The sequence below is a fragment of the Mugil cephalus genome, chromosome 8, assembly GCF_022458985.1.
Source record: "Mugil cephalus isolate CIBA_MC_2020 chromosome 8, CIBA_Mcephalus_1.1, whole genome shotgun sequence".
NCBI lineage: Eukaryota > Metazoa > Chordata > Actinopteri > Mugiliformes > Mugilidae > Mugil > Mugil cephalus.
This window is the reverse complement of record NC_061777.1, coordinates 19556952-19659582: the sequence shown is the minus strand read 5'-3', so window position 1 is coordinate 19659582 and position 102631 is coordinate 19556952. Positions and strand designations below refer to the sequence as shown.

The following is a 102631-nucleotide window of genomic DNA, read 5'->3' as shown; positions in this document are numbered from 1 at the left end:
TCAGAAGGACCATGTCCATTCTCTGATGAGTCCCAACTGTTTTGGAGGCACAAGAGAGACCTGCACAGTATTAGGAAGGTGTTCATAATGTTATGCCTGGTCAGTGTAGGGTACAGGCAAAGGTGTATAGCATACTGGTGTGCTGTATTGCTGTATTCAGTACATGCTGCCCTGCTTTATGGATGAGTATCCAGGGAATCTGAGCAAAGTGGAAAATGTTGACATTCTTAAGTGCAGGCTCCAAACTTACCTTTTTAACCCTTTAACGTCTATGCTATGGAAAAAGAAAATCCTCTTGAAGTAAAAATAATAATTAGTCCCTTTACCTTTATCCCAATGAGAGTGAGATTTGAAAATGTTGCACCAAAACTTGACATTTTTTCTATTTAGCCTTCTGTTCTCTTTTCTTCTCCTCAGATTCTGTTCTGTTTTGTTCTACGTGGGCTATGAAGTCTAATGATTTTTGTCTGCACTGAGACTGAAAAAGATCAGAACACATTTAGTGAAATGCAGCGTGCTCGCTCCTTCGTGCATTTTGAATGAGGCTAGTAGTGATATTTGCGTGTAACAGAAGCAATGCCTGCCTCCCACTGGACAGTTTTACCAGTGGTTAATCAAAATCCTATATAAAATAGTGAAGAAAATAATTTAACAGCGAGCCGGCGACACTTGGGTTATTGAACCACAACAAATTCTTGACTGCAACATGGACAATGATGCAACAGAAATGATGCAGAACACATGTTACATCCATCATAGTCGAAGTACAACTTCCTTCTAGGTGGCCTCTTCTTATTATTCATATTCCGTGTTGTCTAATCTTCCTTTCTACTACTACTATTCTAGTCTTCACCAAACTATTACCATATGATGCAAGCATATTCTGTTTTATTTAGTTCAGCTCTTGCATATCCTATTACTCTTTATTCTGTTCTGTTCTGTTGTGCTGGAATTGCTATATGTCCTGTTCTATCATCTTTTGAACACCGTGTTCTATTCTATTCTATTCTATTCTATTCTATTCTATTCTATTCTATTCTATTCTATTCTATTCATATTTCTATCTATTCCGTTACTTTGAATACTGTGTATTACAAGCATATTCAGTGTTATTTTGTTCTGTTCTCTATGGTACCATGTTTGGTTTATGTTCTCTATATTCCGTTCTGCTCTGTTCTGTTCTGTTCTGCTCTGCTCTGCTCCTCTCTGCTCTGCTCGGCTATGTTCTGTTCTGTTCTGTTCTGTTCTGTTCTGTTCTGTTCTCTATGTTCTGTTTTGTTCTGTTCTGCTCTGCTCTGCTCTGCTCCACTCTGCTCGGCTATGTTCTTTTCTGTTCTGCTATGTTCTGTTCTGCTATGTTCTGTTCTCTATATTCTGTTCTGTTCCTCTATGTTGCCCCCTGCTATCTCATATTCTATTCTGTTCAATTAACGTAAGGTACAAGAGTATTCCTTGTTATTTTGTATGATTTTCTCTCCTACCATCCTACTCCTAGGATTCTACTCCATTCTACTACTATGTGTTACATTCTGTTCTATTCCAATGGGCTGTCTGCTCTGTTCTGTTCTATTCTGTCATGTCACTCTCTGCTGTGCTGTTTTGTTTTAGTCCTCTGTGTTATAGTCAGTTCGTTTCTACTTTTCTGTGCTCTCTGTTATACTTGGTTTACTTTGTTTCACTCTATGTGTGCTGCTATGTGCTACATTTTCTTCTCTCTTTTACATCATGTTCTATTCTATTCTATTCTATTCTGTTATTTTATTTATTAGTATTTATTGTATTATTTTTTTATACAGTGTTACTGTATTCCACTTTATTCTGTTAAAGTATATGCAGTATGGGCAATACTGTTCTATGCTGATGTGCTCTCTGTTCTGTCATGTTACTCTCTGCTATTCTGTTTTAGTCTACTTCTCTGGCGCAGTCTGTTCTTTTCTACTTTTCTGTACACATACTTCTCTTATACTTTATTACTCTATCTTCTACTCTACTCTGTCATGTTACTGTGTGCAACATTCTCGTCTCTTTTTTACTTCATGTTCTATTCTATTCTATTCTATTCTATTCTATTCTATTCTATTCTATTCTATTCTTGGTCCATATTCCATTCTCTTAATTCATATTCTATTATTTTACTCTTTTACTATATTTTCTTCTTTCACGGTACACTGTGACTCTGTTAATATCTGTCCCATTTTCTTATTTTTCTTTTTGTTTTCCTAGTATGTCATTACACGTTACCATTGTATTTGTCATACATAGTTTGCTATTCTACTGTATCTGCGATGTTCTTATTGTGCCACTTTATACATTCTGTTTTATTATGATTTTTATTCCGCTGTATTCTTTCCCACTGCTCAGTTTCTATTCAGTTCTATTCTACACGGACAATAAAGTCTAATGATTTTTGTCTGCACTGAGATTTAAAAAGATCAGAACACATTTAGTGAAATGCAGCATGCTCGCTCCTACGTGCATTTTGAATGAGCCTAGTAGTGATATTTGCGTATAACAGAAGCACCGCCTCCTTCCCATTGGACAATGTCTATGTGAGGGCGTGGCAAGGAAAGATGAGAGTTGCAAATCCATGCCCTTACTGGGAAGACATGGAGCGCTATGGACACAGTCTACACGAATCCAGTAGGAATCTCAACTAAAGACATACATATTTCTCCGGTTCGGAAGCAAACGATTTGAGAGACTGAGAGGAAAGAAAGGGTGGCCCGCTTGAGGATGGAGTGTGCATTTGACGCACAGAATCTGATCTCCATTTCTTTGAGGAAAATCCAAAGCTCCAGGACGCAGAGAGGAGGCATCAAGCTCCACAAGAACTTACTGGTAACGTACGTACTGAGAAACGCCAGGCAGTTTTATATGAGCAAAAACTTGTCGCAGGCGCAGAGGACGCATCCCTACGAGGATGTAACGGCAGTCCACGAAAGGCAAGACTATCTTGAATTGACTGGGAGCTTTACGGAGTTGGCTGATGACTTCTACTGCAACTTTAGTGGGGTTGAGTCCGACACTTGGCACTGCGGAGCGCACCAGCCCAACGGCCAGCCTGCAGAGGTGGCGCACCAAGACGCATCTGCCTGCGCAATGGTTTTACCAAGTGACTCTAACCTCATGGTTTCGGAAGCCTGTTGGAGCTGTGCCGACAAGTCCTCCTGGGAGTTACCTATCCTAAACACACAAGCCAACCAAAAGACTGTCTTGGACTTGGACACCCATGTGGTGACTACTGTCACGAATGGATACTTCCACTCAGACTGTTGCGCGCAGCCAAAACAGCCGCAGGGCGCGCAGTGCTACACTAAAAAGCGAAAGATGGACACAAGTTATCACATTGTTGATCCAGAGTTTTATTTGCCAGACTTTTGGCCGGTGCCATGTAAAAGGATGCGGAGTGATGACGATTCTTACTCAGACTCGGAACAGTTGGACAGCACGAACATCTCCAACCTGATCTCAGTGCTGGGTTCAGGTGGACTATCTGAGTTTGTGAGTTGGCAGCAGACGGACCTTGAGCAAATATTCGCCGCTCAAACAATTTGTTTAAAACATACACTGTTAACAGGCAGCGGTTGGACCAGAGCAATCGAAGCATTTTGATTTGTATGACTGTTTATCTTTGTATCGTTTTATTTTATTGCTTTCAAATAAACCATGACACGACTGCAATTCTTTCTCCCTCTTTGCTCTGTTATTGAGAAATATTGCTGAAATGTGATTATATGGAGCAATCATATCGGTTTCCGATTGCATTTGCACATTGACATTTCTCGTGCCAATTAATATCATTTCTTCACACAGTATAAGTTCATTGTATGTTCTGGGTAGCCGTTTTTTGGGGGGTACTGGAGTCTGTATTTGGTTTGTAGCCTATTTCCTGAAGAAATGAGTCAACTCTGTTTCTCTGGAAGGATGTTGGACGAGCACCACCATGTGGCCGGTGACGGACTATACAGCCTCATGCACCAGCTCCACAGAATATCATTCTGTAATGTATTATTTATATCAGGGCCTGCTTTGATTAATCAATAAAAACTAACATCATTTAAAAAAAACACCGATGTATTGGCTTTACATTGAAGCTTCTGCTCCCGATCACATGACTTGTTTCACTAAATATATTGTGTATGAAAGTGTGTTTAAGTTACAGCCTATTTCTATGGGTTTGGTGACCTTGTATTTTTCATATGATTATTAAATATTTTACAATATAGGGACTAACTATAACTACTCTTATAACTAAAAGTAAAAAAATACGTTTATTAATGGCCCGATTACTAACTGGCTTATTTCTTCAAATAAATTAACGCGTAATGTTTCGTGCTACAAGACTTTGTGTAAAGGGTCCCTTATAGAAACAGGAGTCTCCTATGTATCAGACTCCACTAAAAAAAAAACGGGACTTTTAGGGGAGTGTTGGTACTTGTCTTTGCTCCATGGATCCGAAGGGGGGCGGACACAGACAACTGAGAACAGACAGTGCTTGTCCTTGAGACATGACTTCCCTAGCATTTCCCATCTATATTCCCGGGACAGTCAAAGACGTTAGCGCGTCTGTCTGACAAGATGCTGGGTGTTTTTGTCAGAACCGTGGTGAGTGTGCTGCTGTTGTTGTTGTCTTTTCTACATGCATTTAACTGCGTAATTACAAGCACAGCAACATTGGTGTTACGGCATCACTGTGAAGGGGGTGGGGCGCGGTACGGGGCAGCAACAATGTGACAAATAAGGTTAAAATATAACTCAGCGGATGTTTCACTAATGTTATGTTGTGTCGGACGGTCAGTTCAGATCGTGTTTAGCATGTCATCTAGATGTGACATTTTGCATAATGTTAGCTAGTTTAGCCGAGAGCACAACTTAACGTTAGCTTAACGCCTGTGTTGCTAAAAGGACACCGGAAACAGAAATATAAAAGCAGTTACAGCCCAAACAGAATCCACTCTTAGTATTATAGAATTGTTCTTTATGCTGTTTATTTTGTTCTGTTATGCTAATAATGCAACAACTCCGCAACTAACAGTGGTCAAAATAGTTTTATTTTGATTATACCAACCGGAAGTTCATTATTTGACTCCCGCGGGCTTTACATTACAAAAACATAATGTGAAATTTATTGGCTACCATTTTTTGCAGCCATTCTGCCTTTTCCATTTTTTGCTTATTTAATGACTGGATGTTGATAAATAGTTGAGGATGTGATCTTTCATGTATGCTTGTTTTAGTTTAGAGCCATCTACCAGGCTCAGCTGTGTCAACCTTCTATTTATATGCTGGCAGAGGCTGCAGCAGTGGGTCCAAACAAATACTGCAAATGCTTCCTTCTCTTGTTTTGGTGTCAGTTTTCACAGACTAAATTGTCCCACTGTAAAGCATCTGTGGAAATGTTCACACTCTGAATCCGTCACAAATAGTCATTTAATTCTGCAGCCTTTGATGGCATACACATAACAACAACATGTTGACACCTGAGATTTGGGACATAAGTCACATCTGCAGTCCACTTAAGTTAAACTTCTGGCATCACTTTGGAGTTAAACTTCTGGTTTAACTTCAGTGATTATCCATAGGCTTAAACGTCAACAGTTAAGATTAATAATCAGTGCAACGATTCACATATTCGTGTGCTTTTTGCCCGCGTAATCTGTAATGGTAGAGTTTGTGCGTAACTACTTCACGTCCTACAGCTGCGGCCAGGCGTGACGAAGCCGTGTCGCCTGGTCAGACCGATAATACAGATCCCTGAAAGGACCCTGGTCAACCAGGAGGGTTTGCCTAAGCTTCCTGTGCCACCCTTGAAGCAAACATGCGAGCGCTACTTAGCCGCTCTGGAGCCCATCGTCAGCAAGGAGGAGCTGGATTACACCCGGGAGCTGGTTCACGAGTTCCTCAACGGTGGTGTGGGACAACGGCTTCAGAAAGAACTGGAACGACGGGCACGCAAGACAGACAACTGGGTACATGTTCTTTTGATTTTATTTAGCTGGGCGAACACACTGAAACGTGGTCTTTGATAGAAGGTAAATGTTGAAAGTGCCTTGATTAAATAACTGTGCTCAGGCTCTATTGAGGGGGTTTAATCAGATGCACATGGTTTTAATTTGGACTGAGCTCTGTATCACGGGCCAAGAAGTTACGTGGACGTTTACTATATGGAGTTGTGTATCCTAATATGTATGATCCTGCCTGACTGCTGCTTTTACATAGCTGACAGAATGGTGGATGCAGTCGGCCTATTTAGACTGCCGAATGCCCGTGGCGGTTTACACCAGCCCCGGAGTCGTGCTCCCCCGGATGCACTTTCAAGATCGCCAAGGACAAATGAGGTGAGAAACCAGGACAAAGTGCTTAACTTACTAAACAAGTCTCTCCAATCACATAAAAGAGGAGCTGGTACTTCTAACGATGTACATTTCCTGACTCCCAGCAACCTTTCTCATAATTGTCGGGAGTATAAGCACAGTCATAAAGCTGTTTCCTAAAGTGATTTAGTTTGTGTTGAAGTATAGTATAAACAAGCTCCTATGAAGCCGGAGTCTCAGTCTGACCTTTGCACAGTCGTCTCTTTACATGCTGGCTATTTAAAGCTTCTCATACCGTTGCTCAGCTGTTTTTGACTACTGTGACCCATCGGATATGCAGTGGACATTGTGGCCCTATAATGTTATAATGCGTGCTAATATAAATGTTGCCGATGCTGGAATGGTATGGATGCATTGTTAATACTGAATAACATGGAATGTCATTTACTCGTGAATGTCCCCATTTGGAGTTGATTATTAACAGTAGAATTTTATAATGTTTGAGCACTAGTGCAGCATTAATACAGAATGATGTTTGGATACACTGTACTACATTTCAGTCACATCATGGTTTCTTCTCTGCAGATTTGCGGCGAGACTAATCGCAGGAGTGTTGGACTTCAAAAAAATGATTGACACGTACGTTTCAAACACTGCACTGTTGTGACAGAGAGCTCGGTACTGACTGTTGGTTTACAAAACTGCACGAATCTCATTGTGTCATAGCGATACTCTGCCTGTAGAGTATCTGAGTGGAAAGCCACTGTGTATGGACCAGTATTACCAGATCCTGTCCTCCTGTCGTATTCCCGGACCAAAGAGAGACACTGTTGTAAATCACGCCATCGGGAAAACAGCCCCTACTCACATCACCGTCGTCCACAACTTCCAGGTGACCTACATGGCCCTTTAGCACTTCAGACATTTGAATAGCAGCAATTTTTATAGCAGTGTTATCATACGTAGAATGCTAAAAGAAATACAGAATCTGTGAGATCTACAGAATCTAATTGAACCTTTCTTGCCTCCTGCAGTTCTTTGTATTGGATGTGTACAACAGCGACGGTAGCCCTCTAACAGTAGATCAGATTTACATGCAGTTGGAGAAGATCTGGAACTCCTCTTTGCAGACTAACAAGGAACCGATTGGCATCCTCACATCACAGCACCGCAACACCTGGGGGAAGGCCTATAACAACCTCATTAAGGGTGAGAAGAGGAGGGGACAAAACCTCAGGGACCGCTAGTTGTGTTCTATAGTTAGAAAGAGCATACGCGAGTGTAAGAAATATTTTTCTTTTCTCAGATAAGACAAACAAGGAGTCGGTCCGTGCAATCCAGAAAAGCATCTTCACAGTTTGTTTGGATGCTCCCATGCCGCGGGTGTCAGATGAGCTCTATCAGAGCCGCGTGGCTGCTCAGATGCTGCACGGAGGAGGAGCTCGCTGGAACAGCGGCAACCGTTGGTTTGACAAGACGTTACAGGTCGGTTTGAGAGAAATTACTTAAAATAGTCAACCTGACTTTGGAAATGACTCAAGGTTTGAAGGTGCTTTCAAATCGTCCTCAGTTCATCGTTGGAGAAGACGGTACTTGTGGACTGGTGTACGAACATGCGCCTGCCGAGGGTCCGCCCATTGTGTTTCTCATCGATCACGTTGTTAAATACATGTAGGTTTCTTTAAGCCTTTTTGATGAGCATTTTTTTCCTGTTGTCAGATGAACTCGGACTGACTCATCAGTTCACATTTTCGTCAACAGGCAGAGGACTGAAATAGTTCGCTCCCCTATGATTCCTTTGACAATGCCTCAGAAACTACGATTTAACATCACACCTGAGATCAAGAGAGACATCGAGAAAGCCAAACAAAACATGAACATGTATGTACAGTTCATTTATGATTATTATTTTTTTATTATTTCAACCTGAAGGCAGCCATTTTGTTTAACTCTGTATTTTCTTCCTTTTGTTAGAATGGTACAAGACTTGGATGTCAAGGTGCTCATGTTTTCTCATTATGGGAAAAAGGTGCCTAAGCAACATAAGCTAAGTCCAGATGCCTTTGTGCAGATGGCTCTTCAGCTTGCCTACTTCAGGTAAGAAATCCTCTCATAGTTTATCTACAACTGTAATGTACAGTAGATTGTACTGACATTGTTTACTCATCAATCTACCTCCAGGGGACAAATCATAAATCATTTTCATTTCTGTGCTTGAATTCTAGGATGTATAACGTTTGCTGCTCCACCTATGAGAGCGCATCGTTAAGAATGTTTAAATATGGACGAACAGACGCAATCCGCGCAACTACTGTACAGTCGTTTGAGTTCGTCCAGGCCATGCAGGACCCATCCAAACAGGTACCGTTACACTGTTCCGCAGTTGATGCGCCGTGTGCACCGTGTGAGATGTCTAGATTGAGCAGTCATTTTTTCCAACAGAACACAGAGAGGTTGGCGTTGCTTCAGAAGGCTGTTGAGACGCATAAGGAAAACACATACAACGTGAGAGCCGGGGTTCATCTTTAAAAATACCGTCTTTAAGAAATGCCATCGGCTGAGTCTCGGTTTTAAACTTTTTGTTTTTCAGGCAATTCATGGACAGGCCATTGACAGGCACCTCCTCGGTCTGAGGTTACAGGGTATTGAAGATCTGACCTCAATGCCAGAGATATTCATGGATACCTCCTTTGCTGTTGCTAATCACTATAATCTCTCTACCAGCCAGGTACAGTTGCATCTAAGAAAAACCAACAGTCTGTTATTTCGGAGCAAATTATGATTTGTCCTCATATTTGTTTACTTGCGTATTTGCCCTCATCTCTCCGGCCTCTGTGTCTAGGTTGGCTCCAAGACAGACTGTGTGATGTGCTTTGGTCCAATGGTGCCAGATGGCTATGGAGTGTGCTACAATCCCATGGATGAGCACATCAACATCGCCATCACAGCCTTCAACAGCTGTGAGGAGACGCACGCTGCCAAGTTTGCCCAAGCTGTAGAGGAAGCACTGTTAGACATGAGAGCTCTCCTGGAAGACACGGCCACGGCCAAACACTGATCCCACGTAGGAGGCTGGCTCGGTTTTGTGTGGGAGCTGGAACTGAACCGGTGCTGGAGTCGTTGGCAGGACGCCACTCTGGCATGGACGCACAATGTACTGAGTGTGTTGAAGCTAAGGCTAAACCTGTTACCAATGGGATTGTGGGAAATGTAATGTTTAGTTGTCATTGCACTGCCTTTAAGACAAGCAGCAGTTGTCTGTGATGGAATTTCTATATTTTAATATATTGTGTTATATGTATATGGATTTGCAAATTGTTATAACTTTATTTGTACTTAAGCGGTTCACGGTGCAGGCCTCAAAATGACAGTTCTCATTTAAACTAAAGATTTTTGGTTGGTTTGTTTATGTTTTATTTACGGTCAAAAGAATTAACACTTTGGCAAAACAACCCATTTGACAGAAAGATCTTGCTGAAGATTTTGTGCTCAGCAGCTTTGAAGTGACTGTTAATTACTGTTAATCACAAAAAAAAGTATTGTAAACTAAAGAAATGTTAAAAAACATATAAATCGATCAAAACCTCCCGAGAATAGTTAACATCTAGTATCAGAGACGTATAAAGGAATATTCAGCTCTGAAGCTCCCTTTGGAATGCAAGTAGTCTCCATGAAATTCCATTTCGGCCATATTTCCAGAAGAGTGCCAGTGAAACAGCTGCTGGCCTTTAAACACATTGGTCTTCAAGACGTCCATATCTCGGATCTGAACAAGAGACAAAAGAACATCCCAGGCGTTATTGCACTTATTCCACTATCAAGAATGTAGCATATTGAAACGTGTGTTGAAAAGCTTGTATGCACCATAATGTATGTGGACTGGGAGTTGGTGGCGTTGAATACTAATCCTATGTGTAGAGCTTGGATCCTGATCTTCACTGAGGGAGGGGCATTGATGAGCACTCGACAGGTGTGGTTATTGTTGGACGTTACTGGATTCTCAAAGACACCACTCGGCGAAAACAGCTGAATGTCGCAGGCTGTGAGGCAAATGGGAGGTATATTTAATCTTTGGTGCGCATGACATCACCTGCACGGTCTTCATGCTGTTCAATGCAGATGCGACAGAATGCCAGAGAAGCTGAAAATGGTTGAACTTGTGAGAGTGTGTCAGCTGCTGATTACGATCTATGGCATTCTATTATGCTATGCGACACAACAAGATGAAAATCTGAAAGAAAGAAAAAATGCTAAACTATAGCAACAACCTTTGCAGGACTTTGATGTCTGATTTCATTTACTTTCACAGTTTCATATTTTGTATCTCTGGATGGAAAATTTCCAACCCCTTTGGCTCCTACAAGGGGCTCAAATCAATTGTAGCTGCGTCCTCTCAAACTGAAGCATCCTTCTTCATTAATCACCGTCCTTACCTTCCAATACATTTCGGACCTTCCCACAATCTTCCATCTTACCCTGATGGCTCCTCTTCGTATTTTTCTGTGAACCGTAGGTAAAGACCATCCCGTTCCCAGGAGTGAGCAGGTTCTGACGCACCATCAGGACATTGGTTCTGGTGGTCAGCTCACTGCTTGCTAACTGCGCGCACTTCCTCACGAGTGCCAGCCGGTCAAAGAAGGCCACGTACTCCTCTGGAACAACGCATGTCACACATGTTAAGTTTGCTGCAGTGGCCACTGCAAAGGAAAGGGCTGCAACCACCTTTCTAATTAGACTTACTTTTTCTGCAGTCCAAGGAGCTAGATATCACCTTAATGTGAATGACCTCATCGAGGGGACGACCTATGGATACTGTGCAACGGTGGGAAGCATCTTTCAAATCCACCGTGCCTGATTCCTCCAGGAGTAGCTGTCCACATGCACCTAGAAGAGAGCACACTTATTATAATCACTCTCTGCTTTCATTTGATGATGAGTCCTCAAATTGTCAGTCTGCTTACTGGATTTAGGGGTTGGGATCACGGTTGTGGCAATTTGAGGGATGGTGATGGCCTCTGTTGGGCTAGGACGAAGATGGCCCTTGCGGTGCCGTGGTGTATCTTCATGGGTCAGACTGGGAGATGGGTGCGGACTCTCTGTGAGGTCTACCTTCTCGACAGCACGCATTGTAGAGGCGGCATCAGGAGCCACAGTCGATGTGGGCAGTGCGTCTCCGCAGCCGCCCGTGTAGCAGCCCTGGATGGTGATTGGCTTGGGCATGTGCATGCAAAATGTAGGGCTGAGGGGCTCCGGCTTAGAGGGGCCCATGCAGGACACGGCTCTGGACTGGATCCCGTATCCACAGGACACTGAACACTGAAGAGCAACACGACACGGTCTGTCAGGGCGGTCCACTGGCTCGGCAACATCAGTTATAAACAGACATGATGTATCACACAATAATCAGTATCTGGGTGAAGAAAAGTGGCAAAATAATGTAGGGCTGTGCATTTTTGATGCTAAAAACTACTGTGTCTTGGGACAACTTTTTTTTTTATCTATTGGTTAATCAATAAATCAGTGATCCATTCTAATCTTTGTCCTCTAAATTGTACCTGGCTCCATGGCTTCACTTCCCACCTAAAGGTGCAGACTTGCACCAGGCAGGGCACCGTGGTGGCTGGTTTGATAGCTGCATGACAGCTGTCCTCTGGCACCACGCTCTCCTTACCGTGGAGAAACTGAAGACAAGACACGGTCCTCTGAGCTACACCCAGGTCACAGGACACAGAGCAGGGCGATGTACTGAGTACCTTCCATCTGGACAAGTGACAGTGGTGAGATGATTTTTGGCTTTGCACAAATTTGGCTCAGACGTGTGTGTGTGTGTGTGTGTTTGTGTGTGAGTTACCTTGCTGGGCAGCTGTGAGTGTTACATGAAACCACTGCCGTGGGTTTGGGAAGGTCCGTACACTCTGAATCCTCCAAAACCTCCTCCTCCCCTTCAGCTTCTCGAGCACAGTACAGCACCCTGTTGGCCACCCCTCCTCCACACGTTACACTGCAGACCCCTTGCTTAGAGTGCCACCTGGTGGTTATAAAAACATTGCTTTCATTTTGAATCCCATATTTTAAACTTTCGGCTCTAAATATACACATGTAATAGCTTTGATGCAGAAAGCAAGCATGTAGAAATAGGGCATAGCATTGTACAGCAAATGCTGGGCCCCATATGCATGTTAAATACTGTGTCTCACATAGGAGGGCAGGAGGAAGGGTTGCATATCTCAGACTGTGGCTCAGGTTTGGTGGACGCGTCACAGTGGAAGTCAGGCACACCCAGTCTGGTCTGGTGGTCCACACAAGAAAACCACACCTGCAGAGTTCCTACAGCACACAAGCAGTGGGCTTTGAGATGTTATACCTGAAAAAATGTGTGTCTCACTGCGATGGACTATTTACATTGATCAGCCACAACATTAAAACCACAGGAGACAGGAGAAGTAAATAACGTTGACCATCTGTTGACAATGGAATGTTCTGCTGAGAAACCTTTGGACCGGGCATTCGTATGAACGTTACTTAGACATGTACCACCCACCTAGACCAGACCAGGCGCCCACACCCCAAACTCAGAAACCGTTTAGGAAAACACAAAAACAGCACAAGGCCTGGCCTCCAAATTCACTAGATCCCAAACTTATCAGTGATATGATCCACAGAGTCCCCTCCCATCAACCCACAGGACCCAAAGACCCCCACTAACAACACTGTGTTGCCAGACACCACAGGAGACCCTCAGAAGGCCCATGTCCATTCTCTGATGAGTCACAACTGGCACAAGGGAGACCTACACAATATTAGGAAGGTGGTCATAATGTTATGCCTGATCGGTATATGCTCTATGAAGTACTGTATACATTTTTTACCATTTCCACAGGTCTTTGAACACTGGCCGATAATAGGGCTCCACACATAGACAGGGTCTTGTCTAGAGCGCGGTAACAAGCCAGACTTTAGAACAGGCTGCTCCTGTTGAAGACAGACAATGTTTTAGACAAGCTTGATGTTTTGATGTGGCAGCGAGATTTTATTTATTTACCAATTTACCTCTCCCTTAGATTCCCACCCGATGGGACAGACATCGACCACACAGGGCACGGACTCAGGTGGTTTGATCTGCTTTGAGCAAAAGCTTTGATCAACTTCAACGTCCTCACCGTGCTCCGGCCGGACGCACGACACGATGCGTTTTGCTTCGCCTGGCCCACACACTGCTGAACAATCCCCTGGCTCTGACACACGCCATCTGTGGACACACATAAGTGTGTAAAAAAACAAAAACAACAACAAAAAAAAAGATCCTTCATATCACGTGGTCATAGGACCACATTATTTTAAGTAATTAGTAAATACCTGGCCAGATATAATGTATCTGGCCAGGTACAATGATTTACAGTGCAGTGTACACTTTATACCTGGCTGGACAGTGTTGCAGGTTGCATTTTTCAGCAGCATGTGGAGCAGCATCGGGTGGACATTCAGAGTCTGGAACCTTTACCACATTTGATCCAAGATTTTGGACACATCTCACAGGACGCGTCCTCTCTCCCCCACCACACGAGGCACTACAAGGCCCAAACATGCCTGCTTCCCACCTGTAAAATACTAAATTATTCATTCGCGCTCTTCTGTGCTGAGCTGAACGTGTATGTCAGCATAAAGGAGAAAAAAACAAGGCTGAGGATGGTCCTAACCTGGGGGGACAGGGCGAGAGCTGACAGGTTGTGTGGAGTGCTACAGTTGGAGGAGGTGTTTCACAGTTGTGTTTCTCCAAATGAATATTGGCATCTCCATCTATGCAGACATATTCCTGCTTCTGTACACCTAATAAGAGCGGAGAGAAGAAAGACTGTGCGATTTAACTGCAATACTGTAAAGAAAAAAACAGTAAAAGAAACTGCAGAAGTGATTCACAAGTCTTTAATTTACAGATTAAACACTGTAAGAACATCTACACAATAAACAGTAAGGATGGAATAACATCGCACCCAAAAATGTCAAAATCATCACACAAAAGCCACTTATTTAGGATTTCATTTGTAAAAAAAAAAAAAAACAAAAATCAAAATCAGCACTACTTTAATTACATCTGCATACATATACTTACCTGATCCACAGGTGACAGAGCAGGGTGTCGTGACAACGGACCATTTGCCTTTAGGTGTGTTGTCTGTTAAGTCACTGTCTCTGGTCGGGACATAGAACTGGTAGCTAATGTTTGGATTAGTTTTCTCGCCATATTCTTTTCCATATTTGCGATAGATCTGCAATCAGATTTTTTAAAAATTTTTTTACTGTGTATGGATGCCAGATGTCATTCTTTTTTTTTTTCTTTTTTTTGGTGTTGTATGCTCCATTTTACCTGCATTTTTATCTCTTTTTGCAACGGTCCGGGCAGTAGAAGCTCCTCCCTCTCAGGCAAGAGGTCGGGGGTCAGGTGGAGGTTGTACTCTATGCGGTTTTCATCCAGCGGAGATGGGTGGGTCATGTTCAGAGCCATGTTGCCCGTTCCGGACACAATGTACTGATCTCCAATCATTAAAGCTGTGGGCGTAAAGTCCAAGAACAGCTCCAGTTAGTCCAGGTTCTGATTATGTGTTGTTTTAGAGTTGTGAATCCCTTCTGCTGTAATGCCACTCACCCATATGAGTGAAGACAGGGGCCCTGTTGACAATATGAACCTGCGTGGCGTTCACTGGCAGAGAGAGGAAGGTGGTGTACTCTGAAACAAAAAGCCTGAAATATAACACTTGTAGGATGGTTGAGCTCTTAGGGCTGCTTGTTAATTAAGCTTTTTTATTCATTGCTACAGCCCAAAGGTATTGAATTAACTGTCTTGCCGGGAAAAGCTGTAATTGGATCACATTTAAGAAGCTGTGTAGTTTTCCTTAATAAATGGCCTGGTGTTCGACAGATACCTCTAGCCTGACCACCACTGTAGGAGTTAGATGTCAAACTGCAGGAGGATCCGTCTCCACCACACACCCCACACACGTCCCTCACTTTCCCTGAGTGCAGCACACCGTCACAGCCAAACAGCTGATCAGAGACAAAACATTGAGCTAAAATTAAAGCGGGGAAGATGATATCTGCTCGCCTGCGTGCACGGTCTCGTTTAGCCATCTCTACCTGGCATCTGCCTCTCAGGCAAGCGGCCGTGACGCCGAATGGAGGCGGGCTGTCTGACTCGCAGCGGGTGCCGTCCACAAACTGAGAACCGCGGCTCACGATGAAGTTTTCTCCTTGTGACTGGCACATGTACCGGCACTGCTCATCCCCTGTGTTTTTTAAAGAAACGAAAACATTATCTACCTGTGCTAAAGATGTGTTTTGTTTTGTTTTTTTTTTACATGTGAAAAACAATGATTTCTTTACGCCCACCTTTTGCGAAGCCCACAGCAGGGATCCAGGTGTAGAAGGAGGCCATCTTTGGCACCAGGTAGAGAGGATGGACATCTGTTTGGGAACACTGCTCTGCCATGAAATCCAGCTGCGTGTGCTTACAAGGCTACAAACAAAACAAAACAAAAACTTCATGGCCTTTCTTCTACCTCAAAGTCATTTGATCGATTCTTCTATTTTTATGGGAGCTCTACCACTGAATTGCTAACCAAAAATAACTCAAACTGGGATGAGTACAATGATCCACTGAGTAAATAATACTGTATAGAGGCCTACTGCAAACACTAGTATGGCCTTACCCACTGGTGACAAAGTTCAGCCTCAATATCTGGACCCTCACAGTCCTTGCCCCCAAAAGCAGGTCTGAAAATTAAACACAGTTAGCATAGGTTTCACGAAATCAAAATGTTGTCAGAACTCGGCACTGACAGATGCTCGCGTCAGATTTAAATTTTTTTTTTACCTCGGGTTGTTGCATTGCCTTGTACGAAGTGTGACTCCCCCACCACACGTCCGTGAGCAGGTAGAAAACTCAGACCAGCTCGACCAGGAGCCATGAACCACAACAGAGGAGCTGAGATCATCTGGAGACACACAACGCCCCTTTAGACACCACTGCAAGAGAGGGTTGCATCTCATGAATAATATACATTGGTTGTATTTTATTCATTTATTTATTTATTTATTTTTTCGAATATGGCACTCTGGGAGGATGATTGCGCTAAAATCACAGCAGTACCTGATTAGGAGCGCACTCTGTCCCATCAAGCAGTGGAACCAGGAGGCGTTTACAGGAGCTGTCATCATCAGGACTAATGTGACAGGACAGAACACGGCAAGCTGGCTGATGGAGACAGAGGTCAATATTGTGGTAATGTCGCACGTTTAAGATATTTAAATGTCGCCCAGCGTTATCGGGCTGATGCTACAGGTGACGTACCAGGTCAGGGTGGGTGAAGGAGCAGGCTCTGGCTGTGCTACCGAAAGCTATACGGCACTGGTCATCCACACCGTAGTACAGCCCCGGCTTCCAGTCTTGCAGCGAGCCTCCCATTGCAGGCAGATCTTTTACACATTCGGCTTTCCCTTCACTGGCAACACCAATATGTGTGACATCCCATTCCCAAACCACTCATACGCTATCACACCAAAAGACCCGATCTGACCTGATTTTCTACACAAACGAGGCTCTAAAGAGTTCAAAATTAATGGCAGGTTCAAAATGTGAAGAGGTAATCAGCCCTACTAACCTCAGGTGAACACATTAAGCTTTGACTTACAGATGAAATGCCCTGTCAACAGTGCCAGTTCTATGTGATGAACGACAGACTCTGTCATGCACAGCTGCTCTGAACAGGTTGCCCCACCTGAAGAATGTGAGCAGCTGCTGTCTGCTGCAGGGGGACCAGGTCAAATCCACACTGTTGTACCCTCCGTCAGAGGCCATCATGAACCCACTTCTGCTGCAGGTGTTTCCCACTCCGTCGTGGTTGATTCCAAAGCTGGGTAAAGTATTAACATTCGCTGGAGTAATAATTGTATCAGTTGGATGCTGGATGTTTTTATTACCACGGAGCTGTTTTATTCATGATATTGCGAGGCACTTAAATGTGATTCTGCCTATTTAGTGCATTCTTTTATCCCAGGCGCAGCGGCATTAATGAGTTTCTGAACTCTCTGTTTATGTTAAATTGAATCATTGACTGCAGACAAATTCATCATTTTGCATGTTTACCTGACTTCCCGAGTCAAAGGCGGTTCAGGTATACAGAAACAATTAATTTAAAGACTGAACCTTGCCTCTAGCTTCACTATAATTAGTACTAGCCTCGGAACATAACAGCTGAGCACGGCCTAAATGGTGCACAAACTAGATATTATGGGTGCTGATGAAGTGTTTGACTATTTCATACCTGTGTCCAAGCTCATGAGCGATGGTGATCCCCAGGTCGAAGCCCGTGTCCTCTGTGATCACACAGCTCCATTCACTGGAGCAAGCCCCACCCAGCTGTGCTACTCCCCTGACCTGATTGTTCCCATCAGGCAGCACCAGGTCATACCTATTTGCGATATTACGCATAAAGTAACTCATAAAGTAACTCATGGTTCCTTCACCCATAAAGTGTATGAGACACGTACTTATAGCATGGCTAACGCACCTTGTAATGTACAACAAAAGGTCCGTGTGTAGCGGGTCCGTGTCATTGGAGGGGTTGATCCTTCTGCCCCAGGCGCACACGCTTCTGAGAGAAGAGGTGATGTTGGTGGACATTTGGATCTCTGGCTAGAAGAGGGAAGACAGAACTGAGAGAGAGGTATGGCACTGAGGACACAGACGAGAATAAACGGAATTTAAGCACACATTTAACGTGACACAGCAGCCGCGTAATACTTATAAACGTTTACACAAAGTGCTACAGGGCTTTTAGATTACTACACTAGAGCTCTACGTCTAAAACCTGCTTATCTGTGAACATGACTTTTAATTAAGCTTGAGCTGTAAAAGGGGGCCACTAACCTCCGGCTCCGACAGGATGATCATGCGGACCAGGTGCACCCTCATGTTGGCGCCCAGGGTCATGTCTCTCAGCAGCTCTGAGGCCTGGGTGGAAATGAGAATAGAAGTTGGATTACTACATTTCTTCATGTTTAGAATGTGACAGGACTGTATGCAGGGATTTCCCGAGCTGGTTGTGGAAACATTACAACACACACAGCGCAACATCTGAATGAATTTTTCATCTCTAATTAGATTTTTTTTACTTCGTTTTTATATAATTTAAATTACAGATTTCTTCTTATACCAACTTTACCAATATCCTTCCATAGTTTGCTTTGCTGTTTTTGCCCAGACTTACAATGTTGAGATTGGTGAGGATGTATCTTTCAGTGTCCTGCTTGTGGACTTCCTGGACATCGGGCCCCACCACCACCAGAAGTTCCAGATGGGTGATATCAGGCATCGGAGCTGACCTACGCAGCCGCCTGCTTACTGTGAGCAGTGAGAGAGCACAGTATAGACATACCCCAGTGACCTAGTTACGTGCTGAGTAGTTAAACAAGTGCTGTCAGATGGTATTTTACTGTACACGTTGCACTTCATCACACCATTAACATTTATCATTTCATTGTGTCTTTATACAGATACACATACCTGAAGCATCAGGAGAAGAACCAGGATTGGAAACTATGTCTGTCTGACTGGTGGAGTGATGGAAAAGCTTTTAGAGGGATCAAAAAACATGTGCACATCCTTTAGAAACAGCAGCTTTGGACTCACATAACTTAATGTAAATGAAAATGGCTGAAATACAAAAGAATATATCAAGACTTTTGTTTGCTATCAGCAAGTACATCCAGTAGAACGTACTTATGGCTCTCTGCAGGGTTGTGGGTTTTCACATGATAAACAGTTTAAGAGTTCAATGTACTTTGCAGAAGTCCCGAGCAGTGGAATAACTAACCGCAGTGCCCCTGTGCACCCGCAGCTTTCCACCTACCTGGTCGAATGGAGAACTCATTACAGCGCTGAAACCCGGCAGCAGTAGCAGCAGACAGAGCCGAGTCATAAAAAACATGTTTCCCCTCTTCCTGTGAGTCTACCTGCTCTGCTTTAACACAAGGACAATATGTGATCCTCCTACTCAGGCAGGACAGGCCCAGGCCAAGAGGGTATGAGTAACATGTGTTTATGTACACAGTAGGGACAAAGTTGATGACGGTCACTCGTCATTTGACAGATACTGGGACCAAGAGGGCAGATTCTCATTGGCTGTATTTTAACAGGGCGCCATGACTAATTTGTGCCATTTCTCGTCTTTCACCACTGAGCAATCAAAACCTTTCAAAGACATTTTGTATTCGAAATGTTTTGCTGATGAGACAGAATCAGAGATGTCAGCTGCCATCTGTCATTTAGCAACAATCGTCCACCTTTAGGTCCTTGCGTATTTATATTTAGACCACCCACAGCTGCAATCATTGCCAAATGAATTCTAAAGCAATTATTATCATCAGTACTCGTTGTGGCCTGTTGCGGCCATGAGAGGGCAGTCATGATCCTGTGGATGAGCTGAAGGCAACTGGGAGGCTCCTCCACAAGAACAACAAAATAGCATCCCTCACGTGCATGGCTGACATAAAACCGATGCTAATTTGCTTATTTGGAGGGCAGAAAATAAATGTACAGTGAAAACAATCAAATGAAAGATATGATTGATTTTTCTGCGGGTAGCGACTGTAATTATGGTCCTTTGCTGTTTAAAGTCGGCTGGATGAAAGATGCTGATCTAGATTCAGCCATTAGTTGTGCCTTGTTAAAATCATTTGGAGGCTAAATGTAATTTTATCATTATGTTTCATACGCCTTTTGATAATACTATTACAGTAAATAGGGCCCTGGGCCCTTCAGAATTCATCAAAACTTAATAGGCAAACGCTTTATTCTTGCTATGAAAATAACACAAATATCCAGAAATAACCTAAACTGTTGTTACACCGTCCTAATAAATAGTGTTTGACCCTCTTCTCCTACTTCTGTTCCCCTCCATCCATTTCCCTATAGTTTACCTCCATAAACCTGGGTTTCAAGTCCCATCTGCCATTAGTCTACCAGATATCTGCCTGTTGTCGGTCTGAATTAACAGCTGGGTGTCACAGGCATTACACCAGCACCGTTATTCCACTAAAACCTCAATGCCATGCTGGATTTACCGAGCACAACAGACAGTGGTAAGTGATGTTGGATCCCCTACACCCATGTCTGTTCATTCACCGGATGGGAGCGATTTTAAATTTATGATACCCTAAATTATACATATCTAGCCATATGGGATGCTCTAGTGGGTACAACAGATGATGCCTCAGGAAAAGATTGTTTCGTCGCAGTTACTGAGGAAAAACAAACCTATGTTAAACACAGACAATTCATCCTCTCCTAAATACAGTCACATTTTCGTTGCCCTGGTTCTTCTAATTCTGCTGTTGGAAACTGTGCTTATAATCCTTCTAAATTGCATGTCACCCGCTGCAACCTTTTGGACAGACATTTAGTTAACCAAGCTTTTCATTGTAAGCCCCAACCTCTCAGTGTTTCTTTTTGAGATGCATTTATGTAGAGTGGCTCTAGCTTGTACATAAAAGGCTTCTCGTATGTCTGCTGCTCTTTGTCATCCTGTCCATCTGTCGCACTGCCACAAAAATTCATGTCTGCAACAAATGCGAACGTTCACCAGCCTCTTTATAGCAAACTCTTTATGTTCATTACTGTATGGAGGTTGAGCGTCGATGCTAACGTTTTACATCATGCGTTTGGGGTAACACAGATTACGGATGTTAAATTTAGAACCTCAAATGGAAGTCTTGTCTGGTGAGCACAGGCTGACAAACTGATTACTGAAATAACTGTGCTGTAATTGGCTTGATTGTGTGCATGTTTTGTTTTTTAATCTTGCAAGTTATCAGTTGTCACTATAACTAAAAGGCCTTGGTTAAATCTAGTCCGCCTTTCATGTCCGATTCCCTAAAGCTGCTTTTCTGTTCAAAGTTAGGCATGCGACTATTTATAAAACTGCCAGAGTGATGGATCAGATGTGGAATCAAAGTTACAGCCACCCGTAAAAATATCCCCAAAATGGCCTCATGACATCAGTTTTTCCAACATATGGATGTGCTTCTCAATCGTTATGTGCTTTGTTTGAATGCGTGTGTCTCTCCACAAGCTGCAATATAGGAAAATCTGTAAACCTGCTAAGATTTCCTCCTGCTGATGGAGTTTTTACTCCCTTCCTGTGCTCTCGCTGCTAATTAAGACAAATATTGTGTCGACGGTGTATTGTCAATCCTGAGATGATGACTTTCCAGCATGTAATGCGATACTGAGGATGCTGAAACTCAGCAGCACTGCAAAAAATATACAGATAGGTTCCAGGCTGCGGCGTCTCCCCAGCTGTTTTTAGCATATGTCATCGTATCAACATGATGCGAAGACGTTCCAGGGGCTTTTAATGACGCCCCTGTGCCGCTGATTATGATTTAATGACCATGTTGCGTGGTTTCTGATAAACTGACAATTATCCAAGTAATTGCTTGGAATCATTTTCAGGGGACGTGTTCTTGCGATGTGCTTTTCAACGATGGAATGATGGTGGAAGGAAAAGGAGTCGTCACTCACTTTGCGATGCTCTGCGTTGGTCTTCAATGGAAATGCCACTTTTCTGAATGTAAATGACTATCAGATACTAAAAAACAGTGGGAGCTAGATGCATTATCAATCTGATGTCTACATGCTACACTCTCCCCTGACTTTTGTCAGTGATGCAGCTATAAACAACGGGAGTACAGAGTATGCCCTGAAGTAATGGCAATTTAATTATAAATGATATCAAAGAAAATCTTTAAAGTCCCCATTAAACCAAATTTTATGTCTCTCTTTTATATGTCTTGCACTATAAGTCACCTATACAGCAGTATGCGGCCCAACAGTTGTAAATTGCACATACTGAGGGTAACACTGTTTTAGAGTTTGACATCTCTTGAAAAAAAAAGTACAAATCTTGATGACTCATCCTGCACTCGAGGGCGTATTCCAGTTTTGTCTCCGTCAAAATGCTGTCTCGAAATTTCATGCCCCCACCCCTCCCCACCCCTGCGTCTCTCCACCACCAATGATGGTATGAGTGAGGCGCTTGCCCAGGCTCCCGGAGCTGACCAATCAGAGCAGACCGTTGTTACGAGAAATACCTGAATTTAACCTCCAGCTGTTTAATGGAAACTAATGAAGTAACTAATTAACGGAGACCTTAAACAAACAACTTTTCAGGAGCATAGTTTATTAATTAAACTGTGTTTTGCTCACAGGCTATGTCTATGTCTATTACCATTCAGGTATTTGAAAATATTTTTTTTTTTTCTCCTGTCAAGCATTAATTTGAACCAAACTACAAAACAATATTTGACTTCATTAATTTACCACATTTTCCCCCATCTTCTCCCGTGTTCAGCTTTGTTCTTTCTATTCCTATGAGACTACTGTAACTGCAGTTGACTGCAATAGGGGACTGCAGGGAAGGGCACAGAATACTAAGCCGGCCAAGTCAGACAGCCTAGATTTAGATCCAACCCTCCCATGAATTGGCAGAAAACTCGCACCGGGCTATAGAATGATGGTGTAGCAGTCGCCAGCGAACAAATCCTATAAGTAAACTTCTGTTTACATGCTGATGATTGGAAGTGAACGTTAATGAGCTCTATATGGAAACCTCTGACGGCAAAGTTTGGACTCAAGAATGAGCAACAAACATACAAATGAGACTCATGGGAATACTTGTCCTTGCATTGTTCATATAGCCTAATCAAGAGTCAATACATGTGAAGCCATGTGGATAGTATTATAGAACATTATTATTTTCTTTCTTAGCTAATTTAAAATTTACTTTTTTCTTGCTTTATCTAGTAGCATGTCTGTTTATGTAAATCATTTTCCCTCTTGTGCTCCTTCTCGAGTGCCGTTGCACTCTCTAAATCAATAATTATAGCTGGCTATGTTTTGGTAGACCCAGTTTGAATTTTCCCGGTGTGCTCTCTCAGTTTGCCATCCCTCTCTCTTTCTCTGGTTTTTATTTATTTATTTTTTGGTTTAGGACTTGCACAATGCTACAGATGCACAGTACCTATTATAGCAAAATTCTGGTAATGCTTGGAGGGACACTCTTACGTCTAAGACACACATACACACAGTAGTGACTTGTAATCTCAATCACAACTTTTTTTTTATGTCATCAATCTGTGACAACTGACATTACGTCACTGTGGGCACTTCTAGGTCTTCAGACTTAAAAGCTTCAAATGAAGGCCTGAGATGTTAAGACACTGTGGGTGGAGTTTTACCATTACCTGTGCTTTACGTGGGACCCAGGCAGGGTGAAGCTGGGTTCAGCTGCATTGTGGGAATGGTAGTGTTTTGAATCGATGGCCAAAGTATGTGGCTTCTGAGGAATCAATATTGACTACTAACTTAGTGAATGTCTACTTAAGTAGCTACTTTTAGACTTAAAATATTTATAAGACAATTATCCAGCAATTACTGATACATAAATGCCAGTGAGAATGGCCAATATAAGGCCGACTGGGATGTGTAAAGATATTTTAAAGCCACTTCTACGCAGTAATCACCCCAATCATGGTGTTGACTAAATTTACTACATTCTGAGAAAACTGCCATATAATCCGACTCAAAGAGTTACCTTTTCGCTGAATGGATAATGACACGTGTAAAAGCGCTTAAAGCACACAAAGAGTCGGTGTATCGCCGTTGGTACGACGACGTCAGTGTCTCTGGCACTAATAATACAAGCTGAATTGGTCGGGGCCAGTAGCAACGTCACTCCCTGGCGGCGGCGGCATCAGAGAGCAGCACGGACGGCCATCCGCGCGCAGCAGCCTCGCCTCGCCTCGCTCGCTCCGGAACTCGGCGGATGAAGACAGTGCTGGACAGCGTCTCTCTCCTCCTGCTCTGCCGTGGGACACATTGTCTGGACTTCCCGTTTCAGCGTCGCAGGTAAACTCCAAAACCCGTTTTTACGCAGAAACGCTTTTGTTCGTTCCAACGCGGGTTGTGCGTTTTCTTTTTAGTCTCGTGCGCTATACAGCGTGGGTACCAAACGGGTCCAATGACTAGCCTGGCTGCTGTACTGTAGCCATAAACTGTGTGTTGCTATGGTACTGCCAGGCAACATCCCACCTGCTGCTGGCTCCACTGTATATATTTCTCTCTCCTCTCCACAAAAACATACAGATATTTATGGATACAAATTTCCTTCGTTGTGTCTTAAGCTGTTTGTCTAGTGTGTTTTAGTGTAATAACTGTGCCGTTTGTACTGTGTAATTTATCAATTCTAAAATTGTCAATTTAAAACAGAGTTTAAATTACACTTAAAAGACACTTTTCATGCTGCGTGTTGTGCTTTGCCTAAAGGCTGCACTCAGCAGCTTTGACAGATAACAGAAAGGTCGTCTGTTTTGAGCGTTTTTCCAGTCAAGTGCTCATGCGTGTGTGGCTCCAGGTGACAACACAGTCCCATTTCCATTACCATTCCCTTTGTAACTGCCGTCTGTCTGTTTACTCCCGTAGCCTCTAAGACCAAGGACCACAAGGCTCGAGCAAACACAAGATGGTGATTACCAGCGTGGCATCCCTCCGAAGGACGTCGCCGGCCGTGGACGCAGAGAGCAGATGTTTGCAGTGAAGGTGCCTAGTGCGTGTTGAGTAGTTTTCTGTTCTGTGACTCAGACAGCTGCTGTGGTTAGGCATCGGTGCATGCCAACGTCAGGCCTGCGATACAAAGAAATTCCATTATCTCGGCTGCTGTGACAGAGACTAGGAAATCACCATGCCATGCTGTCGCGAAGCCAGGAAGGAGGGAGAAATATGAGTCAGAGTGGAGGAGAGAAGAAAACTGTCACTCTTCAGATCCGCCTATAAACTTAGGAAACAGCTCGCATGCTTATTTTAAGAGCAGCACCAGATCTCTCGCTCTTCTTTTTTTTTTTTTTTTTTAATTTGCATCTAGAAGTGTAGAACTCCAAAGAGACCTGGCATCCTTTTGCTCTCCGTAAAAAAAAAACCTTTTGCTCAAACCGTATAAATTCCGAGGATTAAAGTTAAGGCTTTGAGTGAGAGCAAGGTTCAGTTGGGCGCATCTAAGTCGAAGCCCTGTTCGTTGTATGTGAGTTTACACACCTCCTTATCTCCGCTGTCGAGAGGGAGGATTCTTTTCTACGGTAACTTACCCAGAGCAATAGAGAGATATTGGTGGGAAAAGGAGGGGTGGGAGGAGTGAGAAGAACAGAGAATGACTGTGAGAGAGGGAGCGCGCTTAACCCAGCCACTGAGTGACTCTTGTATCCAAGGACGAAGGTAGCAACGCATCCAAACGCCACTCTTCGCCCACGGACCGCTGTGAAGAAATGAGGCGGACACATAGGCACTCATATAGACCCAACAACCTGCTGGCTCCTCTTCACAGGGCTCCCGGGGTTTGACTCGCCTGTCTGGAGTGCCAGGGCTGATGACTGAACAGATCATGATCACAGCTAGAGGGAAACACACACACGGATAGACTCATTTTAGCTTGAATGGGAGTTGGACAGACCAAAACAAAAGCATCTTTCTCTGAATTTCACCCTAAACTGGCCCCGCGTTTATTGTGTGTTTTTGGCAGAGGAGCGGACTGGAGAGGAGGTAGTAACAGGTGCCGCGTGCCAAGGTGGATTTGGAGGTGTGGAGGAGAGCTGAAGATCATGGGTAAATCAAACAGCAAGCTCAAGCCAGAGGTGGTGGAGGAGTTGACAAGGAAAACCTACTGTGAGTACAAAGCAAATTCTGCACAAACTCTTTTCAGCTGCCCCGTACAAGATTTTAGGAACATTCTAGCAATAGGTGAAATAATATGCAATGTGTGAATACGAATATTGATTTCGTTGCTGCAGTTTTCTAATCATATTTTCCACCCGCTGTGCACCACGCCGGCTTTACAGTAAATAGCTCAACCTGCTGGGATGTATTGGGATTCTACACCTTTCTCAGTATTGATGGAGCTGAGCCGCATCCAAATGGCAGCTGAGAATAAACCCCCCATTTAAATGCAGCAATTTGCGATTGATTAAGGACGAACAAAAAGTTCTAATCAGCATCTTTAAATCCCGCTGAAGAGATGCATGATTATGAAGAGTTTTAGAGAGGAGGATCTTGTCTTATGTGCTCTTCACAGAGTGTCTGCATATGAATTCATTTTACTTTTATTGTGATGTTCAGTGATAGATAAAGAATATGCAGTAGGTGAATGACTCCTTATAAATCCCATTATAGCATACACAGAAATGTGATGAAATGGCCGGAAGTCAAAAAGAGCCAGATTACAATTACTGTTGTCCCTGCTGACATATCAGGGCACCTCAGATTGACATTTGCTTTGACCATCTCGTCAGAAGGAACTTTTTATTGCTACATGCTGCTGAAAAAAGAGACATTCTCACGCAGCCTTCAATAAAAATTGAGCAGAGATCTCGTTTAAGCGTCTCCTCGGAAGAGACTATATAAATCATTTGTGTTATTTCTGGAACACGGCTTTATTATTATTATTTGAGCAATACAGTGTGCAGGTGTGGGTGGGAGTTGACATCCAGTGGCTGCTTAATGACAGTGTTATTTGTGTGGTGGGTCTCTCCGCAGCAGAACCAAGGAAAGCTGTTGTAGCAGGAAATTGCTGTGGAGGAAAATTGGGCTTCATGCTGGGCTGGACTGCACGCTGCTGTCCTTTGCTCCCTCTCTCTCTGCGTCTCTCTTACCCTTTCACCCTGTCTCTCTCACTTTACCCCCTAATTGCCCTCTTTGAGCGGGGAATGGAATAGTATAATTAGGATCTTATCTGGTTAGCGCTGCTGAGAGGGCCACCGAGCTTTCTCTCCCAGTGTGATCGTTCTCCCTTGTTCTTTTGTTGCTTGACTTTCTGCTTTCCTTCATCTCGTTGCCTCCTTTTCTTGCTCTCCCATGAGAAGACGTGTCTGCCATTTTAGTCAATGCCTCCCTTTGCTTCTTGACAGATTGGGGACTACGTTAAATTTCTCAATGCCAACGTGTCTTTTTGTTTCAGCGGAAGTAGACATTGGATGCTTTTTCCCGGCAAATAATCTGTGTGTTAAGAGGCAGCCCACAAGGCGAGTTTATATCAAGGGAATATACGGTGTGCAGATGTCACTCTTCTTCTCTGTTGTAAATTATTCACGGGGAAAAATTATCGCGAAGTATCGTTTTCAGTAAAACACATTTCACACACAACAGTATGTTGAGCAAAGGTTGACTGAGAACTTGCAGCCTCACCTTTTTCTTTTTTTTTAAAGAAGTTAATGCTAGACTGTTCTGGCATTACATGAAAAGACCTATTAAAAAAGTCTGCGGGATGTAGTCTAAGCCCGTGTAAAGGCACGATGATTTTGTAAGTTGTCAAAGAGTCGATGACACTCGCAGTGACGGGAGCTGGATGGGTTCTAACAGACCCTGCAGGGCCGGCCGGCTGAGTGGGTCCGGCCCTCTCCTGCTATTGGCTGATTTCATTATCTCCCATTGCCTCCGACTAAGTTACGTAACAGATTTTTTATTAAATCACCGCCCTGGTAAATTGCCTCAGTTTTGGACTGCGTTGACTTTTGAGGCCAATTTAATGGTGGCTTGCCTTGGCTGACAGTCGTGAGATTGACCCTGACATTTATTGCCCAGGAAATGGTCACATGATGGGTTTCTTGGTGAAATGCTGCCCTGAAACAAATTGAAATGGAGATATATGCAGGCGAAAGCTGACCTGACTTGGCCTCCTTATCGATAGACTCTGTATGTTTCTATTTCTCTTATCGCTGTGGTCGTCAGTGCTGTGTGCTTTTCACAGAAAATATTTAGTTTGCTCTTGTCATAAATGTCTTCGTACCTGACCAGTCTCCTGCAGTGTCAGTGTTTTGGATAATGGTCATATAAAAAGTCTGATGAATGTCTAGACATTCATTTTCTCACTCACTGTTTGCTTTGTTTTCTCTGCTGTATATCTTTGTAGTTACTAGATACTACTATGAGTTGCTCAAGGTTCTCACCAAGCTTAACTTAAGTGGTAACAGATGGCGTCTATTCTTGAACTTCAACAGCAGCATCCCGAATTCAAAAGGTCTCTCTTAAAGGACCACCTGGTTAAACTAATGCTACTGATTCTTCCAGCCCTTGTTTTTTATTAGTAACCCCATGGGCCAGAAGACCGAAAATTGCTTTGGTTACTCGAGAGAAAATAAAGAGACCAGGGAAATATGTGTGTGATTGCTTGATGGGATCTTTGCAGATAATGTTGATTGTGTGTGCACGATAACGGTGCCTGCTGCCTAAACTGTTCTCTCGCTTAAATCTGTGGCTGACCTTCATTTCCACAGCCTTGTTTGTCTTTTTGCTGCTCCCGAGGGTTAACTTTCACTTAGCAGTCTACTGCTACACCAGCCAGGAGAAATTATCCATCTTCTCTTTTAGTATTATGCTAGAGTCAATTAATTCTACTTTCAATAAAGCATAGCTGTTTTCAAATAATTTTATGTTGACACAGTTGAAGATATTTACAGAAGATATATATGTGTTTGAAAGGACTGGGCCAAGATGATTAACTACCAGGCTCCTCTCACAGCAAGCTAGTTTATTTTCTAGGACAGACAAAGTTTTCCTCCAAGCTAATGTCACTCTTTATTTCTCTTACAGTCACAGAGAAAGAGGTGCAGCAGTGGTAAGTATATGCTTTCATTTTTTAACGAGAATCTTTTCATTTTCTACTGTGTGGCAAGTCATTTTTTATTCTTAAACTGGAAACGTTCACCTTGACCCTCTCGCACAGCTCATTTTGAGGAATTCTGCCGGCAGCGTGTTTATGGTTGTTTTGATAGTTAATTCGAAGGTGTCTCGCTCACACTGACCTGAAGACAGATGGGTTCTGAAAATAGAATGACTTTGAAGCCTTTCTGAGACCGAAGGACTTTGATCGCTGATAAAACTGATACAAGCGTGCCCGTGATGCATTCCTCTACAACCTTTTTGCTCTGTTTGCCAAAGGGATGTCTGATAATGGAAGAATGGTGTGCGGTGCAAGGTTGTTTCACTTTCAAGCACTCATGACTGCACGGCCACAGAACCTCCACAAGGCTGCCGATTAGTAATCCTTCCTGTCAGATTCTGTGCCCATTAGTCACTGTGACCTGCGCCGGAATCATTCTGCGGAGGTCTAGCCTTTGTCTGATGCCAGTCTGTATTCATGGCGTTGAAACCTGTACATACATGTATCAAACTGAACCGTTTTCGTTTAGGATAAGTCAGAAAGCTGAGGCGAGAGGGACATTATTACTCTTGGTGTGGATGAGAAACGATGCATTTTCATTACAGAGGGGATTCAAGCACGAGCGTTTTGTTTGCAGTGTGTTGCCGTTTGGCTATCGTTCCCTCGAAAATCAACAACTGCACATCAGAAGAGGGAGCGCCGTGATAAAGTGATCACTCTTTCACGTTCACACTTCAGTTGTCCCGCTTTGGTTTTTGCATTTCACGACCTAATTCCGCACGCATGAAAAGTGCCCTGCCTCGAGGGCTAGTCGCCCCGCGTGTCCCCTGTTAGGGGCTTTACGAGGGAGAGGAGCCGGGGCACATTCGCAGTCGCACAGCGGCAGCAGCAGCATTAGATATCACTGGGCTCTGGCAGGTCCAGAGACTTGGAACTGGCCTGTCTCTCGGGGCCGCCTGAGTGCACTGGGGCGGAACACCTCCCACCCCCTTAAACGTCCACCCGACCGGCTGTGCGGCCAGCTAACTCGCCATCGCTCTCACAGTCTTTCGCAGGAAAGTTAGCATGAGTCCTCACTTGAAGATCAACAGCAATCAACACGGCCGAGTGTGAGGGATGAGAGGGAATTTTACCAGGGGAAATGCCAGATGGCGTGTAATTAGAGCACAGGAAAAGACACAGAAGAATTAGCGGGGTTAGATAAATGCCTGTGTTGTGCATTAAATTTGTTCCCCTTTCTAATTCCTCTCTAAGGGAACATCATTAGTATGCCCGAGGCCTACCTGAAATCAATAACGAAATGCCATAGCTCAGTGATGTTCTAGCCAACTAGGCTGGGGCTAAAGAAACACCCTGCGCAGCTCTTTAACAAGCCACCATGGTAGATGCCAAGGAGCGGTCGCTAGTGCCAGTAATAAATACTTTATCTTCATGCCGACTCCCCAGTGTGGTCTGATGCGCGTCTGTTATGCCCCCACAAGTACACTAAGTCGTCCCAGTATCATGCTACTTCATGTACAAGCCGACTGTGTGTGCGTCTTAGCACCAGTGTCACCAAGTAACATCACTAGTACATTATGTCTTCTTGGCAAATGAAAGTGATCCTGATTGTGAAACTGATTAATAGCTGACACCACAGACATGTTACACAGCGATGTCGCGCTTACTGTGTCAACTGTACCACCGTGTGAGTGTGTACTTCTTACTGTATGTAACTGCACTGTTTAATGACATGGGTAAGCTTTTACAGTGGTCATGTTTTAACAGTTCAAACTGTTTATCACATGCAACTAGTTAAAGGAGTTTGCATCTATCGTATACATCAGTATATTCGCAGGTAGGGAGTTCTACTGCACACTTGTATGTGAGTCATTTATGTGTAGGTTATTTTCTTTTAAAATTCTCTGCTAAGTCAATATAACCAGTCCTTCACCTGCTGAAGATTGTAAACAAAAAGAAAAACTCTTCAACAGAAGGACTCTCAAGTAATTTAGCATTGTATTTCCCTGAAGTTGAGTGACGAATGAGAAACACAACACGTACACCTCGCGACCTCATGATGAGTGCATCGAACTTCATGTGTAAATTACTTCAGTGCCCTTTAAAGCGTCTTCGTTTTGTCAGGCATAGTGGCAGGATGGCACGATCATCACCTCATCCCACATTATTTATGTAATCTGTTTTGTTAATTTGGCTCTGTGAATGTATCTGTCCTCTTGTTGTTGCAGTGGAGGATGCAGAAAAGCGGTTTGCCACCGCTATTTACATAAACTCCAACCAAAACACATTCTTTACTGTAATTCTCGCTATCCAGTTTCTTGAAAACAGATGCTCTGGTATGAATATATCTGTGACAAGCGCATCAATACTTGCCAGATAAATTTAGCTGGTATTCAGTAAAATGGAATTTGACCCACCTGAAATGATTCACAAATATTCATTGTGACTAATCATTTATTTTTATAGTTTGCACACAGACATACTGCTGCATATTGTATTCCACAAGGGGGCCCGCAACCCCTAGGGGCTCCGCAGAGGTACTGCAGGGGGGTTCTCAAAATCTTTGGTTGATTAGACTTTTTTTTTTCTTTTCTCCCATAAATTTAAATTTCTTTTAATACACATTAACATGAATCCAACATATTTTAATAAAGGGATAAATGGAGGCCAAAGACATTATCTTTCAGTCAACAACTTATCAGGCTCATTCAGCGATACAGGTGCTGTCTCAGCAGCTCACCGTTTCACACAGTGCCACACTAGACCTGTCAATCAAAGCTTCATGTACAACAGTAGGCCCCGCCCCTATCACTGCTCAGCCAATCACAGAGCCGCATATTACATGCTGACTGTCGGGTTCCCTGCAATTGGCCGAGAGCCTATTCAGTCCCCAGGTGAAATTCAAGCTGCAATATCAGCAGAAGAGAATCTGCAGCTCGCTCCCGTCAGCTAACTACTGAGGGCAGTACTGAATGCAAAATTGAATATTGAATGCAAAATGATAACAATAATGTGTATATATATAGCACAAGGCCAAGTTTAATATAGAACACACACAGTAGTCACACACAGGTAGGTAGGGATTCCCTATTTAATCCCTCCGCTGCTTCTTGGCCTGAAGAAGAATTGAAGACACATGCTATATTCTCTTCTTTATTTTGTAGTAAACCAATGATTGCTTTCTGCCTAAACATCTAAACTGTATACAGTGTCTTTAATATAGGTTGTAGCTTTTGATATTGATATATATTAGCGGTGCACGGAAAAATAAATGAAGACTTCAGGTGAAATAGCTCGGCTTTGGATTATACACGCTGGATGTTCTGCACTTTGAATACCAATGAGGTGATATTTTGCATTATAGCTATGCTATGCACGAGCTATGCTTTCATTCTCCTCTGTATCTCCAGATAATTCCAGTGTGAGAATTACATGGTTTTGCTCTTTTCCCCGGTCCCTTCTTGCTCAATACTTTTCCCCCAGCTGCTCCTCAAAGTTCCTTCCCTTCTCCTCGACTATATGGTGCCGGCTTCATTATCTCCAAGGCAGATTAGTAAAGTAAAAGAATCGAGTGAAAGTGGAAAAGATCGGTCCTGGCCTTCTTTTTTCATCAGAACACTCTCTCACTCCCTCTTTCTGACCTTAATTATAGCCCAGCCTTATTATGTATAGACTCAGCTGAATCAGAGACGAACATGCTCCCTTGTGCTAACTAGTGTCATTTCTGCAGTTGATCAAGAGGAAAAGCTTTTTGCAAGGCTTTTTATAACTAGAAAGTGTTATTATTTCCCTGCTAGTTCCTCCTTCTCCTACAATTCATCTGGCATTTATTTTTGTAAAGGCTAACACGATCTTTCTTGCTCCTTGACCTGTTACAGCGCAGTTAGACTCTGCCGAGTTCCCCTTATGAAGACATACAAGGAAACTGCCTGCCTTTGAGTGACTGCGCTTGAAATTGCTTATGAAATGCTTCTATATTTAGGCTAATAGAGATGTTCAGTCGCTCTCTAGATATGTCATTTCCAGGGGCAAGAGGAAGCTCTCAGACTTATCTATCAGCCAAGCATATTATCAAAAGAGGAGCAGAGAGTAATTTGATTAGAGTTAACCACCCTGGGCTTGCTATTGGATTAGGGCAATCGTCTTATCTGTGAATGAGACAAATAGCTTTGCACTTTACCTTTTTGATCTAGCACTCTCTATCAGGCTGAATCAGTAATACCTGCAGTAGGAGGGAGGAGGCGGCGTCAGTCCGCCGTCAACGTTGTAAAGTCTTTATTATGACTTGTCATTACATTTTTAAATGATGTTTTGCTTTTTTTATATTTCAGGTACAAAGGCTTTATTAAGGATTGTCCAAGTGGGCAGTTGGACGCTGTGGGCTTTCAGAAGATATACAAGCAGTTTTTTCCTTTCGGAGACCCCACCAAGTTCGCTTCCTTCGTCTTCAATGTCTTTGATGAAAATAAGGTTGGTAATCAAATGTATACGTTTTATTGACAGGCAGAACTTTATGAAGATGCCTCTGTTGCTTATAAATGCCAGAAAATAGTTTCTGGCTTCTCGTCTGGCGTCGCTGCTACATGTATAAAAGGGACAGTGTCTGACGGTAGAGCTACACCAAGGGTCTTTATTCAGGGCCACTCAATTTGTGAGAACAACAGCTCCTTATTTATGGCCAGCAAGAAGTCTAACAGAATAAAGCATCGTATGAAAATCTTCATTCATTCGTTCATTCTCTTTATTATTCTTGGTCCCTTCTTTTTACTGAGAACTGCAGGCTAATTTATCTATTCAGAGCCATTTTAAATAGAGGCTGTTTGTTTTGGACATTGAAACGTAATAAAAATCAAGGCCAAATGGAATAAGAATATGTTGTAACAAGGACATGGTGCATACATCTGGAAATTCCATGTTCGGTGAAAATTACAGCATGTAATGATGTCTGCTTTTTTTTTTTTGAAGCATATTTACAACTTCATGGTTAATCCAAATGTACATATTTCTCTACCTGAACCTTAGCAGTATTTTAACAGCACAGATGACTCTGGTGGAAATAAATAAATAAATACTTTGCGAAGAAGATGAGTCACAGCATCAGTTGTAACATATAATTGTATCCCTCAGTTTTGTGCCAGAAATTGATTTTTAAGATTGGGCCAAATTAATTTTAACAGTTGCTTCGTGTGCTTCTGTTATGCCGGTGCATCCAGTGTAACGATGATGACCGAGCAAGATTTAACAAGGGTCAACCTATTAGAGCTACATCGGTCTGAAATAATCCACTTCACTGCCGCTGTGCGTGATTATTCAGATCTGTTGTGCATGATTATTCAAATGTGTTTACAAGAAAAAAAAACTGTAGATAGTGCCGAGCCCCTGGAGGTTTATTGACTTCAGTTAAGAGGCTTTGTGTCAAGAAGTTCAGACAACCCCCTCGTCTGATGTTTATCTGTGACCTTCATTAGCGTTGGGCACCCCAGTGTTAGAGAATGCATTGATCTTAACAGTTTTATGACTTATGTAATCAGCAATGCATGACTTCAGCATTTTCTGGCTAGCCAGATGTCTGGTGGAGATAAAGGTAGCTGACCCCAAGGGCCATGAAGAATGCTTTTTTTTTTTTCTCTATGTCGTTACAGGTAGTCAGCTGTTGCGACAGAATGTAGGGAAACCTTTTGTAATTCGGTGTGAGCTTTTAGAAGCTTCACTACCAGGAAACATGATTAAATGCATTGCTTGTGTTCAATAAGCTGTCTTCACTAGAATGTGAGCGTGTCTTGTATCATACGTCACTAGCTGCGTTTCCATTACACTTTTTCGCTAAATAAAAGCAATATTTCTGAAATTTCAATAAAGTATAATTGCGTTTTGCACGTGTTTCCATTGAAAAGTGTTAGCGAATGAGCTGTAACTCTCGCAACATCCTATAATTCTCTTAAATCCTCGTCATACGAGACTTCACTTTGAGGAAGACGGACTTCAAATGAACTTGCTTCATCTTCGGTGACATTGGTGATGGGGAAATGTGGAAAAAGTGTTTCCATTGCACTGTTGCGATACACTTTTATATCGATACGTCTGAAAAACCACCTCACGAGAGCGTAAAAATGTTTAAGCGATATTGTAGATGTTTCCATCACCGGGCTACGTTTTTGCAATATTTGGATGTTGGGCATTTCTTGGGGTAACAGAAACGCAGCAGCAGTTCTGATCTGATCTCCAGCTGCTTGAGACATAAGGTCATAACTTGCTAAGTCTGTCTGAATTAGTTCATTTTCCGCTTTCGTTTTATGTTTGATTACCATCCATGTCAGTGGACTTCTCTATCAGCGGCGCAGAGGGTGGCCTCATACAATAACGCCGGTGGCAACAGTTTTAGGAGGGTAATTGGACATTTTTAGCTTCTCTGGTGAGACTCTTTTCATTAGATTTTTAAAAGCTGAGAGAGAGAAAGTCGTGTCACAGTGGAATATATTCTCCCTTCTGTCATGCCCATTCATGACGGGGAATGAATGGAGAAAGGTGAAATCCAATATCTAGTGCTTGTATGTTTGTGTACTGTAACTTTTAGACTATGAGCCAGCCGCATCCATCTTACTAATGACCAGAGGTGACATATTTGTGCCTCAGGAGAGAGCCAGGTGCAGGGCAAAAATAGCAGCTGACTTGGAGCGAACGTCTGGCCCCGTTTTCGACAGAATAGAGCAAGGGCATCATGAAAGAACAGGAAGTTTATGAAAGTACAGCCAGTGTGAAGTAAGATGCCCGTCTTGTCTCTGGGCCTTTTCCCTTCACTCTCTTCCTCTCCCTTCTGTCGCTGTGCAGGACGGACGCATCGAGTTCTCTGAGTTCATCCAGGCCTTGTCAGTGACTTCCCGGGGCACTCTGGATGAGAAGCTGAGATGTAAGAAGACGCACTCTCTTTCCTTGTTTTTTTTTTTACTTTTAAACGACAGGATTTGGGATGTTACTGTCAGACGACAGCAAATAAAATATCATTAACCCTGATTCTGAATGACTCTGCAAGCTGAGGTCATGACCGAGCCATTTCTTAGAAATACAACTTCCCAAGAAAAGTTCTCAAACGTTCTGCTGTAACTGTACCTTTTTAAACCTGTAAAGTGATCATTAATATTTATGGTATTACCAGAATTGCATATGCAGCATTTTTAGAACCACTGTGGCTTTCTGGTCTCTATGTAATGCTCACCCATCGTCGGACTGCTGTAAAACTTACGGGACATATTTCAACATGTGTCCATTCAGGGGCTTTTAAATTATATGACCTTGACAACGATGGCTACATAACCCGCGATGAGATGCTGAACATTGTAGATGCCATATATCAGATGGTGGTAAGTTTTGCCAAACACATGACATCTAATCCTGAATTACTCGAACGCCTCATGGTACAAAGCGTAACGATTTTATATCCTAGGGGAACACCGTGGAATTGCCAGAGGAAGAAAACACACCGGAAAAGCGAGTGGACCGTATTTTTGCAATGATGGACAAGGTTAGTATTTAAATATCAAAGACAATAATTATTCCGTAGTTGATGTACCATTTGATGTCACTTACTTACAAGTTTAACACCAAACTTTGACATCGCTACAAGTGCCGTGGTAATTAGCAGTTGAGCATTAAAAGAACCGAATTGGATTTGTTGCCTTCCCCTCCGGGCTTTGATATGGGCACTGTTAAGTTTAGAGCTGTTAGCTGTAGCCATCACAGCGTCACTAACACCCCCTGCAGTCTATAAACATATACAGTCTCCCACACCACTAGCCCTCCGTGCTAATGCCCACTCCAGCAGATCCAGGAACACAGTCAGCTCCAGTGAAAGACGAGACGCAGCCTGCATGGGCGTGCCAAGATCAGCCCATAGGACTAGCTGTGCGGCGCAGCAGCACCGTGCGATTTGTATCAGCAGAGAGTGGCTACCATCCAAGTTTACTGAACCAAAGATCACTCCCAACACCATAGATTTACACCGAGAGCCTATTTTGCCCCCTGCTGGTGACTCCGTGTCAAAACGTTACAAGTCTCCAGTTTTGTTTTCACATTGCAGAATGCAGATGGGAAGCTGACTCTGCAGGAGTTCCAGGAAGGCTCAAAGGCCGACCCCTCTATTGTTCAGGCGTTGTCCCTCTATGATGGACTTGTGTAGGGGTGTAAGGTAAGATGGGTGTTAATGAACTGGGACCCACGTACTTCTCTGCTTGGGTGATTTTCTATGTGAGGTCATGCTTGAGCTGCACGATAATACTCTGTAATTCTTATTTCATCAGGGCAAAGAATAAAAGAAAGGAAATTCAGGCTGGGCTGGAACCAAAGTGAAGAAGCCACTTTCCTCTCTGTTTGTTCTTATGAATAATTCAAACGCGCCGTTTGTTTACTGGCAATCAAATAGTCTTGCAGTGCTGAATGAAGAGCGAGACAGCCCTCTCCTCTCACTGCATAATGTACTGCATTGGTCGCTGCCAATTGTTGCTGACATCCTGCTCAGTGTTTTGTCAACTGTGAAGTGAGCTTGTGAAGACATATTTTTAGTAATGCAGCAGCTCTGTTTAGTAATTATCCAGCATGCTCCGAACAACACTCAGGTACCACGGCTTCATTCATTGCATTTGTTCAAACGGTAATCCCTCTTACGACTTCTCAGATGGATCCAATTCAGCCTCCTCCAGCCCGTTACATGCCAACACAGCACCATCACACCTGTAAAGGGAGGAAGCCTCATTTTAACGCGATCACCCAGTGGACTGAGTGGACCGCAAGCCTTTGTCACACGGACATACCACACCTGTGTCAAGTGGCTGTTTGTCTACATTTCCAGTGAGGATTGTGAACGGTACATGTGACAGAGAATTCAAACGTGTCAGCGAAACTCACTTATCTGTGCTTCTGCAGCTACGCGGCACCGCGTATACGCCCCTGAGTGTTGCTCTGTGCGAACATTTCCACCGGGACAGTGCTGCGGTTTCCCCACGGACAGTCCGAGGAGCCGAATCCTCCTGGATGTGTCGGCGCGCGTCTTGTTCACTCGATGAAAAGAATCGGATGCACATGAACGGCTCAGAGGAACTTTACTGCTGCTTCAGTCATCACACGCAGAGAACCCAGGAGAATCTGGAAAAAAAAAACATGTGTTACGTGGTGATAACTTGAACACTAACTTAAAGTTACAAAACAGTGTAGTGTATATTTTATGATGTAAATATAATGGTAATTTATTTTGGGCTTCGCTGCATTTATGAGAGTTTCCTCATAAATATGGAACGATGTTTTATTTTTTATCAAAAGTGTTAGAGACGTATTGCACTGCATTTTTCATGACTATTGTTGGATTCTTTTGTTCTCTCACATCCTGAAGTTTCATTTTCAGAATGAGGGGTTTTTATTTGAAGAGGAATGTTGAGTGGAACTGAATTTTCTATGGATTATTTTACTATGTTTGCAGTCTGTGCACCCTATTGTGTTTTTTCATGCCCCTGTTAGCACGAGCGTCCGGTGTTGGCACTGTGGCAAAGCTACGTCCTGAAAGACAAGAGCAAGCAACGCGGCAAATTGCCACCGCTTACATCTGAATGGAGGCTCGGCATTTCTTTTGAGAGCGTCGTACTCCACCTTCAGCAACACAAAGCCCTGGTCACTGAGAGGCACAAACAGACATCAATTCTGGCTGTAAAGCTTTTGCGAGCCCTGTAGCTGCAATTGTCTACTTGATATTTGTCCTGTGTAAGGCCAGAGCATGTGATGATGCCTTTTCTTTCATTCTTTAATTATTTTAGTTAGATCATTGAGATGTTTATCAGCTTCACTGGTTTTATGCCTTATGCAAATGATAATTTACTAAATTATAAATGTCATTTACCTGTTGATTAACACTATAAGAGCACAGAATAAAATGCATTTAAGTGGCTATCTGTTCTATTGCTGTAGTAGTCTAGAGTGGATAGACAAGACGTGTGTGTGTATATACCACAGGTCATTTTAGAGAGGTTGCTCTGTGGAATGAATTGCTCATGTATGTAAAATGATAAACTTCCCCACCGACAGTGAGTTTGCACAGAGCCCAATGCGCCGTATTTAACATGGAATACTGTGCTACACCACTTGTAGGTAGAGATGTCATGTCAAGCTTCTCTTATGCTTTGAAACGCAGAATCGTGTCAACTTGTTCTGTGGTTTCAGCGCGCACTGTAATGAACAATGAACTCCATCAAGCTGTGATGTCTTGACACTGAGGGAGAGTTAATGATTCTCAGCGGTTTTTGAAGTCGCTTGGCTCACTGGGCCTGCTCAGGCCTGCTCTCTCTTTTCTTCTCATCAGGACAGATGCAAGTGATATTAAGAGGATTAAGGGTCCAGGGCTTTTTACAGAGACTGCTCCGTCCTTTGACTACAGCTTTGATTTATTTTGTATTCCGTCATAATTTAAAATGCCGCATGTGTAAGTATGTGCAGTAAAGAGGAAGCGAGTTTACAAGTGAATAACCAACTTCTCGCCTCATAATATTCTGGGTCTCCGCCACCTTAGGAAGACACTGAATTATTTACTTTCATAACATCAGGGGCTGCTTTCCCCCATGAGGTCTGATATCTTAAGACACAGCTAAATATCAGCTGCACCCCAGTAATGTTTAATGATCAATACCGTTTCTGCTGTCTACATCAGTGAAAAGCGCAGTGAGATTTCGGTGTGGCACAAGGTATTCCGCCCGTTTATATGCCAAGGGGATATTTCTCAGGGTGGGCTATGTGTAAAATTAGATTGGTGTCAGCTGAATATAAACGGCTATTTATAAAAACGAGGCTGTTACTGAGACAATGTTCTCGGCGTGTTCAAAATACTGACTCCAAACTCCGCCGGTAATGTGCGTAAAGATGTCAGAAGCCCGTCTCCAGGGGCCCGCGTCAATTACAGACAAAATCGAAGTGAATGGGGAATGCTTGGTAGGGTTAAAGCCTCGAAGTCACAGTAGAGTCGAGTTACACACATACACACACACACACTCTCTCTCTCTCGCTCGCTCTCTCTCACTCTCTAACACACACACACGCACACACCCCACACAAAACAGGTTGGGTCTCGGGAACCTTTTAATACCCATCTCCGCCCCCCGTTTGAAGCGTCAGAGCACCAGCTCTCCAGGGGCTCTCTAACGCAGAACCAGTCTACACGCTCCTCTAAACTTTACGCACGGATGTGCTCCCGTGGAAGTATTTAACGCGCGGTTTTGATGTGCTTCAGCCGAGCCGTATTGCTCCAAATAACTTCTCTACCTACTGGAAGCGGTCCCAGGCTTGTTTGGCTGACTTTTTTTTTTTTTTTCCAAAAAAAAGTAAACTTTTTAAAAACTTTTAAATTTTTATGTGATTCGCTTCATTCCAGCAGACAGATGCAGTAAATCTGAAAAATGGCCGGTGCCTTATTAAAGTGCCTAGCCTTGGCGCTCTGTGTCAGCGCGCACGGACTCTTGGCAGACTCCCGGGTTGAGGAGGGTGATGAATCCGGTGACAGCGCCTCTACCCTGGCCTTTGTGTTCGATGTTACCGGCTCCATGTACGACGATCTGAAACAGGTGATAGAGGGCGCCTCGCGGATCCTGGAGAAGACCCTCAGCCGGAGGACCAGACCCATCAAAAACTTTGTCCTGGTCCCCTTCCATGACCCAGGTACTGTTTGACAAAACGAAATCGTGTTGTTTGAATAATTAGATATAACTTTTTTTTTTTTCACGAATATGGCAGTCTTGACATGCTTGTTAACTCTTGTATAATTAATATTTATTGCAACATTTTAGAACACAGCCAAACATTTCTTGTTTATTTGAAACTCGCAGAGGTATTTTCGTACTTCACACAGTCCCTAATTTGAAACTTCTGCTGTTGTCATTTAAATAGTTTGACTAGTGAAAATGACAGAAACAGCAAATTGCAACACATCTCTGAGAGCGTAGCGCACGTGGCACTGCTTAGCTGCTTTAGTAACAAGGAACGACACATCAAAGTCAAACCGAGGCAAGGCACCAAGCTGGAGTACGGCGGTGTCCGGTCTGTGGGACAGGTAAGGCTCTTCATCCACCGCCCTCCTGTACGGGAACGCTGCAGCTTGAAAATAAGAGTGCTCTAATGGGGGAGGGTGTTTTGTTTTTGCACTGATGAGAAGCATATGCTGTCTGCTTGTGTGTAATTACCCCCAATCACCCCCCCACCCCACCCATCTCTCTCTCTCTCTCTCTCACACACACACACACACACACACACATTCACCCCACTCCACTCCTCCCTCTCCATCCAAGCCTCTGGAAAACCCTCGCAGCCCCCAGTTTAGCCAGCCGGGGGTGTTTGGGGTGGTGGGATACACTAACACCACACCACACCACACATTTTGTCTGTGTTTAACGTGCCCTGCCCTTGGGGACCTTGTAAACTTCCAACATTGCCGAAGAAGCCGCCGTGAATGACAAAGAGGCGTGACAGTGCTGTCAGAGTTTCACAGGACCTCATGAGGAGGGGACGGGGACATAAAAGCCTCCGACGTCGGGGAGAAAAACAGATTGAGATCGGGCTAGAAATGTCATCCGCACGACACACGTCGGCGAGCCCTGTATCATTAGTCTCACGAACGACAACTTCAAAAATGACTCTTGACAGTTGGAATAACTCAGGTTCCACCCCACCTGACGAGGGTCTTCTCAGTCACAATGAAAAGCTTGTGTTTATGGACGGCGCTGTTTGACAGTGCGTTCCCTGTGTATTGGTTAATGTTTACTGTTCCACTGATTGGGCCCAGAAGGCGTCCCAGTGTGTTTCAGGCCCTGACAGGCTCTTATCCATCATGCCTGGGTCTGCCGCTGCTGCTGGAGACCCAAGGAAGTCGCCCAGTTAAAAATGCTTACTGCAGCTGCAGAAAACGATTAGGCTGTCATCACTCACACTTTGGCCAGCTTTTCAGCGATTTGTGTGAAAGAAAACCTGAACATTGTGATTTTGTCAGTGCGGCACTCTAGCTTCTCTTGTACTGTGTGATGTGTTTGATTTATATTTCTGACTTGTGTAAAGGCTACAGGGCATTGTTCTGGATAAATTATTAGGGATTTTGATGCCGTATATGTTGACAGAGGCTGATCTGCTGAGAATTACCTACTACGATATAGTTATTTTGTAGAATCAGAAGAAAAAATGCAGCAGTAAGGCCTTACTTCTTTAGGACGTGCAGTAGTCTGTATTTTTTGTTGCTTTTCTAGCAACCAGAACAGAATCTGAACATATTAAGTGGACTTGATTTACTTTTGTTTTTAACCTCACAGATATTGGTCCTGTGTCCATCACTACCGACCCAAAGAAGTTCCAACAGGACCTGCAAGAGCTGTTTGTCCAGGTGGGAAACTAAACACATGCTGCACACATTGTTAATCTTTTTAAAAAATGTCTGAATTAAAATCAGAACTAGATTTTTAGATGCGTGCTCTTCTGTCACGCAGGGTGGCGGCGACTGCCCTGAAATGAGCATAGGAGCCATCAAGAAAGCCCTGGAGGTGTCCCTGCCTGGATCCTTCATCTATGTTTTTACCGATGCCAGGGCCAAAGACTACCGACTGAAAAGAGATGTTCTGCAACTGGTGCAGCTCCGCCAGTCACAGGTACAAGCTGGGGACGTCTGCAGAGTTGTGCAGGATCATACGGATCGGGGCAAGACTGATGCACGCATTATCCACGACCAAACCTTCAGCATGTAAACTGATACAGAAGCTTGCCTGCAAGCGTCTCATTAGTTTTGAGTCCTCCCAGAAAGACTTAGATTCTGATCAAATGCTATCGGGAAAATAGCCTAAACTAAAGCTCTGAATACAAGCCGCGGTCTACAAGGGTTTGAGTACCTCCACGTTTGCTGCATGTTGTAACAGAAGGTATACAATGGCATCCTGTGAAAGATCTACATTCCAGTGAAGTTGCCGACGCTCAGCTGGAAGGGGGGAAAGCTCCTACGTGAAGCGCGACAATAAATAAGCAATTAGCGTCACAGTGAAGCCGGCTGAAAGCCAGTCGGCAGAAAGCAAACACCACGCAGTTGTAATCCTCTTAACTCTGCCCTTCGTTCCCAGGTAGTATTTGTGTTGACGGGGGACTGCGGGGACCGCTCTCAGCCTGGTTACAGAGCGTACGAGGAGATCGCTGCCACCTCCTCAGGACAAATCTTTCACTTGGACAAGCAGCAGGTCAATGAGGTATGACACTGGCACTGACTGATCACCGGTGCTTTAGAAACCCATGCATTCATAATAAACTATTTCTTGAATTCCGTTGTGTATGCTGAAGTGTTATATGTCCGACTAATGCGGAAAAGAAGGAGCAGAACAGCGGCAAACCCTATTTGACCCGGTGATGCAATAATAGCGATTTCATTTAGTGTAATCAAATGATTCCAGTGCTGATATTAAACTTCCTGGTTATGTGATATGGCAAGTGATCCTTTCATATCGGAAGCGGAGTGTTACAGAAGCCCTGTCACAGAAGCCAAAGACAGCGGGGCTCACTTCCCAGGCAGATGTAAAAGAAGCCAGAGTTTCCTCTGGAAGAGACACTGGTATCCTGCATGTCAACACAGGAGATGGCTGGGCAGCCCTGAGCTGGAGCCAGCAGGCTCTGCACACTGGTGGCCCACTGAACCTCTGAACTCAGACGTGTTTGTGTGTGCGTGTGGGTCTGTTTCCTGTCAAGTCGTGCTTGCATTTAGCTGAACATGCGCTGAGTGTGTGAGGGGCAGCTCGGTTCATTATCACTCCATAATCCTGCCAGCTGATTGAGGAGCGTTTGAATGTCATTTTTTGTGCGTGAGCATGAAGGGAATAGGGGACCAAATCAGTCTAGCTCTCACACCTCAGCCCCAGATGGCCTCGTGCTAATGTGGGGCTCAAGTATTTTTACACACTTTTAGTGTGCGGTCATACATACATGTGCACGCATATTTCTTTTTTCTTGGATTTGCACTGAGTTGCTGTTGTCAATTTTTTGGTGTGATTATAGCTCTTGGGCGGCATGCTTTCACCAAATTAATGCAAATCCTTTAATCCTCAAAAACCTCAGAAGTAGTGCAGATCTAACCAGAATATTCTCCCTTAATAACAGTTTAATAAAGTGCAGCCAAATGAAATATACAAAGTCTTTTTTTTTTTTTTTTTTTTGTGGTCTCCAGGGGGAAAGTGGAGAGAAAACAGACTGCTTATTTTACTCTTTAATCCCAGGATATGATCTGTCATGGCTTCCCTCCTTCCAGCACAGCTGCCCATTGGAATTGGCTCCACGTCCTCGCACAACAGCTCATTGTCAGCTCCGAGTAACACAGTCTTTACACTCCCTCAAATTTGACTGATCGCGATCGGCTTGAGAATCTGTTAACAGAGTGTGGACAAGAAAACCACGTTGCTGAACTTAGACTCGGATTTATGTCACCAGTAGCCCGAGGCTCTGAGCAAAAAGTTACGACCGAGAAATTTAAGCTTCCAAAAAATGGCCGGTGTGGTGCACGAAACAGAGGTTGTTATACGTAACAAGGTGCACATATGGGCCACCGACGTGCCTTTACGAGTCGTTTATAACATCGTCCATGTGTTTTCTTCATCTTGTGGATGCAGTAGTGAGTTAAGGGGGGATGACGATGGCTGTGAGGCATAAAATGAAACAATGCATCCACAGTCATTCTCCTGAGTTCACTAAGCAAAGGAATCACATGTAGTGGAGACGCGCTTGGTGCTGTCTCCCAGATACAGGCTGCTTATCACAGAGAGAGAGCCTCCGTGTGTTCAAATTCCCACTGGAAAGGAGCAGGGGGTCCATCTGGGACTGGTTCACTTTAATAACCTTGATTTGTAGCGGGACATCTTCCTGCAAATGTCACTGGTGGCAGTGTTTAAACCCGGGTAAAGACGGAGCTGACCCCTGCCCTATGGGAGGTCCGGAGTCACGCTGTTCTGCTTAATCGCAGCGTGGCCATGTATTTATTCTTCACCTGGACAAGTGAGGGGAACGTAACATCAACCCAGCCTTAGCTAACACTTCTTCTCTGGCCCATCTGTCACGCATCTATGAATAACAGGAGGGGGTCCTTCCTGTAACAGACCTGGAAGATAAGTCAACTTAAAGGTCTTAAGGGCCTCTGCTTTCCCAGTGGTTGAGACAAGGAGCGGCCGAGGAGCTCGGCATGCTCCCCCAGACCTGCGGCGGCCCAGACAGCAAGCCGTCCTTTCTCTGTGCTCCGCTTCCTTTTATCTGAGGTCCGAGGGCAGCGCAGCGTCTACTCTCCTCTGCTCCCTTGCATAAGAAATAGACACTATCCTGGGGCAGATTTAGGTCACTTCTTAGCAGTTTCCTGCTCTGCTGGTGATGGCTGCACATGTGGCAGAGTTTACAGCTGTTTCCAGTTGTAAAACGGCGAGAGGAACCAGCTGCTGTCAGCACCCAGCGGACCTGATAGACAGAGAGTGGAGGCCTGATAATTAAATTATCAAAGGCTTTCCTTGTTTCGCCTTTCGTAAATGTCTTAAAATGTGTTGCCGTTGGCTCCGTCTCCAAAAAGGGCCCGCTGAAGAAATGTTTTCAGTTTGTTTCAATGCAGACCCAGTTCACCCACAATGTCTCTTTATACAAGCACCAAAAAAAATACTAGACAGCAGTTGCTTGTAAAGCTTTTGGAAGATGTACGGCAATTGGTCTAATGTGGCCGCTGAAATGGGACATTAAAGTATCAGGAGCTCTCGCTGCTTCTGTTTTCACTTTAGAGAAAATAAACGGAAGACTGCATTCGTAATCGATTCCGTGCTAATGATTATCAGAGCATCAAGCACCTGTCAAAACTGAAACTCTATATTATCAGACATGTCTTCGGAGACGCACTGGGGGACATTACATTGTAAGTAATGACCGTTTTTGGCACTAAATATAATCAGTCTGTCCAGTTATTTCATCCTCTGGGTGAGCTTTGCTGCGAGTGGTGAAGCTGATGACTCAGAAGCGAGCCTTCTGCAATTATGTAGTACTGTTGGACCACATCTGGCTTCTTAAGCTCAACAGAAAAATGGGAAACAGCCTGCTATTTCTGTCACAAATTAGCTCGGCTGTATTAGTCAAGTTTGTACTGGTGAATATGCAGTTTGAGTTCAATCGTTAAATGTATTTTTTAAACCTAGGACGCCCCTGCACTCCTGCATCCCGGTATGTTCTGCTCTAAGAAAAAAAAAACCTTTGTGATTCATGTACAGATTCAAGCTATGTTTCAGGAGAGGGACTGCTGCCTGACAGACTCACTACTGTGAGAGGCAGTCTACTGGGAGTACATGCTTGAGAGTGCAGAAAACTGTATGTTATCAGTTTGACAGCTGAGCTGTTTCACTTTTCCTTTGTTTAGGCAAAGTCCCTCAGAGGAATACTTTTGCGATGAAAGAATAGTTCGAAGACAAAGAGCAGGGGAAGGGAAGGGGTTGGTGGGGTTCTTTTGGAAAGGCCACAGACGTGTCCTTCCTGTCCCCGTCCTGTCTTTCATAATTGAAAAGGCATCCCTGACAGTTCGCCTCGTGCGCTGATGCGTGCGTTTTATCTAGCATGACATGTTGCCTGGCCGTGTTTTTGTAATGCTGTTTTTCTCCTGCTGTCAGGTTTTAAAGTGGGTAGAGGAGACAGTCCAGGCCATGAAGGTCCACCTGCTGTCCTCCAACCATGACAGTGCACAGGAAAACAAGTGGGAAGTGCCCTTTGACCCGAGCCTCAGAGAGGTCACCGTGTCTCTGAGTGGACCAGCACCGCAAATCGAGCTCAGCGACCCATTTGGTAGAAAATACCTTTATACCGTTCCCCTCAATTCTGATGCATGGCAGTATTATAAGTGCCCAATAATAATTGCTGTTGTCTCATTTTATAAGGTCGGGTAGTTGGTGTGGAGCAGGGCCTTAAAGAGCTGTTGAATATTCCCAATTCTGCGCGTGTCATCAATCTTAAATTTCCAAGGCCCGGAGCCTGGAAACTGAAGGTACGTCTCCGGTGGATAATCCTCAAAAATGTTCCCTCGCTGTCTGATTTCCCTGACAGCGCCTGACGCTGGACTAATTGAATACTGTTGCTTTCTGAAGGTGAGCTGCAGTGGCCGTCACACGCTGAGGGTCACAGGGGTCAGCGATCTAGACTTCCGAGCCGGCTTTTCCAGTGTGCCTGTGTCCGAGTTTAACCACACAAGAGAGAGACCAATAAAAGGTGCCATACATCTTTTAGCTTTTAGCTTCATGAGTTTTATTTGACTTGGCAGATGTTCATAAGTTGACTTTTTTTTGTTTTTTATCTTTCTTTGCTTTTCAGGACTTCCATCCCATCTTATGCTTAAATGTTCAGGCCTGAAGCCTCCGGGTCATCTTAGCCTCGTGGAGCTCGTGTCAGGCTCAGGCCGCTCCTTGCGCACGATCCCTGTGCCTCTGCCCTCTGACCTCGGACAACAAGGGCTGTGGAGTCTCCCAGAGTTTCGCACCCCTCCCCAGAGCTTCTTCATCAAGGTAACGGGCAAAGACGAGGAGGGCTACCGCTTCCAGAGGCTGTCCAGCGTCTCCTACACCAACATCGTTCCAGGCAAGACGACCCCCAATCCCCCTAAAACATACTTTACCAAAGCCACTCTGCGGTGCCTCTCACACCTCATCAATCTCTCTGGTGACCTGCAACCTTTGTTTCCTCCCTTATGCAGATCCCCCAGCTGTGAGCATGCCTGATGTGGTGAAGGGCTTCTACATGCAGCCAGCTGTCATTGGCTGCTCGGTGCGGAGTGACGTTCCCTACAGGCTAAGATTCACCAGAAGTGGGATTACGCTGGGAGAGGAAAAGTTCTTTCAGTGAGTCTTTTCCTAAAGACCTAAATACACTAATTAAGTCACTCACTCCTCTTACCAGTGAGGTCGTCTGCGAAGCATTAGTGCTGCGTGAGCCTTGCATTTTATTAGCTCATCTGTCAGGAAACAGATTTACAGAGTCAATTTTGTGAACATTACATATTCGATTGTGTCATCTTGACAAATTAACAAAGCGCCCATTCTTTGTTCACGCTGATGCTCTGTTTTGAATTACGTTCACAGAGAGAGGCTGACTTGTAATGAAAACTATTCCCAGTGTGTGCTCGCTGGAGATAATAATTGAATGTGACCTAAAATAGGCTCTTGTTGCTATTTTCATACACCAGATGACTTCATAAACCAAACGTGTCTTTGTATCAGGAATTCTGCCATGGCATCGTGGGAGATTGGCGAAGCATCAGCAGAAGACGAAGGCCTGTACGAGTGTATAGCGCAAAGCAGCGCAGGACAGGGACGGGCCTTAACGCAATTAACTGTCAGAGGTACGCCACACGCAGACATCAGAGCAAGCAGGCACTTTCCTCGTGGTTTTTCATGTGTGCATCGCAGTTTTATCGAATCTTTGAAATGAGTTCCAGCAGTTTTCTTTTATCTCGTCTTCTTGTCTAAAATATCAACCGTATACAAAGCATGCCAGCACAAACATTTGCTTTAAATAGTAAACTATTCCCGAACTGTTTGTTCACCGCTGATAACGGCCGCTTAATGTTTTGGTTGTGTTTCCACTAAAACAGAGCCTCCTCCGGTCTTGAAGCCCGCGGTGAATGTGACTTCCTCTGTGGGAGGTGTGGCTGTGTTGTCCTGCCAAGTGGAAGGCTCCATGCGCCACAACTTGACCTGGCATCGAGCGGGACGCACCATCCGGGCCCAGGCGGGGCGGGTGAAGCTGCTGGCCGACTCGTCCCTCCAGATCAGCGGGGTGAGAGCTCAAGATGCTGGACAGTACCACTGCGTGGCCACCAACGCCCATGGAGACAGCAGAATCACCGTCTGGCTTCTCGTCCCAGGTACGGTAGGACGATACCCTGTGGGTCATCTGCTTAAACACTTAACGCACCGGGGCCTCACGGCTCCTCTCTGGCCCCCGTCATCTGGTTTCCATTATTGCCTTAACATACGCGCAGTCAAATTGAGCCACTTCCTTGACAAAAAAAAAAAAAAAACTGAGCCAAAACTGATGTATGTTGAAAAGAGGGGCTTCTATCGTGGGCATATGCGCAGGAAAGTCATGTTTGTAATGAATTACAAAGAACAGCCACATAAATGTGAATCTCGTCCTCGCTACAATCACCCAGTCATGATGTCAGACATGGAGTGCTTGGTAATTGCTTCACAGCCCAAAGCATTAAGTGTACTGTTGTTAAAAACTGATTGGGAAGTTATAACATGACATCATGCAGCCGTGGCAAGGCCCTGAGTCATAGGCAGCATTTTTCTTCCTGTGTTTGACTCCGATTGTAGAGGCTCCTTCAGTGGTAGTACACCCTCAAACCCAGGCTTTCTCCCGAGGGGATGAGATCCGCCTGGTCTGTTCAGCGTCCGGATCCCCTCCTCCCCAGCTCTTCTGGAGCCATGGAAACATGTTTCTAACTAATCGGCCGAGGTAAGGGAACTCTCAGCCCACTCAGCACCTCCGGCACAGAAGGCTCAAAGAGACTTTAACGACATGCACGATAGCCACATCTTGTTTGCATTTCTTTGGAAATTTGCATCTCGTGATGTAAAGCCTTTTTTTTCCCCAAACCACAAGTATTTTATGTGTCTGCTTGAAATACATATTCAAAGAAAGATGTCTCCCATGATACCCAAAGAGCGCAGAAAGTTTTAGAAATGAATTTCCACTTTACATCTGCTCATTTAATCACAGAGTGTCAACAAACACGAATTCTGTCGATTGCGTGATACAGGTTGAGCCTGGGCCAGAATGGAGTTCTGTCCATCAGAGGGGCTCTCCCAGAGGATGCTGGGAACTACACATGTCTGGCTACCAATGAGGCTGGAACGGCTTCTCAGTCTGTGTCACTTACCTATGCAGGTAAGCAAATACGTCCCTACAGATAGACGATGCCAGTGTGGACCCATACTGCCAATTTGGAATGTTTTTGATTCCTTTTAATTCCTTTCTTCCTTTATTGTAGCTTCAGTCTTTGAATAATATCCAGTGCGAGCCCGGCTTCGGCACATACTTTCCTGTCCCAGACACAATGTTATATTTCTCTCCTTGTTTTGAGTGCTGACAGTTGTAGGCCTGAAGTTTTAGTCATGGCTGTCAGTTAGTTCCTGTTTGCTTGACAGAAACGTTACCGCTGATGGACTATGGCACCGTCTTCCTGGGGCATGCTGGTGTAATACACACTTCTGTGTCTGAATGTCATTTTTAACAACATTGATCTGTCAAACAAGTGAGAGCCTTGTAAGACAGATCATCTCTTCCTTTCAGCTCGGCTGTCTGTGTGTGGCATGTAAGCAAAGTTTTTACTTTTACTTTTTTTTTCTGCAGCCTTTGCTATTATGTGTGTGCACAGTAATGCTGCATGACATTGTGATATATAACCGTAATATAAAAAATGCACTGCCTGGCCAAAAAAATAATCGCTACCAAAATATTTGTCGGACCACCTTCAGCTTTGTTTACAGCGTGGCATTGTTTCGATAAACTTCTGCAATGTCACAAGATTTATTTCCATCCAGTGTTGCATTCATTTTTCACCAAGATCTTGTATTGTTGTTGGGAGAGTCTGACCACTGTGTAGAGCCTTCTCCAGCACATCCCAAAGATTCTCATGGTTGTTTAAGAAATGAGAAGCTACTCATTGCATCAGTTGGGGTTAAATAACTTGTCACCACTTGAAAATAATCCATTCAGTAATTATCCAATGGGAGACTCGTACATATTTGCTTAGTTAAATCCAGGTGGTGACTTTTTTTGGTAGTGTACTTACTAAACTCCAGCTTAAGCTCGCCCTCTTTCTTCCTCCAGAGCTGCCGAGAATAACCGTGGTACAGCAGGTTGTGCTTGTGTCGGTTGGTGCGGATGCAACTCTGGAGTGTCAAGCCACAGGAGTTCCCGCTCCACTTGTTCACTGGTTCAAAGGTAGGTGAACGCGGTGCACACATGAGTGTGGAGATACCCTTGTAGGAGACCAACCATTTTATTTTGTTCGTGTTTCCAGGTGAGCTTGCGGTGGGCTCCGCTCCGTTTGTTGAGCAGGATGTTCACCGAGGGACCCTCCACATTCGAGGCGTGCAGGAGGTCGACGCTGGTCGGTACAGCTGCATGGCAAGCAGCTCTGCTGGAACCTCCTCTGGCACTGTCAGTTTGGAGGTTGGAGGTGAGACCAGGCTTAAAGTGTTCCACATAAAACTTAGTTTTCTTCCACATTTACACAATGGAAACTTTAACTTGTACCACTCTTACTTCCACAGTGGGTCCATTGTTCTCTGAGGCACCGGTCGACGTAACAGCTAACGTAGGGGAGAATGTCACCCTCCCCTGCGTTGCCCGAGGCTTCCCGCAGCCGACGGTGACTTGGCGCAGGCAGGATGGCAGACAGATTCTTAAAAGGACAGACAGCCACAGCAGAACAATGCAGCTGGAGAACGGACATCTTCTAATCCAAAGTGAGTTATCTGTGAAACACTATCACAGACGAGAGGTGGTTTGTGGAGCAGGCTAATACGACTCCATGGTTTCCTTGCACTGGCTTGCATGACTAAAATTTTTGAGTGAGTATATATAGAAGAGGTGCAGCCTTTCATATCAAATTTAGCTAACATTTTCTTTAGAGAGGGGAGCAACAAGATGTCATTGCCACTGGTTGAGTTACACTGTATATATGCCTCTCAAGTATCCATCCTAATAAAAACACTACTTCCTGTCAGTGACATACTTACCTAAAAAATGTGCTGCATCTCTTTCATGCAGGGATTAATCCAATTCATTCTCTGTGACACTCCTCATCAGGGCCAGAGCCAATTGAGCCTGAAATATGACTGATCTTACTGTGATCTTTTATGCTCCTGAGACTAAGTGTTTACAGTGTGTAACATAATAGCGCCAAGGACTTGACATATTTGCATGGTGCGCTTCTGTCACTATTTCCATTTGCCGTCTGACCTAATTAGCTCAATATGTTGCAGATGGATTTATTATGTTTGTTTATTCTTGACATTGTCTTAGAAAAAGATCTCTTTGAATATGTTTTTAACACCATGGCCATTTCGCCCACCAATCTTGCTTCAAACTTTTCTGTTTGAGTTCTTGTCATTACTTTTTTCGCGTCTCTCCTGTTTATTAGAACGCAAGAAGCGAATTATACGTTGCTCCGCTAACGTGTGATCCCTAGAGATTTTACTGAGTGGGACATGTGTGTCAGCAGGATGGCAGCTGAGGCAAACCCATTAATCCTGCTATTTTCTATTTTAAACTCCTAATTGCAGCACAGTCAAACCAATAATACCACTTGTTATTGAGTGGAGGTCTTAAACGCTGTGAGCATGGACCTGTTTGTTTTTTTTTCTAGAGAGTGTGGAGATGCTGCTTCTCTCAGATGTATTGTATACTGTACATAATGTGTTTCTTATGATGTGATGTGTTTGACTGCAGGTGTCTGGCTGGAAGATGAAGGGGTTTATGTCTGTGAGGCCAAGAACGCGTTTGGTACAATCAAAGCAGAGGCCAGAGTTAGCATCACTGGGCTGGGTAGGTGAACCACTGGTCTTTTTGTGTTCCTGTAAGCTATGTCTATTTTAGAAGCAGTAGTGGCAGGAACTCCAAAGTCACACATGGTTGTAAAACACTTGCACATTTTCCTGCTCTTGTTTAGAGTTTGTCTTTACATTTCCTTGCTGCAGAACCTCCTCTGCTGGCTCAAACTGCTCCAATCATCACCACTGGCTCTGGCCAGTCTCTTAGTATTCCTTGCATGCTGTTGGATGGAATACCTCTTCCAGAAAGACACTGGACCCAAAATGGCAAACCTGTAAGCCTGACGAATATTAATCTGGAATATTTATCTCACATACATACATGCCATACCTGTGTTCTTGTCTGACAGGAGTACTTTTTATTCACACAGGTGCAGCTGAATGGGAGGATGTTCTTGAGGAGCGATGGCAGTTTGTTCATTGAAAGAGCCATCCCAGAGGACACTGGGACGTATGTCTGCACTGCAGTGAATGTAGTAGGATCCACGAACATCACAGTCAGCCTTGAGGTCCATGGTAAGAATATAAAGGAGTTTATGTAATACTATTAAATGCACCAGTTAGTCATACCATTATGACTACTTGCCAAGTATTGTGCAGGTCTCCCTTGTTCCTCCCAAATACTTGTGACTCATCAGTGAATGGACATGGGCCTTCTGAGGGTGTCCAGTGGTGTCTGGCAGCAGGATGTCATTAGCGGGGGCTCTTTGGGTCCTATGGGTTGAGGGGAGGCGCCCATGTTAATCATCCAGTTTGGGATCAAATAGATTAGATTTATTTATCCCGAGGCCTTGTGCTGCTCTTCATGCTTTTTGAGTTGCTCCTGAACCATTGTTGTGTGTGTGCCTGTGTCAGACTGTGTTCTGCTATGGGGTGAACGTGCCTGGTCTGGTCTAGTGGCGCATGTCTAGGTAACACCCACATTAATACCACGTCCAGAAGTTTCCCAGTCGAACATTGTATTGTCACAAGGCGGTCAGTGTTATTCACAGAGTCACATGAGAAGATCGGCACTGACACTCACCGTGAAGCTAGAGGCGGCAAACAATTCACTAGCTAAAGATGAAGGCCATAAGTGGTTGAGAATAGATGGCTTGTCTCTGTCCAGTGGCAAGGGCAACTTGTATTAAGTTACCCCACCAATAAGTTTCAGTTCAAGTTCAGCAACATTTCTTGACTCTAGCCTCATATTTAGTGTGCAATGAAACAATCTTGTCAAATTCTCCGAGGAAAGTAAATAAGCCTATACAGGTCTCTCTGCACTAGAGACACTGGGAAGTTACCACAATAGACTGTAATTTAAACACCAGTGCACTGACTCAGGATGGAAAACACAGAGGCCACCTGCCGTCATCATAGTGAAAGGGTTCATTTACTGCCTACTTTGATGAATGAGGCCATTTTGTTCGTGGGCACATAATGTCTGACAGGCCAGATTACAGTTCATCATCAGTTTGTAATGAAGAAATGCCTCCAACGCTGACACTGGCACTGGCCGGCCGCCTAAGGCCAGCGATAATGCTGCGGGACAATTTCTCCACGGTCAGTCGGACAGCTGTTTTTTATGACCTACTTCTTCCACAGTGCCCCCAGAGATCAACGCCGGTCCGTACCACTACATAGCCAACGAGGGTGTTGCCATCACACTATCATGCGAGGCCAGCGGAGTTCCCAAGCCAGATGTAGTCTGGTCCAAGGTAGGATGTCACAGCAAATCGACAATCTTAATCATTTCTCTGGCTGCATCTCATAAACGCATGCATGACTAATTGTCTGGTTCTATTTCCCACAGCATTATCTAGTCACCCTTGGCGTCTGTTTAGCATAAAATTTAATCACTGTTAATACATCGGAAAATAGTTGCGGAGCGAGCTGAGTTAAAATCAAGTATCCTGTGGGATGACTTCTAAGTTGCTCTGAGTGCTGAGTTATGCTGAGATAATTCAGCCATCAGCAGGCTAATTATATCAACACGATAGGGATGATAATAATAATAATAATAATGGCATGTGTAATGTTTTTTAATAGTAGTCCATTTTAATATTTACCGCTTTAATGGAAGTGGAATCACTCAGAATAATCCATTAACATAATTGTTTCCAGTTTTAAGTGCATTTTGAGGCATAATGAGTCACCTGGGACACCCTTTTGTTGTACACAAACACCCGTCAGCACTTCATTAAATTTACATAAATATTATTACTTTTCTTTTTTTTTTGGTGCCTTTTTCCAACAGTTTCTTCCTCCTGGCCCCCTCCTCCATCCGTCAGAACACTCTGAAACAACGCTAACAGTAATAGTTTGAACCGCAATCAAGACTTGATTAACCTTACCAGCGAGGATGTAACCATAGCAACTTTGCCATATTGCTGCTTGACTCCGAGAAATCACAGTGTCTCATTGCACCTTAGGAATCTATTTAAAACCTTTCCGACATCACGTTCCAGCACAGCACTTCATCACATCATGAGAAGAGCTCCTGAAAGCTTTTGTGCATGCACTGTGCGCCGAAGCTTAAAACGACATGAATGTTATCACAAAATGTCTCAGACTGCCACATAAAATGACTGAATACGATCAGTGCATAATACGTCCTGTCTGGACACGGTTATTATCTCGTAATTTGTGCAATTGCATGACATGGATTTACCAACTGGAGTCACTAAAACCAATGATTTTGTCCCTCCTATGCATGAGACAAGAACATACCAGAATAAACAGCCGACACGATTGCACAGTCTGCATTACTGAGTGGGGTCAACATGTTATTTCCTACATTTTGCTGAACTGAGCCAGACTTGTCTTCTTTGCTTCCCCTTAACATTTTCAGAGCGGTACTCCAGAGCCAAGTAAATGTATTTCCTTGTCAGATAAAAGTGAATCTGTAAAAGCAATTGTATGTTCAAAGCAAATGCATGTGAAGCAGAGTGCACCCTTGTGTGTGCATACTGCGGATGGAGGGCATGGGGTGGTCTGTCATTACATTAGACATCAAAGGCTGCGCTGCAAACCTTAAACTAAGCTTATTGTGGCTTTTTTACTGTGTGATCTGTCTGATCTTATGCCCTTCATTCTTCCAGGGGAGGCAGCCTCTGCCCAGGGACCGCTCCTCTCTCCAGTCTGACTCAGACGGGTACCTCCACATCCGCCACCCCACTGCTGACGACGCTGGCGTCTACATCTGCACTGCCACCAGTCCCGTGGGCTACGCTAGCCGAGAGATCCAGCTCAGTGTCAACAGTAAGGCAACACCCAAACATAGTGCTTGATGTAATTAAGTGTGACCTCATTCTCCAGATGAGATTTAGACAGTCAAATTATTTCCAGTTTGAAGATATGAAGCAAGTTAAAACAACAAATTACAACTTCTCTTTTCCTCCTAACAAGCCATGCCAAAGATAATGGGTGTGAGTGGCCACGACAACACAGTAAAGATGGCTGCAGAGGTGGGCACGGAGGTCGTTCTACCATGTGAGGCCCAGGGAAGTCCTTCCCCACTAGTCACATGGAGAAGAAACGGCCATCCCATCCCTCCCGTCACAGCTGGGTAAGACAAAGTCATAGCTCACTCTGACACTCATGCAGTAAAATGAAACATAAAGCGACAAAAGACAAAAGTTCACACCATGCTTTACTTCTGTCCTGGCCAGCGCCCCGACTCGTCTTTTACAGCTTTTACGAGGGCCTGGCCTGGTTGCAATTCAAAGCTGCTTTAAATGTGCCTGACTTCATTTGGCGATTCCATTCGAAGGGCTTCTAGGCAGAGACATCAACAGTTTACCGGAGAGCCGTGCGCCTCGCTTGCTGGCTAAACTGAAGGGGAACATCTGGCCCTGCGTGGTTGCCTGTTTCCTGGCTTTCATGTGTGGTCACTCCGGGTGCAGACAGGCAAGCCGGCTCGAGACGCGGACTGGATGGATGACAGACACATGCTCTGGGCCAGACACCAGACAGAATGGTTTAGGGTAGATAGAAGATCGACAGACGGGGCTGAGCGCTGAGGTGACTCAGATACAGCGTGACTTGTGTGGGGCCAGGAAGGAGGGAACATTGGGGGGTGGAGTGGGGATGCCAGGAATAGGGGAGGAAAAGTAACTGACAGAGGAAGAGATACAAGCACTGTCTGCCTGATGTTGGGATTCCCCGGGGTGCTTCAGCAGTAAAACAACATGCTGACTCTTTACTAGTCCTGTCTGATGAGAATAACACATCTCTGTGAACAACCCCCACATCAGCCCATGCTTTGCACAAGCAGGACCTGTGGAAACAGGCAGGCGGAGTGCAGGGAGATTCATTCTCTCCGGCTACGCTCTGCGGGTCAAAGGAAATGGCCAGGGGGTGCTGATGTTGAAATAACTTAAATCAGTGGGCGGTAATATCTCTTCCGTATCTGTGTATTCGGCCTAGTAGTAGCAAAAAGTCAGAGGAGGGGGGGTTGGTCGAGGGAAAGATATTCAAAGCAGGGTCAGCGGATTTATTCATCACGGACTTAATTCTGATGAGGCCAGTTTGTCCCAGTTAGTCGTTGTGCCAGATTGTGTAAACAGATGAGTTAACACCAGCTTGGGGAGTGATGGAGGAGCCAGGGGGGTGGTCTGCTGGGGAGCAGCGCTGCAGTCTGAGCACGGACTGACCGCTGCCGAGGCAGTCTTCTGGTTCTCACGTCTTGGATGTTGATGCCTCTCCTGCTGCTGTTTGAGGAGGTGGGGGAGATACAGTATACGCCATATGTGCTGCCGAAATAGAGAGCTCTTTGTGCCGCGCGCTCGTTTCCACTTACACGAACATGTTATTGTTATAATTCAGTTGCTTAGCAGACACACTTATCTAAGACGGATCGCAGAGGTGTGTTTACATTTCTGTATTTTATGCATTTATACAGCTGGACAGCTTCTGGTGCAATTCAGGTTACCACACAGTGCTTTAACATTGCTGACCTACATTTAACTGCTTTAACCTACATTTAACTGCTGCTGTTGTTTTTGCTACAAAGCGTGTTTTTGGAATAGAGTTCAGTGTATGTGATCATCACCATCTGTCCACTTGTTTATCTGTGACAAACTTCTATAAAAAATGTCTGGCCTGGCATAAACTTTGCTTTCCACATCGCAGAAGATGAAACACTGATTGTAGGGACCATGCGTGTTTTGAAATCCTATCATAGTCGTTCAGCCAACCTTTGATTTTTTAAGTAGTCTGCTTTTCATGAGCCCGAAGTGATAAATACGCAGTAGTTGCTGCCCACAATATTGCTCCCAACGGAAACAAATGTATTGATCTTTTTGACCTTTCCTCGCATTGACATCATCAGATCAAACTTTGCTCACCCTTTTAAACTGTAGTTGCCCTGGGAAATTGTAATTGTGAAAGTAACAATTCACTAGGGAGATTACTAAGCCCTGACTGAGGTCCAAGCTCCACTTAATGCTTTCTTACTCATAACTGTCCGCCCTCACAGATCTATTGTCTCTTGCTTATTTTGTTTTTAGATTCAGTCAAATCAATTTTAAAGTGAAGATATAACCCAATGCATGAAAAACAATGCGGCACAATAACCCAATTTTTGCATCTTGGAATTTGTCCTCACAGACACTTTAATTCTTGTAACCATTTGTATCATTAAAAAGTGCGTACAACGCAGTATTATTAGGCTTCTGAATACTTAAAATACCAGGCAGTGTGCATACAGGCACATGTATAGGCCTCAATGTAAACAGAACACTAGAGACAACTTTAAAACAGGAGTAGCTCCTCTTTCAAGTGGCTGTAGATCTTCAGTGACTCATAAAATGTTATGCTTTCTCCATCTCTTTGCCCTATACACTCCCCAGGTTCACTGTTTTGCCTTCAGGCTCCCTGAAGATCACTGATGTGCGCCTGATTGATAGCAAACTGTACACCTGTACTGCAGAAAACCCAGCAGGCAACGTGTCCCTAAGCTACAATTTACACATTCAAGGTAACTCCGAGGGGCTTCATTAGAAAGTCCTTAGAAACAGTGAAGCCCGCCTTTTCCAAAAGCTGTCACACTATATGTGCGAAACGCATGAGATGTGTAAATAAACTGGTTCGTGATTAAGTTGCATTACACTGTGTTTAGGACATTTGTTTATGTTCTCAGTTAAACCCAGGATTCAGCCAGCGCCCTCCCTCCTGAAAGCCCTGATTGGCCAAACAGTGACTCTGCCTTGTGTGGTCCAGGGCGAGCCAAGTCCTGAGGTCACTTGGCTTCACAATGGCCTCCCTGTTGGGGTCAAGAATGTTACACCCCTAAGGATCCAGCGGGTCAGCCTCGCTGACCAGGGAACCTACCAGTGTGTGGCCAGGAACAGTGCCGGACAAGAGACCCTGGAGATCAAGCTGGAAATTCTTGGTGACTGGCAGAAATTTAATTCTTCAGATGCTATTTTCAAGGAAAATAAGCAGAGCAGAAGTAATAAATATTTTTACAGCCTTTGTATACATTTGTATACATTAGTATCATTCCAGTAGTAGACTCCTCCAGTGAGGCGTGAGGTGTATGTATAAAGATAGAAAGCTCTTGAACCATCTGACAGTCACTTCAGGGGGAGGTTAACTGGCCCTGTGAAGTACTCGTTTAACTTGTGTAAAAGCTTTGTCTATTGTGGCCAGCTGCTCTAAATCAAACCTTCTTCATCAGAGATGAGTGACCCAGGGATCTATTCTGGGTCCGTTATTATTCACGAGATACATAAGAAATATTATTCTTCCCGTAGTTTTGCTCTTGACCTTGTTCTGCATCTTTTAAATGGAATGAGCTAAAAACAACAACATTTTTTCATTCTGCTACGAAGTTTTTAGACCCTACCATTGTTTTTGAGAACTTAATCAATATGAATATCAGATTCTTTTAATGTATTTATCATGAGAGGTCAGTCTTTGCACCAACCAATGCTGCTTCTTCTTGCTTATGTATTTTCCCCACACTGGATTCTTTATTGTTCACTTGCATTTACACTTTGAACCATCACTTACCATGTTGTTCTGCCCTCACAGAGGCCCCGTCCTTTGCAGAGCCTGGAGACGCCATCATGGAGAAAGTAGCCAACAGCAAGGTCATCATCCCCTGCCCTGCTGAAGGTACGGTATGATTCACAGACGAGTCAGGCTCTGACAGACTGCATAGACACAATTTATAAGATGTGACTAAATATTTTAAAGCCTAAAACGGATGTGCCTTTTTCCAGGTTTGTTTCTATGGCTTTGCAAGAACAAAAAAAAAATCCTTTTTAAATGTAGGGCACAAATGTGTATTTGTACACCATCAAAGGAGTGTTTCGCTGTCACCATAGACTTTCACTTGTCAGGAAGGAAAAGAAAAACTTGCCGTCTTAAAGGGCAAAGCTTCTTTTTATCGCAGCACCCGGAGACCTGCTGGTTATGTCTATATGTTCCAGCATTTCTCGGCAAAAAAGTGTTGGTGTGTGTCGGCGGATCCACTGATGGATACTTATTCTTTGACAGCCCGTTCAAACAGGTATTGTTTGTGTGAAGCTGTGCCATGGCAACCAGCTTGGTGAGAGAAGGTGAGAACGGTGTCTAATTTAGAGCAACAGCTGGAACATCAGTCTGCCTGCTGCCTCAGCGAGCCACATCTGCTTTCCTTTGCGCTGGGGCCTGCTGGGAGAGGAATCCTAATTACAGGCTGCTGCTGGCAGATAAAGGACAGAGATGTCTGAGGTGCACTGTGAAGCACAGGAAGAGGAAGGTGAAGCCACACTAGCTCTCCTTCCATCCAAGTCATACAGGCAGGCAGACACTACCAGGCCTCAGAGGGCTCATACAAAAATGCTTGATGCTCCTGACACCCTGGAGAGGCAGCCAACAGCAGGAAACAAGGATCCACTTATTGTTCTCTTGAGTTGTAGATAAAGCACAAGCTCTGCCACGAGGATATGATTAATTCACCAACAAGGGCATTGCATTTGATAGAGGTAATTATCTGAGAAACACATGGAAGAGATAATCTCTGACTTTGTCGGTCCCGGCAAATAAATTCTACTAATGAGATCTGTTAACATCTAAAATAGAACATCTGTATGCATTTCCGCCCAGCAATGACATAATGAATTTGCTTCAGAGCTCCTTAACTGTGAACATGTGCTCAGAAAGGAAACAGACAATAACACCAACTTTGGTGTCTGCGTCTCCTGCGGTTAGTACTTTCTGGATTGGGGAAGGGTGCCCTGTTTGATTTCCTACCTCGTCTGTGGTCTTTGTATATGTAACACCTCCGTAAATAGACAGAGCCGTGGCATTTGGATCCCTCCAGTGTGCTGATCTTTCATTGCGACCGGACTCGACTGTCCTTGCGTCGCCTTGAATCTGCTGCGCCGGGTACAAAGCCTTTCACCTTTTCCCCATTTCACCTTTCTCCTGTTGACCGTTCCTAGCTTTTCTCCAACCACCCCATACTCCACGGAGCACATCTGTTTCATGCTCATGAGTGAACACACCAGCGCCTTTGAACTCTTTTTTTTTTTTTTTTACCGCTCCTAGTCTTAGTGCTCAATTTTTAGAGGGTTTGGTAATAAATCTTTTTGTCAGCATTTTAAATATTATATCCTACATCTCTCAAGTAGACTGCGTTTTTATTATTTATGTAACACTGACCTTGAAATGTTACACTTGCGAGCTACTAGGAACATTTTGGCTTTGTCTCGCTTGCTGTCCTGCTGTTCGCCAGATAAATGATCTGGGCTGTTGGCCCATTAGGTTCTCCTGTAAAGAAGTAGAGAGATGGAAGTAACTATTCTTCCTGTCAGACGTGATCAATAAAGCTCATTTTACACTTTTTTTTAAAAGAAAAATTGTATCCCCACACCTGCAGGATCACCTCGGCCCAAGGTGCGCTGGTTCAAGAACGGCCTGGAGATACACCCCGAACAATCAGAGTTTTCTGTGGCGAGGGATGGAGCGCTCGTAATTAGCACAGCATCTGCCAGTCACAGTGGGGACTTCAAGTGTGTGGCAACCAACGAGGCAGGCTCTGTGGAGAGAAAAACTAGGCTAAAAGTAAACGGTGAGAATTTAGTCCTAGTTATATCGTTGTAGTTATATCGCTTTTTTGTGCGCAGCATACAGTAGATTATTCACAGCTATGACGCGCATCCCCTTCTATACTGTTTTAGTTCCACCGGAGATCCAAGAGGACGGGCAGCCCCTGAATCTCACTGTCACCTTGAAGCAGCCTCTCACTCTGGGCTGTGATGCCTTCGGGATTCCCTCTCCGATAATCACCTGGACCAAAGACGGCCATTCTGTGAGTGTGTCATTCTGGGTTCCCATTGACATGAAATGTAAAAGCCAGGCTGCTTGTTTATACTGTGCACAGTCTAGCATTGATTTCTGTAGCTGTACAATGCCACCAAGTGGCTATTATTCTAATAACAGTGAAACACAAAGGATGCACTGAGTTGATTTCTGTATATCCAGGTGGACACTCCTGGGGTGTATCTGCAGAATGGGAACAGGCTGCTCAGAATCTACAGGGTTCAGCCTGAACATGCGGGACAGTTTGCCTGCACAGCACAAAACTCAGCTGGAGAGGCCCGGAGAGAATATAACATAGTGGTGCAAGGTGAGGTCACTCACACTGACATTTAAGCAATATGAGGATAGAAAACAAGAAATAATAATAGTAAGTTGAACACTTACTCACTGCACATGTGGTGGTGTTTGTCCAGCTCCACCGGTGATCTCGGGGGCATCCCGCCTGCAGGAGCTAACTGTGGTGCTGGGCCAGGAGGTGGAGTTTCAGTGTCGAGTCAGTGGACGACCAGCGCCCAGAGTGGAATGGAGCCGCGATGGAGAGTAAGAATCTCTCTCTATTGACGTGACATTCAGCAGTGCACACAGGGCGGAGTACCGGTTGTATTGATCGGGTCTTCCATTGGTTTCCTCTCTCCAGGGTTCTCTCCCGTGATGGGGACCCGCATGTGGAGTTTCTGGAAGACGGCCAGGTGTTGAAGGTGAAGTCAGTAAGACTGAGGGACCAGGGGCTTTACCAGTGCCTGGCCAGTAACAACGCAGGGACTCAGATGCGCCAGTTCAGACTCACAGTGCAAGGTCTCTTCTTTTTTTTTTTAAAGTTCTGCAGTAACAATGTTGTTCTAAGAAAGCAGTTTACTGAACATGATAATACTTTCTATATCACTTCAAGAGCATGTCTTGTAATTGCCCGATGTCCTACTCACTGCATTTCTTGTTCAGAGGGTATCCTGCACAGAACAGGCCAGCTCCCTGCGGAGCCATTCATTCTGTGCTATGGGCCAGTAAAAACCTTACTGCCTGTTAAACACTAATGTATTGTCTGTCTGTTTTCACAGCTCCCCCCACCATCAAGGGTGGAAGTGAGACCTCAGAGGTGTCAGTGGTGCTGGGTTTCCCCACAGTCCTTCCCTGTGATGTGGAGGGCTCACCCACACCCAGCATTACCTGGCTAAAGGACAACCAGCCCATCGTGTCCACTCCGCAGCGAACGTACACCCGCGGTGGGCAGGCTCTGCGGCTGGGATCAGCACAGGGAGACAGCAGTGGCCTCTACACCTGCAAGGCCACAAATCCAGCCGGCACAGCCATCAGGCACTATTCCCTCAGGGTTCTGGGTAAGAGACGGTCGCACCATCACGCCGAGTGAAGTCTCACAGATGAAACATTTTTGAGGTTTTTACTATTTTTTTTTTTCTTTTCACCAGTCCCTCCACAGATAGAAGGAGACTCCACGTCCTTGACATTTGGTGGTCAGGAAGAGAAAGTGCGTGTCAATGGGAGTTTAACTCTGTCCTGCCTGGCTAAAGGTTTCCCTGAGCCCAAAGTTCTTTGGTTCAAAGATGGACAGGTTGGTGTGTCGTCCTTTAAAAGCTCTTAGTACCACAAACCTCTGAGGCAGTTTTAATGGAGAAAGATCAAACCTCTATCGGCCTCTACTGGCAGTCAGTGAGAATTACAACAGTCCTTTTGGACAAGCCACCTCCGCACTCCAGATTTGGTGCGATGAGTAAGCAGGTTAATTATAGCGAAGGCACAGCAGAACAATTCTCTTATTAAACATCACCACATAGCATACAGCGGGGGCTATTTTCTTTTATTTAAATACATATATACGAGTAGTTTCATGATGCATCTTCATTTACTGCCATTAAGTTTGTTTATGTGGATATTCTTGTTTAGATTGATGATTTCTTTCCCCGAAAATGTTGTTTCAAAAGTTTTACATTTAAACATCTGATGAATCTTTGTTGGGTCTGTATTTTTAATTTAACCGCTCAGACCCACCATATCTTATATCTTATATGATTTTAAAATCTTAGAAAGCTACTCCAACAAGCTTATAAGAGGTGGTGAACCATCACAAAAAGCAGAGGAATCAGCTATACCATGCTGGAAATTTTTCACCCAGACTATTTTATCTGATGTATTTTTTTATGTGTAGCTGCTGACTGGAAACTCACATGCCGGCATCCAAGAGAGTGGCCACTTCCTCCACATAGAGGACGCCATGCTGTCCCACGAGGGGCAATACACTTGTGTGGTCAGCAACTCTGCAGGAGAGGACAAGAGAGACTTTCATGTTACCATTCAAGGTGGGTATGACACTTGATGTCAGACTTGTGTTTTGCGAGTTAAATGTCGTTTTGAAACTATAGAAAGTGACCTAAATGTCGTCCTGCCAGTTCCTCCGATCTTCCACCGAGTGACTAACAGGGAGGCAGCCTGGGGTCTGGGACACGAGGATGATGATGAAAAGAACGAGGACATGGTAGAGAAGCGGGAGGTTGTCCTTGGCCATCCAATCAGCCTCTCCTGTGAGAGTAACGCCATCCCCCCGCCCAAGCTCAGCTGGTACAAGGACGGTCGAAAGCTCACCTCAGCTGACGGGGTGGTACTACTTCCAGGTAAAGAGAATCTTCTTCCTGTTTTATCTAAAAACCATTGTTATTATAGGCATGACTCCATATTTATGTATAAGCGTGTCGTCTAATGCATGGGCTTGTCCTTTCAGGTGGAAATGTGCTACAAATTGCCCGAGTGCAGAACGAGGATGCTGGGAAGTATACATGTCAGGCTATTAATGAGGCAGGGGAAGACCACATGCACTTTGAACTGGAGATCCTAGGTAAGGAAAGACGCAAATTTAGTTGTTATGAAAATGTCTGCAATAAAATGTATTTGGAAATGATACTAATATCTGCCGTATTACTACTTAGTCCCTCCTGCTATCTTGGGAGCATCAAAGGAGTTTATGGAGGAAATGGGAGCGGTGGTCAACAGCACCGTGATGTTACACTGTGACGTGACTGGACATCCAGCACCGGTCATCTCCTGGCTGAGAGATGGGCAGCCGGTGCACACGGACTCACAGCACTACATCAGTGAGGATGGGACGCAACTTCAGGTTTGTCCCGTAGATTAATACCATCAGGCAGGCTGCCTGGCAGGTCCTACAGGGACATTGTGTACCGAGGACTAACACGTCCGTCTTAACTTTCAGCTCCTCAGTGTCCAGGTTTCAGACATGGCTGGGTATTTGTGTGTAGCTGAGAACAAGGTTGGAACAGTGGAGAAGCTCTTCAGTTTGACGGTTCAAGGTAACAAAAATCCACAGCCCGAAGGCTTTTCCACCTCACCTGTATATTAAATTCCCCGTGTTCTAGGTATTTTATAATAGATGTTATTGGATGACTCTTCGTGGCAACAGACATGCTGACTCCTGCCTTCTGCACGTACGCCACTCTGTTTTTCTCTTCCAGTGCCTCCTAGAATAAGCGGCCCTAAGGAGGAAGCGGTTAGCGTTGTCCAAGGCCACATGGTATCACTGCTGTGTGACGTTCAAGCGTACCCTCCTCCGGAGATCACCTGGACCAGAGACGGGCAGGTTCTTCACTTCAGCACCGGCATCCAAATTCTGCCAGGTCAGCCCTCGGCCACCTGCGTCATCCAAGTGATGCTTACGTGAAGAGCATTACGTTTGTTTGAATGTAAATTCCAACTCTCGTGTTTCATAGGTGGCCAGATGTTACAGTTGCCCCGAGCAAGACTGGAAGATGCAGGGCAGTATGTGTGCACGGCCACCAACTCAGCAGGACAAGATCAGAAGAGTATTCTCCTCAGTGTTTATGGTGAGCAATCTCACGGGGACACATCTGCACAATTACAGACACATATACAGATGATCAAATATCAAAACACTGTCTAGGGAACAAAAATAATAAAAAAAATGTTTAACAGAAGCCAGCTGTGTTTGAGGACAGTAGTGAATCATACCGAACTGCCAATTCTGAAACTGAGATCATGTTCTCTTCTCCGTGTGTGTAAACCATCAGTGCTACCCACCCTCAAACCCCGGCATGATGCTGAGTTGGACTCGCTGACACCCCAGGTTGGCTCCTCAGTCACCTTGCGATGCGACGCACATGGCGTCCCTGAGCCGGAGGTCACGTGGTACAAGAATGGGCTGCAGCTGGCTGCAGGGAACGGGCTGAAGATGGAGCGACACCAGCTGGAGATCATAGGCGTACAGGTCGAGAAAAACAGTGTTTTTTTTTCTTTTTCTTTACATCATTCATGTTTGAAGCTGCAAACAAAACACTTCAAGCACTTGAAGTGGTTTTTGGCTCTTATTTACTTTCCATGAAGAACCACAAACACATAGAGCGTACAGCCTGTGGCTGCAATGAAACATCACAGACCCCCGCCTCTACTTTTCGGATTACAGATAGCAGATGGTGGCACATACACTTGCAAAGTGTCCAACGTGGCTGGACAGGTAGACAGGACGTTCAGGCTGGCAGTTCATGGTGAGTATCCCTCTGCTGTTTTTGCTTTTTATAACATTATAGGCAACATCAAAAGGGGGAAGTCTGCATTTTTGAAATTATAAAAACATGTTTCTACAGTTCCACCTGTTCTGGATGGACCACTTCGGGAGTTTATAAATTACACTCTAGGCTCCCGTGTGGCCCTGCTGTGTGAGGCCACTGGAGTACCTGTCCCCAGTATTACTTGGCTCAAAGACGGGACCCCTATTGGTAAGCGGCAGGCAGTGATAGAAGAAACTGTAAAATTACCGACTTCACATTTGTATCATCCAGAATAAGTGGATGTGTTTGCTGTCCAGAGAGCAGTCTGCAGTGGCAGTGGTCCGTTCGTGGTAACAGGCTGGAGCTTGGGCCTCTCAGTCTGTCTCACGCTGGAACGTACACCTGCGTGGCCAAGAACGGCGAGGGACAAACACAGAAAGACTACACACTCACAGTGCAAGGTGAGTGAGTTTACTTTACCAGTCCTTACGCATCACCCACAAGAGTCTGAGCATCGTTTAAAGCTAAAAGTGTTTGTCTCGCTCAGTGTCGCCCACCATCCTCGACTCCGACCGCCCGTCTGATCTGAGTGCGCCCTTGGGAGAGGAGTTGACCCTGGAGTGCAGAGCAAATGGAACCCCTAAACCCAGCCTCAGCTGGCTGAAGGATGGAGCGACACTAGAGGGATCGGACGCCCGTCACATCTCGTGAGTCATTCAGTCCTAGCAATGATGATAAAAGAATAAAAAAAATTAATTTAGCCCTTTTGAAAACAGTCCGGCTCGTTTTACATCTAGAATCAGAATCAATCAGCACCACTCCCTGATGGTTTGGAAAATTACAACATCAATCATCATTACAGAAGCTAATGTGCATGACTCGATGTGTAGACAGAAGTGGTTTACAGTCTCTTGCCCAATCTCATCATGAGGAACCGTACGAACAGCTGTTTTACAGCTGTTCGCCAACTTCTATGGTCATTATGCGCATCAGCCAGAAAAAGCAAATGACTGTGTGTGTGTGTGTGTGTAGCTATGTGTGACTATGAGAAACGACGATGATGACAATGATAATGCTTAGATTCAGAGGTTGGGTGAATAGATGCTAAACAGGAAGAATGAATGTGAAAACATGACTTGTGTTTGTAACCCGGCAGTGTGACCCCTGACGGCAGCACTCTAACCTTACTGAGGCTGAAACCCGAGGATTCTGGGACATACACGTGCTTGGCCGTCAATCCAGCTGGACAGGAGAGCAAAATCTACAGCCTTTTTGTACTAGGTCAGCATTACCATTTCATTCATCACTTCGTTGTGTTCAGTTTCCTCAGTGTTTTATTCACACTTGGTTTTCGTTTTGCCACAGTTCCGCCATCTATCTCCGGTGAGACCACTGTCCCCAGAGAGGTGCAGGTGACGCAGGACACCACCGTGACGCTGGAGTGTCAGGCAGCAGGAAACCCTCCGCCTCAGATCAGCTGGCTGAAGGACGGGCGCCCCCTGCTCCTCTCTCCCCGCACACGCCTCCTCACTGGCGACTCTTTGCTGAGGTCAGTTTAGATAATATCTCGAGTACATTTTATCTTAACATGTGAGATCATGCTGAATGCCGTCTTGTTTCCATAACAGGATTTCTCCTGTGCAGCTGTCTGATTCTGGCGTTTACACTTGTCTGGCACGCAGTCGGGCCGGTCTTGCTGAGCTCAGCTACGACGTCCAAGTCCAAGGTACAATCACAGAATACCAAATACTCATTATCCTTGGAGATGGTGTGAAGTGTTTGGATCTGGAGAATGGTTTCATGCGGTGCGTGTTTATGGCTTGCAGTGCCCCCTGGTGTGGATCATGTTGAACCAGTGGAGCCGGTTACAGTGGTCCAGGGATCATTGGTGACATTAACCTGTGAAGCTCGTGGTGTACCCCCTCCCACACTGACTTGGATGAAGGACAGCCAGCCACTGTCACTTCACCGCAACCTGCTGCTGGACGGGCAGGAGACACGGCTGCAGCTGCCTGACGTGGCTCCTTCTGATGCAGGCCTCTACAGCTGTGTGGCTAGTAACCAGGCTGGAAGTAGCACAAAGAGCTTTAACCTCACCGTGCTCGGTAATTTATTTTTATTTTTAACTTAAACACGTGGTAAAAGTTCCTTTAAAAAAAAAAAAACTAAGTCGAGACATTCTGCTTTCTACTCCAGAGCCTCCAAAGATATCCAGCACCAGCTCTCCAGAAGAGCTGACCATAGCTGTGGACAGTCAGCTGGAGCTGGAGTGCTCTGCAGTGGGAGTCCCACCTCCCACCCTCAGCTGGCTCAAGGATGGTCGCCCCTTGGAAGGAAGTGAGATTGTTCAGCAGGAGGGGCACTTTGTCAGGATCAGCAAAGTTCAGGTAAATCAGACATTCTGAGCACACGCAGTATTTAGAATGATGTAATGGAAAGAGACTGCTGCTTATCACCACACAAACTTTATCTGGCCAAACAAGGGGAAGTTTTTAACGGCATCGGTTCAGGTAAATACAGCATTGTTATGCAAGAACCACTCAAGCTGATTCATGTTGTCCCTTTAAAGGTTGAGGATGCAGGTCTGTACACCTGCTTGGCCAGCAGCCCAGCCGGAGAGGATGGAAAAAACCACTGGGTCCGAATACAAGGTGACACAAGCTGTTATTGTTCAACATAGAATTGTATCATGTCCGCATTTCCCTTAACCTAGGCATCTACTTACAGGTGTTACTTGCAAAAAATAAAGGTCTCTTTACATTCAAGACCAAAAACTTAGTTTTTTAAAAAAAAAACTGGAAGAACAGACTTGCTCAGAGAACCGCTGTGAAATCTCCTTTTTACCAGGAAAAATCTGAACTGTGCTGAAGGGCCAAACCAGCGATAACTTCAACTTAATTCTGCTCAATATTCATTTTCTCCCATTGTAAAAAGCAATAAATGAGCTGCTACTGGTAATCAGAAGTATAAGAATATTCTGTAAATATTTATTTAAATTTATGAATTTTGGTGTAGGCTGAAGAGAAAAATAAAACACAATGATCTGTAGTTTTGGATATAATGCACTTCCAGTCCTTCCAGTCCTCTTTGGAAAGCTTCGTCAGATCAAGGAGGGACCGTGTAGCTAATTTAATTATTTTCTGTATCTCAAAAAATGTTTAATAGAAGAATTAACGAACGCAGATTCTAACAGAATCCATACGTAAATAATACCTCATGGCTTTTCAAAATAAAAGCAACACGTATTGCATGCACAGCATAAATACTTGTTCATTTGTGGCCGCGGGCCAGACAGGGATGCCCACAGGGCCGCATGTGGCCCGCGGAGCCGTAAAATGCCCAGGTCTGCTTTTTACACTTAAAAATTTATTCATAATGTGAAATTCACAAATTCATACTATTTTTTTTATATTTTTTTTACTTATTCACACCCAACTAAGCTTGCTCATAAAACTCTTTGTATGAATCATGTACAGCTCAAAACATATTTTTATATCTCATCCTTTTTTTTGAATGTGGTGTGGAAATGTAAGCCTGTGACTTTTAGTGAATACATGATTTACTATACATATCTGTCCCCAGATCTTTCTTCTGACTTTATCTGTCCATGGCTGCATGGGCTATTTTTTTTTTTTCCACATTAATAATTCAGTTTGTTATAGTCACAGCCCTAGAGGCTTCTTGTGATTCATAGCTTTAGCTTAACAATCATTGGTTGTATTTCAGTGCCCCCAACGCTCCTAGGCTCCGGTGATGTTAGGACGCTGACAGTACCAGTGAATGGACACCTGACTTTGGAGTGCCTGGCTGATAGTGACCCCCCTCCTGATATACAGTGGTACAAGGACGAGGCCAAACTGCAGGTGCGAAGTCTGAAAACTATTATTTTGAACCAAAAACCACCACACCCTCTGACTCACACGTCCTGTCTCCTTCCTCCCCCTACATCAGCTGGGTGGTCGTATCCAGCGGCTGGCAGGGGGTCAGTACCTGGAGATCCAGGAGGTCAGGCCTGAGGACAGTGGCCAGTACAGCTGTGTGGTTACCAACATGGCCGGGAGCACCAATCTCTTCTTCACTGTGGAGATTCTCTGTAAGTTTAACAGTGAGATCATTTAAATTATTTATTGATATATTTTCTATAGAGCACAATGAGATATACAGAACAGAATTTATATAAATGCAACAACAGCAAAAGACATAATTACACATAAAGGGAAAACGACAAGTAGAAGTAACAAAAGCTAAATGAGTAAATAAAGTTGTGTTGCAAGTTTTATCTGTTCCCATATTTCACCGCCAGGCAGCACTTACTGAGAATCAATTCTTCTAAGTAAAGCTATTATTATAGCTAGGAGGGTACAGAAGGCACATATTGACCTCTGGCTAATTTCAGTGAGCATTCTTTGGGTCTACGCCAAAAACTGCAGTAGACAGGGCTGGCTCCGATGATGCCAGAATATCTGTGTGTGTTGCTTTTAAAGATAGTTTTTAAGTGGATCAAAACTGACAAGGAACATCATCTCTTTTATTATGTTTAATCAGTTAGGAAGGGAAAAGTCATAATTACAGGCAATAAATGTGCTGGGTTTTAAATCCCTACGGAAATATTATATAGCATTATTAAACTTTAGCATCAAATGTTCAAAAAGCTAAATTTGCTGTGAGTATAGCGCAATGATGTGATTGATTTTTACCACATGCCAGAACCCTCAATAAATGTGAAATGACGACATGTTTCAGCTGAGGGGGAAAACAAGTGGTTGTGAGGTTTAGCTGGATGTAAACTGTTCTTGAGGGTAACTTGATGCATAATAGTGACATCAGGGGAACCCATCCACTGGATGTTTTGTCTGTAGCTGGACCACACGAGGAGGGTGACATCATGTTTTTACCATTAAAGTAATGGAGTACAGGAAGTTTGGAAGCACCATATTTTCTCAGCTGCAGTGCAGCTTTAGGGGTAGTAGTTTTTCCACCCAGGGAAAAATAAAAAGTTTTTCAATCCTGTTCATAACCTGTTCAATCAGGCGTGATGTCTGTGCCTGCATTCAGCTGAGAGACTGAACAATATGCACTGCCTTAATGGCGGTCCTTATCTTTTTGAAAGAAAGAGTTTGACATGCTAAGCTACATGAATCTGTCACTTTATCTCTAGTACCCCCGGTAATAAAGGAGAGTGGGTCCGTGGTGACAGTTCATATCGGCCAGGATGCAGTTCTGCCTTGTGAAGTTGAAGGTGACTCCTCATCTACGGTCACGTGGAGGAAAGACGGCTTCCCTGTGCCTCAAGATAACAAGAAGTACGTCCTAATATAAATATAAGGCATCTGTAAATATGTAAATGTTCTTCACACGGGACTTCCTTCATTTTTTATTGCGCTTTTATTTCAGGTACACCATGTTATCAGAGGGCTCCTTGCGTGTACATGAGGCTCAGCTGAACGATGCGGGTCGGTACTACTGCACCGTGTCCAACCAGGCTGGCTCAGATCACCGGGGAATGGATCTTCGTGTGTTTGGTAAATACTGCATGTAGTTACTTTTTCGTGTACCTGTTGTATCCGTGCTCATTTTAATTGTAAGTTAGGTATGATTTGTTTAGCTAAAGCTGTTTCTGTCTCTTGTTAGTGGGTCCATCAATCAGTCCGGGTCCATTCAACGTGACAGTAACCACCGGTATTAGAGCTGTGCTGAGCTGTGAGACTACAGGTATACCCCCACCTAAAATATCCTGGAAGAGGAACGGCACTCCACTCGATGTCGGCCAGCAGCCTGGTGCATACAGGTAAAGACGAAGCTGTGGCTGAACCCTCTACAAAGGAAGCGACTTTAAATAAAAACCTTACTCATCTCTCCAGGTTGCTGCCCTCTGGGTCTCTGGTCCTTTTGTCCCCAGCCAGTGAGGATGAAGGATATTTTGAGTGCACTGCAGTCAATGACGTGGGAGAGGAGCGCAAGGTCATCGAGGTCATCCTGCAAGGTATTGATTTGGAGTTTTCTACAATAACGACACTGTAGAACGTTATTTCCTTTTACCGAAACTGATGATTTTGCTCCGTTCTCCCACAGTCCCGCCATCCATAGAAGATGACGTCACAACGGTCAAGGCTGTGAAAATGTCACCCGTGGTGTTGCCTTGTCACGTACAAGGACAGCCTCAGCCCACTGTTACCTGGACGAAGGGCGGAGCCAAACTGAGCGCCAGAGGAGGAAGTTACCGTGTCCTTCCCACCGGTGAGACGGCCAAGCGACTCTGCTGTTTTTGTGGCTCCTCATAATGACTCCTCACAATACCACATTCACGCATGTATCTTTGTGCTCATTTCGATGCAGGAGTGTTGGAGATAACTGCTGCTTTGCCCAGTCACACTGGCAGATACACATGCTCAGCCCGCAACCCGGCCGGAGTGGCTCACAAACACATCACTCTCACAGTGCAAGGTGAGTTTTATTTGACCTGGCGACAATAATAGTTCAAACAATAGCTTGTGATTAAACATCCTAACTAACCTGAATACTCAAACACTGGAAAGTGCAAAAAAAAAAAAAAAACTGAATTAAACGAATGGATTAACACCATGATAAAGACTACCTCATATGAGCTCATGATTTATAGGCTGCCCCTTAAGGTAGCTAGTCTGTAATATAAAGGTAACCTATTGGATGAATGTTTCATCTTAGCTATGACACGAATAATTGTTCCATGTGGTATTTTCTTATTTTAATGTACTGTATTTTACTTTCTCCCCCTTATACTATCTCAGTTTTGTTATACAAGTAATGATACATGCGTTTTGAGCAACGACAAATGTCTCATACTGTAGATCTCTGTACTGCTATACTGTAAAAAGAAAAATATATAAATAAAAAAAAACATGCTAACCTGTGTGTTTGTCCCTCTGTGTCTTTAGAGCCGCCAGAGATCAGGCCAATGGCAGAGGAAGTGCAAGTGGTGCTGCATCATGGGACTGTTCTCCCCTGTGAGGTTCAAGGCTTCCCCAGACCATCAATCACCTGGCAAAGAGAAGGAGTTCCCATAGCAGCAGGTGGCTGTGTACACCATACAAGCAAAGCACTCAGCTTTATGAAAAACACTCTTTTTTTCTATTAATGTCGCTAAAAGTAAAAGCCAATAATCTTATGACAAATGACTGTTTTGGATGAAAAGTTTTAAAACATTTTCACAAACCGAGCAGCAACTTGTCATAAACCCACACGTCCCACTGGATCACATGGGATTCTGATTTACAGTCTCACTCTCATTTTTATGATTCCAGGTCACAGGTTGGCTGTGCTCTCAAACGGAGCTCTGAAGTTCTCCCGTGTGACGCTCGGGGACGCGGGGGCCTACCAGTGTCTGGCAAAGAATGACGCTGGTGTAGCTGTGGGCAGGACCAAACTAGTCCTTCAAGGTAACGGCTATTTTTGTTTATGTAATTAAATTATGTCACACTGGCATGTGCAGAGAAAGTAGTGCTCAGATCAGCAAACTCATAATTTCTCACTTGATGTTTCTCCAGTTCCACCAGTGCTGAGTGTTCCTCGCGTTGAGTACACTGCTGTGTTGGGCCAGCCGGTCAGTCTGGAGTGTGTGGCTGATGGACAGCCACAACCTGAAGTTACCTGGCACAAAGAGAGGAGGCCGGTGGTTGACGGTGCTCACATACACATCTTTGCCAATGGAACTCTGGCAATCACGTCCACCCAGCGCAGTGACGCAGGTCTTTACACCTGCACTGCCAAAAACCTCGCCGGCAGAGCCAGCCACGACATGAGGCTGCTTATCCAAGGTGAGGGAAGGCTTTTCATATCGCTGTCTCACAGGCACTTAAATATGTTTATGTTAATTATGTTTTCGCTTCTCAGTCCCACCCATGATTCCTCCCGCGCAGACGGAACTGTCAGTCATTCAGGGATTTCAGGCGCTGCTGCCTTGCGCCGCTCAGGGTTCACCAGAGCCGAGAGTGTCGTGGGAGAAGAACGGCGCCACGGTGCCCAACCTTCCTGGTAAATTCACTGTCCTGCGATCAGGAGAGCTGATTATTGAGAGGGCGGAGGTGAGCCTGAATGTCATCCTCATTTTTCACGGCATTATAAACGACGCGCTCCTCTACCTTTGGGATTGCAAATGAGTTCTGACTGCTTTTTCCACACAGCTGGGAGATGCTGGTGTGTTTACATGTGTCGCCACCAACACAGCTGGCTCTGTGAGACAAGACATCCGCCTGTCCATCAACATGAGGCCTGTCTTCAAAGAGCTGCCAGGTGATGTAACTCTGAATAAAGGACATAGCCTGGCTTTGTCCTGCCATGCTCAGGGAACACCTCCTCCTGTCATCTCCTGGACTGTCAACAACAGTCCCTATGAAGGTATTATTTTCCTTTTCGCCTCCACTGACTTTTGTAATTTACAGTATTTTGATTTTCTTTAGTATTTCCACTTCATGTTGGAAACACAGCTGACACCACTCATTAAAATTGTTCCAGGTGCTGTAGATGAGTCAGGCCGGAGCTCAGTGTTCGTAGAGAACGTGACTTCGAGTGATGCTGGGACCTACGTATGCATCGCAGAAAACAGTGTGGGCTCCATCAGAGCACTCTCATTTGTCCGTGTCAGAGGTAAGCTTTTTGTAACACACACGTAATTATGTCTACTTGATGCACGCCATACTGTAAATATCTATGCTGTGTGTTTCCAGAACCTCCGGTGTTGAAGGGTGAAGCCCACACGTCTCAGACAGTCGTCCAGGGTGGCAACGCTATGCTTGACTGCCCGATCCATGGGGACCCCAGCCCCGTCCTCCGCTGGCTCAGAAATGGAAACCCCTTACTCCGCTTCCACCGAATGCAAACACTCCACAACGGATCCTTGGTCATTTACACCACCACTGTAAATATAAAGTTTATTTTCCCCTCAAAGTTTTACAGCAGTAACATAGGCTTCTAGACAAAAAACAGTTGAATGTAGTCTAGTCTCTCTGGATTGAATGATAAAACCTGCCTGAGCAAACAACATCAACAAAATGTTTCATGTCCCAGAGAACAATGGCGCCGTATTCGTCCTGTAGCTTCATCTGCAGTCCCCTTGGGTGGAGGAACAGTGTGTGACTGTCCTGCAGTGTCCTGCTTCCACCCAAATCAGATTCAGTTCAGTCAGAGAGGCTAACAGCATTAGCAGCAGAGGGACGAGACGAACAGAACGCTGGATGTTCCCAGACTCTGTCCCTCTTTCCTGGGCCTGTAACCTTGTTATCATCTCTAACTGCTGCTATAATTGCACAGCCTGCAGCTGAGACTTTCTCACAGACAGATGACTGTCCTTCCCACAGAACACTCTAATGAGAAATTTCCTCTATCTGGCCCAATAATATCTATTATAACAAATAATTCAATGGAATAAAGTCAACTGCCACATTGAAAATGTCAGCTTTTGGCTGTAAATTTTTATTTCCATCACTGTAAAAAGTGTTTTTGATTTAAAGACAGTTTTGTCCCCAAGGTTTGGGATCCTAACAAAGAGTAATTGTTCCTCGGAGTATAGATCAAACCAAAATTTCCTTTATCTGCAGTCTGCAGACGAAGGGGAGTATCAGTGTTTGGCTGAGAGTGAGGCTGGAACAGCAGAGAGGACCATTACTCTCAAGGTTCAGAGTGAGTCATGTCTATTTAATTATACACATTTTACTGGGTTATTAAACGAGTCATTAACAGGTAACATGCTGTATTTTCTCAACCGCCTAACTATTTTTAACTGTTTTCCCTCCTCTTCGCTTTTTCATGCATTCAGCTTTGGTCTAATGTAAGCATTCACTTAGAAGGATTTTGGCGGGTTTGGAGTAAAACAACATGATACGCTCAAATAAGGAACATCCTTATCTTGCTCCTTATCCTTATCCTGTCTTAGTCAATGGAGGTTACTCTAACTGGGAGGAGTGGGGTCCATGCAGTAGCACATGTGGGCAAGGCTTCCAGGAGAGAATCAGACTATGCAACAACCCAGAGCCAGCTAACGGTGGCCGATCATGCAGCGGCCCCAGTATCGACTCCAGGAAATGTCAGGCTGGTCTGTGTCCAGGTACGACCGGCTCTTACATTTATTACACTATTTTTTTTTTCCTTTTAAATGGCGTTTCTTTTACTAATTATACAATAATTAATCAGTTAATTAGTTTACTGATTTTGTTGCATTATGTAAAGGAATTTGAAATTTAACACGTAGCGAAGTCTTTGCAGTCTTACCTTAAGAGTATTGGTAATGAGGTGATTATGTTGGTGTGTGCGTGAAAAATCACCATTTCTCTATTTATTGTGGTTGGTGGTAAAAGGTGAGGTTCCACGTAAGGCAAGAGGCAGCCTGATAGGAATGGTGAATGAGAGAGAGTTTGGCGTGTCCTTCCTGGAGGCCAACATCACTGACAACGAGGAAGAAGGGAGCAGCACTCTACAGGCACGCCTGGAAAACATTCCTCCCACTGTGGGTGAGTGATCGCACATAATATGCTGCTGAATGGTCTTCTGTAGAAAGTTGTGTAATTTTTTATTTATTTTTTTTAAACGTGCACAGCGTGGCTGAGCATGCAGCATGCAGATGATTCAATGTTAAAACCACCTATCAGGCATAACATTATGACTACTGTCAGGAGAAGTGAATAACATTGACCACCTTGTGACGATTCAGTGTTCTGCTGGGAAACTTATGGACCTGGCATTCATGTGGATGTTACTTAGACATGCACCACCCACCTAGTCCAGACCACCAGAGAACACCTCTACCCCAGAGAACTGACACTCAAAAACGGTTTAGGAACAACTGAAAAAACATGAAAAACAGCACAAGGTGTTGACCTGGGCTCCAAATTCACTAGATCCCAAACTGATCAAGTATCTGTGGGATGATTCACAATGACCCCTCCCCCCAACTCACAGGATCCAAAGAACCCCCACCAACAACATCCTGTTTCCAGACACCACAGGACACCCTCAGAAGGACCATGTCCATTCTCTGATGAGTGACACATGTTTTAGAAGCACAAAGTAGACCTACATAATATTAGGAAGGTGATCATAATGTCACGTCTCATCAGTTTACAGCAATTTGAAGAATTTGTCACTTTATTACATGGTTAATAGTTGTGATAAAGGAGGAGTTTATTCTTTTTTCCTGTTTATGATGATTTCTTTAGAAGTGGAATGGTTCATCGTCATACGCCCCTCTTCTTCTGTAGGTTACACTTTTCTGTGGTTCTGTCAGAGGCCTGGAGTCTGTGTTGTTTTGTTGCAGGTCCTTTGCTGAGGGTGCTGGTGTCTGTGTTTGCTCCCATGTATTGGACCACTGTGCTGCAGAACGGAGCAGCCAGGAACGGCTACACTTTAACCCAGGGCCAGTTCAGACAGGAGTCTCAGCTGGAGTTTGAGACTGGTGAGCTATGCATCAGGTTTTTCCATATCTTCCTGTATGAATGTCAGTTATTTGTTTGTAGTGTTTTGCCAATTCTGATTTCAAACCTTTGTTATATGATTAAAAAAAAAAATACTGGTGTATCTATTAGAGGGCTCTTCTGTTAAACAACCAGCAGATGGCACCACTCACTGCAGTGACATACAGAACATGAACACGAAAGCCCTCTAGATTATTTGAACGTGTGGTTCCAAATACTACAACAGTTTTTAACTCATCTTAATTTCTTCTAACAGGAGAGATCCTTCGTTTGACGCATGTTGCCAGAGGCGTGGATTCCGAGGGAGTTTTACTAATTGACGTAGTGATCAATGGATTTGTCCCTCCGTCACTGTCATCATCTCATCTGAGCCTGCAGGTATATTCACTACTATCACTGCGGCATCTATATAAGACCTCCAGCGCACCATAACAAAGTGGTGTTGTCATACTTCAGATCCAATTTGTCCGACCTGTTTTTGTTTCTGCCACGCAGGACTTTGATGAGTCATACGTGCAGACGGGCCAAGGGCAGCTGTATTCGTGGTCATCTCAGACCCACCAGAGAGGAGGAAACCCCATGGTGCTGCGCTGTAATCACACCATTATTTATGAGGGCCAGGAGGAGCGCCAGGGCCCTCTGCTCCAGCTGCTCAAGGTCTCCGGGATGAACAGCGCCTACAACATGTTCACTCTCACTCTGGACTTCCATATCACTGCCAGCCTTCTCATACCAGGTCTGGGAGCAATTAAAATGATTTAAAACTTAACTATCATATAAAATACTGGTTTTGAATGTTGCAACAGCTAACAATGCCTGGACTCTCTGCTTCCAGATGGTTATGAAGACAAATGCCCTGAAGGGTTCAACCTTGACACCGCCTCCTACTGTGCCGGTATGCTGCTTTCCTCTTTGTGTCTTGTTGTAAGACTTATTTGAACATTTGTCACTTATCGCTTTGAGCATTCTAACAGCAAGTGTGTCCTTATTAGATGAAGATGAGTGTGAGCTCCAGTCTCCCTGTTCCCATTCGTGTAACAACATCATGGGAGGCTTTTCTTGTGCCTGCCCTTCTGGATTTACCATTTCTGCAGAGACCAACACATGCAAAGGTGAGACAGAAAATAACCAGTAATAATTATAATAACCATCAAACACTGTGGTAAGTCCTCACCTCACGCTCCCTTTCTCACTTACTGTAGATATTGATGAGTGTTCCCAAGGCTCACACATGTGCCACTACAACCAGCAGTGTGTCAACACAGTGGGCACATATCGCTGTCAGGCCAAGTGTGGACCCGGGTTTAAGCCCAGCATCACAGGAAGCAGCTGTGAAGGTATGCCGCTATTTAACTGCCTGCACCTCATTTCACATGGTGCCATAAACAGCCTATGGCTAACTATCACTAAATAAAATAAAGGAAAAATATTTTATTTGTGTTTCAGATGTGGATGAGTGTAAGGAGTCAGCTGTCTCCCCGTGCCAGCATCAGTGCCTCAATACTCTGGGCTCATACCGCTGTATCTGCCACCCCGGATACCAGCTGTCAGGACACCGCTGCATTGGTCAGTCACCAAACTGTTTAGCTTTCGAAAAGGTTAAAGTGTTCAGAAGTGGTCCTACAAAACTGGATACTTTAACTGGTCTGATTTCAAATCAAGCCCCTCCTTAGACTAAGCCTCTAGAAAGTGCTTTGTTTAAAAACTAGCAGCTGTGTATATTTAATTTTTGGACTTTCTGAGTCAGTGGATAGTTGACGTTCTGTTATAACAGTGGTACTTTTGCAGATATCAATGAGTGCCTGAGGAATGTATGCCCGGCTCACCAGCAGTGCCGCAACACGGAGGGAGGATACCAGTGTTTCGACAGCTGCCCAGCTGGCATGACCAAAGCAGAGAATGGAGCCTGTGTGGGTTAGTGGTTGCCATAATTTATTTTTGATCCAATTACTTCGGGTTAAATTATTTGACTTCAAATAAACAATCGTTTATTTCACTAAGAGACACAGCTTCAAAGTATGAGTGCCTTCAAGCTGGTGAATAACGGTGTTGTGCAGACAACAACGAGGGTTCATTTATCCTAACCCTTATCATGAGAAAACATCTCATGGATTTGTTGATACACAGGGAGGATCTGTAACTGAATATTTGAAAGAGCACGGGAAGTTGCAGCCTGGCTCGTCTTCTCCTTAAATTACAATCACTGATCTGAATGCTACAATCTCTCTGACTTTATGCATGGTTAATACTTATTTAATAATAAACCACAACCTTAGTAGGTAGATGTCTAAACCAAATCTTGTCTTGAGTTAACAAAATAATATATGATTGATGATTAAATAAAATAACTGCAGACTTGGCTTCGACTGGTAGCTGTGATTTCATGGGTCAAGTCAATGGTTATCCCAGCATGACTGACACTGGGTATAATGTGGTTGTTGTTCTGCTGTGTTCATTTATACTAATGTCTGAATTCTTGAAAATAATGCTCAACATTTCCTCTCGAAATTCCCTTTCAGGAGCTAATGTAACATTTTGCTTCTTCTTCTTCTTCTTTTTTTTTAGATATCGACGAGTGTCAGGATGGAAGTCACATGTGTCGCTACACTCAGATCTGTCAGAACACAATCGGAGGTTACGGATGCGTGTGTCCCAGAGGTTACCGGTCCCAGGGAGTAGGCCTTCCGTGTTTGGGTAGGACATTTTATCTATTTGATGAACTATCCCTCTCTCAGGATCACACATTAGAACAAACTTGATTTTAATTCACCTTTCAGACATCGATGAATGTCTGCAGACGCCAAACCCTTGCGCCTACCAGTGCCGCAATGTGCCTGGCAGCTTCAGGTGCTCGTGTCCTCCTGGTACTGTGCTGCTTGGGGATGGGCGCTCCTGTGCAGGTCTGGAGAGAGGGCACACCTTTACCAACGGCACCAGAGTCAGAGCAAGACTGCGCCCACAGCTGGTGTCGTCCCTCGGCAGGCCCATTCTCTCCCGCTCACATGGAGTATCTCGCATTACCAGACAGAGCTGTCCTGTGGGGTACACCAACAGAGACGGCACGTGTGTCGGTATGTTCAACCCAAAGTATTTTATGAATGGATTCAAAATCATAAAGAAAACCTAGAGAAAAACAAGCCTGTCAAACTGCTGTCAGCCTCTTCGATCCCACACGAACTTCTCTGCATTATTTACTGTACAGATGTGGATGAGTGTCTGCTCCGGAAGCCATGCCAACACGAGTGCAGAAACACCATCGGCAGCTTCAAATGCTCGTGTCCCCCAGGATACCAGCTGCTACCCAACGGCAGGAGCTGTAAAGGCAAGCGTCTTCTTTGTTTCCCAACTACGTAACTTCCACCTTCTCTTGAAAATAAATCAAGATCTTATGTACTCTCTCTACTATCAGACATAGATGAATGTGTGGAACAAGGAGTCCAGTGCGGACACAATCAGATGTGTTTCAATACCCGAGGGGGATACCAGTGTCTGGATACCCCCTGCCCTACATCCTACCAGAGTGGAGGAAGTCCTGGGTAAATGAAAATGGGTTTTAAATATTATCAGTAAACCATACTGTTGTGCATGTGTAAGTAACCCTTGTGGTGTTAGTGACACTTTCCTCCTTCCCTGTTGATTCTTGCAGGACCTGCTACAGGCCCTGCTCTCTGGACTGCGCCACAGGAGGCTCTCCTCTGCTGCTGCAGTACAAGCTACTCACTCTCCCCTCTGGAATCCCGGCCAATCACAACGTGGTACGACTGTCAGCTTTCTCGGAGTCTGGAATCCTCCAAGAGCGCACTTCCTTCACAATACTTGAGCAAGAATCGGAAACGGGTACAATGGGCCGGGTGTTCGGCATCAGGGACGAGGCCGGCAGGGGGATCATCTTCACCCTCCGGGTTCTGGACAGACCGGGGCTGGTGCGGCTCAAGGTGCAGGCCACCACTATCTCCCTGCAGGGACGAATTACCTACCAGAGCATCTTCATCATCTACATCTCCATCTCAGCGTACCCCTACTAAGACTTTACAGATGAGAGGCTGTTGGATTCCTCTCAGTCGTAAGACAAACCCCCCCCCCTAAAAATCCTGTGCATTGGACACAGTAAGCTATGCAAAGAAAGTCTGACGTACAGCGAAAGGTGGATGTGGTTAGTAAGTGGATGTCATGAAGATGTGTGCCCTGATTTGTGATTGAAATATCACTGTGGAAAAAATTCCTATCAGAAAAAAAAAAAGACCTTTAAAATACTGCCTTCAGTAGAATCTTTTGAATTGATCACAGAGTGGAACGGTTTATATTGAAGACATCTGAACGGACAAAGTATTCTGTTGATTTATTTGCCACCTGGCCAATTTGGTGTGTACATCTGAAAATGCAGAACACAAAAATATATATTATCAGCCAAGCACTGAAGTTATTTAGCGTCCATTAGGAAGTTTTTTTTTTTTTTTTTTTTTTTTTTTAATGTTCTGCTGTCTAATACTCGGTGTGTTTGTTTTCAATGTTGAATATCTAATTTTGGGGCAGATTTACTCTCATATAAAAATAATTTTGCAACCCACACTTGGAAATACAAGCCTGCTGCAAATTATTCCACAGCAATGAAATTGTATAATGTTTTCCCCTATTATTTTAATTTATTTAAGTCATTTGAACGCATCACTGGTTTAAACGACCTCCTGTCACAGGGGTTTGATTTCACAAGGATCTACTGGCATTGTAACGGCACATTGTAAAAGTGGCTTGTAGCTGCCCAGTGTTTCATCTATCTTATGTGTTTTTGTACTCTTTTATAACTTTTTTTGTTTTGTTTTGTTTTTCACCAAAAGTGTAAAGGTGCTATTCTGAATGTACTTGAGTGATTTAGCTGATACTATTTCAATAATTCTTTGGTTTGGTGCTGGTGTCACAAAGACAAGAAAGTTATTAACTAACCACTCAGTCGGACTGCACTTACAGTTTCTCCAGCGTGGCATTGGCTACAATATAGCACGTCTTTCCTGCATAATGTCATATAGTGTGCCATTAATGTGCAAATCTGTCCCCGTTGCTGTAAATGAGTGTCAAATATTTGTAGAAATAAAACAGACAACACTTTTGCTTTTGTATATATCTTCTTACCACACCACCTCCGCCTCGCTCATTATGATGTCTGTCTGCTTTTTTATCTTTTCTACTGCCACTTTTTTGACTTAGTAAACCTAAAACAAAGCTGAAGTTTAATCAAGTAGCCGATCCTCGTCTCTTTCTTTCTCTCTCCATTCAGATTTTGCCTCCTTCTCTATGTGGTCAGCTGTCATTTCAGTTCAGAATTGCTTTTATGCTTCTCCGCCCCCTTCACCTCCCGTGTCCACGTCCACAGCCCGGCTCGACCTCATCAGGGTCAACTCTTCACCCGATACAGCTCTCTGGCATTCTTTCATCATCACCACCGCCTGTGTCTAGACCCAGGAGGTTTCCTGTACCGAGCACAGCCTCACCCTCTCCCCGTCAAATATGATAAAGTTATTAGACTGGGTCTAATCGCCAAAGACATTTCTCTTATTGTGCACATTATTAAATTAAATGTCCATTTAGAAGCACGTCTCTCCTGATTAAAAGAACATCTTTCATAATAGGTTGTGACTCTGTGGATTTCTCTGTCGTTACGCACCCTGTTTAGTGTCACGTATACAACGTGTTCTCGTGACTAGTGCTTTGTATATCGGGAGGTAAATAAACAGTGGAATCATATGTATATACAAACTAGAGAAGATGTTTTTGTTTGTTTTTTATTTAGTTTAAATATAATGTCAAATCTGGGAAAAAAATTAGTGTTACTCACCCACTTCCTTCCAGGTGAAAGTCACTTTGTTGCTACAGTAATCCCACAACAGCAGCCGTGCAGCAGATATTGCACATGAAAGAATCATTAGTTAACAGATGCTTTTAATCAAGTCTGTTTTTCAGACTAGTAATCAATCACTTTGGAAAAAGGAAAAAAGCAATTCAGGTAATTCCTCCACTGCTCAGTAGATGGCGCAGGGTTTAATTTGTTCCCATACCGTCTAGATCTGACTCTCAGATTACTAATTACACCTTCTTCATCGCTGGGCACCTTTTAGCATCTTTACATGTCGACATACTGGGTCCAGTAATTGACTTACAAACATAAATAACTTAAAAGATCAAATCAGTCACAAAAAAGATTTGAAGATCCATTTGAAGGGACGAAGCACTCAAAGTTCTGGGCATCTGGGATACAGAACTCTATTTCTGCTGCTCATTTCCTTGTTATGAGTAAGAAGGAAGGTCAAGGAAAGCTGACCCAAGCCGTACTGGGAAATGTGCTTGTTGATGCTTCAGTGTTGCATGTGTGTTTGTGATGTTTCCCCAAAGTAGATTTGCTTTTTGCCTTTTCTGGATTCATTAGTTTGTACATGAGGAATTAAAATGTCCTAAATGTTCTAGTTTCTATATTGTTTGTGGGTTTAATACTCCTTATGGTGTTATCGCTGAGCTAATCCCTTTGGCAGCATAAAAATCTCTGCCAAACACCGTCCTCACTATTATCAGGTGAAATGTTCCAAAATGAATGTCGATCTTTCCATCACGCTTTCCAAGGGCCCTGGTTCTAAACAAACTTCCATTAAACCTAAATATTTTTGACAACGGCACATGTGAAGGTAATTAGAATAATCTGCGCTGCGGCTTTAATATCTCTGAAGCGTGGGCAAGAATTAAAGCAGCCGTACTGCTGCTTTAGCTTTTGCCCGTGCTCGAGAGATATTAAAGCCGACGTCCACAGATGTGTGTAGACGGAACAAGCAGTGGTAGCTGATAATTAAAAATAACATTAAGGAGAGAGGAGGAAAAAGAAATGAGCACTACTTTCTGAGAAAAACAGCAGGGCTGCACACAAACCTGGAAGCGAAGTCATTCATTAAGGTTTCATAGAGCTTCACATATTCCCTGCAACACATAATGTCTTGCAGCAATGTAGTGTAAAGCAGACTGAGGGCTGTTTCCCCCTTTCTATAAAAAAAAAGTATTAGTGGAAATGAATGCTCAAGGCTGAGCGATGGCTACCGCTACAACCTCCCCTACTGCTTTACGCAGTCAGGATGTCAGGAGAAATGGGGACTTGCTGTGCTCCACTCGCTAATGAGCACAACACAGCGGCCTATTAGTAGGTATAAGTGATGGAGCTCGGAGCAAAACTGTCATTAACAAATTAAACCTGCAAAATAAAGAATTCTTCAAGTCAGTGTCTTGTCAAACATTTGACTTCGTCCAAGATTCTGCCTGAGGTGTGATGACCTTCTATGAGATAAATTAACCACCAGGTAGTCACGCTGATTATTTAAAAACTTAAATCTGAAAAAGTCAGTGTCTGTGTAATCTCTGTCAGCTTTCTGGCATCTTACAGCTCACTGTTTTTGCTTGATGCTATAATAGTATTTGGGTTAATCAGCATGGTTTCCAGATTCAGACAGCTGTTAGTGAGTTAAAAAATAACAATAATAATAATAATAAACGTTCTCTAAAATACACGACAAACAGAGCGGGATGTTAAAAGTTAGCTGGAAAACATAATGGAGCATTTAGTCAGTGAAGAGACAAATGTTTCCCTCAGGAGTTAGTGGACAACAAAATAAAAGTTAAATAGAGGGTGAAAATTCATTGGTGGTCAGAAACCTCATGCTAGAGAAGGCTTCGGTTTGTGCAAAATAATACACAACTTGATCCTTGCTCTGTTCAGCATCTAGCTCTGCTGTCCAGGAAACATGCAATCAGTACAGCTTTAAACGCTCTTTTGAGTGCAGGTTCACAGATAATCGAATCTCCAATAATGACATCAACCCCCTTCAAAAAAAAAAAAAGAACTTCACAGGGTCAATTTCTGTTCAAGAAGTTGGCTCAGCTTGTTTGCCAGACATTTCTTTTCTTTGACACTGCACAAAGGGGTGTCATTGAGGCAGAAAGCAGACAGCAACTGGAGTCCAAACCAGTAATGATCATGAGTAATGCCCCAGCTTCAGACAGTCATAACCCTACTGTCGGTAACTGTGTGCTGGGGAGATTGAGTAATACTATGATGTGGTGAACTGAGAACTGATGGTAACTGTGTAGTGGAGCTTGTACAGGAGACTCCATGAGCAAAGTCAGAAAAAAGAAGGAAAAACACAGAATATACTTGTATTGGCATAATTAACTTCGCGGGCTTTTACTTTTTGCCAATTTGAGAATATAGTCAATCACTGAATCTAAAGTTAAAGGACATATTGTGAGTACAATTTAGCGACACCTACTGGCAAGACTGCGGGTTGCAAGTAGTAGCAAGCTTGTAGTAGATCCCTCTGTATCAAGGTCTTCTACAGAGTCGGTATTTGGTTTGTCCCTTGTGGCCTGCTGTAGAAACATGACAGTGCATCACATAGGCTGCATATCAAAGATGGACAATGGGACAGCTTCTTTAAAAGTGAAGCCAAAGCAAACAGAGCTCTTCCCGGTGGCTGGCTGCAGTATAGGTCATAAGCTCCATCTCCCCCACGATGGTGGATGATCCAAGTTAAAACACTAAAGCACAAGTCATGTCATTTGTTTTTTTCAAGGATGGTTTCTGTCATCTAAGTTTCATGTACAAGTGTCCTTTTTTTTCATTATTTGATATATTTGATAATTATTTGATTGCATTAATTAGTTATTTGACGCTATAGAAATAGTTGTGACATCACGGTGACTACAAGTTGCCATGCCAACCACTCTGGGAAGCGGGCGGTGAAAGTTGGAAATAATGAACAAATAAGTACAGAGTATACATTTCCTTGTAACTGGTGGAGGTAAGAGCAGAGTGCAGTATTAATCATCACCTAGCAAGTGAGTCTTGGTCACGTGCGCAGACTCTGGCTCCAGACGCCCAAGGTGGCACCTCCCATATTCCTGGGATTCTAGTGTCAGCGTGGCTAATGAGAGGAAGTGGAGACATGTTGTCCATATTATGTACAGTCTATGGTGCAACATGATAGCCTCTGTGGAGGAAGTCCAACTCCCTATGTACAAATAAAGTGCTCATTCTACAGTAACAATAAAACAAAGATTTACAGCTATAGGTGCTAAGGACAGAAAGTCGTGCATATTATTACGTACGACCAAAATATCCCACAAATGCTACAGTTCCTTTAAATTAAGCCTCAAACACTGGTTAGACTGCTCAAATTCCTTCAACACTCCCATGTCCCTTCTTTGTTTGCAGTCTTGCTCCATACTTCCTCGTTAATTGACACAGGATGAGAGTCACCAAATGGCAAGAAAATGTAAATGTAATCAGGCTGCAGGCTACGGAGACTGCATGACTATAAAGACATCAGCAGCATGTTTGAAAACTCTTAATGGATTTTGCTAGCACACGCTTAGTCAACATAGCACTCCGACGTGGAGACAAATTCATGAAAGTGAGATATATTTTCCAGATGACATATTAAGTTTCTCGCTCCATATGGCCGCGCTGCCAATAAATCTGATAATCAACATACATTGGCAGTGCACGCTTACACAGAGCTTTACCCTATGCCCTGCTGGAAACTGCTTGTGCACAGATGAAAAGGATGAGATGGCAATATTTACTTGTTGCCATGGTAGCAGTGAAGTATACATGAAAATCATTTAACAAGTAGGCCAGGGGGAAAAAAAATCGGTGGAACAATGCAGACACGACGCGCAAATGATAATTGGGGTAATTTGTGTGTCAGAGTGAGGTTATTTTTAATGCATTTTGGCATGTTTTTCACCTTTGTGGACTGGGTTCCTCTGCAAAAAGAAAAAGAGCTGAAAACCGTCAGAATGCTGATGGTGTCTGGGTGTGTGTGTGTGTGTGCTCATGGGGATTTGCATTGCAACTGCCCGTAACTCAACTACATGAAATGCTGCTTAAATGAAGCGCTGCTCTCAAAGCTATCTCCCTTCTCAGTGGGATAATAAAACACTGGCATGCTGTGTGGCATATTCCTTGACATCATTCTTTACAGCCAGCTTGACAGTATTTCCTGCAAACGCAGGGAAAACGGCTTGCCAAGAGCATTAGTGAGTTTTGGACTGGCATTTACCTTTTACTGCCCTTGTATAAGGCTTCACATGGCAGCAAGCATAGGCAGCCAGTGATGATATCATTAGGACAACCACCCACAGCGCTCCCTCATTTTTTATTATTTGTCTGCAGGAAATGCAAAAACTTCAGCTTGTCTAAATCTACGGCAACATTTCATGTGTTCTAAACATGTTGACAGGAATGTAGCTGTTGTGTAAGCGCATGCGTCTGTCTGAGTTTTAATGCGAGCCAGACACTGACTTCATCACCGCATTGCTCGCCACAGTAGTTCCATCCATCCTGCTCCCCAATCTGCCAGCCAAGCCCTGCTTCCTACCATTACTCCTCGGGACTGCAGATGTGGAGTGGAGACTTGTATCACATCAAACTCTTTGTAGCTACACATGGAAAGAGGTAGAGGGACTACCCACACGTCGTTGGTTGGATTCCATGCAAAGTCTCCCAGCTACCGTTTTGGGTTTGGTTCGACATTTAATATCACGCACATCATCCCAAGCATTACAGCAAAACTACAGATGCCAGATTATCTCGTTTCTAACACTCACTTTTCTTTTTTTTTCCAAACAAAAACGACTTTCCCTGCTCACTGGGATGAAAAACGATCAAATAAGCATTTACAGAAAAGGTCTTGGCAAAATAAAGCAATGTAGCACACTGCGAGGAACAGTTTAGAGCAAATGCTGAATTGCTAAGATTTAAACATGCATCATTTAGTATGTACGATCCAAGCAATTACATGAGATGACAAGGCTTGCTTCTTATAAGCAGCTACGATGAATATCTGTATCTTAAAAATGTCTCAAATGACAGAGACAAACGTGACACTAAACTTTTAATAACTTTCCTTTTAGCTCTTTTGTTTGTTCTCCACCAACGCCTGAAGGAAATAGCTAGCTGCTACATGCTCAAATAGCTGATACAGTAGCCTATAGAGCATGTTAGGGCTTCCAACCAGAAATTCTGCAGACTGATGTGAATGTGATATTCACTGGTGGAGAACAAAAAAGAGCTAAAAGGAAAATGAACAAAGTACTTGATCTGAAAACAAACAAACCAACAAAGGCTAACAGAGGCTCTGTGTCTGTGTCTTGATGTCCAACAAAATTAATAAGCTCCTGATAATCAGCTACGGTATAAGTGCCTTTCCCCCTCTACCACCATGCGATGGGGATTTGGCAGACCAAGCAAACTTGCTGCCGCCTCAGGATATTTAGTGGTGGCTCCATTAGTGAGAACAGAGCCTCTGTTTGCCAGAGCCGCAGTTGTTCACTAATCACTCCGTTGAGATTTACGGCCGTGACACGACAGGTAATTGTCAATCTCGCTCCAGTGATTACTCACAGACACAGCCCATGCTGCGTAGGTCCGATGCTAAAGACGTACTTTCTCACGCCTAAGCTAGAGGCCGTAACAGTGAGATGAGTGCCTGAGGCCATCTACAAAAATTCCATGACAGCAACAGGTCGCATGCTACACCGCAAGTCTCAAAAAGTCCATCTTCTATAGGAGTGTTGAAGAGATGTGTTATTTTAGGGCACAAATCAAGAGTCAATAAGTGAATAACAGAGCAAATACACCTTTTGTGAATACTATACAAATATACAATAATATATTCAGTATGCTACATTAAATGTGTGGACATTCTGTAGATAATGTGAATAAAACAAAGAGGATACAGTGCTTTCAACCCAAAAAAAAAAAAAAATAGGGAAACCAAACCACACTGGTGCTCTCTGTTTTCAACCAGATGCCCCTCAAGCCTACGCCTGTAATCACGCAGCTGTAAAATGACTTTTTAAGTTCAAGTTGTTTGTTTTAAGTGTTTTCGACAGCTGTTCTCCAATCCGTAGCATTTGCAGACTACTGTTTCTTAACAACAAGATAAGCTTTAATACACAAATACCTCCAACGCAATCAACGCCCGCGAGTTGCAACTGGCAACGGCACTGCTGAACTTTTTCATCCCCTAGCCTGGAATGGGATGAGATGGAAATATCGTCATTAAAAATAGTTTTGCAACACTGAGGTACAGGAGAAGCCAAAAACAGCCCCCCACCACTGTCTTGTTCCTCCCACACATGGAGTGGAGCAAATGGGTTCATGGCTTGCAACAACCTGTTGCATAATTATTTGACAAAAGACTGGAAAAAATCTACCCTTTCATTTTAAGACTGCATTAAAATCCTCTTCATATCATTTGTGGTGGGTATTTCCAAAAACTATAAACTGTTAAAATCCAGTCGTCTTAGAATGAGACCTAGAAAAAGGTCCCTCAAGAACTACACTTAAAAAGCAGAAGTCGTAGCAGTAACTGGTTATTTCCCCCCACTGATAAAAAGTCACAAAAAGGCGCTACACATATCGTCAACCAATCTGTCAAGTGAACATGGAGTAAACTGCAGGGTGACATCACTGGATACACACCACATGTAACTACAAACACAGAATTACCTCACAGGAAAAGAATTGGCCTTACATGACTCCAATGAGGACACACTAAACCACTTCTAAGAGTCAGTCAATGTAATATATTTTTTTAGAAGAAGCCTTGAAGGAAACCAAAGGACAGCATCCCACGCTAGGCGGACTGTTTGTCTTGGCAAAATCGTCATTTAGTTATCGCCAGTTCCACAATCGCTTTTTGTACTTTGGCTCTGTTCGACAGTTTATGTGCGTCTAGTCTAGGACGTGTTGGATCTGAGCATTTCCTTCTTGGAACTGAGAGTGCCGGTGGCTGATTTCCAGAGAGACGTGACCTCCACTGGTGTGACCTCAGGAAATGGGGAGGTACTGGAAGGGGCTGACAACCATCTATCACATCGAGTGCCCAGGGATTCGCCGTGGACCATGGCTGAGGCTGCACCGTGCTCTCTGGCTTTCCTCTCAGCGCTGACCATTTCATGCTTCTTGAAATCCAATACACGCTTATATTTAGCTTGTCCTCTCTATGTTTTACAACATGGTCAGGGCCAACAATTAGTCATGACTTTAGTATGAGACAATGCACTTAATGGCTGGCTCTATGAGGTATTACTGTCCATGGCAACAAACCACTTTGTCTTTTCTTTGTTGTTGCGAACAACACATAGCGGCCAGTGAGCGGACAGAGGAACGGATACAAAAGAATGATAAATGGGGGTCAGCTGTGGATGATAAATCAAAAAACTCTGGTAATAATGTTGGAATTTTATATGTCAAGTTTATTTTGCTTGTGCCTAAGACCTTTCATCAGACCTTATCATATATCAAGGTCAGCTCACCAGTTGTGAGGACCTCACACAATATCGTCTCAAGATGCAGAAGCACTTTGTTGCATGTGTTGTGCTGCAAGTTTTTCCACAAACGCACAATGCTGCGGGTCAAGCACTAAAGCGTTTTACAATTCCAGCAAAAGAACATTTGCTACAGACAGTGTTGGATCTACTAAACATAATATCTAAACCGGTATATTCCCTCCAAGATTCATCATCACAATTGAGCTGCAGTGTAAAAAAAAAAAAAAAAAAACAAGAAAAAAAAAACACACACTGTCAATCATGGTGGGCAATTGAGTCGTGGGTTTAGGGAAACTTTAAACCAGCAGAGTTGAATCGACACATGGAAACTAGGATGTAGTTCAGCCGCACTGCAGACATGGGCTGTAAGAAAAATGTTTGTTCAGAAACTAAAATCCTTTGACACATGACTTCATGCGCATGAATGGCAATGAACTCTGTTTCAGTAACAAATTATTCCTCACTTCAAAAAGTCAGCGAGGTGATTTTTACAGGGCTGGCTCCCTGCCCCTAAAACCACCACAGTGGCACAAAACGCTACCTGGAAGATGAATTAAACATATAAAGTAGTTGATGTGGCAAGCATAACACATAATACTATACTATGTCACAAGGCCTTAATTCTACAAAGAGATGCTTTAGTAAATAAATCATAGTCAACACTGGTTTATATCTTTGGTGAATTCAAACAGCTTATAGTTGTCAAACATCTGCCTCTTGTTAAATATCCCATGTGTATAACTACTGCCTATAAGAATCACCTTGTCCCCATATGCCCTCTCCTCCTCAAACCTGAAAACATATCAAGACTGAAAACCATATGTAAACATTTAATTTTTTTTTGTCCATCAATGTACACAGATTGTTAGTCTTTGACAGTAAGTAAGAAGCTTACACCTGATGCTAGTCAGTAAATGAACGTACAAAACAAACAGAAACAACAACTGTAGCTTTAAGAGTACGTAGTAGAGCCAATGCATTTCAAAACTGCTTTTTGTCATTTTACAGAAACCAGAGCCTGAAACCCCAAGACGTAGGCTAATGTAACCTGCAACCTGTACCCTATTTGTTCCTCTACAAATAATCATAATATATTGCACATTCAGCCACTTGCAACAGAAGAACACACAAAATAGGACTGTTTAGAAAGTAGGAAATGATTCCTACACTAAAATGCAATCCAATGTGGACATAACCCAAATATTCAGAATATGTTACACAGACTGAGTAATGTAAGGGAATACGTTACAAATTCAATTTTTTTTTTTTTTTTTGGTATGCATTCTGTAATGGAATACGTTTTGAAAGTTCCCAACACTGCTAAGGCGCCGTTGCCAATGACTAAAAAAAAAAAAAAAAAACTTAAACAAGAGGAAACCGTGGGCAGATCCTAACACATATGGTGGGACACATCTGCTTGGGGCCAGCTGGCTACAGAGACAGGAAGAAGATGGAGATGGCGCAACACAGAACGCAAGAAAGGTTCAAGTATATAGTACATGCAGCATAAAAAAAATGAAAAATATAGAAGAGGGAAGAAAGACTTGCAGATTCTGGGTGAGAGCCTGAACTTTGTAAAATAAAGCTTCCACTAAAACAGGTATGTCTCACTGGAGTGACTGACAAGGAACCATCAGTGCAAATGTCCATTGCATATCACAAACCTTCTGGTCCAAACTGGACCAAACCCTAACCCTAGGTAAGGCTGGGGCCTTGATGTGTGAAGTTTGGCTTTTCTGTCTGTGCCTGCATGAGTTTTCTCCAGGTGCTCTGGCTTTCTCACACAGTCCAAAATCACACTTTTGATCTTAATTGGTCGGATGTGTGTACAACAATGTGAATGGTTGTTTGTCTTTCTGTGTTAGCCCTGTGACAGACGGGCGACCTGTCAGGGAGTATACCACATCTCTCGCACCAATGACAGCCAATACAGTCTCCAGCCTACCTGCGTCCCTACAGAGCATAAACAGTAAAAGATCATGAGTATGAGTATTAAATGTAACCAATAACTTTCACTGACCAGTCTATCCAGAGCTGTACCAAGCCACATGACCGCAAACCTGACCTTTGCACAGCCAACTAAAGCAGACTACACTTCTTCTGAGGACACTTTTAAGATGCCAAAGAAACACTATACACCCATTTTATTTAATACTCAGAACCAAACAAAACTGTAACCTGGCTGGACGTATTGCCACATAGATTATCACAGGGCTAAACTGTAATATTTCACAGTATCATGAAACTTGGCAGTCCTGGGTAGGTCTGTAAAATCTGATACAGAACTGTCGTAGCCAATGCTCATAGTACTATCCCCTACAAGTCAGTGACTCAGTTTTACCCCCCTAATTGGTTTTCACTTCTGCAATGAAGACTTCCCCTAAGCTAGGTCCCCCACAATCATTTGATACACACCATGGGTGCTGACTCAAGCCCTGTTCTTTTACAAGCTGCATGCTGGTTAGTGCTCCAGTAATGTCGACAGTCAGGTAATTCAAGCCGCTTTTCTTTGTGTTTAAAGAAATTGAAAGTTTGGGGCGTACGACTCAAAACAAACAGGTCAAGCACTGTGACCTGGGTTTTACTTTACTCCCAGGGACATTCCTCCAAAATGACCTCATGTGGGACAGCAGGCCTGGAAAGCAATAAAATCTGTCTCAGAAGAGATGGCTTTTCCATCAGCTCTCCGGCTTCATTGTTCAGGGCCGGGGTTCCAGTGCAGTCTGGGACCCCCTGTGGCAGCTATACTGGGGTAGTAGGTTGTAACGACATATAGTGTTCAGACACAAACTCTCACATCTCACTTTATGGTGACTTTATAGTGGGTTAACTGAACAGTTAAAAAGTAAGCTGCCCTGGGCCAACCACTTTGCTGCAGAGGAATAAGAACCCATTGGAGAATTAGTTTGAATAGTAACGAAGGAATTGTGTTTTTTAAAAACAAAATCATCCAGACTGACAAAAGAGGAAGAAGCAGAAGAAGAAGTTTTATTGTTTTATTGTCTGGGAAAAGCTATGAAATGCAGCTCTCTAGTTCAGCAGCAAAAAATGAAAATAAAAGCCAAAGCAGCAAAACAGGAAATCTGTAAAACATTGCAGACCAAAAACTTTCTGTCCTAAGCTTTTTAAATATACCTTTACAACTAAAAATGCCTGGCTTTGCAGCTTCCACCAAAGGTAACACAGCTATTATTACCAAAACTAACATCTGTAAAGCAGGTTTTTCGTGGAGCACAAACATCAACAGGAATGTATATTTCATGGAACAACATTTGGTATGGGTCAATAAACAGAAACTAGAATTTCTCCATGCGTGTTTGCTTATTCGCAAAACACAAAATAAGTTGTCAACATGGCTGTCACTGACATGTTTATACAATGCATGGGCGTTGGTCCGTTTTCAGATGTCGAAGAACGTGCTGAAGGCTGGAGTTTGACCACATAAAGTTTGCCAGTGCTACCTTCTTCATTTATTTAAATGGAACTAGTAAAAACACATTATGAGTGCACCGTGTACTACTACTACTACCGTGCAAGCATTTTGGGCAATTTAAATGTTTAGATTCTTATCCCTCATGCGAGACATCGGTCCCAAATTTATTCCGCACCGTGACTGTGAGCCCAAATACACAGCCAGACTTACAAAGAGCTCTCTTCAGTCACAGGAAGGATCAAGGATTACAGATTTTCAGTTTAACTGAATACACGCCGCGGAGAGATCAGTCACTGTCTACCCCGTATGTTGTGTCTAACATGTTCCTAAACAAGGAAGATGAAAGGTGGACCAAATGGAAAAACAGAAGAGGAAAGAAAGTTGAAGAAGGAAGGAAAAAAAATTATTCTCAATGTTTACGTGATACAACAAGATTATTAGTTATAATTAATAGAGATGATTTATATTAAGGTGTGTTGCGTAGTAAGGAAAAACTATCACAGAATAACCTGACTAAACTAGCAGTCAGACAGCTGTCTCTCACTGACTTTCACTAACCAATTCAGCATGCTGTGTTGGATTCATACCAGATACTGACAGTAGCCATCTGCAGCCCTGACAAGAGATGGATGGTAAAACGGTTTCTGTCTGTCAGCTTGGTCTGCATGGGTCCTCACTTTAAGCAGAAAGAAGAAGGAAACTGGGCTTAAGAACATTTAAAAAAAAAAAAATCAGGCAGCAGCAATGGCAATAAAAAGTTATATACAGTTTGTGCATGCAAACACGCCGCTACACTGGCAAAACTAGGGTTGAGTGTAATCACTGATAATAAAACGGATGTGAACGTCTAAGGTGCACATGCTGACATAAGGCTGAGCTCTGAAACACACTGTGTTTACATCATCTGGGTATGCTGAATCGACAGACAGACAGACAGACAGAGAGGCAAATATAATAAAATGTGTCTGGGGCTCTGGCCTTTTAATGGCATCGTTTTGCCTGGCCAGTGGAAATACCTGACTACATACTGGCAAAAGAAGTCAAGACTAAATACTGGCTCAAAGACCATGGAAGCTATGACTGACAAACATTAGGTAACTGTGGCTGCAGTCTTTCAGTTTAAGGTATTTAGACGAGAGGTAAGATTATACGAACATAATGTTCAGCATTTAAAGTAATCGTTAAGGTAATGGCTCGCCATCTATTCTTCTGTAACTGAAAATCCCAGTGATAATTGAACTTGTGCAAATGAGAGCTTATGTTTGAATACTGCCATGCTTTAAGTGCGGCACAATAAACGTTTTGAGCAAATACCTGCGGGGCCGCCGTAAAATAATTCAGGGTGTAGTACTACAAGAACAGAGCTCTTGGAAAAGAAATCTAACTCATTACTCTCGAGGTACGACTAATGTTATTAAATTTTACTCCTGAGACAATTCAACTGACAGGCACCCTATTGTTCCAGAGTGAAACAGGCTGCCAGTTCTGTGAAAGGAGTTGCATTTGATTACTGTAGCAGCACGGATGTAACTTTTAAGCAGTTTCTGGCAGGTATTTTATGTGACAACGCCACGTCCTCAGCTGTGACACATGACACTTAACGACCTGTCAAATGGACAATCATTATGATTATATGCTCCGCCATTTGGAGGAAATAAAACACTTGACACGATGAAATGTAAACATTAATCTTCTTCAGAACTGATCTCGGCTTTGTTTTATGTCTCAGGAAAGGAGGGACAATCAAGATAAGTTCGTCTTGATACAAGTGGTGAGTGCAGTGTATTGCAGAAAAGACGCAAAGCTTTGCCCGTGCATTGTGACTGAAGTTTATCACTTTCATAATCGTAGCAGAAACAAAGAACAGGAAGCACCAACAGACTTGAGCTTGCGTGCTCACATGTGTTTCCAAGGTAAATTTCCAAACTCAACATGCAAATATTGCCTATGTCCAAAGTAGGAGAGCAGGACTGGTCTAATGTGGTAGTCTGACCGTACAGTACAAAGAGTCTGCAGAAACTCAGCCAACTCATGAGCTCAGCACTGGCCTCTGAAAGCAGCCTGCACTGAGAGGATCCTAACTGTATACATGTGTTTGTTGAGAAGTGTGGGGTTATTAGGCTTGTCTCGTTTTCAGATGTGGTCCAGGAAATGCCTTAGAGCACCACTTAAGCCATGTTTAGGTTATGGCAGTAAACATTTTGTAGCCAGATTTCTCCACACTGTAAGTCTCGGCATGGTATAAGGCCCTTATAAAATCTTTCCGAAGGCCTCTACTCATTAACTATAAAGCCTGAAAACCTCATTACGTCACGCCAAACCGTTAAATCCAATAAACTATTCGGGGATATTAGAATTTCTCCGCTAATAGCTGGATGATAAGAAACTCAAGATGTCTCGACAAGCTTTAAGTCTCCGAGCAAGTGACCTGTGAAAAACTGAAACAATCCTCTACCTTGGCAGTTGAAACCGAGAAACAATGCAATTTGCAACACATTATCTCATGCAGTGGAAAAAACACAATTCCCGTTTAGTGGTTCCTTTGGTTTTCTCCTGTGAAATTGGGGTCCTTCTTTGGAGTAAGGGGAACGAGCATGCTTTAATCTGGAAAATATTACCGGGGGTGGAAGAACATGGGAAACAATAACAGTAGGAGGATTACTCTTCCATCCTCTGGGCTCTGTGATTTGAAGATATGCCGTCCTCTGCAATTTTAGCTCACCACAGCTACCCGCTTGGCCCCCAGTCTTTGCTACTCTTTTTCCATCTCCCTCCAAAGTGGGCTTTTGTCTTCGCCGGCACATGAGGTAGAATGGTTTGAAGAGCAGCAATCCCCCAGGTAAACATTTGAGTAGAATCAGTCTACTCTACAATAAGTTGTTCTGGTCCCGGATCATTTAAAAGATGAATGTTCACTTGGCTTTGAGCTTTCAGGTGAGTGTGAAATCCTCCTGTCAGTAGTGCGGTAATAGATGACACCAGTATGTTATGAGGTCTTGCTGCCTTGAGTGGAAAGCTTCCCCTGTTCGGTCAGGAACTTGCTCTTCACACATGGAGAAATAATCAAAACAAGTGGAGCGAGTAGGTTTTCCTTCAAAGCAGAATGATGCCCTTCTGTTTTTGACATTGAGTCAACCAAAGCTTTCCGGCTACTGATTAACTTCTGTTTTCACAGAGGAAACTATAATAAATGATTTGTAAGCTGTTGTCTAACAAAAACACAGCCGGGAGAGTAAACTAGAAATCTAATTTGCTCCCTGCTGTAGTACAGAAAAGTATCTTGTGAGAATATACTGAATAAAAAAAATAAAAATAAAAAAAAATCAATATCTTCATTCTTCTGTCTTTTCATAAATTACTGACTAGTTTGAATATTTTTGGACATGTCACAGCATGCAGAAGTTCACTGATTCATGGTGCGAACCTGCATGCGAGAGATGAGCAAATAATAGTAAGAGACTGGATTTGGTATCCCTACTTTTAGATAATGGACACTGAACGTTGACCAAAAGGTCCTCAAACACAACTTTAGCTGGTTATTTGACCAAGGATGATGAAAGACAAACACTCTGCAGCGTCAAACACAGTATATCTGGTATATGTGGTGTTTTCCATCTATGTAACCTTATTGTACCTAAACGGCTCTTACATACGCTATTAGGCAAAAGTCCTCATTGAACTGAATGAGAAGGTGTGTCCAAACTTTTGACTGGTACTGTGACAACAGGAAGTGTTAAGTGAACATGTTATATCCGGACTACATTGCCTGAAACTATGTGAAACATCTGCAAACTTGAGAGCAAATTTCACCAGGAATGAGTGTTTGTTATTGCACTTACTTGCAGCGTGCAAAAGTTCAATATTTTGGGAAATGTGCTTATTTACTTTGTGGCACGGAGATAGATGACTCTCACCCGCAGCCTGTCGGGGCAGACAGATGCCCACCCTCAGGTTTTTCCCCATTTAAAGGAGGTTTTTCCTCCCCACTGAAGCCAAGTGCTCATTGGGAGGGAGGGAGGGTTCTTTTATCGTGACGCGCTTTTAACTGCATTTGTTGGACAAATGTACAGAAATGTGTAGTTTTGTTAGCCAAGCTTCACATGCAACAACAAAATCCATCTACAAGTAACTCCTAGAGTTCTCATCGGATTTTAATCAACACAGAAACCAACACCATTACGAAATGTGTTTTGACATGAAATCCAGATTTGCTAAATAAACGTCCCAGCATGTGAACCCCATCAACCTGATAAATCTGTAAATACGAGTGATGCTGTTATACTGGCCAGGTGTTTGCATTCAGGTGGTCGGTCACTGGTAAACAGATGAAATGAAATAGACCAATAAAAAGCAGCAATGATCGAGGGCTAAAATCCTTGAGAATGCTGTCATTTACTATAGAGGCCAGTATAATTAGTTTTACTTAACTTCTTACTGTGCAATGTATTATTCTATAAGAATTACTGTGGTATTGTATTGGATATCATGGCACGTACCAAGTGTATGAGTGTATTTTCTGGTGTATGAGTGTATTTAGCATTTTATCAGCAGTTAGAGGTCAAGTATCCAGTTGTGAACATGGTCATTTATAATTTCACAAGTTGTCAAAGCTACTTAGGCGAGGTTAATCCTGGCTGGCACAGTGGCAGGAAGTCACAATCAGTGCGTTTACATGCAGAGCTTAATCGAGCTATGCTCTACCTTATATTCGACTTTCTCACTACAGTCCTTGTCCCAGTTTACATGCAGCGCAAGAAAATCGAATAACTGTTCTCCTCTTCCACACTAGGTGGTGATACGTGTCTTTTCAGCGGGATAATACCACGTTAATACAGCCCGATTTCCAGGTGACCTATTACGTGATATAATAAACTAGAGTCATTCTTGCGGCAGACCGGCATTTCAAACAACAACCAGACGGATAATAGTATATTTTTTAATTTTGTACGTAATGTTCACGCTACTTCTGATGCAGGTAAGATCTGCGCTATCCCTCAGACGGCTCTGTTTCTCTTCTTCTTCTTCTACGCCCGGCTTTCTTGGACGTATTTGTTCTGGGGTCATACGCCAGCGCAGCGCAGCGGTCGAGGAGCATGCGCACACGCATCATCCGATGAAAACTCAGATTCCAATCGCATTATCTGGGTGTCTCAATCGGACAATGAGAACTCTGATTTTAATCAGAGTAACGTTTTTACATGCACTTAAGTTCTCCTGTTATAGTCCGATTAATGCAATAATTCGTTTTTTTTTTCACATGCATGTAAACGCACTGATGACCTTCAGCAAATAGAAAGCTTCACAAGCTAGTTTGTGAAGTACAACACCTGTTCTAGGGGATCGTGTCAATTCAATAAAACGAATGATAAAATAGATGTGTAAAAATCACACTGTAACTTTTAGTGAGAAAACACTTTCCAGCTCATTGACAAGGTGATTGATGAACCAAGCACACTTAAATCTTGACCAAATTGCCAAGAATTTAATATTCACAGCAGGCTTAATGTTTGTGGTCGGGTCATGCCAACACATGCTTTGTTGAAACACTGGAATGAAAAAGGCCACAGTTGACTGAATCTGGTCACATAAATTGGAGCGAGTGTTCCCTGGGAGTTTCAGGTCAATGGCTTTCATTCGGAAACCTGCTCATTAAGTCAGAATTTCTTTAATAAAAAAACAAAGATGGATAAAATTGTGAACAAAAGACGTGATTCATGCATCAGTTTTGATTTGTGTGGTTTGCTTGTCCGTTACTTAAAATAGTGTAAGACAACAGTAATCATTTTGTGTTTAAGTATGAGATGAATCTCACCACTGAAAGCCATAAACACTGAGGCGTTTAAGACAAAACAAACAAACAAATAAAAAAAACAGGCGCAGTTAGTGTCGTAAGCATCTACATTTATATCATATCAGGACATTTTAATGGAAAAATTCCAGTTGTGAGCAGCACTGGATCTTTAACAGATTCTAATCCCAACCCATGAGACATTAATACACAAACAGAGGCCCTTCAAAAAACTGCAAAGACAATCCACCTCCGACTGAGATCAGAAAACTAGACATCATGCAAAGAAGCAGATGAAGAAAGCATGTCTGCAGGCCACACATAACACAGTATACTGTACTAGTGTGTCCGCACACAGTTTCATGCAACATCTACGTGCCGGTGACATGTTTGGACAAAAATCACGCTTTACAAGCGCATGTCTCTTTGATTCCTTTACATTACAGAGAGGTAACGTCACCAAGAACAGGACTACAAGACTACAGCAAGATGTAATCACTGCACAGAAGAGAGAACAAAATGTTCTGAACCGTATCTTACCCCAGAAGTTCTATTTTGACGTTGCTGAAAGTTACTTCTTATAGGCTTTCTCTAAAAAAAATATTAAAAAAAACAACTCTAGATAACCCTAGAACATCTCTTATAATTATTTGCACTTGTTATTTGCATTTTTTTTTCAATACTGAGACATCCCCATAAACTCATGAATTTTCCACCACTTTATGCTTCCCTAATGCTACTCGTGCGTTAGGCAGTACGGTATAGATTTACGATACATAAAGTCCGGCACTATTGGGGTTTGGGGGTGTCCCCGCTGACATCAGTAATTCCATAAACAGAAGGGAAATGAGCTACGGCCTACGCTGAGGCAGGGTGCCGTTCCAATCTTTCCCCAGGCTGTCCTCTACCCAAGGCTTCAGCCATTAAAGCTAACAGACCTGAACCTATAGTAAAACACTGCTACAGAATACAACTTGTTGTCCTGGGTCCAGTCGCCGAAAACCAGAAGGAAACGAACTACAATTCCTGCGTTGACGTGAATTTGTTCCAGATCACACCTAGCTTGTTCATAAACAATGTTCCTGCCTAATAAATGTCCAATAAGATTTGAGAGAACCAAAAAGATGACATTTAAAGAGTGATCACTGCTGTTGTAAAAAATAAAGCTGTCACACAAGCACATGGAGATGGCTATAGTAATGTAGCTGGGATCGAAGACTCATGATTTTAGTGTGATCTGAAGATGGGAAATTTCACTGCAGATGAGCAACTGCTGGACAGTGTGCATGAGACACCAGGTATAGGCTATACATTGTAACCTTTTTTAAAAAAAAAAATTACGCTAGAACAGTTTTCTAGGGGATGCTTTGTGTTTGAGCAAGTAATGGTCACTGGGCTGAGAAAGTAGGTCAAACATGCTGCTGACATAATCCACACAGAGAGTCACACACTTCACTGTGAGCTGAGATTTCTGAAACATGAACTCTAGAACCGACGGCCTCCACTGCTGACAGAGTCGTATGTGTTTACCAAGAAAACTTCAGGACCCCGTCCTCAAGGGTCTCTGACAGGCCTCCAGGCTGGCCCCTTAAAAGTCATTCGCGTACAATAGTCATACAGAGCAACTGCCATTGCCTTTCAGCAGCACATTGGGTCGCACGTCGTTATATGTTCAAGTTGATCTTTTAGGGCAGAGTTGTTCTGTTTTTGCTCTGTTTTGCTTCCATGGATCCCAAACCGTAGCACCTGCACAGGCCTTTAGTTTCTGAGTGTCCTTCTGGATTCTTTCCAAATGATGTAAAGAAGGCCAGACTTGTAAAACCTGTCTGGAAACCATACAGTAAATGTTTAGCACAAAATGGTTGACGTAACCTTCCACGCTACAAGCAATGATGTCAGAGAAAAATCTGCAAAAGGGCAAGCAGCAGGGAGATAAGAAACTTCTAAACTGTTTGAAGTCACATGCCGCGTACGCTGCCAGATCCAGTGAGGCTACTAAAAAAAAATGACGTCGGATGTATATCAGACAAGGCCACACAAACTGCTAACACCGATGAAGTCTGAACGAAATCCTGTTCCTCTACATTCTCACACGTTCCAT

At 43.7% G+C, this 102631-nt stretch overlaps 5 protein-coding genes across 9 annotated transcripts; 4 read left to right on the top strand and 1 right to left on the bottom strand.

Annotated features, from left to right (window-relative positions):
- Positions 1 to 2581: 2581 nt before the first annotated feature.
- Positions 2582 to 3681, top strand: LOC125012701 (immediate early response gene 5-like protein). The gene has a single exon (XM_047592795.1). The coding sequence runs from the start codon at positions 2734 to 2736 to the stop codon at positions 3610 to 3612; it is 879 nt and encodes a 292-aa protein (XP_047448751.1). The 5' UTR covers positions 2582 to 2733; the 3' UTR covers positions 3613 to 3681.
- Positions 3682 to 4454: 773 nt separating this feature from the next.
- Positions 4455 to 9717, top strand: zgc:154046 (Carnitine O-acetyltransferase-like). The gene is made up of 14 exons (XM_047592167.1): positions 4455 to 4605; positions 5700 to 5969; positions 6220 to 6338; positions 6900 to 6953; positions 7041 to 7206; positions 7349 to 7523; positions 7621 to 7799; positions 7885 to 7985; positions 8076 to 8195; positions 8289 to 8411; positions 8540 to 8675; positions 8757 to 8819; positions 8905 to 9042; positions 9157 to 9717. Exons 1-14 carry the CDS (start codon positions 4579 to 4581, stop codon positions 9370 to 9372), a joined length of 1887 nt encoding a protein of 628 aa, XP_047448123.1. The 5' UTR covers positions 4455 to 4578; the 3' UTR covers positions 9373 to 9717.
- Positions 9705 to 19434, bottom strand: adamts13 (ADAM metallopeptidase with thrombospondin type 1 motif, 13). Of its 2 annotated transcripts, none has more exons than XM_047592165.1 (29): positions 19220 to 19434; positions 18874 to 18940; positions 18578 to 18711; positions 18238 to 18321; positions 17879 to 18003; positions 17633 to 17779; positions 17087 to 17221; positions 16660 to 16810; positions 16459 to 16563; positions 16183 to 16334; positions 16019 to 16082; positions 15699 to 15825; positions 15447 to 15595; positions 15236 to 15356; positions 14959 to 15039; positions 14680 to 14861; positions 14425 to 14581; positions 14012 to 14141; positions 13733 to 13912; positions 13365 to 13563; positions 13184 to 13286; positions 12512 to 12641; positions 12166 to 12342; positions 11870 to 12074; positions 11276 to 11630; positions 11055 to 11198; positions 10790 to 10966; positions 10179 to 10354; positions 9705 to 10080 (listed from the first exon to the last, which is right to left on the bottom strand). In XM_047592165.1, the coding sequence occupies exons 1-29, from the start codon at positions 19295 to 19297 to the stop codon at positions 9925 to 9927; spliced, it is 4191 nt and encodes a 1396-aa protein (XP_047448121.1). In that variant the 5' UTR covers positions 19298 to 19434; the 3' UTR covers positions 9705 to 9924. The 2 variants fall into 2 exon arrangements, with proteins under 2 accessions (XP_047448121.1, XP_047448122.1); XM_047592166.1 differs by having other exon boundaries at positions 18874 to 18920; positions 19220 to 19285.
- Positions 19435 to 23674: 4240 nt separating this feature from the next.
- Positions 23675 to 38999, top strand: ncs1b (neuronal calcium sensor 1b). Of its 4 annotated transcripts, none has more exons than XM_047592842.1 (10): positions 23675 to 24276; positions 24850 to 24973; positions 25940 to 26082; positions 29002 to 29026; positions 33403 to 33541; positions 35900 to 35978; positions 36341 to 36429; positions 36513 to 36590; positions 37146 to 37253; positions 37366 to 38999. In XM_047592842.1, the coding sequence occupies exons 3-9, from the start codon at positions 26019 to 26021 to the stop codon at positions 37242 to 37244; spliced, it is 573 nt and encodes a 190-aa protein (XP_047448798.1). In that variant the 5' UTR covers positions 23675 to 24276; positions 24850 to 24973; positions 25940 to 26018; the 3' UTR covers positions 37245 to 37253; positions 37366 to 38999. The 4 variants fall into 4 exon arrangements, with proteins under 4 accessions (XP_047448798.1, XP_047448797.1, XP_047448796.1 ...); XM_047592841.1 differs by having other exon boundaries at positions 23676 to 24276; positions 24850 to 24966; XM_047592840.1 differs by lacking the exons at positions 23675 to 24276; positions 24850 to 24973 and having other exon boundaries at positions 25514 to 26082; positions 37740 to 38999.
- A 1155-nt stretch (positions 39000 to 40154) lies between these two features.
- Positions 40155 to 83695, top strand: hmcn2 (hemicentin 2). The gene is made up of 81 exons (XM_047592797.1): positions 40155 to 40756; positions 42394 to 42464; positions 42568 to 42726; positions 43189 to 43311; positions 46735 to 46906; positions 46999 to 47105; positions 47206 to 47326; positions 47429 to 47692; positions 47808 to 47952; positions 48331 to 48452; positions 48705 to 48977; positions 49432 to 49573; positions 49878 to 50005; positions 50951 to 51064; positions 51144 to 51302; positions 51397 to 51591; positions 52577 to 52672; positions 52825 to 52952; positions 53049 to 53193; positions 54262 to 54374; positions 55758 to 55917; positions 56065 to 56224; positions 58509 to 58636; positions 58799 to 59050; positions 59695 to 59778; positions 61529 to 61720; positions 61830 to 61960; positions 62134 to 62278; positions 62385 to 62511; positions 62609 to 62766; positions 63027 to 63305; positions 63396 to 63538; positions 64133 to 64283; positions 64374 to 64595; positions 64703 to 64816; positions 64908 to 65095; positions 65192 to 65288; positions 65451 to 65612; positions 65706 to 65819; positions 66024 to 66220; positions 66416 to 66497; positions 66597 to 66728; positions 66818 to 66961; positions 67048 to 67207; positions 67657 to 67781; positions 67866 to 68049; positions 68129 to 68226; positions 68327 to 68605; positions 68697 to 68887; positions 69070 to 69151; positions 70227 to 70363; positions 70452 to 70593; positions 71659 to 71803; positions 71895 to 72022; positions 72132 to 72288; positions 72362 to 72483; positions 72573 to 72737; positions 72837 to 72944; positions 73415 to 73549; positions 73781 to 73915; positions 74024 to 74293; positions 74370 to 74560; positions 74660 to 74873; positions 74991 to 75122; positions 75203 to 75393; positions 76073 to 76154; positions 76408 to 76578; positions 76829 to 76981; positions 77785 to 77922; positions 78198 to 78319; positions 78437 to 78677; positions 78777 to 78836; positions 78934 to 79053; positions 79144 to 79278; positions 79388 to 79507; positions 79730 to 79855; positions 80507 to 80635; positions 80719 to 81012; positions 81144 to 81263; positions 81351 to 81477; positions 81588 to 83695. Exons 1-81 carry the CDS (start codon positions 40498 to 40500, stop codon positions 81964 to 81966), a joined length of 12606 nt encoding a protein of 4201 aa, XP_047448753.1. The 5' UTR covers positions 40155 to 40497; the 3' UTR covers positions 81967 to 83695.
- Positions 83696 to 102631: the final 18936 nt, after the last annotated feature.

What these genes read in the sequence shown, in the direction of transcription:
- adamts13 (XM_047592165.1), bottom strand. Translation starts at nt 19,297, where the DNA reads ATGTTTTTTATGACTCGGCTCTGTCTGCTGCTACTGCTGCCGGGTTTC. An exon ending in TGCTGTGGGCTTCGCAAAAG is followed by an intron (nt 15,596 to 15,698) that starts GTGGGCGTAAAG and finishes TAAAAAACACAG; the next exon opens with GGGATGAGCAGTGCCGGTAC. An exon ending in ACTCACAGCTGCCCAGCAAG is followed by an intron (nt 12,075 to 12,165) that starts GTAACTCACACA and finishes TCACTTGTCCAG; the next exon opens with ATGGAAGGTACTCAGTACAT.
- LOC125012701 (XM_047592795.1), top strand. Translation starts at nt 2,734, where the DNA reads ATGGAGTGTGCATTTGACGCACAGAATCTGATCTCCATTTCTTTGAGG.
- ncs1b (XM_047592840.1), top strand. Translation starts at nt 25,854, where the DNA reads ATGGGAGTTGGACAGACCAAAACAAAAGCATCTTTCTCTGAATTTCAC. An exon ending in GAGAAAGAGGTGCAGCAGTG is followed by an intron (nt 29,027 to 33,402) that starts GTAAGTATATGC and finishes TTTATATTTCAG; the next exon opens with GTACAAAGGCTTTATTAAGG. An exon ending in ATGTCTTTGATGAAAATAAG is followed by an intron (nt 33,542 to 35,899) that starts GTTGGTAATCAA and finishes GTCGCTGTGCAG; the next exon opens with GACGGACGCATCGAGTTCTC.
- zgc:154046 (XM_047592167.1), top strand. Translation starts at nt 4,579, where the DNA reads ATGCTGGGTGTTTTTGTCAGAACCGTG. An exon ending in GATCGCCAAGGACAAATGAG is followed by an intron (nt 6,339 to 6,899) that starts GTGAGAAACCAG and finishes TCTTCTCTGCAG; the next exon opens with ATTTGCGGCGAGACTAATCG. An exon ending in GCCAAACAAAACATGAACAT is followed by an intron (nt 8,196 to 8,288) that starts GTATGTACAGTT and finishes TCCTTTTGTTAG; the next exon opens with AATGGTACAAGACTTGGATG.
- hmcn2 (XM_047592797.1), top strand. Translation starts at nt 40,498, where the DNA reads ATGGCCGGTGCCTTATTAAAGTGCCTAGCCTTGGCGCTCTGTGTCAGC. An exon ending in CCGGAGCCTGGAAACTGAAG is followed by an intron (nt 47,106 to 47,205) that starts GTACGTCTCCGG and finishes TGCTTTCTGAAG; the next exon opens with GTGAGCTGCAGTGGCCGTCA. An exon ending in CACCGCCTCCTACTGTGCCG is followed by an intron (nt 78,837 to 78,933) that starts GTATGCTGCTTT and finishes TGTCCTTATTAG; the next exon opens with ATGAAGATGAGTGTGAGCTC.